The sequence below is a fragment of the Neovison vison genome, chromosome 2 (genome assembly GCF_020171115.1).
Source record: "Neovison vison isolate M4711 chromosome 2, ASM_NN_V1, whole genome shotgun sequence".
Taxonomy (NCBI): domain Eukaryota; kingdom Metazoa; phylum Chordata; class Mammalia; order Carnivora; family Mustelidae; genus Neogale; species Neogale vison.
In genome coordinates this window covers 33,869,159-34,006,694 of record NC_058092.1, presented here as the reverse complement: position 1 = coordinate 34,006,694, position 137,536 = coordinate 33,869,159, and the positions used below count along the sequence as shown (strand labels likewise).

Here is a 137,536-nt window from a genome sequence, read left to right as displayed (position 1 = left end):
AGACTGGAGATTGGATTTCATGATGGATCTGGTGGCCCCAGGTAGCCAGGAGACAGTTTAGCAGTAAAGGAACCCCCCGATCAGAGGGGACACTGCTCAGGATTCCTGAAAGGTTATAATATGCAGCCAGAGGCTAGAGCTCTTAAGATTGTCAGTCCACCCAAGTTTCTACCCTGGAGGGACACAGACCCTAAACCCCGTAGCCTGCTCAAGAGGAAATGCTCCAGTGAAGCCAAGGAAAAGCCAGCCTCCCCTTGACAGGACAAGGTGAGGAGACAGATGGTGAGGGGGGTGCCTGGTGACCCTTTGGAATGGGAGTCCAGTGATGCCTTGATCCCAGGCCAGGGTGAAACATTCATGACTGTCCATGGGGCCATGGCCAGCCCTCCCTACAGCACTCCATCTGGAGACAGCAGAGGATAAGGAGGAAGAAAAGAGGACCACGGAGGGAAGGTGGCAGGAGGAACAGAGGGGGCACAGGTGAATCCACCAGTCACTCGGCTGATGGATTAGAGGATGGCTTTATCCAAGACAGACCCCACGTGTCTAGAGGGTGCCTGCTCTGTGGGGCTCCCCTTGATACCTTTTGTGTAGAAGGGATCCGTGTGCCTCCATTATGAGGAAGTAGGAAACTTGAGCCTGGACAGACTTACAATTCCTTAAGGCGTTGGGTCTTTTCTGGGAGGAAGGAAGAGTTGGGAGGAAATACACCTGGACTATTTTGGGGTCCAGTCCTGCTTCACCCGCAAGTCCTGGGACTCACCAGGAACGGAGCCAGCTTCTATTGGGGTTCCCGGTACCCCTTCTTCCTCAATCCCTCACTCCAAAGGGAGGAACCAGGGACGCTGCTCTGCCTCCTCCAGGCCTCCATCCCTCAGTCCAGACTCAGGGCAGGAAAGAGTGGAGGCTTTCATGCCACAAAGCCCTGGACTGTTTGGAGTTGTCCCTGGAGCAGATGCGTGGGACAGGCAATGGAGCAACAAGGGACTCTGCCCCCAGGATGGGAGCTGAGTTAGCGGAGGGGCTAGAACATGCCAGAGGAGTACAGTCTCTGCTCTGAAGCGTGCACCAGAAGTAATGGAAGAGGGGCCGAGGCTGGCCCGGTCAGTGCTCCGTCCACATTCCCCTGGACTGTTTTTTGGCACACCAGCTCCCCGAAGGCCTCCCCACCTAGCAGCCTGCACTCCATCTAAGCCTGAGAACTGACCTGGGGCGGGGGCAGCCTTTACTGGTGACAGCGGCGTTCCCCTGCTCCCCATCGGGACAGGCCTGGGAGTGCCTATACCACCCTCCAAGCCCACCGTGCGGTCCAGCCAAAGTTACCCTCTGTGGGACTTTGCTCTCTGTTCTGCCTCACTTGACCCCTTTCCTTGGCCTTGCCCCCACCCCATCCCGCCCCCACTAGTTTCTCCTGGGAACTCTTAGATCACCTGCATACCCTTCTCCCTTTGAGGGTTTGCTTCCAAAGCCCCGGCCCAAGGGTCTGTGGTCCTGTCAGCTGGCAGTGCTGACTTAGCAACCCCAGATCACCCCGGGGAGGGGAGGTGCTGTCACACGTGTGCACCTTCTCTGGGAACTTTCTGGGCGAGCGGTTTGACAAGGGGCACAAACTCAGCTTTGAGAATCTGGGAGGGCTGAAGCCAGTCAATGTGGGAATGATTTAGCCAGACTTTCCTGGACAGTTTTAGACCCTCCTGAATTTGGAGGGGCCATCTGCATTCTAGCTCTGAACTCTCTCAGCAAGAGAGGGCGGTTAGGATCAGGGCTGGCATCAGAGGGGGCTGGTGAGGACATAGCTCCAGTTCTCTGCAAGTGAAGCCTGGGGACGGGGGAAGAGAGGGGCCCTCATTTGACGATGCCTCAGGCCTTGGACCTGGCTCGCCCCTGCTCCCTACTTTCTTCAGAGTGGTCCTTTGGGATTACTGGGTCTCTCGGCAGCCCTAGGTCCCACCAAAAGTCCGGCAGTCTCCGAGACAAGTCCAAACACCAGGGTTTTGTGGCATGAAAACCTGCACTCTCTCCTGCCTGTGAACGAGACTGGACTGAGGCTGTGAAGGGCATCTTATAGCGGACCATGCCCGTGGGAAAGGGGCATGGCAAATACTCCCTTCCTCCTGTGGACGGGGGCCTGGAGGAGGGAGAGCAGCATCCCTGGTTGCTCCCTTTGGAGTGAGGGAGTGAGGGAGGAGGAAGGGGTACCAGGAGCCCCGGTAGAAGCTGGCTCCCTGCCTCCCTAACAGTCTCCCAGTCCTTAGCTCCCAGGTGCCACCCAAAGGCTTTGGTTACCCCCGAGGGTCCCCTATGGGCCAGCTGGGGTCCAAGGAGAGGCCCTGGAAGGAAGAGTAGCTGAATAGCCAGGCTGGTGCTGGAGAGCACATCCCCAAGGGAAGCTTCAGGGGTGAGGGCAAGGCTGGGGAGCAGAAAGAGGAGGGGACTGTGGTCGGGGCTTGACCCCAAAGAGCCTCTAGGGCACAAGTCAATAGCACACCTACTGCACTTTTTTTTTAAAAAGGATTTTATTTATTTATTAGACAGAGATTACAAGTAGGCAGAGAAGCAGGAGAGAGAGAGAGAGAGAGAGAGAGGAGGAAGCAGGCTTCCTGCTGAGCAGAGAGCCTGATGCAGGGCTTGATCCTAGGACCCTGGGATCGTGACCTGAGCCAAAGGCAGAGGCTTTAACCCACTGAGCCACCCAGGGGCCCACACCTACTGCATTGAAGACCACAAGCATCTGCCAAGCAGGAGAGGGAGAGGAGGTGAGCCCAGGCCTCCTGGGGGATGCCTAGGTGAATGACCAGCAGCTTCTGTCCGGCTAATGATGCCGGAGGTTTGCACGCTGATTTTGAGAGAGAATGGGTAAGGAGGCTGGAGCCACCATGGAGAGAGAGTTAAGGAAGAGAGGCTGCAGAGAGGGGAGGGACGTGCTGCAGGCAGGAGAACTTGGGCGAGGGAGCACGTGGGGAGCATTAGCACTCCGCTGTCATCTCACAAACCTGCAGGAAAATCCAAATCATTTATTGCTGCCTCGGGAGCTGGAATTCTGTGTGTCTGGGATGCAGAAACATAGAGACACACAGGAACGGGCCTCCGGGCAGTCGGAGAAAGATCTTCTATTTGGCCCACTCACATGCGGGCAACATGATAAGCCAGTAAAACCCAGAGAAGGTTCAAGTGGAGGCGTGAGAGAGGCCCCGTGCTCGGAATCCCAATGAAGACCTCCTGTTTCTGCTCCTCTGTGTTCAGGACAAACATGACCCCATCCAGCCCCCGAGAGGTGGTTCATCCAGGAGAAATAGCTTTTGATCAGAGAAGACTTCCAGCTCTCCTCTCCCGCAGCATGGAGAGGGAGGGCTTTGTTGCTTTGGAGACCAACTCCAACTGGCCAGGTCCTGCAGTGTTTCAGGGGACAAAGACCAGGGGGAAGGGGGGATTGGGGAGCCCACGTGCTAGCCCTGAATGTGATCCTAGGCCCACAAAGTAGGAAACTTCCAGAGCCATAGGGGGTTCAGGAAAAAAATGAGGGACTTGATGAGACCCCAGGAAACGCGAGTGATATAGACCACCGATGAACACAGGAGTCCTCTCTCCATGTCTGTGTGAGTCTGTCCCTGCCAGGACTCTCCTCTCTGGGACTGGGTCATTTGGGGAGCAGCAGTGTCTAGGTGTAATGCTTGTGAGGGAAAGGTGGAAAACCTGAATTTTAGCTGCCATTGGGTCCCCAGTGGTATCAAAGACCAATCAGCTTGGCCCAAGGCAGTAACATAGAGACACACAGTCTTATGTCTTTACTGTGGGTCTGTTATTAAGGGAAGTAAGATAGCTCTAAACAAAAAAAATATTCCTTCTTGTTGCTGACATCCGCCAAGCTTCTAGATCTGTTGTTCTCCATGCTTCACACTCAATGCACATTTCTCACCAATGTTTCCTAACATCTCCTTTACTAGCCTGAAATAAATACCTACAATATTGTAGTTTTGAATGTCTAAACTGTTCAAATGTCAAAAATGTCTAAGTAAGGCCCCAAGAGTAATATAAAGGAGAAATATAGGGAGAATGGTGCTAGATGACGTATTTGTGTATCAGTACCTAAATGCTCAGTCACAACTGTCCTGAAGACACAATGAAGGGGTCAGAGTTTTATATGTGAACATGGAATCACTGGGAGCACCAAGGCTGCCAAGGTAGTGTGTGGCACAAACAGATCTCTGGGGGGTTTGTTCTCTGTGGTTTTCCAGAATGGTGAGCAGGTATTGGAAAATTCTGGGCAAAACCATGGCCAACCCTCCTTCCCTCTCTCTACATAATGCTTGCTCCATTTCTGGAGGGGTTATCCATGAGGACAGTGAAGTCACTAAGGATACTGGCAAAACTGGGGAGTGTGGGGAGAGGTCAGTCTTCAAAAGCTGAGGAAGAGTGTGTTGACGGCCCCCCAGGAGGTGTTTGGAAAATGTGTGACTGTAGTTTTGGTTGCCTTCATGTTGGATGGAGTCCTTGGCATTCAGGGATCAGGCGTGAGGGATGGTGGTGCTCCACAAACCCAGGACAGTCCTACGCAGGAGAGAAGCAGGCTATACCCTGCCCGACTTGGGACCAGCCCATTGGACTTTCACCTAAATGGAAGGCCTATTGGTAATAATCTGAACCAAGACCCTAACTCCGTGCTGCAGGAAAGCGAAGCATGCAGGGCCTTCAAAACAGTGTGGCCCTGGGGCCTGAGGCAGCCACACTGATGCAGCAAATCCTGAGGGGTACACGGGGGCGGGGGGGGGCGGGGCTTTGGCCTGGGCCTGACTTATGTTTACTTGTTTTTAAAAATATTTTATTTATTTATTTGAGAGAGCAAGAGAGCAAGCCTGAAAGCAGGTGGGAGTGGCAGGCAGAGACAAGAGAGAAAAGCAGACCCCCGCTGAGCAGGGAGCCGGATGCAGGGCTCGATCCCAGGATCTAGGATCATGACCTGAGCCGAAGGCAGCCCCTTAACCGACCGACCACCCAGGTGCCCCCTGGGCCTGACTTTTGAACACAGCCAGGCATCTGGACGTCGGGGAAGCCCCACTCCAGAGAAGGGCTAGAGCCTTGTGCTTGAAATCGGACCGGGCCTTCTACGAACCTGGTCTTCACATGTGATTTCAGAGGTGTCAGGTGATTCAGCTGAGTCTGCGCAGTACTTCTCCAGGGGAGCAGCTGTCTGGGACAGAGCTCCCCAAAGTCTGAAAGAGCCATCTGAAGCCACTGTCCTCACCAGGTGGCCTTGTGCAGAGCGGGCTCAAGGTTCCCTGGGCTCCCCCATTGCCTACCTACACTCAGCGTGAGGACAGCACCTCCTGGAAACAGCTTCCAAAGAGAAAACCAAAGGAACAGGCTGAGCACGAGAGATGCGTGCAAAAACATGGGCTGCAGGAAGTGAAGAATACAAGAAAACCCATCGTGTGAGAATGGGCCATTATTGCTTTTGGCCTAGGAGCACATGTCTTTCTTCCTGCTGGTAACACCTGCTATTCCTCTGGGAATTCCCTTCTGAACTCTGAGACCTCTTGATGCTAAGGTCCTGGTGTCTCGCCCACCTGACTTCCGCCCAGGCTTGGCCAATCAGAATGCCCCACGCTCTCCGATGCCGTGATAGGGCGGGGAAAGGCATGTGACCTAAGCTGGGCCAATCACCAGTTGTCTGGGCCTCGCGGCTGGACGCCTGGGGAGAGAAACGCTTTTCTTCCTGAGGTTGCTAAGCGGAGAATGTGTGCGTTTGGAACTGGCGGCACCTGTCTGCCCTGGCAGCATGGAGGCGATCCATCCAGGGCTGGAGAGGATGGACACACCGTTGGGAAGCAGAGGGGGGCTTGCTGGGCCTGAGCGAGGCTCTCAATCCTGCCGTGCGTGGTCCTGGAGCTGCTCGCAGACTTCCCGCGGGAGTGGCCTCAAGAATCCACGCCCCTGCCCCTCTTTGCTTGCTACGGCTAGAGCTGGATTGTAACACAGAGTCCCAGCTTCCACAGGTGGTGGTATTTCAGTTACCAAGCCTGTGCTGTGGGAGAGGCAGAATAAAACAGTTCCACCATCAATAATTTTACATAGTCATTCAAGAAGCGCTATGCAGAATACCTACTGAATTAAGCCCCGTTAAGGGCGAGACCTTTGTCTTTTTTGGTTCACTGACCTACCTTCAGGGTCTAGAACAGTGCCCAGCCCATAGGGGACACTCAGTAAATATTTACTGAAAAAAATGAACAAAGGACAAAGTTCCGGACATAATAGAGAAGAGGTGTGAGAGCGGAGGAGAGTTTCCTAAGGAAGCAACGTTTTTTTTTGCTTTTTAAAGATTTTATTTATTTATTTATTTATTTGACAGAGAGACAGAGACAGAGATCACAAGTAGGCAGAGAAGCAGGCAGAGAAAGAGGAGGAAGCGGGCTCCCTGCTGAGCAAAGAGCCGATGCGGGGCTTGATCCCAGGACCCTGAGATCATGACCTGAGCCGAAGGCAGCGGCTTCACCCACTGAGCCACCCAGGCGCCCCAGGAAGCAACGTTTAAGCTGACCTCCAGCGAACACAGAGGGGTGGGCCGGGCCGCAAGGGTAGAGGGACAGGATCTGTGAAGGTGGGACTGGAGGGAGAAGGCCAGTAGGGCGAAGAGGAGGGAGCAGGGGGAGGTTAGTGGGCCCTGAGGTGGTGGGTGGGGGTGAGGCACTAACCGGAGGCTACAGTGGTCACACTCGGGATTTGGATCACACTTTGAGAGCAGTGGGGAGCTAGTTTTCAGAGCAGTAAACAAAGTGATCAGGATCCACGGCCTCAAGGGTAGTAAATGAAGGTAGAGAGTGAGAAAGGAATAGGGGGTCGAGGAAGAGCGCAGAGAAGATTTGAAGGTTGCTGTATTGGCCCTGGAGAGAGATGACAGGAAGTCACAGCCAAGCGATATTTACAATCATTAGGAGCAAATGAACGGAAGTAATATTACAGACCCAATGGAAATGACTTTCTGTGCTGTGAAACGATGAGGTAAATATAAGCCCATGAGTTTCAGGGAAAATTAATGAAGAATTGTATGAGGGCATATCCTGGCAATGAAAAAATTATTTTTTCTAAGACGAGAGAATAATATTGTATGGATCCATACGTTAAGTCAGGTGACAAAGGGAACACAGGTTTTGCCTCAGCAGTTCTGAACACTAGACCACAGGGAGCAATGGTAGGAGCTTCAGGATAAAAGACTGTGACACAAGAGTACTGTACCCAACGAACTGTCATTCACTTGCACAAATGACAGAAATATATTCCAGATTTATAGAGAAGAATGTCCAAAAGAATGTACCACTCCTGTGTTCTCTCTAAGTAAACAACTTGAAGATGCACTTCAGCTGCTCCAGAAATGAATTAAAATCAAGAACTTGAAAGTGAGGGGCGCCTGGGTGGCTCAGTGGGTTAAGCCGCTGCCTTCGGCTCAGGTCATGATCCCAGAGTCCTGGGATCGAGCCCCGCATCGGGCTCTCTGCTCAGCTGGGAGCCTGCTTCCTCCTCTCTCTCTCTCTCTCTGCCTGCCTCTCCGCCTACTTGTGATCTCTGTCAAATAAATAAATAAAATTTAAAAAAATTAAAAAAAAAAAAAGAACTTGAAAGTGAGAACATTATAATACTATAAAAGATGGGGTTGTGAGCATTAAAACCAACTAAATATATATAAGAATTGAACAACGATAAGGATATAGATAGTTGAAATGTAAGTTGGATTTATAAACCCCATTATATTTAGAAAGTCTGAGAAGTGAGTGGGGAGAGGACAAGACAGGCAGAGGCATGCCAAGGGAACCTGCTTCCCTTCCTCTCTGCCTGCCTCTCTGCCTACTGTGATCTCTGTCTGTCAAATAAATAAATAAAATCTTAAAAAAAACAAAACAAAAAAGATTCTCTCTCCCTCTCCCTCTGTCTCCCCCCATCCCCGTTCATGCTCTCTCTCTCTCTCTCTTAAAAAATTAAAAAAAAAAATTGAGACTATATCTGGTGATATAAAAGTCAATCACTAGTGAAATTTAAAAAATGATCACAATGTTTTAAACCAAAGGAGGTGATAAAGGAAAACAGAACATTCTAGGGCTTTTTAAAAAAAGTAATCTAGGGTGACTGGGTGGCTCAGTGGGTTAAACCCTCTGCCTTCAGCTCAGGTCATGATCCCAGGGTCCTGGGATCGAGGCCCACATCAGGCTCTCTGCTCAGCGGGGAGCCTGCTTCCCTTCCTCTCTCTCTGCCTGCCTCTCTGCCTACTTGTGATCTCTGTCTGTCAAATAAATAAATAAAAAATCTTTAAAAAAATAAACAATAAAAAAAGTAATCTATACCCAACGTGGGGCTTGAACTCCCTACCCCAAGATCAGAAGTTGCTCATTCCACCGACTGAGCCAGCCGCTTGCCCCCAGAGCATTCTGTATAGCAAAAAGCACGAAGTAAAGGATTCCTAAGTAATAGAGATGGAATGTGAAGAAAGATTTTAAAAAATAATCTAGTGCTAAGATTTTAAATGATTCAATAAAACAGGGGACATGAGGGATCAGGAATGGAGTTCAGGTGTATTATGATCTTACCTTGCTTGGGTGAAAGTCATTAACTAATTTGATTCTTGACATTGATAGAAAAATGTGTTTCAGTATTTAACAAAACATGAAGGACAACCACAGAAGGATAGAAACGGAATGCAGAACGTCCAGACCACAAAAGATTCAAAGATGTGCTATCAAACCTCAAAAGGCAGAGAGGGAAAAAAGGAAATCAGAAAACATGATCAATAGTAAATATAGAATAAAACAGTAGGCATAAATCCAAATACATCAGTAATTACTGTAAACTTATTTGAAAATGATACGATGGTCTCTGTAGGAAAGGAATGAGAATCAACTGTAAAACCATTAAAATCAAGAAAAATGTTCAGAAAGGATGCCAACATACCAAAATCAATAGCTTTTCTATTTTTCTGTAGCAATCAATTAACAATGATAACTTCAAGATACCTAGGAATACACTTAAAACAATGTGTGCAAGATAAGCAAATGACAAACTATCCGACAGAAAAATAAGCAAAGGTTGCGAACAGTCAGTTCACAGCAAGAGAAAAATGGTCAATAAACATAAAAACATGTTCAAGTTCACTGGTAATCAGAGATATGGAAATTGAAACAATATTAATATCAGAAGTGAAAAATGATTCTTAATATTTCGTGATGAGGATGGAGTGGGGCAAAGCACAGGAGTAAGAATCAGTAAAGCCGTTTTGTAGGGCAATTTGGGAATGTTTTACATTTAGATGCATGTGTCTTTTGACCCAGCAGTTGAGCTTTCAAGAATCTTCTACAGAAATATCTGCACTCATGCCAAGATACTTGTGCAGAATTATTTATAATAATAAAAAATGAGGGGAACAAATACCCCAAAGTAGAGGAACAATCAATTAAATTACGATATATCCATATGTAAGAGAGTGCCAGGCCGCTGGCCCTCCTCTCGGCTTAGGCGGATTTAATGCTTCACCTTGAAACAAGTCTCTTCCATTCAGAGAAGGATAGCCTTCGTGGTATCCATTATTTATGGGAATGCATGTTAGATAGGCACCCCTTGCCCTGAGGGAATGGAGGGACGAAGCCTTCTGTGGCTTCATAAAAGCAGGATTCTTACATACGCCCTTGGTGTGGAGACTTGGTCTGTGAGGAGAAGGTAAGCTGATTTGCATTGGAAGCCCCAGGCCTGTGAGAAGGAAGGGATGGCAGTGAGAGCCCTCCTTTTCTGATGCTGGACCGTAAGCAGACCTGACCTGGTCAGATGGAGCACCAAAGTGTTGATGTAGGTCTGCTGGACGGAAGAACACCATGGTTTCCAAGGGAGGAATGACCGTGAAGAAGGTGAGATCCAGGCTCAAAATGAGTATCCTAGAGATCACAGGGAAAGCTGCCCTTTAGGCCAGAGTACCTTGGCATGGCATTGTTTTGGGGAAACTATCACTGGGTTGCAGCTCTACTAATACAGACCCAGGCCCCAACTTGTCCTTCAACAGAGGAGAAGAGCATTCACTGGATTGGGGAGGGGGAGGGGTGGCATGGGCAGGTTCAACGGGAACACCATGTGGTATCAACTGAAGAAAACATACTAATGGTTCAAGGGGTCAAAATGTCCCCTTCCATGGAATGTCATGTAGATTCCACCATCCTTCATGGTTTCCAGAGGGCTAGGACTCTACTGCCTTTCTCGTTTAATTTTTCTCTGCAGCACTCAGCGCCTTATTTATTTTATGTAGTGCTTATTTCCAGTCCACCTTTTCCTACCCATCGGCAGAATGTAAGCTTTGCGAAGCCAAGTTTTGGGTATGTTTGGTTCACTGAGTTGGTTCCCAGGACCTGGAACAGTGCCTGACACACAGTAAATGCTCTATGTTGTTTTTTTTTTTTTTAAGATTTTATTTATTCACTGGACAGAGATCACAAGTAGCAGAAAGGCAGGCAGAGAGGAAAAGCAGGCTCCCCGCTGAGCAGAGAGCCTGAAGTGGGGCTCTATCCCACGACCCTGGGATCATGACCTGAGCCGAGGGCAGAGGCTTAACCCACTGAGCCACCCAGGCGCCCCTCAGTAAATGCTCTATGAATATGTGATGAAAGAATAAATAGGTACCCAGAGAAAAGCTCTAAAACATGTAGTAAGTGAACGAAAAGCAGATTGTCCAATAACACGCATAGCATCATACCATTCATGTAAAAATAATGTGTGTGTGTGTGTTAATAAAGGAGAGATATCAAACTATTATTGGAGAAGGGGGTGAGATGTGAATAAATAAAGAACTAAAGTGATGTATTTTTTTAATTACTAAAAAGTTAATTTTTCTTTTGTATAGTTCTGTATTATTTGGTAATTTTCAACAGGAGTATTTATTAGTTATATAACAAAATAGATAGAAACACTTCTTTTTTGTGATCTTATTTTTTTAAGTAATCTCTACTAGGCCCAACATGGGGCTCAAACTCACAACTCCAAGATTCATCAGAGTTGTATGTTTTACCAGCTGAACCAGCCAGGCACCCCGATACGATAATAAATACTTTTTACAAACAATAGTAAAAGACTAACCGTGCAGGAACAAGGTCCTGACTTCTGGTTCTGGCAGTTTGGTTTATAGCGGATTAGCCCTCTTGTGGATAAAAATTATAAGCTCTGGTCAGAACATTTTTTACAAATGACTGGGACGCCCTGGAAGAAGGACAAAAAGCGGGCAGAAACTTTAGGGGATTCAATTCTTGAAAGAAGGCAACTGTATGGGTGAGAACCACAGTTCTATGGTTTCTCCTCTGAGAGTACTTCCCAGTTGTTACAAAACAGAGGGATAAAGAAAAAAACAGAAAGCTTAGCCTGAGTAGTCACAGGACAGAGTTTGGGATTGCCAAAGCAGTAGGACATTGAGGAGGGAAAACCAGAAAGGAGGGAGTTACAGAAGGGGCAGCACTGAATCTATATATAAATTTTTCTAAAACCCTTGGCTGATCCCTAAACTACATGAGTGGAGAGACTCCAAAGAGATTACAGGAGAAAAAACAGCTGGAAGCCTCAAAGAGCTGAGCAGAGAGACTTTACTAGCTGCCCACTTGAGGAGAAGCAGTTCTTAAAAACTAGACAATAGGCCCCAAATGGAGTCACTTAGGTAAAGCCCTACCTCATGAAACGGAGACTTAATTACAGTTTCAGCCTCTGCCAGAAATGGAATATTAAACCAGTCAGTCAGGAATCAGCTGGTGGGCACTAGGGAGGTAATCTGCCTGATGGACCCCTACCATCCCCTAAAGGAAAGTGATCTTGACACAGTCCACCTGCTACTTGCTATTAGAATTTTCTCATTCCACACCCTTTTGCTGGTAGAGGTAAAAAGCCAATAGAATCCAAAGAAGATATACAAATGGCCGATAAGCACATGAAAAGATCTCAACGTCATTCCCCATCAGGGAAATGCAAATCAAAAGCACAATGAGATACCACTTCACACTCACTGGGAAGGCTATAATAAAAAAGACATATCTAACAAGTATTTGTGAGGATGTGGGAACTGGAATGCTCATATTTTGCCAGGGGAATGTAAAATGGGTTGCTTTGGAAAGCAATCTAGCAGTTCATCAAATGCTTAAACATAGAGTTCCCATATAACCCCAACAATAAACTCTAAGGTAGATACTCCAGAAAAATGAAAACACATGTTTACACAGAAACTTATTATACACAAATGTTCATAGCAATTTATTTATTATAGCCAAAAAGGGGAAACAACCCAGCATTCATCAACTGATGAATGGATAAACAAAATTGGTATATCCATACAATGGAATATTATTTGACAATAAAAATATGTTGATACATGTTATAACATGGATGAATCTCGAAAACATTATGTCAACTGAAATGAGCTGGACCCAGAAGGCCATATGATAGAACATTCTATTTATACAAAATGTCCAGAATAGGAAATTCTATGGAGACAGAAAGTAGATTAGTAGTTGGCTAGTGCTAGGCGATGGTTCCCCCTCAGAAAGAAGGGAAACTAAGGGTATATGGTTTTTTTGGGGGGGATGTTGAACATGTTTTAAAATTGATTGTGGTGATGGGTGCACAACTCTGTGAATATATTCAAACCATTGAATATTATACGTTAAGTAGGTGAATTGTATGGCATGTGAAGCAATAAAACTATAGTTTTTTTTTTAAAGATTTTATTTATTTTTTTGACAGACAGAGATCACAAGTAGGCAGAGAGGCAGGCAGAGAGAGAGAGGAGGAAGCAGGCTCCACGCTGAGCAGAGAGCCCGATGCGGGGCTTGATCCCAGGACCCTGGGATCATGACCTGAGCCGAAGGCAGAGGCTTTAACCCACTGAGCCACCCAGGCACCCCTAAAACTATAGTTTTAAAAATACTAGCACGTAGGATCCTGGGGTCCTGGGATCAAGCTCCATGTTGAGCTCTCTGCTCAGCCAGGGGTCTGCTTCTCCCTCTCTCTCTGCTGCTCCTCCTGCTTGTGTTCTCTTTCTCTGTCAAATAAGTAAATAAAATCTTAAAAAAATAAATATTCACACAAAAAAAAGAGAAGAAAGAACATAGGGAATAAATAGAAACAAGTAATGAGATGGTCAACTAAAACAACAATATTGATAATTCTATTAACTGTAAATGGATTAAATATCCCAATTAAAAGGTACAAATTGACAGACTAGTTTTGTTTGTTTGTTTTAAGCAGGGCCCTTTAATGTTTCTTGGGCTTTGTTCTGGGATGCAACTAAATTACTTTCAAACAGTTTGATCCTTTTAGGTCTTGCTTTTATGATGTGTTGGGTGAATCTGCAGCAGTGCTGAGTCTAAGATCAGTTATTTCTCACTCCTGGGAAGCATTCTATAAAATGCCTGAGTACTGCGCCTAATATCTGGTGAACTTAGAGTTTTCTAGCGTGGACTTGTGTAAGTGTCAGGCACTGTTTCCTTTAATCCTTTTTGATGATTCTTTCTCTAGTCTCAGGATGTGTCCTCACATACATACGCTAACCAGAACTCTGTTGAATACTGGAGTGAGATCCTCTGTAAACCTTCAGGGTTTTCTCTCTGTGCAGCTCTCTGCACTTTTGTATTTTGTCCTGTAAACTCTAGCTGCCTTGTGTCCAGATTCTGAGTTGCAACTTCTCAACTCCTGGCATCTCTAGATTCTGCCCAAGTTCTTCCTATTTATGCCATGATCTAGAAACTCTCCCAGGCATTAAGTTTGGGCCGTCATAAGATTTATTCTTTTTTTTTTTTTTAAACCAACTTATTTATTTATTTGAGAGAGGCAGTGTGAGTGGGATGAGGGACAGGGTGGGAGGCAGATGGAGAGATGAATCTCAAGCAGACTCCATACCAAGCAGAATCCGATGCTGGGCTTGATCCCATGGCCCTGAGATTAAAACCAAGAATCAGATGCTCAACCAACTGAGCTACCCAGATACCCTGATAATCAGAGGAATTTAAATCAGTTGTTTCCCCCTCTCTCAGTGATCTCTGTTCTTCTTTGCCTGATGTTCACTATTTCGAAAACTTTTGTTCCACATATTTTGCCTGTTTTTGTTTGTTTCCAGGAAGAGGGTAAATCTGGTCCCTGCTACTCTATTTTGGCTGGAAGAAATAATTTATGGCTGTTTTAATATTAGAAAAAGTGGATTTTTTTGGTGAAGAGAACTTGGTGTTTTATGTAAGTGATGAACTGCTAAATTCTATTCCAGAAACCAACATTACACTGAATGTTAACTGAGTAAAATTTAAATAATAAAAAAATAAAGTGTAGAGGAGGGGGGAAAAAGAAAAAGTAGGCTTTAAGACAAGGAATATTAAGATGAGGAATATTATAAGAGATAAAGAGATTATTTCTTGGTCATAAAAGGATCAGCCTTTCAAGAAAGAGGGCGAAATCTCCAGTGATTGTGGATTTGACTAGCTCTCTTGATAGTTCTGTCAATTTTTTTAAAAAAAATATTTTATTTATTTATTTGACAGTCAGATCACAAGTAGGCAAAGAGACAGGCAGAGAGAGAGGAGGAAGCAGGCTCCCCGCCGAGCAGAAAGCCCAATGCGGGGCTCGATCCCAAGACCCTGGAATCATGACCCGAGCCGAAGGCAGAAGCTTCAACCCATTGAGCCACCCAGGAGCCCCTAGTTCTGTCAGTTTTGCTTTATGTATTTTGAAGCTGTTATTAGCTGCTGTTACGGGTTGAATGTATTCCCCCCAGCCCCAAATTTATATGCTGAAGCCTTAATCCACAAAAATGATGGTTTTTGGAGGTAGGGCCTTTGGCAGGTAATTAGGTTTAGACGAGGTCATAAGGGTTGGCCCTCATGATGAAATTAGTGTCCTTAATAAGAAAAGGGAGAAATTGGGGTTCTCCCTCTCTCTGGCATGTGAGGTTAGAGTGACAAGCTTGGTTGTCTGCAGCCTAGGAAGAGGGCTCCTGCTCTGAACTGAGTCTATTAGCACTTTGATGTTAGACTTCACAGCTTCCACAGCCATGTGAAGTAAACATCTGTTGTTTAAGCCACCCAGTTGTGGTATTTGGTTATGGCAACCTGGAGCTGATTGATACAGGTACATATGCATATTTCAAATTGTTATCTCTTCTTGGTAATTGATAAAAGAAGTGCACTAAAAATCATAAGAGTACATAAAATTTGAACTAACATTATCAACCAAATTGACCTAATTGACATTTATAGAACCTTGATTTCAAAACGTCAGAATACATCTTCTTTTTAAGTGCACAGGGAACATTTACCAAAGTAGACTATTTTCTAGGCAATAAGACAAGTCTCAGTGAATTTCAAAGGACTTAAACCATACAGAGTATGTTCTCTGATCACCATGGATGTCAGTTAAAAACAAAAATAAGTTTAAAAACCAGAAAATACCTAAACATTTAGATATTAGAGGACTCACTTATAGCCTATATATCAATAAGAGATCACAGGGATGTTAAAAAATATTTGTAAGTGAAGGATAATGAAATTATACCATATCAAAATTTAGGGAATGCAGTTAAAACAACACTTTGAAAGAAATTTATAGCTTTAAATGCTAATGTTAGAAAAAACAAAAAAATTACAAAATCAGTGATCTGAGTTTCCACCTTAAAATGCTAGAAAAAGAGGAGCGAATTAAACTCAGATAATCAAGGAGAAAAGAAATAATAAAGATAAATGTAGAAAAAATGAAAGAGAAACAGACAAAACAGAAAAAAAATCAACAACCCTCAAATCAGTAAAAAAAAAAAAAAAAGACAGGTGACTGATACATGTAATAACATGGTTTGAATATTAAAAGCATGTTAAGGAGCGTCTGGGTGGCTCAGTCAGTTGGACCTCTGCCTTCAGCTCAGGTCATGACCCTGGCGACCTGGGGTCGAGTCCCACATCAGGCTCCTTGTTCGGCGGAGAGCCTGCTTCTCCCTCTCCCTCTGCCTACTTGTACTCTCTATCTCTCTGCCAAATAAATAAATAAAGTCTTTAAAAAAAAAAAAAAAAAGCATGTTAAGTGAAAGAAGCCAGACCAAAAGAGTGCATACCATTTGATTCCATATATGGGGTTCTAGATGAGAGACAGCCCATTGGTCAAATCTGGCCTGATACCTATTTCTCTGCATGACCTTGAGCTAAGAGTGGTTGTTACATGTTTAGAGGATTGTAAACGAGGAGGAGGAAGAGCAGTAGTAATGACACAAATCATAAGCGGGTTGAGAGCCTGAAATACTTACTATTTGTCTCTTTTTTTTTTTTAAAGATTTTATTTATTTATTTGTCAGAGAGAGAGAGAGAGAGCACAGGAAGAGTGGCAGGCAGAGTCAGAGGGAGAGGCAGGCTCCCTACGGGGCAAGGAGGCCAATGTGGGACTCGATCCCAGGACGCTGGGATCATGACCTGAGCCGAAGGCAGCTGCTTAACCAACTGAGCCACCCAGGCGTCCCACTATTTGTCTCTTTTTAAAGACCTTTTATTTTTAAGGAGTCTCTGCACCCAACATGGGACTCAAACTCACAACCCCGAGATCAAGAGTCACATGCTCCACAGACTGAGCCAGCCAGGAGCTCTGTTATTCTTTACAGAATACTCTTATTTACAGAAGAGTTTCCAATGTGTGATCCAGACAAACAACCATGACAATGGATATGAGAATAGTGGCTATGTCTGGGGGCGAGGGTGGGGGCGAATGACTCAAACAGGGCAGGGGGAACTTTCCTGTGCAATGGAAATGTTTAATATTTTGATTGTAATGATATTTGAATGCATTTTCTTGTCAAACTCCATTAAAATCTGAGCATTTTATTGTACATAATAACATTATACCTTAATAGAAGAACCAAGAGGAGGTCCCCCCCACCCATGAATTGTAGTCACTGATTAAAATAAAAATAGATCTTTAAAAAGCATGTTTAACTTTCCCCCCTAATATCTTTTCTTCTAACTGGGATGATATCTGGAACAGAGAGCTTTGTTCTAGAGGTCTTCTTTGATATTTTAGCTTGATTGAGGGCCAATCAAACAAAAAACAGTGTTTATAGGGCTTCAGAAATTATTGTTTGCTTAGGATTGTGCTTCCCAAGTAACAATTTAACATGATTGAAAATATAAATTTATGCTGTGAACTGATGTTCTCTTTCTAACGTCTGTCTGCCTACCTGTGAATGGGGCTGAGCAGTGTACTCTCTCCTCCGCCTATGTTAAAATTTATGAAAAACACACTGTAAATTATTTTGCCACATACTCTGTTTTCCATCTATAGCAGTGAATTTGCCTGATAGAAAATTGACTTGGTCTTTAAACTGATATTAAATTCTGTTGCAGCATGACTTTTGGTTTTGAGAATCCAAAGTTATAAATTCCTTCTTTAAAATTTATGATTAAAAACTTTTTTTAATTTTAATTTTTTAAAGATTTTATTTGACAGAGAGAGAGAGATCACAAGTAGGCAGAGAGAGAGGGGGAAGCAGCCTCTCCGCTGAGCAAGAAGCCTGATGCAGGGTTTGATCCCAGGATCCTGAGACCATGACCCGAGCTGAAGGCAGAGGCTTAATCCACTGAGCCACCCAGGCGCCCCTGATTTTTTTTTTTTTTAAAGATTTTATTTATTCATTTGACAGAGAGAGATCACAAGTAGGCAAAGAGGCAGGCAGAGAGGCCGGCAGAGGGAGAGGAGGAAGCAGGCTCCCCACTGAGCAGAGAGCCCGATGCGGGACTCCATCCCAGGACCCTGAGATCATGACCTGAGCCGAAGGCAGCGGCTTAACCCACTGAGCCACCCAGGCGCCCCCCCTTTTTTTTTTTAACATGAAATGATGTTGACCTGTGTTTGCTTCATCCTTATGTCAGAAGACCTAGCTCCCTCTTCCTTCTGATCAAGTGATAAAATTGGATTGTTAGAAAGAAACTTTGTAATACAGATTTTCGGATATGTTTGATTTATTCGTAAAGCAATACGTAGGAGTAAAAATCCCAGAGCCACTAAAGGAATGAATATTAGTATAATTTTTTATGTTGGGGATATCTCACTTAAAAATAGGTTTTCATGACTCTTTTAGATATCCTGCCCCCATGAGCAACAAAAAATAGGGTGGAAAAATGTTTTTTCTTTTAAAAGATTTTATTTATTTGACAGAGAGAGAGAGAGAGAGAGAAAGGAAGAAAGAAAGAGGTCACAACCAGAGAGAGCAGCAGAGGCAGTGGGAGAAGCAGGCTCCCTGCTGAGCAGGGACCCTGATGTGCGGCTCTGATTCCAGGATCCTGGGAACATGACCAGAGCCAAAAGCAGATGCTTAACAAATGAGCCACCCAGGTGCCCTGGAAATGTATTAAAAGTTGATTTAAATGATACCACCTCTGGTGTGCCTGGCAAGGAGTTTGGACAGGAAACCTCCAGGTGAGGTTGGGATTCCCTGCGGGTGAACTAGAGATATGACTGAACTGAAAAATACTACCGACAGAAAAAGACAATGAGGGTGTTCTGTCTCCAGACCTGGAGGCTGTCCTCACTTGGAAGTGATGCCTGATAACTGTGTGTTAAGAAAACCTCTCAAGTCTGAAACTTAGAATAGATTCTAGGTTTGTGCTGTCTCCAATCAGTTGGCAGAAGTGAACATGGAAGATTCCTCCATGGAGGAACACGTTTGTACCGAGATCTCACTTTGCTCAGAGAAATTTCCAAAGAACGTGAGTTCATACACATTTTATTTTTTATTTTTTTTAAGAAAGTTTTTTTTTTTTTTAAAGATTTTATTTATTTATTTGTCAGAGAGAGAGGGAGAGAGAGCGAGCACAGGCAGACAGAGAGGCAGGCAGAGGCAGAGGGAGAAGCAGGCTCCCTGCCGAGCAAGGAGCCCGATGTGGGACTCGATCCCAGGACGCTGGGATCATGACCTGAGCCGAAGGCAGCTGCTTAACCAACTGAGCCACCCAGGCATCCCCATACACATTTTATTTATTACAGATTTTATTTTTAAGTAATCTCTACACCCAACATGGGGCTCAAACTCATGATCTGACATCAAGAATCATGAGCCAGCCAGGTGTCCCTTTCATTTTTATTTTTATTGATTGGGTGAGAGAGAGAGGGGAGGGGCAGAGGGAGAGGGACAAGTAGACTCCGTGCTGAGAGCAGAGCCCAATGCGGGGTTCGATTCTACCACCCTGAGTTCATGACCCGAGCTTAAATCAAGGGTCAGACACTCAACCAACTGAGCCACCCAGGCGCCTCAAGAAATACAGAAGACACCAAAAGTTTGACAAGGGAGCAACAGACAGGAAGGATTAGGCAGAGTTGAAAAGAAACCGAATAAAAGTTCTAGAAAGTAGGGGCACCTGGGTGGCTCAGTGGGTTAAAGCCTCTGCCTTTGGCTCAGGTCATGATCCCAGAGTCCTGGGATCGAGCCCGGCTTCGGGCTCTCTGCTCAGCGGGGAGCCTGCTTCCCTTCCTCTCTCTCTCTCTGCCTGCTTATGATCTCTGTCTGTCAAATAAATAAATAAAATATCTTAAAAAAAAAAAGTTCTAGAAAGTAAACAAGATAGGAAAGAAGAAGAGAGACCAGAAATGGACCACATGTACGTGGTCAATTTGTTTTTTTGTTTTTTACAAAGATGCAAATGCAAATGTGGAAAAAGGATGATATTTTTAATAAATGGCGCTGGAACATTGGAATATTCACAAGCAAAAGCTGAACTTTGACACATATGTTTCACTTTATACAAAAATTAACTCAAAATGGGTCACAGGCTGAATGTAAAACCTATAGCTATAAAACTTCTTGAAGAAAACATAAAAGAAAATTGCTGTGTCTTTTCTATATAGGAGGCCAAAAGCATGATTCATTTAAATAAAGATAAATAATAACTTTAATTAAAAAAATAAATTAGACTTTATCAAAATTAAACATTTCTGCTTTGTGGAAGGCCCTGCTGAAGAATGGAAAGACAAGTCACAGACTAGGAGGAACTGTCTGCCCAAGACATATCTGACAAAGGATATGGATCTAGAAGACATAAAGAAAACAAAACAAAACAAAACAAAACCTCAAAACTCAGTAACAACAAAATAGCTCGATTTAAAAATAGGCAAACATTTGTAACAGACACTTCACTCAGAAAGATATTTGGGTATGCGGCATCTGGGTGGCTCGTTCTGTTAAGCATCTGCCTTCCGCTCAGGTCATGATCCCAGAGTCCTGGGATTGAGCCCTCCATTGGGCTCCTTGCTCAGCGGAGAGTCTGCTTTTCTCTCTCTGCTTCTGCCTGCCACTCTGCCTGCTTGTGTGTGCTTCTCTCTCTCTGACAAATAAATAAATAAAATCTTTAAAAAAAAGATTTTATCTAAATCTTATCTAAAATCTTTTTTTTAAAGATTTTATTTATTTATTTGAGAGAGAGAGACTGAGAGAGAGAGAGACAGAGAACATGATGGCGGGGGAGCCCGATGTGGGACTTGATCCTGGGACTCCGGGATCATGACCTGAGGTGAAGGCAGTCCCTCAACCAACTGAGCCACCCAGGCACCTGAATGAATAAAATCTTAAAACAACAACAACAACAACAAAATAAAAGCCATGAAATGATCAACATCAGTTTGGGATAGCGGCTACCTCTGGGTTCAGGGAGGAGGATGAATTCGCCTTTAAAAAGGGTCACAGGCAAAACCTCAAAGTTTATCTTCTTATTCTACTTCCTCACCTCACTATTATATATATATTTTTTATATTGTTAAAACACGTATTATCTTTTATTGTTTTTAATAATTTATCTGTATATTATACATATCTTTTTGAATATATTCTGTATTTCATACTATAACCAAGAAAAACACCTAAAAATCACAAAACGCAATGGAGAGTAGCTGATATCGGACCAACCCGCCCCCTGGGAACAAGTGTAAAAGCTGGACAGGATTTTTAAATAAGTCGTTTGGAGGTGCCTGGGTGGCTCAACGGGTTAAGTCTCTGCCTTCGGCTCAGGTCCTGATCTCAGGGTCCTGGGATCGAGCCCCACATCCAGCTCTCTGTTCAGCAGGGAGCCTGCTTCCCCCTGACCCTGCCTCCGCCCGACCCTGCCTACATGTGATCGCGCTCTCTCTCTCCGTGTCAAATAAATAAATAAAATCTTAAGAAAAACAAAAACAAAATAAACCAGCTGTGTGGTAGCGCTGGAGAGTGACCGCCGTAGGCCAGACTGCATATAGTCCTTGACACGCACAGGCCTATGGGTATGAATCGCGCCGCTGTGTCTCCTCCTCTTGCCATCATATTGTGGCAGGGGGACTCAGTCATCTTGATGACCTACAGGATGTCACCCTGGTTCCTTCCAGTGACGGCTGCTCTGCTAGCCAACCTGGGGAGGGCGAAGTGCCTCCTAGCACTCTAGATGCTTCTCTAAGATGTGTGTGTGCCCGAGGCTGAGAGCCCTCCCAGGTAGGAGCAATTTCTGTGGCCTCAAGGGTCTGGGGCCTCCTTCTAGAGTGAAAGGCAAGGGGCTGGCTCCTGAATGTCATAGCACAATGAAGGACACGCTGGGGCCAGAGGGAGGACCGGGGTCAAATCCATCGTGGACGGAGCAGAGCTTTGCTCTTGTGGGTTAAATATGTATCCTGCTTTTTTGTCTTCTCTGCCTGACGCGTTTCTTCCAGCATCACGTGCAGACTTACAGTCCGCCTTAGCCTTCACGGAGCTATCAGACACCGCACCTCAGACAAGAGACGCCTTTTACAGCACAAAGAGTGTGGCCGTGGGCACATGCCTGTGAACTTCACTGGTACGACCATGTTGGCTTCCTGCCTGGGCCCGAGTGTCTGGAGAGAACGATGAAGTGGATTACTACAGCCCGAGTTACGGGCCATCAGGAAGGAAACGACTTCCAAAGAGCATATGCTTGGGGGCATATGCTGGCCGGGTCAGTTGGAAGAGCACGCAACCCTTGATCTCAGGGTTGTGTGTTCAAGCCCCACGTTGGGTGTAGAGATTACTAATAAACAAACAAACAAACAAACAAACATCCCCCCCCCCAAAAAGGAATAAGAGCATAGGCTTTAAGCCAGAGGTCAGTGTATGAGCCACATTCCCCAGAGCCAGGATGCGTGTGATTCAGAGAAGACCTTCTGGCTTTCCGCCCTCAGAACTGCAGGCCCCGGGGGATCTGAAGCTTCTAGCATGCCCCGTAGCGATTCTTCCACAGGAAGAATGGTCATGGTGCTCATGAACTCGAAGCTGAAATGGACCCTGCTCATTTTAGGCTCTCGTGTCCCTACACAGCCAGCGCAGGGGTTCTCAAATGTGGAGGGGGGCAAGGACTCCTGATTGCCGGGGGAGAAACTGTATTGTCCCTGTGAGGGCAGTGGTACTGTGGCCAGTACCTCTTTTCTTTTCTAGCTCTGAAGCTCTGGTCAGTGGAAGATGGACAACCCAGTACCGTCAAGACTACGGATGACTCGGCTCCTCCAGAGGGAAGGCGTGAGTCATCCCACTGACCTTACGAAGGGCTGGTAGACGGCAGAGGGGAGACTCGGATCCGGTGCTGGCGGCAGCCTGCTGGGATCTGATTTGGGCCAATCATCAGCTAGAGATGAGGACGGTAACAGCTATGCTTACGTGACTTTACTGCTCACCCCCTGTTTGGTTTCTATGGCTATCTGACACGTTATCACGACTACAACAGCTGAAAACAACACCCATTCATCAGCTCACGTTCCAGAGGTCAGAAGTCCAGGCATGGTGAACATGGCTGGGCTCTCTCCTCAGAAGGCTAATATCAGTAATGAACTGCGTTCTCCTCTGGAGCTCAGGGTCTGCTTTCGGGAGCACGTGGTTGGGGTAGAATTCAGTTCCCTGTGACGGGAGGCTGGAAGCCTCCATAGACTCCTTTTCTGGGAAGAGATCTCACCCTTTCAGGAGTTCACCAGATTAGGTCAGGCTCACCCAGGGTACTCTCCCTTTCATAACTGGTTTGGGACATTAATGACATCTGCAAACTCTCTTTCTAGCAGTACCTAGATGAGTGTTTGATTGAACATTGGAAAGCACGTGTGCATATGTCTGGGAGCAGGAGTTTCAGAGGACACTTCGGGATTCTGCTGGCTCACTTCCCTTAACTTTCACCTGATTCCTTACCCGAAGATGATCAGTGGTAATAATGCTTTTGTTTTGGTGGAGGGGATTATGCCGGATTAAGATTGCCTCATGGCAAAACAGGAGCCAATGGGACTGTGTATCCCGTGGATTGGGACATGAGTTCCTCAATCAGATGCAGGACGAAAGGGTATCCCCAGGGAGGAGCGACATGAACCGTGCCAGATATATGGTGTGTGTCCCTCCAGAGCTTGTTCTCCTTGCTCTCTGTCCAAGTAGGCAGATCTATGTGGATTACATCAATGGGTTCCTTTGTTCTCTGCATCTGCTCGGTTTGGCTTATCTGTTTGGTTTATCTAGAGATTGGAAGCACGGAGGAGAGGAAGGTCTGAATACCTATTTCTCGGGCTTCCTCCCGGCAAGCCACTTCAAGCCACCAGTGTCTTTCAATGGAGGGCTTCTGCTCCTGGGAGGGCAGCTGTCTGCACATGATCCTGGATTCGAGTCCCCCACATCCCCCTCTACTTCACCTTTCCAGGCCTGGGAATGGCGGCGGACCTGCTGCTCCTAGCCCCGGGTTTCTGGGCTAGCCCGCAGATCTCACGTACGCCCTGCCCACACCTCCGTAAATGGTGCCTTTTTAAAATCTCCTGAATTATCCTAATTTGAATGTGCCATCTGTTTTCTGTTTGGACTCTGACTGATCCAAGAACCTATCAAGAGATAGACACAGGAGTGTGACAGATGGAGAGACAAATATTACTTTCATGACTGCCACCGCTGATACTGGACAATATGGCTTAGGTCTGCCAGGCAAGCAGGTTTGCTGTGTTTCCACCCTGAGGTCAGGCCCGTGAGGCCCCGGCAGAGTAGGAGTGCTTTCTTACAGAGATCAGGGAGCATGGGACTGAACTGAGCATTTTGGCTTTTCTTTTCTGCCCAAGTTACCAACCGTGGGGGTCACTCCTTCGCCCTGGGGAAGACTGAGGGCAGGCTTCTTTCCGCAAGGTAGCAAGAAGCTCCATGGAAAGGCCGCGCTCCTCCTCCCCTCTGAACAGCAAATGTTGCTTTAAATAAAGTGAAAGATAAGCAAAAGAGCCAAAGACGTAATGTCTGGAATTTCTATAAAGAGCACCCACAAACTGATTCATGAGAATACTAAGAATCCAGCTGAGAAGCGGACAGAGGTTACCAGTGAGCGAGTCATAGAAGAAGAAATAATAATGGCAAATAAACACCTGGAAAGATGTTCAACCTCAGTAATAATCAAAGACTTGATTTTGAAAGACATTTCTTCCAGGGCACCTGGATGTCTCAATGGGTTAAGTGGCTGCCTTTGGCTCAGGTCATAGCTCAGGGTCCTGGGATGGATTCCCACATGAGGCTCCCTGCTCAGCAGGGAGTCTGCTTCTCCTTCTCCCTCTGCTGTTCCTCCTGCTTGTGCTCTCTTGCTCTCTCTCTCTCAAAAATAAATAAATAAAATCTTTTTAAAAATTAAAAAAAAAAGACATTTCTTCTCCTTCAGGTTAGTGAAAATATCTTTTAAAAGATTTATTTATTTTAGCAGGGGAGGGGCAGAGGGAGAGAGAGAGAGAGAGAATTTCAAACAGACTCCCTGATGAGCATGTAGCCCCAAATCTGACGTGGGGTTTGATCTCATTATCCTGACATCATGACCTGAGCCAAAATCAAGAGTCAGACACTGAAATGACTGAAACAACCAGGTATCCCATTATTGGCAAGAATCTTAAAAACTGATATGATTCAGTATTGATGAAGATATAGAGAAATAGGGACTGTGACAGACTGTCAGAAGAAATGCAAATTGATAAAACCTTTTGAAGAGCAGTTTAGAGCTTTCTTCTTTTTTTAAAAAGATATATTTATTGATTTGAGAGAGAGAGAGAGAGAGAGAGAGCGAGAGCAAGGGGGAGGGGCAAAGGGAGAGGGAGTGAGAATCCCAAGTAGACTCTGTGCTAAGCACAGAGCCCAGTGTGGGGCTTGATCTCATGACCCTGAGATCAAACCAAGAGCTGAAACCAAGAGTCAGTACCCTAACTAAGTGAGCCACCCAGGCACACCAAATTAGAACTTTCAGTGCCCTTGTCCTATGGCCCAGCAAGTCCTTTTATGGGACAGATGATGGAGAAATATTCATATTTGTACACACACATAAAACATATACAAGAATGCTTATTGTTGGTAATAGTGATGATTTGGAGGCAACCTTGTTCATCAGCAGGGGAATGATAAAAGTCTTCATATTTTGGATTACCTGGCTGGCTCGGTCGATAGAGCATGAAACTCTTGATGTAGGGGCTGGGGGCTCGAGCCCCATGTTGGGTGTAGAGATTACTTAATAACAAAATCTTTTGGATATTTAAAATCTTTTTGGATTAACATACATATTTTGGAATAAAATGCAGTTGAAAGAACGGCCAAAGCTCTAGAGGGGAAGAGAACAGTAAGGTAGGCTGAGTTTATTTATATTTTCCTAAAAATATATTCCCTACATATATCTGATACATATTGAAAAAGAAACAAGAAGCAAAAAGTAGGTACATAACACCAAGAGTAGAATTCACATGTGTAAAGATTAAACAAGGGAAGGACAGAAGGATTCTGTAGTCAGGGTTACTGAGATTTTTCAAAATTTCCAATATAAAACCCAGCTTTTTGAATATTCACACCTGTGCCCTTTGAGTCACACATACGCTGGTTGTATTTAACCAAGTTTAGAGTTTGCATGGGGTGTCTGGTTAGTTAACTCGGCACTAGTTAAGGCTGTCAAGGGACTTGTGTGTCACTAACAGCACACACATGGAAGGGAAGGGCACAAGGAGAGGGTCTGGATGTGATCCGGACCACCAGCCACAGAATAGAAACTAAAGGACCAGTTATAGGAAATCTCCTTTGCAAGATAAGGGCATATAATATGAGACAGCAAATATGATAATACCTTTCCAAGAATATTATATGATCATTCGTGCGAACAATTTTCATAAAATGATTCCATGCTGTTTTGTATAATGATGTTATTCAACGTACTGTTGTGTGTGAGATGATTCTGTTTAAATGTGCTGAAATTGGAGTGGGAGAGTCCTAATGTGGATGCACCGTGGATATTTCTCTATGATGTGCTTGGATCCATGAGAAAGCTATGAAAGGAAAACTTTACCGAAGACCTCGTTTCCTTTCCAATGTGGTTCCAAGCAATCACGGGTCTGTGTGATATGGATGACTGTGGGCATACTGAGAAAAGCAGGGAAGATTGGTTCCCAAACCTTAGCGATGCACCTTCAGCGGCTCAAAAAAATAACAATAATTGAGTAACACTTGAATGCTGCTATTCTTACATCTAGGCACCTGTAACTGAACACATGGTTGGACATGAAAATATAGAACATGATCTGTGGAATCCTATTTGAGTGTTGCTGTATAGAAGGGGTATAAAGACCGGTAGCTCAAAAAAGAAATGAAGACGCTCTTGTATTAGAACAAGGTAGGAAAGGGGCGCCTGGGTGGCTCAGTGGATTAAGCCGCTGCCTTCGGCTCAGGTCATGATCCCAGTGTCCTGGGATCGAGCCCCGCGTTGGGCTCTCTGCTCAGCAGGGAGCCTGCTTCCCCTTCTATCTCTGCCTGACTCTCTGCCTACTTGTGATCTCTTTCTCTGTCAAACAAATAAATAAAATCTTTAAAAAAAAAAAAAAGAACAAGGTAGGAAAGAGCTTAAGGAAGTTGGAATGAAATGAAAACAGCATAAACTCACGACTTTGAAAAGATAAAGGCTCTGCTACAGGCTACATGAAATTATATAAATTCAGAAAATGACATAAATACATAGCCCCAGGGCCCAGGGTTCAGGTCTTTAAATTGAGGAAGTTATGTTTTACCAAGAGAACCAAATAGTTCTTGGAATTGGGCACCATGCTGGATCTTGGGATGGAAAAAGCAAGTTTGTTCTGGTACCTCTGTTTTTTTTTTTTTTTTAATAAAGATTTTTATTTATTTATTTGACAGAGAGAGATCACAAGTAGCAGAGAGGCAGGCAGAGAGAGAGGAAGGGAAGCAGGCTCCCCATGGAACAGAGAGCCCGATGCGGGGCTCGATCCCAGGACCCCGGGATCATGACCTGAGCCGAAGGCAGAGGCTTAACATCTGGTTTCTAGAAAGAGTTACGATGAAGTCAGAAGGCCAGCCTGGTTGATTCCCTCACAGAGGTTCCAAATGCTGAACACAGTGCACTTGGTTTTTCTTTGCCACTCTGCTCTGTACGTTAGCTTTATGCTCTCTGGCTGACTGTCCCCATGAGCTATGGTTCTCTTAGGAAGCAGAACAGAGGGAACAGAGGTTGGGTAGGCGACCTACAATGTCTGTGACAGGTTATATGGTTGACACGGCTTGGGTCAGGTGTCCACTCATTGACCAATCAGTGGGACCTGGACGAGAGAATCATATCGGAAAATGGCAGTACCCATTTATACCTTAAGGTGCCAGAGTGGTAGAAGTGACGCTGTTTCCTCAAACTAGGGTACTTATCCCAGAAGGAAAAAGAGATCCTTTCTTAGTTATCCCCTGTTGCCAACAAATTACCTCAAAACTTGGTGGCTTAAAACAACCGACATTTATTACCAAAGAGTTTCTGTAGGTCAGGAATCCAGGTGTGGTATCTCGGATTCAAACCGTTTCTGTCACAAGGCTGCAATTAAGATGTGGTTGGAGGTACAGTGTTGAGGCTTAATGGCAGTAGACCTGCTCCCAAGCTCCCTCACATGGCGGTTGGCAGGCCTCAGGTCCTTGCTGGCTGTTAGCCAGATGTTAGCCCTTTGACCTGCGTCTTTCCATAAGGCAGCTCACAACAGGGCAGCTGGTTTTTCCCAGAGCGAGGGAGTGAAAGAGTGAGAGGGGGCACTGAAGACGGAAGCCACAGCCTTTTTGTGACCTAATCTCTGAGGTTCTAGTCTATCAGTTAGAAGGAAGTTGCCAGGTCCAGCCCACATTCAAGGAGAGAGAGTGTGAAGACAGGAGGAGTACATCACTGGGGGACTGGACAGGCTGCCTACCATGGGTTCTAGGCAGGTAATATGATAAAAGACCACTACAGGGAACAGTGACACATTGATTCCAGAACGTGGTGATTACCGTCTTTCACAAACAAGCTGAGTCTGTAGAAGAAGCCTTGCGATTAAGATGACATTACCAGAAGGATGTTAATGCAAAATGTGCTAACAGGTGGCAGTCATGCTTACAGAAGGTTTTACAAACTCATTTTTATTAAATATGAAACAGACACAACATGGTATTTATAAAATAGATGCGAGGTAGAGGGAGTCGGGATAAAATGGAGGTGCGTGCCTATGGGACCGTCTCAGCCAGCCTGAGAGAAAGGGGATGGCCATGGCTTTTGAAGCCTCTGACGCTCCCCTCTTCTCTCCCCATCTGGAGCTCACGGTCACCCTGGATTTTGCAGTCTTTATTCACCTGCTCATCTTCACATTTTTACCACAGAGGCTCATACCCTTATACGAGGCATTGTTTGGTCTTCTCCGCTTTGGACTTTTTATAAATGGGATCACACTCTATGTATTTCTCTGTGATTTGCTTCTTTCACTCTGGTTTCTAGAAAGAGTTAAGATGAAGTCAGAAGGTCAGCCTGGTTGATTCCCTCACAGAGGTTCTAGAGGTGCCTAGAGTATGTTTCTGAGATTTATCCCTCAGATTTATCCCTGAGATTTATTCCCTCACAGGTGCCTAGAGTATGTTTCTGAGATTTATCCGGTTGATGTGTTCGCACTGATGTTTCCAGCTTGACCCAACCTTCACTAAGCTCTTCATCTATCACCAGAATTCAAGAGCAAACTTAATTGGGTTATTTGGACCACCGGCTTTGTCTTCACTTTTCTATACAACCCTGGATGGCTATCCTGCGACTCATCTCTATGCCTACCTACTGGACATTAGGGTTAGTTTCACATTTTGGTACGTAAATAGTGGGGTTCCTTTACATCTGTGCAAACGTCCCTCCAGGGGCTATACCTGGGGAAGGAACTACGAGATCAAATGTATATGGATGTCCGGCCTTAACAGATGCCAAAGGATTGATCTCCAAAGTGACGGTAGTGATTCATGCACTTCTACCTGCAGTGAATAAATGCTCCAGTTTTTCCAAATCCAATCCAGTATTTGATAATGTCTGACTTAAAATTTTTTGTCAATCTGGAAGTTATAAAATGAATTTCATTGAGGTTTTGATTTGCATTTCACATGAAGTGTGTGTGCATGCACGTGTGTATATGAAATTATGTGTGTGTATGTGTATATATATATAAAAATATATTATATATTAAATATATATATATATATATTAACCAATTGGTAAGTGCAATCCAGTAACCAAACAAGACTCTGAACTCCACACTCAGGTCTTAGCCACCATCCATGTAACTATTTATAAGTCATTGTTGCTTTAACTCATTGTCATACCAAATTCTTTGGTTAAAATTTAAATGTAAAGAATCAAGATTTATTTATTTATTTTTAAGATTTTACTTATTTAATTGACACAGAGAGAGACACAAGAGAGAGGGAACACAAGCAGCAGGAGTGGGAGAGGGAGAAGCAGGCCTCCCGCTGAGCGGGGAGCCGGATGCTGGGCTTGATCCCAGGACCCTGGGATCATGACCTGAGCTGAAGGCAGATGCTTAACAACTGAGCCACCCAGGAGCACCTAAAGAATCAGGATTTATAATAATAACTTAGTGTAATGCCTATGTTGCAAAGTGGTATATGGTAGAAAGTCAAACAGTGAGTAAAGAAAATAATTTTCAGGGCACCTGGCTGGCTCAGTTGGTGGAGTATGCAACCCTTGATCTTGGAGTCGTGAGTTCAAGCCCCACATTGGGTGTAGAGATTATTTAAAAATAAAATCTTTAAAAAAAGAGAATAATTTTCATGGGCATTGTCCTCCTTTTGCATTTATTTTGATGTAATATGTGAAGGTGTTGACGAAAATTAAGGGGGAAAGTGAGTCATGCCTCTCTAGTTTATATTTATACATCATCTCTGCTGTCCAAAGGGTATACATACAAGGGAGTGGACCCCAGCAGATGGTGGTGCTTTTAAAGTCTTAAGTGGAATTTACACACTCCAAGATTTACAATGAGGTCTTAAAAAGGAATTACTCTCGGTATACCTGGGTGGCTCAGTCGGTTAAGTGTCTGCTTTCAGCTCAGGTTGTGATCCCAGGGTTTAGGGATCAAGTTCCCACATTGGACTCCTTCCTCTGCGGGGAACCTGCTTCTCCCTCTGCCTGCCACTCTCCCTGCTTGTGCTTGCTCTCTCTGACAAATAAGTCTTAAAAAAAAAAAAAAAAAAAAAAAAAAAAAAAAGGAAATACTTTCCTTAGATGTTATTCTGCATGGTCAACATTGGACTACAAACATGCTGAAGTTGGGATTGATTAAAATGTTAAACTTAATGAGGTCACATCCTGATTGGACTATACCCAAGAAACACACTTCAGGACAAGTTCAAGTTCCAAGTATAACACCAGCTGCAAACGGGCAAGAAATCAGGTGATCAGGAATAGTGGCAGTCAGGTGATCAGGAACAGTGGCAGTCCGTTCTTAGAGGCAGAGCTAAGCAATGGAACTTGCTGGCCGCTTGGATGAACTCTGGTGCTGGCCTGGACCCCAGGTGTCTTTGAGAGCTTGTCTGGGGATAGAGGTCCACAGCAACAGGGAGTGGCTCCTAATGCGGCCCTTGAAGCTTCCTTCTCTCAAAGCTAGCACAGAAAACCGACCAAGAGGACTTCCACACACATACTGGTGGAATATAAACTCGCAATGGTTTTAAAAAGCAGTTTAGGGGGGAGCCTGGTTGGCTTAGTGGATTGAAGCCTCTGCCTCCGGCTCAGCCCGTGATCCCAGGGTCCTGGGATCAAGCCTGGAGTCAGGCTCCCTGCTCACGCAGGTGCCTGCTTCCTCCTCTCTCTCTGCCTGCCTCTCTGCCTACTTGTGATCTCTGTCAAATAAATAAATAAATAAATAAATAAATTTTAAAAATCTTAAAAAAAAAAAGCTGTTTAGCAGAGCATCAAGACCTTAAACATGTTCCTATTTGCTGACTATGTAGTTCCAGCCTTAGGATTCTTCCCAATCACTCGGGTTATTGAGGATGAAACAAACTCATTCTGATTCTCTCAAGAAACATTAAGAGACTACAGGGGCACCTGGGTGGCTCAGTGGGTTAAAGCCTCTGCCTTTGGCTCAGGTCTGATCCCAGCGTTCTGGGATCGAGCCCCACATTGGGCTCTCTGCTCAGCAAGAAGCCTGCTTCTCCCTCTCTCTCTGCCTGTTTGTGATCTCTGTCTGTCAAATAAATAAATAAAATCTTAAAAAAGAAAAGAAAAGGAACATTAAGAGGCTACAGACAACGGAAACCCAGGAAGGTCTAAACATCCCAGCCTGGGAAGTGCACAGACCCCAGGTCTGCCGGTTTCACCAGCTGGATAAACTCCACCTAGAAGTTTCTCGAAGTGCCATTTACCCCTCGTACTCTGGTGCTTGGTTACTCCCCTGCCTGCGTTCCTTCACCAACTGACTCTTGCTTACTTGGTTTCTAAAGCCACAATCATTTTTTTGGCAAGACTACCTCTTAGTTGACTTTCTCAGTACTTCCAGGTTTGGACTTTGAGAAACAGAATCTGATTGGCCAGATCCAAACTAGGCAGCTGATGGGTCTTCAGCCAGTGGAGGCTTCCGCTGCCCTTGGATCAGATGTCCTCCTGTGGCCCAATCAGCTGGGGGAAGAGGGAATCCCCTCACCCACAGCCGCTCAGTGCGGGGACCAGGGGTGGGGCCAGTTCTCCTTATAAAGGACTTAGGGCTGGCAAGTACTGTAGTGGACGTTTCAAAGGAACCTCAGGAAAAAATTCAGAGATGGAGCCAAGAGGTGCATTCAAGTGCTTTCACAACACACGAACACACGAATGTTGAAAAGCTCTAATGACCTTCAACAGAGCAGTGGGATAAACTCTGGGCTGCGGGTATGGCACAATGAGCAGCGAACGCAATGACTTTGAAGGATATTGAACACGGGGAAATGTTAGCAAAATAATATTAAATGAAAAAGCAGACCATGAAACTGCATGTACAGTATGACCAGAATTCTCTAAGAAAAAAAAAAACTGCTTGTGTTTGCTTTTTCATCTGTAAGGGAAAGTTAGCGGTTAGTGGTGCGATGACTGGTGATTTAAATTTTCTTGATTTCGTCTTGTAGCTTTCAAACGTTGCATAACAAACCGATACTATTTTTATAATGGGGAAAATACTAAGTTTTTTGTTAAAGTTCACGTTCCTCTCTTTTAACTGGGTTCTCGGGACGGGCCAGCTCTCTCTTCCCTTCTCTCTGGGCTCTCAGCCCCTGGGGCTCCCAACCATCCCCCGCCACCGCCCCGTCTACCCTCCTGCTGTAGGAGGCGACGGGGGCGGGGGCGTGGGGGGCGGATGCTCTCCCGCCGACCCCCCCCCCCCCCCCCCGCCCCGGGCCGAGCTCCTCTCGCTTGGTTCTGTCGCCTCTCCCCGCATTTCTCTTTCTCCAGTCTCGAAAATGTCACTTTTCTGGGCCGTCCTCGGTCTTCACCCTACAATGCTTTTCTTACCAAAAAATGCTGGCACAGAGGGCCTGTGGCTCGGCTCGCGGCACCAGCGCGTCCCCCCTCGGATCGGGTTCCCCAGGCGCGCCCTCCGGAGCCGGGCCCAACCTGGGCCCGCAGCGCCCTCCCCCGGATCGGCGATTCCCCGCCCGGCCAGGTCAGGGCCGCGCCGCCGCGCCCCGCCTGCTTCCGCCTTCCGGCGGGTCCTGGACTCTGCCCTGCGCGCGTGTGCCGGGCCAGTCATGGCTCCGCTCCGTTTCTCGGCCAACGTGTCGTGGCTGTTCCCCGAGCTCGCCGGGCTCCCCGCGAGGCTCCGGGCGGCCGGCGGCTCGGGCTTCAAGGCAGCCGAGGTGGCCTGGCCGTACGCGGAGCCGCCCGAGGCACTGGCGCACGCGGCGCGGGAAGCGGGGCTGCGGCTGGTGCTGATCAACACGCCCCCTGGTGCGCCGCGGGGTCGTGGCGGGGGGCTCCGGGAGGCCCGGGAACGCGAGCCGGGTCTGAGGCCTGTTCTCTCCGCAGGAGACCGAGAGAAGGGGGAAATGGGGCTGGGGGCCGTGCCCGGGAGACAGGCGGCCTTCCGAGAGGGGCTGGAACAGGCAGTGCTGTACGCCAAGGCTCTGGGCTGTCCCAGGTATCCTACCCTCTCCTCCACCTCCTCCCCACCTTGCCCGGTCTGCTCCAAGCCCCTGCCCCACGCCTGGGGTCTGGGAGAACGGAACGCCGGGTTGGAGAGGTTCAGAAGTCCGCGCACTGGCCCTTCACTCTGCCAGTCCCGGTCCTTTGTCAATTGCCTTTTGTATTTTATTTGTCCTGTGTCATTGTGTTCGCCACACTTTCATGCAGGGATCCCGTGCCAGGACCTCTGACCAGGGAGATAGAAAGTAAACACAGGGAGTGATCCATTGAGGGTCAGTTTATGGCAACTGTCTGGGATTAGAGGAAGCTTCTTACAGGTAGTGATGTTGAACTGGGGCTCAAAGAAATGAACACGCGTTTGCCTGATGTAGGGAGCACGGGAGGCAAGGGTGCACTGATCAGAGGCAAGAGAAGGCTTGGGGCACTCAGCAGAGTTCCTGCGGCTGGAGATGGGGCCCTTTGGAGTTGGGTGTGGCCAAGAGATCAGGTGATGGCAGGAGGAGGTGTTAGAGGCAGAGTGGGGCGGATCAAATGAAGGGCAACGGGGGTCGTGAGTGTTGGGGGCAGAGCGCAGATGGGAAGGATCTAAGGAACAGCTGCAAAAAGTGGAGACGAGCAGCACAGGATACTTAAGGGAAGGGTCAAAATACCTGCTAGAAAGTGAGGCTGACCCGTATGCTTATAGCCCCGAAGAGAGGGGCCACTGGAGCGCTAAATGAGAGGTCTCTCACGCGGGAGGATGGTACCTGGGAAACGGCTTGGCCTCAGGCTGCCACAGGAGGGCAGGTGACAGCCCAGCCAGCGGGGGTTAGGGAGGACAGCTGGAGGGGCACTCAAGGAACCACAGGAATGAGGCCCTGCTGCTGTCAGGATGGCCTCCCCAACCTCCTCCAGTGCCACCTCCCCCCAGGATTCACCTGATGGCTGGCCGAGTGCCCCAGGGGGCTGACCGAGCAGCAGTCAGGAGTGAAATGGAGACCGTTTTTCTGGAGAACCTGAGGCACGCAGCTGGAGTTTTGGCTCAGGTGAGACCAAGGACAGACAGAGCCTCGAGAGCAAACGAGGCAGGAGGCGGGGCACTGGCCCAGCTTCACCAGTCACGGGCAGAGGGGGCAGGAAACTGGAGCAGAGCTCTGTTCACGGGTCTGCCGTGGTGCTAGGAGAGCCTCGTGGGACTGCTGGAGCCCATCAACACCCGCATCACTGACCCCCAGTACTTCCTGGACACCCCCCAGCAGGGTAGGACGAAGCCCTGTGCCTCCCCCAGGCCTCTCTGAATCTTGTGCTCTCCTTGGGTTTCACGGCCCCCTCCCCGGTTTCTCTCCCAGCGGCAGCCATCTTACAGAAGGTCGGAAGACCCAACCTCCAGTTACAGATGGTAAGTGGAAGGAAGGAAATGCTTCTCAGAAGGCCCAGTGTTCCCCACATCTGCGGAGAATGGGGTGAGAGCAGGGGGGCTTGCAGGGTCTCTGACTAGTGTTCTCTACCCAGGACCTATTCCACTGGCAGATCATGGACGGAAACCTGACAGGGAATATACGGGAGTTCCTGCCCCTTGTTGGTGAGAGGGGTCTTTTTGCTCCTCCTTGTCTGCTGTGCTCTCACCCCTTCAACCCCCCCCCCGCTGCCCGCTTCTGCCCCTCAGGCCTCAGGTGGAGCCTGAGCCCCCCACCTGCCGCCATCTGTGTCTAGGGCATGTGCAGGTGGCACAAGTCCCAGGCCGGGGGGAGCCTGACAGCCCCGGCGAGCTGAACTTCCCCTATCTGTTCCAACTGCTGGAGGATGAAGGCTACGAGGGCTTTGTGGGCTGCGAGTACCGGCCTCAAGGTGAGGGGGCGCCGGGGCTCCGGGCCTGGGGGAAGGGAGCTCTGGACTGACAGGTATTGGACATGGCTGCTCTTCTCCTCACGGGCCGAGATGCCACCGCCTCCCTCTCTCCTCAGGAGATACAGCCGAGGGCTTGAATTGGCTTCGTGCATACTGGGACAGGCGGGGCCACCCTCAGGCTGGCCAGTGAGGGCCTGCCCTGCACCCCCCCCCCCCGTGCCTCTGGGGGACAGGGCCCAGAGCGGCCTGCATCTCCTGCATTAAAGACCACCTGCCGAACATTGTCCCATGTGTGTGTTATTGGACACTGGGAGGACACACAGTGTCTAACCCCTCGCTCTCCTGGGGCTGCTTCCCGCCTGGTGAGAAGGGAAGAGAAGGGACGGCCGGCTCATGCTCAAGTGCTCCAGTCTCCTTCGCACACGGGGGTTTCTGAGTCTACCTCTTCATTTACACACCACAGACCACAAGTCCGAGAGCTAAGGGACTTGCCTGTGGTCACAGGGGCTTCAGAAGCAGAGCAGGCATTGGAACCAAGGTGACGTATCTCAGTGGCAACGTCCGGCAATGATGTTCAAGTGGGAAATGAAGACCAGAGGGCTCAAAGCAGGGCGGGGTGGCTGCTGGCCATGGGGGCCTTGGAGGCGGTGTTCAGGCAGAGGAGCTCTTGGGTGAGCGCTTGCCAACTGCTGTGAATTCCTGGGACTCCACCAGGTGAGCAGGAAGGTGGAGTCCCTTCCTGGAAGGGCCCAGGGGACTGAGAGGAGATGGGCACCTCAGGGAGTTGGGCTACCCCTCCGAAGCCTGGCCAGTCAACAGTGGCAAGTGCTCACAAGGGCAGCTCCCACCGTGAGGCTGGGGCTGCAGACCCGAGATCTAGTCACAAAGCTTCTGGTGTCCCCTTTAGTCTGGGCCCAGAAGGGCTGGTCAGTCCTGCTTCAAGTGGGCAAGCTTCCAGACCCCTGTGGTTCAAGGAATGGTGCCATTCAGTAGTCTGGTCCTCAGAGGAGGCGGGTCCACAGGGTGAAGCAAGCTGTGTTGATGACGGACTCGAGGTGGTGGTAGGTGGACACCAGCTGGGCAGGGGGGCTCTCGCTGTCCTGGGGCTGTACTGGGAAGGGCTCTCGGAAAACCACTGTCAGAGACTGTGGGGAACACGGCAGGGATGCGGTGGTGAGGAGGGAGGGTAGGCACAGAGGGCAGGGTTCCCCAACTTCCCTAGGCTCTAGGGGAAGCCTCCCGCTAGGCTGACACAAAGCCCCTCACCCATTCTTACCGTCTTTCCCAAGTGGGAATCCAGAAACACCAGTACGAAACAGTCTGTAAACTTCTGATTCAGTACAACCTGCAGTGAAAGACAAAGCGACAAGGGGAGTGCGATCTGTGTCACCTGAGGCAGCATCCACCTTCTTGAGGGGATTCTGGAAGTGGGGCCGGTCTGAGGAAGGCCTGCTCCCATCACCACACCTGAGACTACCTGCATTCCAGGCGCCCAGGACCTTGTCTCTAAACTGAACCTCCGTCCTCATCCTCGCTGGCTCCCGGTCAGCCCAACCAGCCTCCTCAGAATGAGGGGAGGCGCCTGACTGGAAGGCTTCAGAGCTCGTCTGTCTAGAGGCCCTGTACAAAGCTGGCATGTTGAGAGTTCTCTACCCTTGGCACAACTCCCCCTTGCCTCCTGTCCTTGGTCTTGCATCACTTTGACCTCCCCTCAGACTAACCCCCTATATCTGGCTGTCCCTTTGCTCAGCTCAGTGATCTCTTCCAGGTGATTCTTTCTACTCCCAGGCTTCAGTGACCACCTGTTCACGTAGCTGTTGCTCAGGTCTTTCTCTCCTGGGCTCCGGTCCCCAGCGTCCATAAACCTTCTAGAATGTGGTCCTGGGAGGGCCTCATGGACCTCCGACTCAACTCATCACCCTTCCCCTAAATCCACTCCTGCTTCAGTGCTCCCCCCATCCACAGGAGAGCCCCCATCTGCTCACCTCCCCCCCACCCCAACAACCATAGCCTTACCAACTCACCTCAGTGTCCCGGGAATGCCCCTTCAGGCCCTGAAACTTGCCTTCCTCACAAGCATTGTTGCAGGACCCCTCCCTATGGACCAGCGCCTACTTTTTTGGAAGTCTTCTTCCAAATCTCCCCACAACCACTGCTCTCATCAGGCTCACGTCTTTAGTCTTTTAATCCCCCATGCTGTCTGGCCAACACCTGAGCCTTTTTCCCTCTACCTGGCCCAGGTAGTGCTTTTAGCCTCTCGTGTGCCCCTGGGGATTAGGCTAGACTTGCTCAGTTAGCAGGTTAGGGCTGGGGCCTGAGAGCCTGCATTCTGGCAAGCTTCCAGGTGTTGCCATCGCCGCCAGTGTGACGACCATGCTTTGGGTGACGAGGCTTTAAAGCCCCAGAGGTCCTTCTTGGGAGTCCTAAGGCTGATGAGGTTCCAGACCTTGGCCCTCAGGATCTCTAGCCAGACGTGTGTTTTTGTGAGGTTTTAAGGTCAGAGCTCCAGACTGCTCTCATGAAATCTATGTCAAGGCTCGGTGCTCAGGGCTTGAAGGATTTCACGTGGATCCTGTTCCATCTAGGCCTTCCCGCCAAAGCAGACACAGCTGGGTTGGGGCTCCTTCAGGGACATGTCCTCTCTCTGATGAGGCCTTCGGCTACGTCTCTCCCTTCGAGAAGTCTCAGGGAGACTTACCAGGTATTGAGTTCCCAAGTCTGGGCTCTGGAAATGACGACAGCTCTGAGGAAAACGGCTTAAGAGAACTTTGATCAGGCTCTGGTACCAGGAGACCGTCATAGACAGGAAGCATTCCTAGGGGAAGGTCCAAGGGGCTACATCTGCTGTCCGAGAGCCACCTGAGAGCTCTGCACCCTCCACCCTGGCTGCTGCCAGAACCCCTAGTATCCAAACCGGCCCCTTCTAGAACACATGGCCGCTTACCAGCTGGGGATCAATGTCCCCAATGGATTTGGCATGGACTGCTTCCAGGAGCTCCTCCAGCTCCGCCAGAGCCAGGCGCCCCCCAAGCCGTAGCCGGTCAGGCCCCGGAGGCTCCAGCAAGAAGAGGCGCTTCCAGAGCGTATCCCGACGGCAGTGGCCTCCAGCCAGCCGGACCAGCTGAGCCAGCCGTGCCCGCGCCACCCCCACCTCTGCAGCCAGCGGGGGGAACAGGGGAGTCGGTCCAGGGGCCAGACCAAGCCCTGAGGCCTCCCCAGGGCTACCAGCTGAGCTCCCAGGAGCTTCTGGCTCAGGGGGCAGTCGGGGTGGCTTCCGGAACCGGCGCATGTCTGCGGTGAGTCTGGGGAAGAGCTCTCGTTGGCTGGTGAGCACCACGAAGAACTGCAGCCTGGGGTGAGAACGGGGTAGGAATGTGGTGATCAGAGTGGGACACAGAGAAAGCAAGGGCACTGGGAAGGCTGGGCCATGAGCACATTTGAGGTAGGGGATCTGCTGACCGCAGAACGTGCCGCTCGGCTTCTCCTTGCTCTTCAAAGGGTGCAGCACAGTGACACACCAGCAGAGACACATCGAAGTCGTCCTGGTGACGAAGCCCCTCGGAGTCCAGGTAGGAGCCAGAGCTGTATGGTGGGGGTGGGGAAGATGCCAGCCTTGAGGTTCTAATGAAGCCACGCCCATCCATCTGGCTCGAGAAAACTTGTCTCCCTACTGCCCCGGGGTGGGGGGGGGGCTGACCTCAGCTCAGCCAGAGCACATGCTGGTGCCCCCCACACATCCAAGTTCACCTGTTCCATGCCGATACCAGGGCATATTCATTATGCTCTGGGCCTCCTGGCCGGGCCATCCGCAAGGGCTTCATGTGGTAGGAGCTGGCGTGGTCAGCTACGTAGTTGTACAGCTGGTGGGCAGCAATGAGTGGTGTGGACAGCTCCAGTGTCCCTGAGGGGTGAGTTATAGGAGACGCTGAGCTTGAGACAGACATACTGAACAGATGGGACGGGAAGACAGACATCCCTAAGGCTCTTATTGACAGGCGGACTGGCTGTTATTCTGGGGGGCTCCTAAGGTCCTGGGAACATAGAGGGGGGCCCAATGTGGCTCAGAATCTAAACTTTGATGGGAAATACCATGAAGAAGTTCAGAGAAAGACAGAAACCAGAGACACAGGGATATGGTCCAAGTGACATGAGGTGATTAACAACATGGGATAGGATGGGACAGGAGAGGCGGAGGTCTGGCCCCAGGAAGTGGTCCCATTGGTCCAGGTCTGGAGACCCCATGGGGCCTAGTTCTGGTTCACCGGCTTGTCCTCTGGCACCAACCTTGGTAAATGTGATTGCGGCCAAAGTGGGGCCCGTCTGGGTGGTGAGCCAGGAAGTGCCGCAGGAAGGTGGTCAGGTGGTAGCCATGCCGAAGCACCAGGTGGGCACCCAGCACGTGCTGGTGCACGAGGCGCAGGTGGAAATCATAGCTGAATGAGTGCACGTGCATCAGGTCTCGAACCTTGTCGCACTCCTCTGTGAACAGCATGGACAGCTGGGAAGGGGGGCGGGGCACGGGTCAAGACCTGGCAGGCCGCTTGGCACATTCCCATTTCTCTCCCTCTTCCCTGGGAAGCCCCTTCCGCGGGAAGCCCCCCTTTTTGCACTCCCTTTTTCATACCGGAAAACTATGATCGTTTTGATGGATGGGCCTTTTGACTCTACCCGAGTCCGCTAAAGTCTGGCCCAGATCATGGATGCAAAACATACGTGCTTAGTGCCCGCCAGATACTTTTTGAGGTGCTAGGGAGGGGGCGGACCTGGCCCTCAAGGAGTGTCTGTTCTAGCGGCGGGCAGACAGGGTGGCGAATGTTAGGCCGCAGACAGGAGGATGTAGGACGTTAGAAGACAGCGTTATGCAGAATCTAGCCAAGTGCCAGTTTCGTGCAGGTGGCCAGGGGAGGCCAGGCGTGGAATGCACTGTTGGGAGTCTCTCCTGGTTCCTCCCTTGTCTCCAGCTTGACCTTCCCATTCAACTACCTGCTCTTCCCAGGACACTGCATGTTCTCTTCACACTATTGTACCTGCTTGTTCTGTCTGCCTGGAACACTGTACCCCCTGCTTCCCAAATCTGGCTAGCTCCTACTTGTTCGTAAAGCGTCCTCTGGGACACCCTGCCAAGACTAGGCCAGAGTGGACCTCCTTTAACTGATCTGTGAATGAATGAATGAACCATGGATGGAGGAAGAAAGGAAGGTGGAGACACGGAGCTGGTGCTTCTCCTGATGGAAGCCACCATCACTGAGAGTGTGTCAGCTGCTGGACCCGTGGTGCCGGGCTGGCAGGATCTACGGACCCAGGCCCACGGAAGCAATGGGTGCAGGAGTTATAAGGAAAGGAAAGAACTGGCTGTCTAAGAAACTATGGCCTAGCGGTCAGAGTAGCTGTGTGGTCTTGGCTGAGTCACAACATCTCGTGTGAGACATATAAGCTCCCTTATCCTCATACGAAGTAGAGGTCTTCGTAAAGTTAGAGAACGTGTGGTAAACTGAACGGCCCATGGATTATGATGATCGTGAGCACTAGGGTGGAAAGAGCTCGGGATGACTGTGAAGGAGGGAAGAGGAAGAGAAGAAGGCCGGGGGGACGTAATTCAGGCTCAGGGGCATTGATGACGTCACTGTCGGCGATGGTGCATGATGGTATGTTAGCTGAGGGCTCCCGGCCACAGAACTGGATTTCAGCCTCAATCCTGCCACCAACTAGACGTTGCAGGGGGGCACGCATTTAACCTCCATGCATGCAGGTCCCCTTAGGTGTACAGGCAGAGGAAAGCTCTCCTCTCTGCTGAGCCTGCATACTGTGCACTTGGCAACAACAGCAACAGTGTAGCAATTTCGGTACATACACAGGGCCCGGGATTACACAAGTAGGGTCAGAGAGAGGCTAGCTGGATGGAGATCAGGGGTAGGAAGCCACAAGGACTTCAAGGAGCTCTAGAGAGTCATGGGGCTGGGTCATTTCCGCCAGCACAGCAGCAAAGTGAGAAAGTGTACCTGCCCGTCCAGAGCTCCTTTGGAGCACTCTGGCCCAGGCAGGTTTCTGAACATAAGGTCACCATGCTTTTCTGGGTCACCTTATCCCTTGAGGGCTTTCTAGGTGTCCACACTCAAGTCAAAGGCAACCATCCAAGGGCTAGATGCGAGCTATCCAGGTATGAGGAGTCAGGCAGACTAGGCCCAGTCAGATCCTTATCTCGGGAACAAAATGAGAGACACAAAAAAGGCACAAGCTCTCACCCGACATGCCTGGTGACTGAAGGAGCCGAACTAACTCAAGTCTAGAGGGCTTCAGGTCCCTGACATCACTCAATCCTGACTCATTCTTAGCAGTTCTGGGAGCTGGCCCTGCCCTGAGGCAGACAGACAGGAACATAAATAACCACCAAATGCCAGGGGTACGCTGTGTGGCTGGGAACTCTGGTCCTCATTCTAAGTGTTAGTGGCGATCCTGACAAAGCCTGGCTATCTCCAGCTCTAGATCAGGCCAGGACTGCCCCGCAGCACTGATGTCCCCATGTGTCAGATTACCCACTATGTTCAAAGGTCCTCACTGGTCATCTATGGTTATGAACTGACCATGGTACTGGGCTCCTGTCAGTCCCACAGTGACTACAGGACCAGAGCAGCCACTGTGCTGGACTGCCTTCTGCCTCCAGCGCTGCGGAGGAATATGGTCTGGCCATATTGACAGAGCGAGGCTGAGGGGTGGATGACCCAGTCATGATGTCGGAATGGCCATAACTTGGCCACTCCACAGCACTAGATCCCCACTGGCCCAGACTAAACCATCCTAACTAACTAACTAACCCAGACTAACTAACTAACCTAGACTAACTAACTAATGCAGACTAACTAACTAATCCTAACTAACCCAGACTAACCCATCCAGACTCACCCCACTGGCCACAGCGCACTGGGGATGCACTATGCCTGAGACCTTGTATTTCTCCGGCCCCACCACATACCTGAGAGTTGACAGCTTGCCCCATGGGGATCCGGGAACATTCTAGGGCAAACTGTTTGACACAGAAGTAACAGCCCTGGAGAGAAGGTGAAGATGAGATCAGAAGGATAAGAGATAGGTGGGACCAGCTCTCCCCACTCACTGTTCCTCCTGCTCACCTGAAAAGCCAGCTCCATGAGGATGATGCCCCCGGGCAGTGCACGCTGCAGGTGGTAGGTGGTGACTGGAGAGCCGGTGCTCTAAAGAAAGGAGAAACACTAGGGTTCAGGGGCAAGGGTTGGGCATTCACCAGCCTCGAACCAGCAGGGGAGTCCTTTGGGTACCAATGTACCCCTGGCATTTGATGGTTATTTATGTTCCTGTCTGTCTGCCTCAGGACAGGGCCAGCTCCCAGGACTGCTGAGAATGAGTCAAGATTGAGTGAGGTCAGGGACCTGAAGCCCTCTAGACTTTAGTTCAGCTCCTTCAGTCACCACACATGTCACGTGAGAGCCTGTGCCTTCTTTGTGCCTCTCATTTTGTTCCCGAGATAAGGATGTGGGTCAGTGATTCGGCTAAGTGACACCTGGGGCCGGGGCACCACTGATTATACTGCCGGGGAAGGTACAAGACGATGCACTACCTTGGGGCTCCCATCAGTCTTGGTTTTAGGGCAGGAGAAGGAGCCTCGACCTTCCGTTCCAAGGATGGCCATGGCCCGTAGCCGGCTGGTGCTGCAGAAAAGAGGGGGAAAGAGGATGAGGCAGGCCAGTGGGGGAAGTGGTCTGGCCAGCAGCCCCACAATCACTTTCACGGGCAAGCGACCTGCAGGAGCTGAAACGGGACTGGAGAGGGAAAGGACCTGCTTAGGGTACCGTGTTGGGGAAGCGGCTGGGACTGGAGTCCAGGTGTACACCGTGGGGCAGCAGGGCTCCATGGCAGCTGCTGCTCTAAGGGGAAGCCAGAGGAGTGCTCCATGGTGGGGTGGAGAGCAGGCCCCTTTCCACTGGTGAGAGAGGGGACAGGTTAGGGCACAAGAAGCTGCTGGGACTGTTTTAGGGTCCCATAGGCCTACTCAACTCAATGGTAAGGGGAGAAGAGAAGCAGGAAAGGTACTGTGAACCAGGAAAACAGCAAGGGCCAGTAGGATGCACTCATTACATCAGGAGTTATAAACCACCAGAGCGCTTGCTGGCAATTGGGTTGGACGGTGAGGTGGGGTGTGTGAAAGCCTCTGGAGAAAAGAAATGTCTCATTTGATGCTCCAGGAAATTGGAACAAGACTTTGACAGTGATTGGCAAGATTGGTGAGAGAGGAAGGCCTGACTGTAAATTTGGCTCTGGAAACGTATTTTTCATCCCAGTGTCTTTTTAAAAAAATTTATTTTTTGAGGGTGCCTGGGTGGCTCAGTGGGTTAAGCCTCTGCCTTCGGCTCAGGTCATGATCTCGGGGTCCTGGGATCGAGTCCCGCATCGGGCTCTCTGCTCAACAGGGAGCCTGCTTCCTCCTCTCTCTCTCTCTCTCTGCCTGCCTCTCTGCCTACTTGTGATCTCTCTCTGTCAAATAAACAAATAAAATCTTAAAAAAAAAAATTCATTTTTTTTAAAGTAGGCTCCATACCGAGTGTGGGGCTTGAACTCATGAATGATCTGATGATCAAAACCTGAGCTGAGATCAAGAGCTGGACACCCAAGTGACTGAGCCACCTAGGTGCCCCTACTGTCTTTTGTTTTAAAAAGGAACCCAGACTTTTGGGAAGAGCTTCAAACTGAATGGAAAGTATGGAAACTGAAGTCTCTCAGAGACGCTCCTTTAGGGGGACCCACTGGGAAGCAGGTAGAGTTCCTTCTCAGGCCCTGATGCCCAGAAATGAGAGGGGTGGGGTCCCAAAGGAGCAGGCCTGTCCTCTCCTCCTAATGCCCGGGAGAGGGTGGGAGGTCTGGGAGCAGGAGAGCTAGTTTCAGAAACGCTCAGGAGTTGGAATTGGCTCTCTGGGCCAGGTGGTGTCCCAACTAAGGAAGTACAACTCGTACTCAAAAGTGTGTGCAACACAAAGAGGGAGGTTCCCATAGCCACTGGGAAGGGGCTGGAGCACAGACTCTGGAGGCTCAGATGTTGAGCAAAGCATAAAGCAGGGGCCACAGAAACAGGAATCTGAGATTTGACACAGCACAGGAAGAGTGGCCGTGGCTGCATCACTGTGCTCCGGGGAGCTGCAAGGTGGCAAGAGATGAGCTGCCTGCTTCCCAACACTGAGACCTGTCACGACTGTCCCAGAACGGGCTGGAGGACAATGACGCAGGTGGGCCTGGCACAGGGGTCCCTGACTCAGCAAGGACAGGGCTTCCTGGGCCATGAACCACATGAGATACCCGGAGAGGCCCCTGTGGTGACCAGGCCAGGAATCCTTAAGGCCCAGATGCAGGGCATGGAGGTACACAGCCCATCAGTGTGTAAGCCATACGTGTGCATAGCCATGTGCACACCTGGGTGGCTGGGAGGTTTACAGGCCATGCCTGGGGCCCGTGGGAAGGCAACCCTGACCCTTGTGGGTATGCTTGGCCCGGGGGGAGGGACGTGCAACAAGGCCCACAGGGCTTAGAGGGAGCCGGGGCGAAGACAGCAAGGGTGTGTGGGGCCATGTCCACAGCAGCAGAGGGGGGGAGGGTGAGGGTGGGGAGGGTGCTCACCTGCGGGCTGGGGAAGGGGGCCGTAGCGGGACCAGCACGAAGCCCATGCTCTGTAGATACTGCACGTACTGCTGCAGGAAGGCCAGGCTCAGCTCCTTCAGCCACGGCTCCTCCCGGGCCCCTGGCGGGGGCGCATCTGAGGACTCGCAGCTGGTGGGGGCCTCCCGGCTCCCAGCCCCAGACTCGGGGCGATGGCGCCGCTGGGGGAGTGGAGATTAAGGTAGGCTCTAGCTGCGGTCAACCGCACCATGGGGGTGGAAGGAGGTCCCGTGGGAGAGACCCAGGAGTCTGGAGCCTCACCTGGCCCTCGGGGGGCCCAGAGGTATCGGGGGGCCCATGCAGCCAGGCAGCTGGGTCGAAGAGCAGGGCCGTTGCACAGTAATGTACCAGGCGGGACGACTGCTTCAGGGTCTCTAGCTCTGCAGCCTGGGGAGACGAGGTGGTGAGCACTGGAATGGTGGCCAGGGACAGGGTCCCAGGATGCTCAGGGAGGACACAGGCTCAAGCCACTCACACTGATGGGCATGCTGGCTGGGGCAGAACGCTGCTGCCATGTCACAAACAGGTTCTCCATCTTCATCTGGCGCTCCAGCTCTGGTGGGTGCAGGCATTAGTAATGGCCCCCAGGAGCTGTCACTCCTCTCCTCCCACATTCCACAGACTGCCTCCGCCCGGCCCAGGGCCCTCACCTTTGCGCTCCGCCATCTTGATCTCTAAGAACTGTTGTCCATGGTAGGTGACGGGATCAGGGGGTCTGGGCACAGGGCCGAGAGAGGAGCTGGGGCGGGCAGCTGTGATATCCCTCAGGGCCTCATCAAAGGGGAATGTGTCGAGGGGAAGGGAGCCCCCACCCCGAGAGGAGGCACTCAGCCGGCCCTGTTCGCGGCTCAGTGGGGGGCTTGCACTCCGGATGAGGGTCTCTGCTTCCATGGTTGGCAGGAGGAACGGGTTTGGCTCCTGAGAGAGATCGAGTGTCACGATGGGTTCATGGCCTTTGCCTTCAGACCCTCTCTCCCACCCAATGGCCTCCTCTCTCAGATGTTCCCTCCCTACTATCTCTGCCCTCAGTCTGTCCCTCTCCCCTGCTTCCTGGCTGGCACTTCTTCAACTAATCCCTTAGGAATCAGAACTAGAGGAAGGAGCCCAAGGAACAGGCACCTTTTCGTCCCGCACTGGGAAGTCCAACTGGCCACAATGATGGAAAAGCCCCAGCTTCTGGCTGAGGAGGCAGAAGATGAGGTGGGCACGTGAGTTCTGCCACTGCACGAGGCGAACCAGTGCCCGGCCCAAGGCCGCTCCCAGGTCTGGAGCCCAGTTGTAGGTCAGCAGCTGTAGCTGGAAGTCAGAGGTCAGGGTCAGTGACATCAACTCCTTCTCCCACCCAGCCCCTGGCCCCCCATCTACCTTCTTGTCCACGACCTCCAGCAGCAAGAACCTCTGCCGGGGAGCGCTTCGCCCACAGCTCCCGTCGCCTCCTGGCTCAAAGCGCTGCACAGCTTTGGCAGCTATGGGAGGAATGCTCAGTTGAAGTCCAGATGTAGATCCCCGTGAGCCCACCCTGCTCCCCAGAACTCTGAACTCACTCCCTCTGGGCCATGCCCTCACCCTGCTGGGTTGGTCTCCTCCACTGCAAGAAGTTCCTTCCCAGAAGTAGCAGGTGCCGTTCCGTCGCTGGACGCGGCGTTGGGCACAGCTGTCCATGGGAGCAAGGACTGAAGATCTCTGGCTCTGAACCCCTGGAGGGAGGAAGGGAGGGACAGAAAGCAGACCATCCATACACAGCCCCATTCCCTGGCTATCACCTCCCAGGCCTAGCCGAGCTTAGCCTCCAGCAAACCCAAACTCACAAATGCTGCTCAAAGATACGGACGCTGGTATCTCCGGCCATGGAGGTGACCAGAGTCGTGAACTCAGAGAGGACAGATGGAAGAAGGAATCGGGACACCATGTGGGTGGAGCTCCTGGACACTGAGGCACAACCTGGAACCGGGGGAGAGAGGTCACGGTGGAGCTGTAGGTTGGGGACTAGGCCATGGGGTTGAGCACAGGTGAGAAGGGGCTGGGGGTCTCACCGATCTGAACCATAAACTCCATCCAGCGCTGAGTCACACGAGCAAACACAGGCTGCAGGGTCCCTACCTCACCCTCTTCTAGCTGTGTGGTCCTGCGTCTGAGGACACATCGGGAATGAGCCTCACCTCCACATGTGACATGTGTGTGCTTACACAAACCCAACACCTACCTGTGAGTTCACCCCCCACACAATGATGCAACACCATAACACACACACACCTTTGTCTCTGGGCTCCAGAATCTGAGCCTGGTGCCCGCTCAGTGCCACCTGGAGTCCGAACACTTTCGGTTTTGTGACGCCTCCGGCCCCGGGTGTCTTCTGGCCGATCCAGGACAATGTCATCGGTTGTTTTGGGGGAACCCAAGTCCCCACATTCTGTTTTACTCTGGGGGCAAGGCAGTGAATGAGGAAGTGCTGCTGGGAAGAGGTGTGGAGGATGGGGGCATCATGAACCAGTAATGAGAGCCTGCGGGGTTTGGAGGCCCGGGGCAGGCCCAGCCTCAGGGAGCACTCCGCTTTCCCGAGCCCTGGCACCCTCACTGGTGCAAGCCTGACTTCTCCTGTGGGCACTCCATGAGAAAAGGGAAGTGAAGGCACTTTCTCAGCTGAGGGTCTCTATGTCAGAGAGACCCTGCCCTGCTGCATACCCTAAAGGGACAGAGTTGCTTTATGTGACAGGCTGTCTGGGGCAAGGTCTATGGGGGGAGTAGGGGAGCCAGGAGACAGGCAAGAAGGCGGAAGCCAACTGCATCACCTCTTCCCTTCCTCTCATTACCAGCATATCCCAGAAGCTACGCCGGCCAGCTTTGCTGGGTGGTGTCACGGGCTCGCCAGGGCCAGGGCCAGGGCCAGGGCCAGGGGGAAAGGTGCTAGCTCGGCCTGCAGGGCTCTTGGTTTCCAACGACCCACTCCGGAGATTTCCTGTGACATCAGATATTACAGACTCCTGTCACTGTGTCTATTTCAGACAGCCCAGCCCCGCAATAGGTAGGACAGTGACTTGCCCCTTATTCCACCTGTCAGGCAATGGTGGCGTACGCATCTGAGAGCTACGTGTTTGTGTGAAGGGAGTTCCTGGTGCAGTATCCCTCTCGAAATGGGGGACCAACTGGGTGTGGACCCTTCTGCTGGCATGTCACCTTGCTGACACAGAGAAGATACAGGACAACTGTGTATTGAATGTGTACTTTGGAGGGAGCCTCTGCGATGCCTTCCCGGAGCCCCACCTTTGCAAGCTCACCAGAGACCTGGTCTTGCCTGGGCCTGGCACATTCTGTGGAGCCTGCGTACCTGGAGACACGTCCTCAGTACACAGGGAGGCTGGCAGTAGCCGCAACTCCATGACGGCGTCAGCCAGGGCCTGGCGGGCCGCTCCCCGAAGCTTCTCCTCCAGCTGCACGATGCTGATATTCCCCTTCTCCCACACATCCAGTCGAAGCCGTGGGGCCCCATTCTGAGCTGAGGGAAAGAATGGGGATGACATGAGGGGGCCTCTGGTTCCCAGAGCATTAACTCAGCACCCCCTCTGCTGACCCACCTGAAGAACCATCCGGCACAGTCGGGCAGCGAGTGACCTTGGTCAGTTGCTCAAATTCCTCCTCTTGCAGTGGGTCTAGGGGCCCCGGAGAGGAGGGGGGCCAAGAGGCCAGTGAGATGGGGCTTCCTGCTTCATCCACGAAGGCTAGAGTGATGCAGGCGACCCCTGGGTAGAAATCCAGAGAAAGGCTCGGGTCCGAGACCTCCAGATTGCCCTGAGTGGCCAGGCTGGGCGAGCCCCCCCCCCAGCCTCGAGGCAGGAAGACCCTCTCGCACGCTCAGCAGGGGCATGGGGCCGCGCCCTGAAGCGTACCTTTGCCGCCGGTGCCCTGTCCACCAGGCTTGTTATACAAGTAGATGTCCAAGTCGGGGAGGCCGCCCTGTGGTGGCAGTGGATGCTGAGGAAGGAAGTACCACAGAGAACTAAGCCCAAGCGGGCGGACAGACAGAAAGCATCAGGGGATGGTGTCCACAGTGGGGAATGGCGGACGGACACGGCTGGGAGCGCAGGAAGACAAGGGCAGAAAATAAAGGTGAAGGGGGTGGGGGAGGCAGCGGTATATACATGTCCACAGGCCAATGTCACCTGCAGTGCCTGCAGGGAACAGTTCCACAGTCCGGGGGAGTATGGAGAGGGACCCACCCTCACCTGGAAGTGGTTGCGGCTGTTGCTGTCCGTGTACTTGGGTGAGTGCAGGAAGATGAGCAGGTTCTGCCGCAGGTACCAGGCCAGGGCAGGAAGCCAGGGCCTGCAGGAGGCAGGGAGGGCCAGGTGCAGCACCTCAGAGGGGAGGCTGCCAGGTGGCTGGATGAACTGCAGAGAGGGGAAGGGGCGTCAGAGCCGCGCAGAGAGAGCAGAGAGCAGATGGTCCCTACACCCAAGCCCTGGAGGGCCGTCGGAGGCTGGGAGGGAGCTGACCTCCACATCAGCGGGTGTCAGCTTGCAGTTCCGAACAAGCATGACTGTGATGACATCCAGTGTGGCCTCGTCCAGTCGCCGACGCAGCACCCGTACTAGCTCGTCGGTAATCTCAGGACCTTGACACAGCCATGGCAGGAAAGTGGAGACCCTGGTAGAGGATCCAGTGACTACCCCCAGCCTGGCCCTTGACCCCTAGACTCGAACATTCCCCCACACACTGGAGGCAGCCAGCACTAGGTTCTAGTTCTGCCCAAGTTCTAGTTCACTGTTTGACTATGGACAGGTTAAGTGTCAACTCTCAAAGCCTCAGTGTCCTCATCTCTAAGATGAAAGTAATAATAACATCTACCTCGTACGTAACAGCCTTAGCCCAAGACCCCGTACATGTTAAAGCAACCGTAAACATGAACAGCAACATCCAGTTGCCTGATGGATACATCACGCTCACCATCTCCCAAACCAAACCTATGACCTTCAACCCAAACTCATCCTTGATCTCCGGCCAGTGGAGCCACCAACCACCCAGTCACCCAGGCTAGACATCCTGTGTCAGCTTTCACGGCTCCCCTTCCCCAAGCTGCATTTCAATCAGCTAGAGGGCCTATCCTCTAAACATCTGTCTGTCTGTCCCACCCAGCTCCTGCTTGAGGGAAACCCAGAGCACAGCATGAGCTACAGTAGAAAGGTGCCAAGAGAAGTCTTAGGAGGATTCTGGAACCTCCTCTGGTCACTCCCCAGCCCCCTCCGACCAGTGCTTACCTGCCTGTCCTACACCATGTACCAGAAGCTGGATATGCCTGTCCACTTGGCCCACAGGACGAGCAGCATCAGAACTGCGGCTAGAAGCCACGTCCAGGGGAGACCGAGGCCCCTACAGGGAAACTTGGGTAAGTGCCTGGCTCCAATGGGCAAAGTATGAGGGGAGCACAGGGGCCTCGGGGTGGGGGTGATACGTGCCGAGGCCTCCTCAGAGTAGATGGGCTCCTGGCTTCGGGACAGAGCTAGGGAGGGGGGCAGCGCATCGCCTTCCCATGGCCGGTCGCTGCAGGACGTCTCCAGGAGCCTGGGAGAGAGTGGCACAGACTTTGGACATAGCTCTTTGGCCACCATCTTTGATCCCTGCTCTACCCCCTATTCCCAAGGCCCACGTACCGCAGGTAGTACACAGCCTTTGTTGCTCGTTCCTGATAGACAAACATATTCTTCCGGTTCACCACAGAGAAGGCATTGAGCACGGAGCGCAGGGCCTGGATGGCTGTGGGAGTAATAGTGGCTCAGGACAGCCCCTTCTCCAGATTCCCTCCCCCTCCACTTGCCTCTCATGCCCATCACACACCCCGAGAGACCCCCATGCTGGGCCCCATTTTCAGGCGTGAATGGACTCGAATCACGGTTCCCCACACAACGTCACAGGAGAAATGGCCAGGGACAAACTGCATTGTGGCAGCTAGGTACCCTCGGGGTGCACAGCTCTCATCAGCAGCGTAATCTGGGGAGAAGGGAGACAGTGGATGAGAGGCAGGACATGGCCCTCTGCCTTTGCTACTTCTCACTTATGAACTGGCCTACTTGTCCTTACTTCCCAGGACTCCTTGGCCCTATCACCCTGCAGGAGAAAGACAGTCATTTCAGGTAACAAGGCAGGACCATACTCTTCAGAACCCAGGTCACAGCACAAAGGCTCTCAGGCAGTTGTGGAGAAGGAGCTAGAAGTGTCAGGTAAGGCAGAGCATGAGAAAATTCTGAAGAATTTTCTGAAGACACTCCGGCTGTATACTAATATGATATATAACACACACCCCATCTGTGTACTCACATGGAGGGGCAATGAGAACCCCGTCAGATAGGATAGGAGGGTAGGATAGGAGAGCTGATACACACTTGCAGAGTCAGGGCAAACGCTGTGCTCTGTAGAACAGCTGACCAAAAAGGACTCACAGGGCAGGAGGGCAGAATGCAAGAGCCCAGGGGCACAGTCCAGAACCTTGTCTGACCCCTTCCAGCTTTCCAGGTTGAAGAGGAGCCCCCTGACACTGCAGAGGCAGCCATCTGGTTTCCCAGAGAAGCTGCTGCCAGATGTGAGCCGTGTACAGAGCACACAGGAGGTTGTCTGGAACGGAATGCTGGTTGATGAAGGCTCCAGCAAAATCACGTGGAGAGACTATAATGAGGAAGGGCTGTCTCCAGGCTCTGCCTGGCCTTCCATTACACACTGCTAGAGGCACTGGCAACAAAGGTGTGTGGCTGTCCTATCTCGTGCTCAATGTGCAGAAGACTCCATCAGACCCTGGGAAGTCTGCTAATTAGGGGAATGGTGCTTTGATACAGAGCATGTCTCGGGATGTGCTGAGACGTGACATCCGGGATTGGTAGGAACGTTCACCTACAGACTTGCTGAGACTATTAAAAACAAGAAGTGCTCTGATTTTCCTTTTCAACCAGACGGGAGAACTGCAAAGGAATGACATCATTTGGCTTTCCCCTCTGAGCTGGGCTGAGGGGTCATCAGGAGTCAAAGAAGAGAGCAGACGTGTCAAGACTTCCATTAACATCTTGAGTAGAGTATTGGGCTTCCTCATCACGACCAGAAATCTCAGGAAGCCCAGAGGGGTCCTGTGCCTGCCTATCAGGAGGGACAGCCGATAGGAAGGCAGATCCTCCTACCAGGCCTTAGGCTCCTCCCCTCTGATCTTCTCCCACCTGTGACCTGGCCTACTCGCCCACTCCCCACCTCCACACCGTTCCTCAGCCCTATTACCCAAAGGGGAAAGATGGTCATTTTGGAAAGGAAGGTGGGGTGAGCAGAGGCACGGCCTTAGGAAAACAGGTCACAGCCGGTGCCCCTTCCATGGTCCCTTTTCTCCTGTGTTCTTTAACCCTTCCTTGCCTCTTGGCTCCTTCCCTGTGGAACACAGATGTGCTCGAGTCTGCCTTGTTGTCAAATTCCTTCCTTGTGTGCTTGCCACACTACATAAACAAGTGGTTCTCCTCTGCTCCACCTGTGTAAGATCCTCTCACTTCTGTCTCTTCTGGCTCCTAATCCCACTTCTCTGCCAACACTTTCACTAACGACACACGGGAACTCTCAATGGCTAAACACAGTGACCCTTTCCTGTCCTATCCTCCCTGCTCTCCTGGCACCGGTGACCAAGTCATGGCGACTCTGCCCTGGTCTTCTCACCCAAGCACGGACACAGGAAGGGCAGCAGGAGCCCGGGAGGGAGGCTCCTGGGTGGGGTCTCACCATCACTGGGCAGTGGTGCCCGCTGACGGGAGTGGAAGGGGGTCTCGCTGCGCCACAGATCTTCTTCGCTCTCGGCCACCAGAAGAGAGTTACACACGTGACTGTCATGGAGGTCCTGCAGAAGCAGCCGCTGGGAGAAGGAGCCGGGTATCAGGGAACTGAAATATTTCTCAAAGAATTGGTGGCAGTGGTCAGGGGTGATCAAAGGCCAGAGAAGATGGTGGTTATCATAGGAGGTCAGCGATCAAGAGAGCATCAGTAATCATGGGGGGGTCGGAGATGCGTCCTACAGTCCCCGGGCTCAGGGATCTGAACCCCAGGTTAGGAACACTCCCACGTTACTGGGAGTGGGTGGGGGAGCATTCCCCAGTTTGTAGGGCCCAAGGAGTAAGAGTCAGAGGAGTCAGAGCCGAGTGTCAAAGAAAATGAGTGTCAAAGAAAACACCAAGTGTCAAAGAAAATGCCCGTGATAGATCAACAGCTTCTGAAGGTCAAGTTCTTGGAAATTCCTTCCTCATCTGAGCAGTGTCCCGTGCTTGGAAAGCCCTGCTCCCCGCTGTCCCTTACCTGGTTGACCTCCCTGCAGATCTCCCCAACTCGCCTCACCAGGAGCTGCTGCAGGTGGCGACACTCGGCGCCTGGCCCTCCATCCTCCCGAATCAGGCTCCTGGTGGGGAGGGATGGAATAGACACGGTTGGTGGGAGAGGGGTTTGGCAGCTGGGGCCAAGAGAAGCCATGAGAAGGGAATAGGACTGGACCAAGGGAAGCAAACATGGCGGGAACTGGGAAAAGCAGAATTCTCCATAGCAGTTACAGAAGCACAAGCTCTAGGCTTGCTTTACCAGCTTCCACATGGGCAGGACATGTAAGCTTCCTTCTTCTCCATTCTCAGACCTTGAGCAGAATGGTGGTCTTCCCTTCTCAAACCCAGCCCACCCTGTGACGGGAGCCATCTTTAACCAGGGGCCTTGCTGTGAGTCCTGGCTCTGCCCTTTCCCGTGACCTTGGGCAAGTATTTAACTTAACTGCGCTTGAGTTTCTTCCCCCCGTCACAAAAGGAGCTGGTCTAGGCGGAACATTCAGAACAGTGTCTGCCATGTACTAAGTGCTTGTTAAATATCACCTGTTAGTCCCACATCAACTTCTGAAGCTGCTCTGAACCGGAGAAGCTCTCAATATGAGGCTAGGAGCCCCAAATCCTACCAGCTTTGAACTCCACTAGGAAAGCAGAGAGTGACCTGCTTTGCTACAGGCTGTGGGAAGTGGTCAGGACCCTCCAGCCCCAGAACACAGTCAGACCCTGACCCAAACCCTCAGTCCCATGTCTTACTTTGGGATGACCCTGGAGAGGAGTGTTGTGGGACCGGGGAAAAGCGGCACAGTGCATGCCCCTACTTACTGTGCGTGGGCGTACACTTCTACACGATCCTGTAGCACCCGAACGATGAGCCAGAAGTCAGGCAGGCAGGGCCCAGGGAGGCCTGAGAGCGAAGGCTGTGGAGGTGTTGGCCCAGGTGGGGTCCGCAACATGAAGGGAGCCTTCTCCCCCAGGGTCTCATTGGGACCCTCGCTGTCTGAGCCACTGCTGCCACCATCGTAACCTGTGTCAAACGAGCTGAGGTTCAGCCCCAACCTTTGGCTCATCTGATTCTCCAAGCGTGTCAGGCTTGATGGGCCCAGCCCCTTCGTGTCAGTCCCTTCTGATGGCCCCTGCCCAGTCCTTCTGCCGCACAGCCCAGTCTCTGCCTCCCATCAGCTTAGAGTCCTCCCCGAACTGTCCCGGCTTACCCAGGTGGTCAGAGTCCACGCTGCCCTGACTGGACATAAGGCTCAGCCCCCGGCTGGGCCCAGGCTGGTTCCCTGGGAAGAGAAGGGAAAGGTCTGGAACCTCTACTGAACTTGCTTAGGACTGCCCAAGGAGGGAAGCAGGGCCAGGGATCTGTAAGTCCCTGGTCTTAGCCCCCAGACTTTGTTGCCCAAGTCCTCTCTTACCTCCCTGTGGCAGGCTGAGGAGGGGGGTGCCCTCGGAACCCTCTGGAGAGCCAGGGGCTTGGGGGCTGGCTGTCAGGGCCTGAGGGGCAGGAAGTCAGAGCTGAATACAGGCCCTAAACACCTACCTCCACCCCCCCTCCATTCCCAGGTCATCCCAGGAAAGGCTCACCTCCCCTTCGATGCCTTCAGCCCTGTCCTCATGGCTGTGCCAAGCCCAGGCTGCTGAAGGGGGCTCCCCTTGGGACCCCCCTGGCTGTTGGCCAACTGCCACAAAGAAGAAGCCACTGTCAGGATCCTCAAGAAGAACATGGCCAGGGAGGTGAAGGCGGCGAAACTCCTGGGAGCAGAAGCCAAGGTCACAGTTAAGGCAGAAGCAGCCCTCCCTGTTCACGGCACCCCACACTTCCTCATCAGACCCTCACAACTACCTGGTACGCAAAGGGTCTGGAAGTTGCCTAAACTTCAATAGGCCTAGTGGCAAGGAAAGGGGCTGGGTCTCTTCCCGCTGAGTTGGGCTGCCAGGCATGGGGCAGGGGACAATGCGGTGAGGAGGCTGTTCGGAGGGGAACGCTATGGACTGAAATCAGGAGAGGCCCTTCTACTTCCGTATCTGGAGTCTGGAGAAGAATGGCCCCAGAACCATCAGCAGGCATTCTGAGGGCAGCGTACCTCCTTGAATTGTGTGAGGGAACGTTCTGGCCCAAACACAAAACTCAGTGGCAGGGTTTGGCGAAGGCAGGTGGAGCGTCCAGGAGAGCTGTGGATGTGGGCAGCTGCACGGTGCAGGGCAGGGCTCTGAGGGATGCCCCCTCTTCGCAGGGCTCCCACCATCTCATCCTCCAGCAACCAGTGGATCTACACAGAGCAATCCGGGAAATGGCCAAGGGCACCTCCTTGCCACCTAGGGCATCACCTCACTTGCAGACTAGAAGACACCTTGCCTCACAGATTAGGGAGGCCTTACTTTGATCCCAGAATAAAAGGGCGCCTCACCTTCCTCATATGCTGGCAAGGGTATCAGTTAGTGCTGAGGGGCTGTTACTTAGCCTGGGGGAGGGAAGGCCCTCACCTCACTCATGGTGGTCTCAATAGCCAGTCTGTGGGGTGTGGCCAAATTGGACAGTCCCGGGTGCCTAAGTGGAAGAAAGGGTTAGATGCTGGCTTCCAGAGAACAAAACTGACATGGCGCGAGGAACTCTGAGGGGCAGAAGGGGAAGTACCTGTCTTCTTCTGGGGGTGGCAGTGGGGGCCCCAGGCCATCATCTGACCTTAAAGATGACGGCTGCCCTGGGGATCGTGGGAATGAAGCACTGCTTTCAGACGTGGACCTGAACAGGGTAGGAGCGAAGGTCAAAGATCAGCAGCTACTCTCTTCCTAGGCCTCCTAGGAAGTCCTAGGCCCTCCTAGGGAATCCTTAAAGGATCCCGAGTCCCCAAGTGCCTCTAGATTCCTTTAATGGGCCCCCACCCCAGCAAGGCTCAGGCCTCCCCTCCCCCCACCAAACTTGTTGCCACACCGGTGGTGCTGAGGGTCCGAGGTCGGGGGAAGTTCCACTTCCAGAGGCAAGGTCAGCACGAAGACATCCAGGGTAACACTGAGGTCCCTCAGGGGCACTCGGCCTCCAACGGGGGGGCCCTCCAGACTGGAAAGCACCTGGCCTGGGAGAGGGGGAACGTCAGGGGTTGCTGGAGCCCGGGGACAAGCACAGACTTCAAGTCCCCGTGCTAATGAGTTACATCCTTAGGCCCTCTCCCCCATCCCCAAAAGGCAGGCAGGCTGTGCTGGGACCTGTGGCCCGCCCCCAGGGACCCCTCACTCACCCAGGCAGGTGGGCAGGCTGCACACGGGTACTGAGCTGTGCTGCCCACGCAGACGCACCGAGCACGTGAGGTGCAGGAAGAGAGGTGGCAGGTCGCGCACCAGGCTCTCCGGCCCCATCGGTGAGTCGCCCCCCAGGATGCTGAAGGAGTCTTCATCAGGGTTCATGGTGTCGGCATCAGACAGTGAGGCGGAGTCGAGCCCCGCCGGCCCCAGCTCTGGCTCACGGCTCTCACGATATTCCACCTCAAGCTCTGGGTCGCTCTCAGTGACCACACAGCAAGCTGCCGTGTCTCCTAGACAAGGGTGCATGTTGTGTGCTCACCGGGACAGGCTGATAACAGAGAGCCCCAAATCCCGGCTTGAAGCAGCCGTACCGTCTCTCCCCACTTGCCCACACACCTTCTTCTCCTATGAGCTCAGCCTCTGAGAACTCCAGGTCACTGACTTTTCTGTCCACTGTGTCCCGAGGGCCCTCATCCTGAGCAAAAGAAAGAGACAGCTTTAGCCAAGGCCAGACAAGAGCCACATTGGGGCCTCAGGGAGCCAAATCAAGAGGATCCGGGGGGGTATGTGGGGCTGTGGCTCAGGGGTCTGAGGGAGGAAGGGAGGAAGCCACTGACCTCTCGCCGGCTGGACGGAGGGCAGTAGAAGAAGTAGTGTGGATTGGAGGGCACCGTGCGGAAGTGGAGACTGCTGATCTCCAGGAACTTCTCCTGTTTGGGGTTAGAAGGAGGCTATTATGTCAGCCTGCCCTCAGCAGAACACTCCCCCCAGCCTAGCAGGCACCTCCACAGGCCGTCCCAGGACAGCCCACCAAGGCTGAGGGCAGGGGGGACTCTACCCTCCTCTTCCCCCACCAAGTGTCCCACCTGGATGAGGCCATGAAGGGCGTCATGCGCCTCTCCTCTGAGCTGGCAGACGTCTGTCAGAGAGATCTCCAGGCTGGGGTCTGGGTGGCCAGGGACACGGCTGCTCTGAAACTCAGGCTCGCTGAGGTCCTCGGTCTCTATGCTGAGTGGTCAGGGTGGGGGTGAGGGGAGTTGAGGCGTTAAGAGCCAACAAGTCCCAGAGGAGCCTGCGTCCCTACTGGGAGTGGCTCACAAAGTCTTTGGCTCTAGCAAGGGTGCTTAGTACAATGGCAAGGGCAGGGGGAGAGGCAACAACCATTCCACCCCTTTTGGCTCAAACCGCCACGTTTCTTAATGGCTGGACATTTCTGTGACACAGAGGTATGAGTAAGGAGGACTCCCAGTTTTCTGACTAGGGTGGAAGGTGACCTCTTTCACTGGGGAAGAAGACAGGTGGAGAAGCAAGGTTTGCTGGGGTAAAAACGCACGGATGTGGGGGCATGGAGGGTGGAGGCTGTAGAGCTCCAGACAGGGAACTGGGCTGGAGTTTGGACCTGGGTGTCATCAGGACCCTCTTCCCTGTGCTTCTTCTCCTCCCTTGATGATAACACACCACGGGGGCCAGACACATAGCTGTCTGCTCGCTTGCCTTTCTCCTTCCCGTCATCGGGGACCTGCTGGGCCCCTCAGGTGAGCTGGGGACCCAGCAGGGAGCAACACACTCTTAACTCACGGAGTGGTTCCAGGGATTACTACTATTGCACCAGTGTCCTCAGAACAAGATTCCCCTTTCACTGATGGCAGCCAGCAACTCTCCACCCCTCAACCAGCTGCACACTCCGTGCCAGAACAGGAGAGACAGAAAGGAGACGGAAATATGGGAGCAAGAAGCCAGGGACAAAGCAACTGCCTCCCCGATGTGTGGGCATGACCTCGTGCAGTCGGACCCCTGGCTCGGAAAGTCTGTTTACGGGGATCTGGTGCAACCCTGATGCGTCCCTCCGGGACCAACCTAACCTGGACTCAGAAGCCAGGACAGCTCGTTCCCGAGGCTCTGGGCCCTCCTCGATGCTGCTGCTGAAGGGCCCAGGGCTGAGAGGCCCGGGGCTTGGAGGTGCCTGAGGCAAACCCCGAGTGTGGCCGCACAATGCAAGCAGGAAAGGGGTGATGTCTACTTCTTGTAGCAGCTCCTCACAGGCATCAACCGCGATCAGCAAGTCCTGCGAAGAGACACTCTGTGCTTGCTGCAAACTCCCGAACAGCCCTGAGGAAGGGGAGGAAGGGGAAGGCGCCATGAGGGTCAAGTTCTGGAAACAGCCCCTCCAGCCCCCATGCCTGGAATCCCACAAAGCCCCTCATCTCCTTCCTGACGCTCCCTCACGTGGCCTCCTGCTCACCACGGACGTAGCAACGCTGTGCGTGCTCCTGCAGCAACGCACAATGGTTGGCTGCCTCCTTGAACCTGGGCTCCATCCAGGCTGAGGACGAGGACGGCTGGTCGAGGAACGGAGTCCTAGGAATGGGAGGGAGGAACTAGCTTGGCCAACTCTCCTGAGGGGTATCTCAGACTCCCCAACCACCCATGCTCCCGTGGAGTGCCCATACATCTCCACCGAAAATATTCACGGCCCAGCAAGTTCAAGTGGTTTGCTGAAGGAAGCTAAGCCAGGAGCCGGCAAGACACGGACTGAGTTCCTGCCACTGATCATCGAACTGTCAGTCTATCCGTCTGAGCGTGGTGGTCGTAAGCCTTGGCTGGGGGCCGCAGTGGGGGGCAGAACCTAGGTCAGCACTGAGGGTATTCACCGGAAGATGAGGTCTCGGGGTGCCTGAGGGGGCTGCAGGCCAACCATCTGCTCCCTCAGTGCTTCCAGGGAACAGCTATAGACGTAAACAGGACACCGGGTCCGGGGAGCATCTGCGCTCTCTGTCTGCGGGGCCTGACGCCCAGCACAAGCTTGTAAGTCCCGACGGCACGGTGGGCTGAGGTCTTCTGGGTTCTGGGCAGTGTCTGTGGGAAGAGGTATCACGTGATCCCCAAGCCTTCTATTTCTTCCCGTTTCTGCTCCTGCTTAACTGACTTAGAGCCGGCAGCCTTACCACTGGCTGGGGTGACACTGAGTGTGGGGACCTGGGCCTTTGCAGCCCTCGCCCCAGGTCCTCCCAGATCTTTCAGGCTGGCGGCCCCGCTCCAATCCCCAAACTTTGGTTTTGTCTCCTCTTGAGAGGGTCCCTCCAGGCCATAGGCGGCCAGGTGCTGGACGTCTGAAGAGGAAAAGAGAGACAGAACTCAGCTGCTGGCTGGCCTGGTGAGGGAGTCTAGGGGCCAGTGATGAAGGTGAGGGGGTGTACCTGAGAAGGTCGCAGGGAGGAAAGTCAGAAACACATGCTGGGGAGTCACAAGCCTTGCATAGCAGCGCCACTGAGGGGCCTGAGCAGAGACGAGAGGCTTGAGCGTCTCAGGACCTCCACCCTGTAAGAGAAAACAACCTCAGAGCGGTCTGCAGGGCCATCCAAGCCTGGCTCCCCTCCCTCACCCTGGAGTGCAGCCCTAGGTAGAGCTGTGAGATCCAGGACAAAGGGCAGGGATGGCATCCTGTCTCCAGCAGGAGGCACTTAGCATCCCTGGTGGCAGACAGCTGGGGCATGGATCCATGCTAACAGAAGCTCAGTGGGAAAACAGGCCCAAGGAGACAAAGCAGTGCTGACCAGGGGAGGAGGAGCTGCATCTCCAGTGGCCTGCGTGCTGCCGACTGCTCCATCCTTTAGGATCCTGTGGCCCCCTGCCAGTGGCTCCGCTGGACCTACGGTGGGGGTAGAGGTGGGTGGGCGAGGGCAGGGCCAGCAGAGAGGCAGGGCTCTGAGGGGAGGAGACGGGGAGGCCAAAAGCCAGAGACAGAACCCCGCCCTGCTGCACAGGGATGGGGAGAAAAGGGCTGGGCCAGAGGGTGCTGTCTGGGAAAGAGGAGGGAGCTCACCTGGACTGTGGCAGGCCCGTCGCAGCACCTCACTCAAGAAGGTGGCCTGCTCAGCAGCGGTAAGCGGGATCTCCCGGTCACTCAGCTCCTGCCCCAGGCAGCTGTGCAGCAGGCACAGCACCGTGTCGTTGGCGGGACAGGGCCCCTTGGCGAGAGGGACGCCCTCTGGCTCTGCCCGACACACACTCCGCTCAGCACCGAGGGCCTCCTGCTCCCCGGCACCCTGGCTCCGCCATGGCTATGGCGGCCCTCGTGCGGCCTCCCAGCCACCACCTGCCCCAGCGCTCAACTGCTCTCTCAGATCGCTCACTCCCATGCCCGTGGGCCCTGTGGGTCTGTAAGGAGGAAGCTCACCCACCTCTGGAAAGCAGAAGGAAGAACATCTGCAGCTGTTGACACTGGGGCAACAACCCCATTAGGTCAAAATGGAAAGGAATCTCGTGGACACAGGTATCTCCTCCCTGGTCCAATGCTAGGAGGGAGGAAAGGAAGACAAGAGCCTTGATGAGACCCAGAAGCCCCAGCTATGGTTCCCTCCACCCAATTCTCCTGATCCACCCTGGGGGCCCCTTCCCCACTGACCAGCAGAGACCCTCGGCTCTGGGGGCAGGGGACTCCACTCCTTGCTCTGGCACAGTTGTATCAGGTATTCAAAGCTCAGCATGGAGCCTATGCAGGCAGCATCCCGAGGGTGGAGCTGGGGCACAAAGAGCAGAGGTCAGGGGTCAGCCTGCCCTCGGCCAGAGTACTCGGGTGGCCACTCTGCAGGAAGACCGCATAGTCAGAGATGGGCAGAGCACAGAGAAGAGGGCCCAGGAAGGGCACGGGCTGCTCCGGAAGGGACGGCGCCACCCCCGGTAAGGTTGGGGGGTCCTTCAGAGGCCACTCACAGCTCGAGGGATCTCGGAGTACGTCAGGTCCCGGAGGTGCTTCCAGCTCTCGGGGCCGGGCGCCACCCGCCCATACTGAGGCTCCACCCACACCTCGGTGACCAGGTTGAGCTCGGAATCTCCTTCTAGGGCCTCCACTTCCACATCATTGTCATCATCTGTCGAGAAGCTAAAGGAGGAGGAACCCTGAGCCTGGCGGAGAAGAGAGTCCAATCCACAGGCGAGTGGCAGGGGTCAGTTCACAGAGGGTGCACAGGACGGATGGAACTCCCATAGGGCCTTTCCGGACCAGCATCTGCCTGATGAAGCAACTGCAAACAGCATCCCCTACCCCAACTCTCCAACAACCCAGGAACAGCACTTTGGGGGCCATAGCGACAAGTGGGAATGTGGAGAGAGGCGGCTCCCAGAGAGGACCCAGGTCCCACCTGTCTTTGGTAGAGGCAGAGTGAGGGGGGAAGAGGATGTACTGGACGACACAGGTGTGCTTTTCTTCGCCGGCAGCCTGGGGCTCATTCTGCGGGCACAATGGCAGATCTTGGGCAAACCTCAGCCAGGCCAGTTCGGGCCCTCAGACCCTAGCCCCCGGCACACTGTCCTGTGACTGGTCTCGGGCTCTGGGTAACTCTGGCCACAGGGTCCCCGTGAGGCCGTTTACAGCAGTCCCAACCCAGCTGAGAGGCAAACGTCCCTCTGATGATGAGCCCCGGTGGGGAGGTGTCACGAGGGACAGCAGGTACCTGAATTGGAAGCTCCAGGACCATGTTGATGATTCCTTCCCCACTGCAAGCGAAGTGGAAGCCTTCGGAGAGTCGGACTCTGAAACCCCATAAAGGTGGGGGTGGGGACGGGATGAGATGGAGGAGAGACACTGAGTCCGTGCTCCTGCACCACATGCCACTTATGTGGCCACTTCCTGTAGCCGTCCCGGCAGACTTGTCCGCTGACAGCCATGCTCAGACTACTGGGGCCTCAGGTGCAGCAAGCTGTAGCTGCATAGGCCAAAGTAAGCCAGCTGTGGTGGGTAGTGGGGAGGCAGAGAGGGCAGTGGCAGGCGCTACTCTGCACTCAGTACTGTGCATAACGGTGGGGGCAGCGGGGCCCAGAGAGGGGCAGGGTCTGACTTAGGCTTTCTTCCAGGGCCAAAGCCAGAGTCTACACTCACTCTCTCCCCTCCCTGAACTGCCCAGCCTGGCCCAGATGACATACTCAGTGAGGATGGACAGGAGCTGTGCAATGGCACTGAGTGGCAGTGCAGGTGCCAGGCCTGATGGGACACTCCAGAGCCACCGCTGATGGTACAGGTAGCGGGACAGCGATGCTAGGCTAGAAGAGGCTGAGCGGCCTGACACCAACGGCAGTGGCCCCGGTGGCTCCAGTGTCAGTAAGAAGGGTGCCCGGTAGTCCAGGGGTAGCTTCTCATACCTGGGCAACAGAGGAAACACCTCGATCACCACTCAGACCCAGCTGAGCCCCAGCCTTCCCATGGGTCCCGGCCTGGGCCCCAGACTTGACACCAACCTGATGAGTAGCTTGTCCAGGGGTTTATGCAGGACCACAAGGCACGGCCGGTCAGACAGCGCCTGCTGCGGGCCCAGCATGGGGGGGGACTTGGAGGGAGAGCTGCCCCCACCAATGCCCCCCAGCCCTTTCCGTTTGACCTTGGGTGTTGGCTCCTTGCTTTGCACCCGGTGGGGGAAACGCAACCGCAGGATCTCTTCCCGCAAACCCGACACAATCTGGGGGAGAAAGGTGATCAGATCTCCCTAACTCCATCCCTTCTAGGTCCAGAAGAAGGGGCCCCCAGACAAGGTGAGAGAGCCCTCTACTCCAAGCATTCCTTGGTCTGGGGGCTCCTCTCTCCACTAGCCCTGGCCCTATATGATGGGGCAGAAATAGCCAGTCCATCCTCCAGGGCTCCTGGGTCTGGGAGTCAGTCAGGGCACAGCTCACCTTGTGTCGGGCCTGGGCCGGTGTGCCGATGGGAAAACCCAGGCGAAGGACCATGCACGGGGCCTTGGAAATGATGCGGACCATGTAGAAGGAGGAAGGGGGCTGGTCAGGGGCACTAGGGAGAAATGGGGGTCAGTGAGCAGCTCTATGTGGGGAGTCAGTGGGTGGAGGAGAAGGAATGGTGAGGTCTGGGCTTAGGGGAAGAGATGCAGGATGTGGGGGACAGGGAGGAGCGGGGGCCCACCGCTCTGCATACCTGGAGAGCAGCTTCACGTAGGAGTAGCCCTCGACCAGCACGAAGCTGCTCCAGTCCCGAAGCAGGGAAGTCAGGGAGGAGTGCGAGATCCTGCACTGCACAGTGCTGTAGCGCCCATTGCTGCCGGGGGTATGCAAGTGCTTGGGGATGGGTCTGGAAGAGCGGGGTGGGCTGAGGTGAGGCCTCACGGTCCCAAGTGTGGGGGCCAAACACAGACTGCTATTGCTCTCTGCCAGGTCCTGTCTGAGGATGTGGGTGTGGGTAACTGGAAAAGACTGGGTAAGTGTCATCGTCTTCCCTTGGCTGAGGGGGGTGAGGGCTTGTCTGCTGTCCCCCTCCCACCCCCCCGGGCCTCCAGCCCACAGCGGGTACTCACGTGTCGTGCTCCAGGATGAGCACCAGCCGATGCATGTGCAGCCAGCGCTGCCAGGAGTTGGCATCCATGGACAGCACCGGCTTCCAGTAGGCTGCAAACTGGGCGTGGGAGGAGTCGGACCCACTGTGCTGAAGTGAGAGCACCTGGGGACGGGAAGGACAGCCCTGTAGGAGCCTTTGTGGAGAAACACGGCACAAGCGCCAATCGGCAAACAGGACCGTGGGGTCCAGGGGTCAGAGAGGAGCTCAGAGCCCAGCCTGGGATGGGAGCCTAGGACAAAGGCCAGATTAGGAGGAGCCCAGAGACAGACTGGGTGGCCCTTGACGCTGCATCCAGGCAAAGGATAGAGCTTACCACATCTCCATCACTGCCTAGGGGAAAGCAGCTGAGGGACGGCAGGAACTCAGGGTGAGCCGGCCATGTGCCAGCGTAGGCCAAGGGTGAAGTCAGCACGGGAAAAAGTAAACTATGGTCTTCTGGAAGTGCACAGCTCATGGCAGTGGGCACAGGTGAAGATGCCAGGGGAGAGGGAGCAGAACACGCCATGTGGAGACGGAATGAAGGGGCTCCTGGGCACCTCTGCATTCTCTAAGTCTTTACGCCTGACACCCATGATCTGCTGAGGACAGCCTCTCTACAGATCCTTCTCTGTCAGCAACTTGGAAGGAGGGAGGAGAACTGCTCTCAAGGCTAAAGCTAAGGAATTCTGGGCAACAGAATTGAGACTTGAGAGGGAAGGAAAAAGGAGGCGGAAAGGAGGAAGGAAAAAGACTTCTCAGACTTGAGAGGGAAGGAAAAAGGAGGTGGTTCTGGGCTCCAGAAGCTGTGCCAGTCCGAGCCAGGGTGGGCGTGGAGTGGGGCTGACGAGCCTCGGAGTCACTCACTGGGGTGGTGGAGCCGGGCGGGATATAGAAGAGCGGCACTCCGCTCTTGGTGCTGTCAGGAAGCGTGAAGTGTTCCGGGACCGAAGAGAAGGACTGAAGGTGGGCTAGCATCTGGTCCGTCTGGTTAATGCTGCAGAGCAAGGGCCAATCCTGAGCCACCCCTGACTCCAGTGGGCACAGAGGAAAGGAGTCCCAGGGGGACGTGGGACTCCGGACGCAAGCCTGGGCCTCAGGGGCGCTCTCACCAGTTCCCAGTTTCATCCCTCTGTCCACCCACACAACAAATGGGGCATTGCTCACTGAGCGGTGTGACCTCACTCACCTCTGCAGCGTGTTCCAGAATCGTCGGATGACGTGGGTACGATAAAGTGAGCGGATGGGTTGCCTTAGTGCACAGGACACATCATGCAGAATGTCATAGCCCCCTTCCATTGTCACTTCCACCCGTGTTCCTCGAGGGCCCTCAGGCTCCAGGGGCCAGGGCGCCACGGCCACGTACTCAATGCGCATGTTGTGTTTCCACAAAAGCACGAGCTTCACCTCCAGCTGAGACCCTCCTTCAGGGGAAGCAGGAGGCTGGTTACGGGAAGAAGGCACAGCACTCCAGCCTGGGACTGAGCTCAATCCGAAAGCCCCACCGGCCTCCTGCAACTCTAGCCTGGCAAAAGGTTCCAAGCATGCTTTCAGATATTTCAGGCCTAGGGCCTGCCAACTGCCACAAACAGAAGTTTGTAGGAGTGATGTGAAAAGAGAGTTGGCTACACCACTCGCTGCTGACCCACCCCTGGCAGATGGAACCAGGAGGCTAAATGCTAAGAGCATAAAGCCCTGAAGGCGGCTCGGAACCCACTTGTCTGCAATGACAAGCAGCATCTCACGGGCGCCTTCTGCTTTGTCTGGCAGGTCTGAGACTTGCGCGACGGGTCAGGGCCTGGTGACCCTCACCTTTGGCCAGCGTGACCTCTCGGACACTGTAGCCCTCTCGGAGCCGTACAGACACTGTGCTGACCAAGTCAGCAGGCACCTCCTTCTCTGTGTGTTTCTTCCGGCGCAGGGCGAGGGCAGGGTTGCTGCTGGCCGAGACCAGGTGCTCATTAAACAGGCGGTGCTGAGAGCCTAGAAGACCAGCAAGGTTGGGGAGGGGTGGGCAGCTCTCTGTGAGCTGACAGAGAGCTGGGCGGGGGAATGGGGGTGGCTATGCTGACATCCCAGGGGAGAAAACCGTGCCACAACAGTCAGCCCCGGTCCGAGCTCAGGGCCCCCGGGGACCCCTTCCTGCATCACCTCCGGGTCCATGCTATACTTCCCGGCCCCCACCCCTGACCCCCCCCAGTCTGCCCCTCACCGCAGTAATACTCAGGGTTCAGGGCTTCCCCACTGCGCAGGAAGGAGTAGAGGAGAAAAGCCCGGTGGTAGACAGTCAGACCCGGGCTGCCTGGTTCTGGCTCCGGACAAGTGGACAGATAAGAACCAAATGTGGCCATTGCGATAAACTTCATCAGTTCCACGTTGGGCACGTGGCCAAAACTGCAGTCATAAGAGTAAACTCCTCCCACCTAGAGAAAATGAGCAATTAGAGGCCTAGCTCCAAAAGTGGCACGGGAGAAAGAAGTACAAAAAGAGTGGAAGAGACTGAGCTGGTGGCTGTGGTCACCCCTGCCCCAAGGACCAGGACCACAGAGGAGGAAGTGGGCCAGTGTTCTCTGGGGACAGACCACTGCTCTGCAACTTTCCTCCCCTAGGCCCTTAACTGAAGCCACACCCTTCAGCGGAACATCAAATGCTAGACTGCACCACTCACTAAAGATTCTGGGAACTTGGTCACTGGCTTCCTATTACCATTGGAGAGACTTAGGCATCTCTAAAAAAAGTGCTTCTCAAACCTTAGGGTATATACAAAACACCTGGGGGTTTTGTTAAAATGCAGTAGGTCTGGGGTGGGCCTCAAATTTTCCATTTCTAACGAGCTCCCTGATGATGCCAGCGCTGCTGGCCCATGAACCATATTGTGAAGATTAAGCCTGTAGATCAGAGATTGGCCAACTACATGTGTCCTGTGGGCCAAGTCTAGCACATCACCTGTTTATTAAATAAAGTTTGGCTGGAACACAGCCATGCCCACTCATCTTATCTATGACTGCTGGGACACTACAAGAGCAAAGCTGAGTAGTTGTGACGACCATATGACCAGCAAAGCTTAAAATATTTACTAGCTGGCCCTTGACAGAAGATGGGGAAAGACCACCTCAAGATGTTTCACTCAATTCCTTGACTTCTCCATTCCTGAACCCTCATCTCCAGGAACTCTCTCTATTCCACTTGCCTGCCCACTGCCTATGCTCTGTCCCTTGGCTTCTCTTGGAACCATTTCATTTTTGCAATTTCAATTGCCACATCCGACTGATTACATGCAACTATACCCCTTTGGATTCCTTCCATCCTCCTTCTCCTGCTGCTCTTTGACCTAATTAAGGCTGCCAGTCCTTAACCTCCAAGTCTATCCCTGGCCCTCTTGACTCTGCTTTGACCTCCAAACCCCAGTGAGGAGCACAACCTCTCCATGGGATCCCAAATGGAGAAAGCTGTATGGTTGCCTAGGTTGGTGCCCCCTGGGAACACGTTTACACCAAGCCCAGCAAGTCCTTCAGGGCTGTCCTCAACACAGTTCTCCCCGATGCTCGCCAGCCCTCCTCACAGTACTCACCCCTACCTTTTCCTTCAGAGAGGGACTGAAGGCCCTTGGCCAAATTTATTCCCATTGTCACTTCTATCCTTCTAGTTTCAGAGGGAGAATGACTCCTCTCCACTCCCAAAGAGTCCTTTGATCTACTTATTTGAGCCAGCGTCCTCTTGTCAATGGAGAGACTTTACTCCCTCAGGCTTCCTTTTCTTTCCTTCATTTTCAAACTCAGCTTCCTCATGGGTTCTTAGAAACAAGCTGAGGTCTAGTTTAGAAAACAAATGGACAGAACAAAGCCCCGGCCTCTTCTGCCCTGCCCTTTCCTCCAGCTTCCATTCTCTCCTGCCCCCACTCCTCTGCTTGTCTCCGCTTCCTTCTCTCCCACTCCCTGCAATCACTTCCCTTGCCACCTCGTCACCAAAATCACCTGAAAAGGACCAGTGACCTCTTCACCACCAAACCAAGAGGTGGCTTTTCATTCCTCCTTTCACCCACTGTCCGCTGCATCTCACACTGCAGACTGCTCCTTTCTTCCCCAAACTCCAACTTCCCTGACATGAGAATCTGGTCTGATTCCTTCCCTTCATTCTTTGCTAGGACCCCTTCCTAGGAAAGACCTCTTAACACTGGTATTCCCCAAGGTTCTTCAGGGGCCCTCTTCTCTGCTCAATTACCATCTGCAGGCTGACAAATCCTCTCTCAACCAGTGCTGTCTCCTGAGTACCAGATCTGCATATCCAATGCTAGCCGCTCTGAACAGGAGCCATCTACAACATAATTATGCACTCTGCTGGGCCCTTTACATGCACTGTCTCACCCGACGAGGGAGGCACTGCTATGATTTCCACTTACAAATGAATCTAACCAAGAATCAAGTGAGGTGCCCAATGTCACACAGCTGGTACTCAGAGCCAGGATTCAGGCCGAGCACGCCAAACTCCAAAGGTGATGCCTTCAGCTGCTATCCTATAGACCCACAGGAGCCTCAAACTCGACATCCACAAGCCTGGTTTCATCATCTTGTCCTCACTCCATGCCAGCTGCTTCTCTTCCTGCATGCCCTGCCAGCTACCCAGTTACCACCGACGGACAAATCTGGAGACATCCTTCACCTCTCTTTCTTACTCACCCCTCACACCTTGCTAATTTAAGTCATGTTGACAACCTCCTCACTTTCACAATTCTATCTGCTCGTTTCTTACCCTTTATTCCCCTAATTTAAGCCCTGTTCCTCCCTCACCTTGAGCACAGCAATTAATAACCCCCCTGCCTCCACTCCTGCCTTCATGCAGCAGCAAGAATGACTTTTATAAAACACAAGCCCAACTAGTGACTTTCCTTGTGTTTATCTGCAGCACCCACAGAATTATCCCAAAGCGTCTTAACACAGCAGAACTAGCTTTTCATGTTCCAGCCGATGCCTATCCAGCAGCCTTGTTTCTCAGAGCGTTTTTCTTCCTACCCTCTGGCCCATCAATCCAAATCGGCTGTGGTTTGCTGAATATTCCTATTCTTTCCTTTCCTCAAGCTAGTTTGAGTCGGGTTTTCTGATCCTTAAAATCGAAACAGTGATAACTAATCAATCTAACAGGGGAGATGAGGCTGGATGTGACTGTCAGATTTCAAATCCAGCACTCTTTATCCCGTAACATGCTGTCTCCTCACATCCTCTCCCACCACTGCCACCTACCCTATTCTAGACATGACACCTATTCTCCCCACTAACACACAGGCAACTACATTATTAGCTTTATGTGGGAAATCATCACCTGTAAGAAAGTAACCAGCCACGTCCAACTTTGTGACATACCACACTTCCCTCTTCTCTTTTCTAGAAAAGTCCTCACCTGCACAAAGGAACAAGCCACAGTGCCACTGCGCAGCTGGTTCAGCAACGTCTCACAGACAGCAACATCAGGGACACTTGTCACCCCATCTGTAATCACAATGATACCTGGAACAGGAAATAGCGGACAGACCTGGGGACGCTGACCGGACCGAAGTTGCAGGGGGGCACCCAACTGATGGGGCCCTGAAGACTTGGGTGCCCACCAGCCGATGCATTTTATGATCTGCAAACACCCTTCCTTCTTCCCTTCCATCCTGTTTCTCCCTCCTGAATGCTGGATCCCAGTGTCCTAGGTGACGGCCTTGGAGCACAACTCCTTCCCACTAGGGTCCCTGATGGTTGTCAGAGCTGAGTACTCGAGAGAGGCACCGATGCACACTGCCCTTCCTGAAACAAGAACACATCCTCTTCCCAGGGACGCAGGGAGCCTCAATGTCCCCTTCTTATACCCTATTTCCCCAGCCCCACCAGCATTCCTTCTACTGACCTGCACTAGAGTTTGAGGGGAGCAACTGCAGTGCCAAGATGCCCTGACGAATCATACTGACCAGCCCAAGGTCAGCTGTCACCATGGAGACTCCCACCTTCCGGCCCGGGGCCTCCCCTGAGTCTGGGGACTGGTCCTCTGCCTGGGCCAAATTACAGAAGAGACAGAATTGGACAGATGGCATTACTATCCCACCCACAGCCAAGCCAGAATTTACAGCCCAGCACCGGCCAGGCCAGACAGGCCCAATCCTGTGCAGACCCCAAGCCCCTGCTCTGCAGCCGAGGCCTGACTGTGCTTGCTCCCCTGGGGTGTGCACACATGCTGGCCTGCAGATGGACAGGGAGTCCAGCAACAGCAGGAGCACTGGATTGTCCAGGAGCAGGGTTCCCCGCCTTTTGTCAAGGAGGCTCTTGACCCAGAGTTTCCCATCACTCTGATGAAATATTCTCTACATCAATCAAATTAAGTCTTCACAAAGGTAGGACTCAATTTCCTTGGCTACTTCTAGGATATCCAAAGGAATGAGCAAGTGCGTTCAAATGAGTCCAAGCAGCTTTATTCTTAACTGTACAAAGTCCTAGGGAACAGAACCCCCATGATCACCTTGTCAGATCCAGTGGGGGAGGAGATCTAAGACTGAAAACACACCGGCAAACGGCTTTCACATTTACCCCCAGCAAAGTCTGTGTCTTGGGCACTGTATTTGAGCCCTCCTCCAGCAGGGAACCTTTGGTGTGCACTTGCCAGCAATCCTCTCCTTGGCTCCCTCTGCCTCCTAGCCCCTTTTCCTGCCCTCTCTTCCCTCTGTATTAGGGCCTGTCCCTCCCCGCTCCCTTCTGTCCCTTCAGAGCTCCTCTTTCTACGGGGGCCTCCAGCGGTCTTCTCTCGTGCATACCTGACTCTGGGGGTCATACTGCAGCTGCAGCATGGTGGCCACCTTGTCCTCAAAGAGACAGAGCTGCTCGTACACCTGCTGCAGGAACGCCTCCCGCTGGGAAGGGTCCAAAAGGCAGCCCTGCACCAGCACCTGAGAAGCACAAGGGAAAGACAAGATGTGAGGGTCAGGGGGACACAGGAAAGTTCCCGTCTGGCCTGTTTATTCTCCATAGCCAGTTCCTCTCTTATCAGATCATCTACTTCATGAGGGAACTGGGGCCATTCGTGACCTTAATCTGGGTTCACAATCTTCCTTTGCTTTCAGTCCTGCACACTGGGTTTCCCCAAACTCCCGCATGGGGGTGCCCTAAGATTTGCCATCTCAGGTCACCAGACTGCCCCACCTCAGCCTGGCTAATAAGACTTTCTCATTCTGACTCATACGTATTTTATTCTTTTTTTTTTAAAGATTTTATTTATTTATTTGACAGAGAGAAGAGAGAGAGAGAGCAAGAGAGGGAACACAAGTAGAGGGAGTAGTAGAGGGAGAAGCAGGCTTCCCACTGAGTAGGGAGCCCGATGTGGGGCTCGATCCCAGGACCCTGGGATCATGACCTGAGCCAAAGGCAGACGCTTAACTGATCGAGCCTCCCAGGCACCCCTACTTTTTAAATTCTTGTTGATTTCTGGGGCGCCTGGGTGGCTCAGCAGGTTAAAACCTCTACCTTCGGCTCAGGTCATGGTCCCAGGGTCCTGGGATCGAGCCCCGCATCAGGCTCTCTGCTCAGCGGGGAGCCTGCTTCCTCCTCTCTTTCTGCCTGCCTCTCTGCCTCCTTGTGATCTCTCGTGCGCTCTCTCTCTCTCTGTGAAATAAATAAATAAAATCTTTAAAAAAAAAAAATAAATTCTTGTTGATTTCTAAGCATGGCACACAGAAGCGGCTCTGGTCCTTTTCTCTTTTAGTTTCAAAATCATCTTCCCAGTGAGTGCTCCCTCCTTCCCTTTATCCTCAGCAGGTAACTCTCACCCCTCTCTCCTTGGAGAAAGGAAACCAGCCGATGGGAACTCTGGGCTTACTTTAACAACAAGGGTGTACTACTTTCCAGAGAATTGGACATACTTACAATGTCTGCCCAATGTTTACATCTACCTGTTTTTATTGTTCTTCCAAGGCAAGAAAAGACTCCTCCTCCGCCTTTTTCCCTCAAGCTAATCTCTCCAACTAATCTTGGACCTTTTGTCTAATACCTTTATTCTTTCTCCCTGGGGTTCCCTTCCTCCTCCTTCCAACATAAGTAAGTGCCCCCACCCTAGAAATTTCATATAGGCCTGGAGGCCCCTGAGAACTCTCCTCTCCATCAGGCTCCCACTACCTTCTCACATGCGCATTACCCCCCTGCCCCTGCCCTCCTGGGTAACAACTACCTCTTCACTCCCTACTCAGGGCTGGGGAAGTGGGTGGTCACAGCCGGAAAGGGGAGAAGGGGGTTCTGTATATCCACTGTAGGCCTGACTATGAGAAGAAAAGCAGAATCAGGGGAATAGGAGGAACTGGGGCTCTAAGGTGGGAGAGATGTTCATAGCGGTACTGTTTATAGGAATGAAAAGTGGGTCAACCCACGAGTCCAACAACAGGATTTGGCTAAATGTGGAATAATAAAATGTGATAAAATATCAAGCTGGGAAACAATTAAAATTCATATTTTCAAAGAATACGTATTGCCAAGGAAAAAGGCCCAGATTATACATTACAAAAGCATGTGCAAATGGCCTGAAGTTTCTCCTCTCTTCGGACTGGAAGGGTGGTAGTGAGGGAGGATAAACAAGAAGGAAATTCCATCACAGTACTTAGTTCTGAGTGGCGTCTTATGGAAGAGTTCTGTTTTTCTTTGCATTTTATGTATTTTTCAAATTTCCTTCAAGGGACATCCATTATTCTTGCGATCTTTTGTTTTGTTGTGAGGAACAGCAGGTCACATCTTGGGGAGCTTTAAAGACGGGGTGGGGGAAGGAAGCTAGCCTGTGGCTGACCCTGGGGCGGGGTGGGGGGGATGGTAACCTGAGTAAGCCTCCTCCTTCTCCACAGCTGCTGCCCTGGTTCAGGGCCTGCCTCTTCTCTGGGGCGGCAGTCACCTTCTGCCCACTCTCCCCAGTAGAGAATCTGCCGTCCAATCCATATTGCCCATGGACAAATCTGAGCCCGCTACCGTCCACTTAAAAACCTTCCATTTTTAATAGTTTTAAGAACAGGGAATAGTTTTAATAGCTAACATTTTTGCATGTTTTCTATGTGGCAGGCACTGTTCTGAGTGCTTGATATATATGAACTCAGTCACCATATGATATTCGTCCTGTTATAAAAGACACAGATGTGTAGAAAGGACAAGTATTGCATAAGGGCCTGCAGCCAGCAAGCAAATACATGGGTGTGTGAATCTGGTTCACCACGCTAAACTCTTCTACGGAATAAAGGACAAGTTCTTAGCTATGACGTTCAAAGCCGCTCATGATACGGGGCTCAATCCCATGACCTGGGCCAAAAGCAGAGGCTTTAACCCACTGAGCCACCCAGGTGCCCCTCTTTTATTTTAAAGATTTTATTTTTAAGTAATCTCTATAGCCAACATAGAGCTTGAGCTGAGAACCCTGAGATCAAGAGTTGCACACTCCACTGACTGAGCCAGCTAGGTGTCCCTCCACTTATCTCTCTCGTCTCCCCTTTCCTACCACTCCAACTCCCACATGCAATGTTACTGTGTCTAGCAGAATTACAAAATTACTGCGTTAAGGGACACCTGAGATTGGAAGCACCATTTCATAGCTCTGTGGCGTTGCTCTTGGGCCCCTCTGTCTAGAAAGCCCATTTCCCCTTCTTTGAAGGGCTCACCTCAATTCTTCCTTCAAGACTCAGTTCAAATGCCTCTTTGTGCAAAAATCTGTCTGTTGCAGCCCCAAGCTTGGCTGGGTGCTCCTTCTTGGTGCCCCCACCACACCTGAGTCATTACTTATCAGTGTCCTTATCACATTCAATTGGAGTTACCTCCTTCAATATCCATCTCCCCTCCTCCCCCAACTCTCAACTCCTCCCATCAGGACAGGGACAGTGTCTGATTCATCTGTGACTCCAGGACGTAGCCCAGGTCGTGCAAAGTTTGGGCTTCAGTAAGCACCTGCCAGAATGAACCGAGCACTGAGCTATTACCTAACACCTGTGCCTTCCCTGACCTGGCTATCATTGCCTGTGAAGCCCTGCCTCTGACTGGCGACGCAGCCTACAACTAACAGCTGTGCTAGGAGAGCACCTTAAACCACAGCTGGGATCCAGACATGGGCCAACTGCCCTGTAGATTTCGGACCCTCAGGTGCCAGCTGGACAGCTAAGGTGACAACATGACCATCAGGGAGTTTCAGGGGAAGCCCCTACCCATGAGTTGAGGGTGGTTAAGAGCAGATGAGGGGAAATTGGGCCACTGCTTATCTAAGCCCCAAAGAGAAAATTCCAGTAACAGACTTGGCCATTGTCCAAAAGGAGTGTCTTGTGCTGGCCTGCTTGGGTGGTGGATAAGCCCTGTCATTATCTGTGTGGTCAGAACATGCAGCAGTTCACAGGGTCCTCACAGAAAATGACCCTCCTCCGTCCCTGGGAGAAGTGATGTTTCTGGGTTATTGGTTATATTTCAAAATCATAAAATTATTCTAAAGATCGTCTCCCACAGGTAGTGCCAGGTGTCAGGGTACAAGGAAACCTTCCATTCAAACCAGGTGGGTGGTGGTGAAGGCAAAAAACAGACATCCAGGGGCCAGAACTACAGACTTACAGAAGGAGCGAGGGAGGCATGTATCTCATCAAGGCCACCTGACCTAAAGCTCATGAGAAGGCTCCTGTGGAGCAGAGGAACAGATTCTTCTCACGAAGACAGAGACTCAGAGATGACTAGTAAAGTGGTTCAAGAAGTTGGCAGAGCTGGGGACTCTGGGCGCAAGACCACAGAGACAGGATAAGGACTTGGTCAGCAGACTCCCAGAAGTGAGGTCTGAGGGCACAAAATTGGGTAAGAGATGCGGTACCTGGTGGGCTTGCAGGCCAATGATCGAGGAGTAGGCCTGGATGGTTATATAGATCTCAGGCTGGAAGTCAATGCAAGATCCGGGTACGCGGAAGGGTCGAAGCAGCCCGCCTAGGCAGCGGGAGAGGGCATGGAAAACTTCATCAAACAAGATCTCTCCTGTGGAATCATCCTGAGGGCAATGCAGAGAAAGATCTTTCAGGTGTGACGATAAGCAGCCCTGAGCAGAGGGCAGAAACGAGCAACTTCCACAGGCATTCTTTCCTGAAGGTTGATCACACACCCAAATACGATGCCACAGATGGAAGGGGATCTATCTTTCAACGCTCACCATTTAAAAGCCCGTTTCCTTCCTCCAATGGTAAGCTGGGATCCCTTCTCACTTCTCTCAGGCCTCTCCCTCTCTCTCTCACCCCCTACTCCCTCCTTTCCCCCCACTGTTCTCCCCCCAGCCCCTTACCACAATGCCAGTAGATGGGCTAAGGTCGAGCTCAACGACAAATCGATACTGCCAAGCGAGGAAGGTGACCCGGGTGGAAGGTACAAGGAGGAATGGCCTTGGAAGCACTGGTTCATCTGGCTGCCACCCAGGGGGCAGGACACTGAGGACTTCCAACTCCTGCTCAGACTGGAGCTGACAATCAGGACAGAGAGAAAAGGAAAGGGTCCAGGAAGAGTCAACTCTTTATTTCCTGGACCTGAACTTCTATATCCAAAAATGGCAAACCATTAGTTCCATCTCCCGCAACCCAAGCATATATTCTCCTTGTCTGGAAAATTCAACATTTCCCCTGTGGAATCATCCTGTGGGCAAAGTCCCTTGCCCATCCTAGAATCGGACCGCTTGGAGTTAATCTCCCCTCCCATTTCTAGGACCCTCTTAAAAGAGCAGATCCTTTGGGGCCAGCCCCTCACAGCCTCTACGTTTCTGGACCTCACCAGCATCTCCTGGGGTGTGGCCTGCACCGTCTGGTGCAGGTGATTGAGGAACCAAGCCAGACGGACATTTCGGGAGATTCGATAATCCTTTTTCATCAACAGGAACACCTGCCCAGCTTCTTCTACCTGGAGACAAAGAGACATTTAAAAATCTGTAACAGTTCATTGAGTTCTTAGTATCCGCAGATCACCTCGCAAGAAACCTGTCCAAGGAGTTCACGATATGCGAGAGGCAAAGCTGCAAAGGTGAAAAGTGAACTCCCACCTCCGTGCAAGGTGTTCCCAAGGATTCGAGTCTCTGCTCCCACTCCCCCTATGTGGACTATCTAGGTTGATGAAGTAACGTTTTCACGTTATTGAACATTTAGGGGTTTCTCCTATAAGCCAAGAGCTCGTTGAGGGCAGGGACTCCGTCTTGTCCTATTTTTTTCATCCCTACACATGGCAACTTGCTTACAACAGAGCAGATACTCAATGATGCCAGATGCCTCCTCTTACGAAGCCTTGACCAGAGCAGCCACTAAGGGACTCTTCACTGGGTGACAAGCCAGCCTGCCAAGTGCCTCAAGATTCAACTTCTTCAGGTCACAACCCACACTTTCCCCACCCTCCACACCTTTTAGTGGTCAGCACTCTAGATCCTTCCCACCACTGCCTCACAGCCATCGACGCAACTGTGTCCTGCCAAGCACCAGCTGCCTTATCCCTGTCCTTGTCCTTCCACCCAGAAGCCCTGCCAAATCCCGGCTCAGGATGGATTTGCCATTCTCTCTTATCCACACAAATACCACTCCAGTTGCACTTTGACATGAAGAAACTTGTCACTTTGCCGTACCACCTCTGGGAGGCTTGTACCCATCCTTTTACTTCTCCCTGGTGAGCAACCTCTTTTGTTCCCCCTAGAACATTTCCTGATCTCTCAACCCCTTGGGTCCCAGCAGATAAACTCACCTACTGTCTCAGGCAGAAAACAAGGGCCCACTGGTCTGAACTCCCCCAAAGTTTCTTCCTGAGCAAGATTTATCTGAAATTCCTTTATTGCCTTACTCTAGCCTCTGATGAAAAGATTACACTCCTCCCAGTTTAGACAAATTGCAAATTGCTCATCCTGGCTCCCTGACAGGGGAGGGGAGACGCCAGGCTCCCAGGACTGAAGAGAGTGGTAGAAGAGAAATGAACAGAGGCCAGTGACTGCCTGTTAAGGTGGTATGGAAAGGAAGGGAAGGTTTTTTTCTTCCCCTAAATGGGGTAATGGGGAGAAGAAATAGAAAAAGCCTGGAAAAGCCACTAAGGAAGGGTGCCTAGGGGCACAGAGGAGCATGAAGAGCAGAGATTCGAGGACTAAAGATGAAAAAAGCATTTCTTCTCCAGGACAGAAGGCATGTAGCAAAAGATGCAGAAACAGCCTCTGGCAGTGGCATGGGTGAGAGCAGAAGGCAAGAAGAGGGAAGGCACTCCCATTCCTTAAGTACCTGTAATATATCTGATGGCCCCCTGGAGAAGCTAAGTGCAAGAACTTCAGACTCAGACATCCTGGCATGAATCCCAATTTGGCCTCTTAGTTGCTTGTGAGGTTGAGGAAAGGGTAATTAACCTCCCCAAGCCTCAGTGCCAGCATACATAAAATGGATCTAATCCTAATACCGATCTAGTGTTGTTAAGTGGGTTAAGTGAAATCAGGTACATGAAGTGCTCAGCACTGTGCCTCACACTTAGAAAGAATATGATAAAAATGAACTATTACAGGGGCACCTGGGTGGCTCAGCTGTTAAGCCTCTGCCTTCAGCTCAGGTCATGATCCCAGGGCCCTGGGATCGAGCCCCACATCGGGCTCCCTGCTTGGTGGGAAGCCTTCTTCTCCCTCTTCCACTCCCCCTGCTTGTGTTCCCTCTCTGAGCTTCCAGCTCAGCAGGGAACCTGCTTCTCCCTCTTCACTCCCCCTGCTTGTGTTCCCTCTCTTACTCTCTCTCTCTGTCAAATAAATAAAATAAAATAAAATAACTATTACAGGTTATTACCAGCCACAACACAAGACTCTTCACACAAGTATGCTCATTCAGTTGGCACATAAAACATTAATAGAGAAAAACTGGTCCAAAAAAGTGAAATGATTTAACACAATTAGTAGGAAGAGGATCAGAAATCAAACTCAGGCCTCATGAGCCACAATGCCCAATGACTGAGCATGACACATGGATAAAACTGGGGAAAGAGCAGGGAAGATTTGGGGCGCCTGGATGGATCGGTCTGTTGAGCGTCTGCTTTCAGTTCAGGTCATACTCTCAGGGTCCTGGGATCGAGTGACATATTTTGGGCTCCCAGCTCAGCAAGGAGTCTGCTTCTCCCTCTCCCCCCATCCCATTCTCTCTTTCTTGCTCTCAAAATCTTTTTTATTTTTATTTTTCTTAAAGGTTTTACTTATTTATTTGGCAGAGATCACAAGTAGGCAGAGAAGCAGGCAGAGAGAGAGGAGGAAGCAGGCTTCCTGCTGAGCAGAGAGCCCGATGTGTGGCTCGATCCCAGGACCCTGGGATTATGACCTGAGCCAAAGGCACTGGCTTTAACCCACTGAGCCACCCAGGCACCCCTCAAAGTCTTTTTTAAAAAGGATTTTATTTATTTATTTGTCAGAGAGAGAGAGGGCACAAGCAGGGGGAGTGGCAGGCAGAGGCAGAAGCAGGCTCCCCACTGAGCAAGGAGCCCAGTGTGGAACTCAGTCCTAGGACCCTTGGATCATGACATGAGCCAAAACGTAGACGCTTACTGACCGAGCCACCCAGGTGCCCCTAAAATATTAAAAAAAAAAAAAAAAGGAACGTGATGGATCTCTACAGGCAGAAAGGATGCTCTGGCATAATCAGAAAGATAAAAAATAATTAAAAGATCAATATGATGTAATTCAATATTATAGGGCAAACTACTGATTTTTTTTTTTTTTTTTTTTTTTTTTAGCAGAGCAGTAATGTTATATCTGCATTAAAAAAAAAAAATTCCCTCTGGCTACCATGTGATTCAGAAAGATCCCCTAATGACCAGGGGAGATGACAGTGGCCTAGACCAGAGCTACTCAAAGCAGCCATTCTATAAACTGAGACTGGTCCCCCACGAGACAGCAGCTGTGCCAGAATGTAAGCCAGCAATGCCTTTCATTGAGAAAGCCTGGTTTTATACACAGACACACACACACACTCAGCTGAACTAACTTTCAAGACAACTGAGCTTCGCTGACATTTTAAGGAATCTTTGGAACAAGACAAAAATTGGTGATTAATTGGAAAGTAATAAAAAGGTGTCAAGGATGGCCAAGATAGCACTGGAAACCAGTAAGCTGCGGAATTTCCATGTTAAACAGAAAAATCAAATATAGGTATTTACCATCACTTCTAACCACCATTCCCCCTCAAAGGTCCCGTCAGATTGTACACCCTCATTGCCAAGATGCTAGAAACTGAAAAGGGATTTATTGGCAAAGAAGGAAAATGCAGCAGTTACGTGCCCTCTACCTCGCCCTTGGTTTCAGGGTGGGATGCTCTCATAAACTAGTCAAGCCCTCGTTCAGGACTGGCTGAGCTGGTGTGGGTGTGAGTGCCCACTCTTGTCTAACTGCTGATGCTGGATCCGGGCCAAGGTTATCTAGAAAAGGATGGTCTGGTACTCAGAGTCTTATCAGAATAGGAAGGATACCCAAATTCAGCAGTCCTGTTTATCACTCTATCCTCAAAGCCTACAGCAGTGCCTAGCACATCAGATGCTCCATATGATTTTGCTCAATAAGTGAATTCACCATATGTCTTAAGCAAAGCAAGGTTATGTTTAAAACTAATAATCAGCAGGAGCCTGGGTGGCTCGGTTGGTTGTGCCCAACTTTTTTTTTTTTTTTTTTTTTAAGAGATTTTGTTTATTTGACAGAGAGATAGAGAGTACAAGTAGGCAAAGCGGCAGACAGAAGAAGAGGGAGAAGTAGGCTCTCCGCCAAGCAGGGAGCCTGATGCGGGGCTCGATCCCAGAACCCTGGGATTATGACCTGAGCCAAAGACAGCAGCTTAACCAACTAAGCCACAGACGCCACTAAGTGTCCAACTCTTGATCTCAGCTCAGGTCTTGATCTCAGGGTTGTTGAATTCAAGCCATGTGTTGGGCTCCACACTGGGCATGGAGCCTACTTTAAAAAAAAAATTAAAACTAATACTCACCACAACTCTTCTCAAGGTGAGATAATCTTAACACTAATCTCGGTACTATTTTCCTCTTGTTCTTCTTTGGTAGTTAGTAAAGACTTTTTTTTTCTTCCTTTCCAAAGAAAGAAACAAGGAAATGCAAGGAAACACCAAAGGGAGTTTGGGTCCCATCTGAGCTGGGTTAAACAGGGGAGAACACATGTCCATGGGTCAGTACCATAAGAACAACCAGGAACACTTGCTCACTCCATCTTCTAGCACTAAAATATTGGTGATTCTGGTTTTAATGAATGGATCTTTCTATGATTCCCTACACTAAGTTAAGTATTTCTATCAGGCATTCAGGAGGCAATCTATAACTCCTCAGAGCACCTACCAGTTTATAACAAAGTATTTGTGCATTTTATAATGTCTGTTTCCCCTAAAAGTCTGGAAGCTCCAGGGAGGTAGAAATTGTGTCTTTATATTGTTCTTTGCTGTATCCCAAGCAACTAGCACAGTGCCAAGACACACTAGGTGCTCAAATATTTGTTGAATGAATGTATAAATGAAGGAAATTGCTCTCACAAACTTTATTTTCTTCCATGTCAAGTTATGTTCTGAATTTCTTACCAGTGATTCCTAATTTTTCACTCTTATCAACACCTGGTCTTTGTTCTCCAAGAGTTCCCATCCTTCCTCATCTACTTTATGGAAAAACTAGCCTATTTCATTGTTTCGGTTTTTCCTTTGCGTCCATGAAAGTTGTTTTTACCAGGTTTTCACTAATATGTGCCTTTTAAATATTCTCTCTCTCGCTCTCTCTCTTTTAACTGTTCTTGGAATCTAGGGAGGAGCTGCTGGTGTGGGTTCCAATGTGCGCTTTGACAGCTGAGCCTCTGGGCTTGAGTTTTAGTTTCCTCCTCTATAAAGTATGATCACCTACCCCAACAGCATGTAAAAGGATAAATGTGTAAATTAGCGTAACAAGTAATAACAAATAATTCATCGAAAAGGTGCTAAGTCTGAAAGGAGTCCCACACAGCCATTCACCAGCTTTTTTTGCTCTTCTCCAGTTCCGTGGCATAGCTGGGCGTTTCCTCATACTGGGCCAAAATGTTTTCTTGAGATCATCTTAACCTACCCTTGAGATCTGTTCTCTTGAAAACATCTAAACCACGTTTGGTTAAGGAGACTCTATCAAACCTCTGAGGGCAGGCCCAAGTCTCTGCTTCTCCATAGTAAACATCTCCCAAATTCTTTAGGTAGATCTCAAACGGCATGGTCTCCAGTTTCTTCCCTATTTTATATCTTCGATGATATGCCTATGAACACTGGCTGGTCTCTTTTTCAACTTAAAATGTAGGGGCCAGAATGGAACACAATAGCTAGGTGTTGCCACAGATTCAGAGTCTCCTAAGCTCTATTTGGAAGCTTCACCATCCTGTTGGTGCAGGGAACCTTCATGACTTTCTCACTTGTGTTGCTGTTAAGACATACCCTCCATTCTGTCCTCATGCAGGCTTTTTGGGACACATACAATTATTCCATTAGTCCTGTTACATTGGATAAATTCAGTCTATTACTCTATTGTGAGGCTCAGAGTGCTGTTCTGCCCTCTAGCAAATCTCTTTCTAGCTTAATGTCCCTGCTAATTTCGTCAGATGCCATCAAAAAACTCAACCTGGTCCAAAGAGGACAAAGACAAGATGAGTGTGCATTCAGGCATTGGTCAACAAATTGATGGGACTGGGCTAGGTCCTAAGGATACCATGGAAAGCAAAAATTGGCATTCTCTGCTCTCACAAAATTTACCCTATAATAAAGGGGGAAAAAAAACCCACCCTGATCATATAACCATTCTACTTACTGTATTATTACAAACTGAGTAAGTGCACCAAAGGAGAAGAATGTGGTTCTATGGCAGCATATAACAAAGTAACTTAACCCAGGCTAGATCTTAGGAGAAAGTGACACTGAAGGTTGAGCAGGGTTTGCCAGGTGAGGAGAAGGGGGAATAAACCAGATGGAGGACACACTGGGGGGCTGTGGTATTAGAAATGTTCTTTAGATTAGTAGTAGTTAGTAGGCTGCTTAATTCCACCACTGTATTGCTTCAATTTCTCCACCTTGTCTTGAAAGTTATTTTGAACTATGGACTGACTGCTCAAGGCCAAGCTGAAGCCTTCCTAGGTCATCAACTAGTTCTTATAGAATCCACCTCTTGAAGCCAGGGACCGTTGTTCAATGTGAGCTTTCTCACAACATTCTCCCTCATCCACGAGCCTTCAAAGTCAACAGCTATGTGTTCAAACCACCATCTCGAAGAGATCCTCATATTCAAGATATAACTGATCAGAACCAGAAAAATAAAGAATTAATCCAGGCAGCTAAAACAGTAGTTTTTGAAGTGTGATCCAAGGACCAGGTACATCAGAATGGCCTGAAGTGCTTATTAAAATGCAGATTTCTGGGGGCGCCTGGGTGGCTCTGTGGGTTAAAGCCTCTGCCTTTGGCTCAGGTCATGATCCCAGGGTCCGGGATGGATCCTTGCATCAGGGAGGCTGTTTCCTCCTCTCTCTCTCTGCCTCCTCTCTGCCTCCTTGAGATCTCTGTCTGTCAAATAAATAAAATCTTAAAAAAAAAAAAATGCAGATTTCTGGGCATGACCTAGACCAACTGAATTTGAGTTGACAGGACTCAGGAACCTAAATTTAACAAGCTTCCCCAAGGGATTCTTCCACTTTAATGCCTGACAATCTCTGAAATGGTTGTGTTCTCCCAGCATCCACACTCACATGGAGCTTCAGTTCCCTGATATTTAATCCCCAAGACTCATGTGCATTACTCTTGGAGTGGTCTGGCAAAGACACAGCAGGGTTCTGGAGTCAGAGACCTGGATTCAAATCTGGTTTTACTACTTGCTATCTATGTGAGCTTGGACAAGTTACTTAATTTTTCCAGGCCTCAGTTTCTTCATTGATAACATGTAGGTGAGAATGTCTACTTCATACGGATGTTGTTGCAATTAAACAGGAGAATCCAAACAATGATAGAAGAAGCCTAGCATTCTTTGGACACTTACTGAGGCCTACATACCATGTCTAACAAGATGAATAACACATTATTAGGCACTGTGCTCCATGCCACGTATACTAGGATGAAGGAAACATTGCCTGCCTCAATTTGTTGGTTTTGTTTGTTCTTTGCACCTGCCCCTTTGTGGTTAGGGTATAAATAATCTTTGAAGACTTTTCCAACCCTAATGCTATTCTCTCTTAACAGAATCCCATGAAATAATTTCGATACTTTCCCCCCTTGAACTGTCTGAAGGCTCCTAACTACTGTGTACACGCCAAAGTCCGGAACCTTTAGCACAGGCTCAGCCTCACTTCTTTTCTCCTCTCTCCCCAATCTCCCACAGAGTTAGAGCACCTAGGATCTTTTAAACACTGGTTCTGCTACTGCTTATTAGTGTAAGGCCTTGGTGGTGAAGTTACTTAAACTCTTTGTGCCTTAGTTTCCTCATCTGTGACACTGGGAAAATAATAATGCCTATTTCATGGAGATTCTACAAGGATTAGGTGATAGTCAGTAAACCCTCCTGAAGTGTTAGCTATTCTCGGTGTTAGCTATTCTCACTGTCCCATTGCACCCACATTAGCAGCTGCTTCTAGATCCTTCTCACCCCAGGATTTTCACTGTTGCCTCTGCTCACAGCCAACTTTTACTCATTCTTCAGACTGAAATGTCGTTTCTCTGAAAAGGCATCCCAACTCACCTCTCCCCTCATACTTCTTAACAGAGTCGGTTAAGAACTCCTTTCAAACACTCATTCACTCTGTAGTTTTCCTTTGCAGCCCTCATTATAAGTCAGCATTTGTTTACTCCATTAAAATAGGGGACATGTCTGTCTCACACTGCTTGGCATCCACCCTGATACTTAGCACAATTCTGAGTCCATAGTAGCATTTGTAAAGTATTTTCAGTAATTGATGAATGAATGACTTCTTAAATCTGACTATGCCCAATTTTTTTTTTTTCTCTTAGGATTTCAACAACCTCTAAAAGTCACTATTCTGCCCAGGGGCAGACCTCTTCACTCCCCTGACTCTCTGAGATAAAATTTTCAGAAATGCAAATCAAGAACTTAACACATGCTTAACTTTTGGCTGAATGAGACTTCCACCAGTATGTGTCTTCACTCCAAGTTATTACAGATCTGCACTGATCAATACAGTAGCCACTACCAAATGAGGCTACTGAGTAAAATGTGGCTACTCCAATGGTCCAAAATGAAATGTACTGTTAAGTGTAAAACACATGCTGGATTTTTAAAAATTTGGTACAAAAAAGAATGATACCTTTTGGCTCCCTGAGCAGCGCAAAGGTAGTCAGCAAGAACAAGCACCCTACAAAAGGCGGCAAAAAAGGAGCCAAGAAAGGGAGCTAAGAAATATTGGCATGATGTGAAAGCACCAGCTATGTTCAATTTAAGAAGTATTGGGTGGCACCTGGGTGGCTCAGTGGGTTAAGATTCTGCCTTCGGCTCAGGTCATGATCCCAGGGTCCTGGGATTGAGCCCTGCATCGGGCTCTCTGCTCAGCAGGGAGCCTGCTTCCCCCACCTCTGCTTGCCTCTTTGCCTACTTGTGATTTCTGTCAAATAAATAAATAAAATCTTAAAAAAAAAAAAAAAAGAAATATTGGGAAAACATTAGTCACAAGAACTCAAGGAACCAAAATTGTATCTGATGGCCTCAGGGGTTGTGTTTTTCAAGTGAGCCTTGCTGATTTGCAGAATGAAGTTGCACTTAGAAAATTCAAGCTAAGGGCGCCTGGGTGGCTCAGTGGTTTAAAGCCTCTGCCTTCGGCTCAGGTCATGGTCCCAGGGTCCTGGGATTGAGCCCCGCATTGGGCTCTCTGCTTGGCAGGGAGCCTGCATCCTCCTCTCTCTCTGCTTGCTTCTCTGCCTACTTGTGATCGCTGTCTGTCAAATAAATAAAATCTTTAAAAAAAAAAAGACTACCGATGGTTATTTGTTTTGTCTATTTCGTGTCAGTTTTACTAAAAAATGCAATAATCAGATTCGGAAGACCTCTTATGCTCAGCACCAACAGGTCTGCCAAATTCAGAAAAATATGATGGAGATTGTGACCTGAGAGACTCAGACAAATGACTTGAAAGAAGTGGTCAATAAACTGATTCCAGACAGCATTGGAAAAGATACAGAAAAAGTTTGTCAGTCTATTTATCCACTCTATGATGTCTTGGTTAGAAAAGTAAAAATACTGAAGAAGCCCAAGTTTGAACTGGGAAAGCTCATGGAGATTCATGGTGCAGGTAGTAGTTCTGGAAAAGCTACGGGGAATGAGACCAGTACTAAAGCTGAATGAGCTGATGGATATGAGCCACCAGTCCAAGAATCTGTTTATAGGGGTGCCTGGGTGGCTCAGTGCGTTAAAGCCTCTGCCTTCAGCTCAGGTCATGATCTTGGGGTCCTAGGATCGAGCCCCGCATCAGGCTCTCTGCTTAGTGGGGAGCCTGCTTCCTCCTCTCTCTCTCTGCCTGCCTCTCTGTCTACTTGTGATCTCTGTATGTCAAATAAATAAATAAAATCTTAAAAAAAAAAAGAATCTGTTTATAATTCAGACATTTAATGGTGACAAATAAAAAATCTTATTTGTGTTGTTTAAAAAAAAGAATGATAAATATCTCATAATTTTTAATATTTATCACACAATGAAATGGTAATATTTTGCAAATGTAAAGTTAAATAATTTCTAGAATTCATTTCATTTGTTTTCTTATCCTTTTAAACATGGCTACTAAAAAATTTACATGAATGGCTTCCATTAGATTTCTACTGGACAGTGCTATTTTATTTTTTTTTGAAGAATTATTTATTTATAGAGGGGCAGAGAGGGAGAGAAAGAATCTCAGGCAGACTCCCCACTGAATGTGGAGCATGACCTGGGGCTGATCTCATGACCCTGACATCAGGACATGCACTGAAATTAGATGCCAGATGCTTAACCAACAGAGCCACCCAGGTGCCCTGGACAATGCCATTTTACATATCTGCCGAAAAAGTATGTTGTATTTCCCTACAACATCCCCCCATTTCCTCTCATCTTAATCCTTAAGATGTACTTCAAATTCTTTCAGTCTTTCTCAATATTGATATTTCCAACGCATGGGCTATTCCACCATTCCCTGTGGAACATATCTGATTCTTTTATTTTTTTTTTCTGAAGATTTATTTATTTGAGGGGTGAGAGGGAAGGGGGAGAGAGAATTTCAAGCAGACTCCCTTCCCAAGGTGGGACTCGATCTCATGACCCCAAGATCATGACCCAGGCTGAAACCAAGAGCTCAACTCACTGAGCCACCCAGACGCCCCATCTGATTCTTTTAAACAGCACAAGGTTTCCTACTTAAACTTGGGTCTCAACACATCAAATCCCAACAAACTGGAGATTTACCATCCTGTGGCTACAGTATTATTATACTATAATCACGACGGTTAAAAACGTAAGATCTGGAGCCAGGCCACCTGATTGAGAGTCCTGGCTATACTACTTACTACCTGTGTAACCATGTGACTCTGGTGAGCTGTGTGCTTCAATTTCCCCAACCCAAATATGGAGATGATGAAAGTATCTAGGGATGAGAGCATTAATTGGTATTGGTGAAGTGCAGAGGCTGGTGCCTGGCATGCAGTAAGCATTCGCTACATAATGACTACTATTTATGTCATTATACACATCCTTCCCCCTTCCCACCTACTCATGTACTCTCTTAGAACACTGGGCACCTCTTCTAGTGATGTTGTTCTTTCCAAATATAATAGGTTTTATGCTCAGATCTTTTAACTTCAAAACTCTGCCACTCCCCCGCCGAGTAGCACTTAGGTAAGGTACTTAACCTTCATTTTTCAGTTTCCTTACCTGTAAATGAGAAAGGATATTGCCACCTACCCTTCCTCCTACAAGTTGAATAACATCGTGTGGCTAGAAGTTCCTTGCATTAGCACCTAACGGATGCCTCATATACATTTTCTGTTTTAATACATAAGGTCCTCACAACACACCATAAAACAGGTATTCTATGAAGAAGGAAACAGGATCCGGATAGTCAAGACTTGCCCAAAGTTGCACAGACAGCTAAAGAGCAGAGCCAGTATCAGGACGAGGTATCACTCCGAGTCAAATGTTTTTTCACGAAACCAAAGCTGCTCTCTAAGTCCACAAGCGCTACAACTAAATTAATTAATGCTGTTCATGGCATTCCAATGTTTGGGGAAATGCATAAACCAGCAAAGTAGGTCTATTGCCGTTTTGCCCATGGAAACTGCAGCAGAAAATCAAACCACAGGTTTTGCTAATATCATTATTAAAACTGAAGAATCCGAGAGCTCTAGAGTCGGCGACGTATCTGAAATTTTAATAAACAAAAAGCGACGGGTTTTTGCTCTAGCAACCCCCCCCCTTCCCCCACGGAGAAAACTGCGGGTCACGGGGAGGAGGTTCAATTGTCGGGCCTTCCAGGCTGGGCCCATCTCTGCCCAGGCAACTCGGCCCGGCCGTCCCCAGGCCAGGAGGAGGCCGCCGCCGCGCCGGGCTGCCGGACCCTCCCTCTCGGGGCTCGGGGCCCAGCGCCCAGCGTTGCGCCCGCCCGCCCCTCACCTCCGGCTCCGGGCGCTCCGAGGCCATCACACAGCCCTCCCGCGCCGGCCCGGGCCAGAGAAGATGCTCCACTGGTGACCCCTGACCCGGCTACAGGAGCCTCGCAGGAGCCGGAAGTAAGTGGGAGGGCCGAGCTCTGAGCTTTCTGATTGGGGGAAGAAGCCCTCTCAGAGTGGCTCGCTGACTAGAAAACCGGAAGGGGAAGTCGCTGCCGCTGCCGCTGCCGCCCCCGCCGCCGCTGCCGCCGCGATGCAGGTGAGCGCGGGTTTGGAGTGTAGACCGCTAGCTAGTTAGCTAGCTTCAGGCAGCTGGACTGAGAGTGGGCTGGCCGAGGAGAGTGAGGAGTTGGGGCTGGCAGGAGAGGGCAGAGCCCAGGGCTGACGGGTATGGGCCCGCGGGATGGGGAGGCGCGGCCGACTGCAGAGGTGGGGGTGGGGCCCGTCTAGCAGGAGACTGGCCGAGTTGCGAGGAAGGAGACCCCGCGGACTTGCTGGGGTGCACGAAGGGATCAGGCTGCTGTAACCTGGGAAGGTTGAAATGCAGTCCAAGGAAGACGGCTCAAGAAAGTAGCGGGTTGGCTCAGGCCCCGGCCCAGACTGTCGAATGGACGCTGTCGGATGCAGACATAACACGGGAACTGGAATTGGAGAGAAGCCGGGGTTGGGGTGGGTGGGGGGCGGTGAAGGAATTGCAGGGTGGGGTAGCAGAAAGCTGAGCTAATTATAATCTGAGGCTGTGGGTGGAACCCAGGATCGAGGCTCCTGTCATACACATTGTTGAGTTTGCAAGACGATTGTGCATCATTCTTCCCAGCCTGAGCCCGTTAGTTGTTAAGGATGAAGAAATGAAGTAAAACTGAAGACAGCAGATGGAAAGGAAATGCTTGCAGACACCCCAGCATTTAAAATTGTTTCTCTGGGGCTTAGGAGCGTGTGCCTTTATTTTGTTTTGTTTTGTTTGTCACTTGCCACTTACTTTCTTGCACCTGGTTCTTTGTCATTAAATGTTTATAAGTTGACTAAACTTGTGAAAGGGACACAGAAATACTGGCACAGAGATAAAACGAGTGTCGATTAATTCGGCAAGAAGAAGTTTGAAAACATCAAATGCTAAGGCCAAAGGAAGAGTGGGAGAGAGTGGGGAGCAGTGGTGGTACAAGCCTGGTATTCAGGGAAACCTTGATATGTGGGTAGGTTTTCCTGGAGATTGTTATTGGCAAGAACTGCCAGGCTCACGAGGCAGGTTCTAGTACAGAAGAAGCTGAATTACATATGCTGCAGACGTGCACAAAAGATAATAAACCCCAGACATTAGGTCTTGTGAAAATGTCTCAGTGAGTGAGTACAGAGTGTTGCCAATGCAGAGAAAAGCCAGACATGAATTAGGAGATGATGAGAGAAAGGAGGAATTGAGGTCAGGGGAATGGATTGAAAGGTCTAAGGGTTGATGCTGTCTGTAACCCAAATACCAAAGATAGAAAACAGTCTGGCTCTCCTGCGCGGGGGAGATCCTGTGTTACTTGACTAGTTTTGCATACTGTCATCCTGGGTTTTCAGCCTTCCTCTGTATGTTTCTGTTGGTGCAGAGGGAGGAGAAGCAGCTTGAGGCATCATTAGATGCACTGCTGAGTCAAGTTGCTGATCTGAAGAACTCACTGGGGAGTTTCATTTACAAGTTGGAGAACGAGTATGACCGGCTGACCTGGTAAGGGTTGCCAGGGCAAGCTGAGGAGGGCTCCATGGGTGTGTGTGTTGCGGGAGGGGGGGGCAGGTCTCCTGGTGGATAGGACATCTCCAGTGAGGTCACAACTTAGAACTAGACAAACATCTTTTGATTTGGAAAGAGCTGGGTTTCCCAACATTTAACAAGTGAAGTTTGTCTTAGGGCCACCATAGCAAGGAAGTAGAGAAATGTCCAGTTTCCCAACCAAAGTTCTTTCTAGCTTTCGATTCTCACCCTTTGACTTCTCTGGGAGGAGGTATTCCCTCAGTGGGTCCTCCTGCTACAGTAAGAATCCAGTGTTCATCCTGGATCTCTTACGAGAGATATTGCTGAGTCTTTTAGGTCCAGCCTACTCTGGAAGTGTGGATCCTATTTTTAGGCCTGAAAGGAGGTCTTTACCCAGTTTCTGAATGTTTAGTGATAGGTATAGCCGTGGTTCTTGTTTTGCCACTGGTCCTCATCCCATTCAGAGAATGAACTGCCTTAATTTTCCACCTGTGTCAGAAACTTAAAGTCCCTCTTTCCTAACCCCACAATCCCTGGGAGCCAGTCTGATTCCTGCCCAGTCCAGGTGAGGTGCTAGGAACCTTTCTGGGGTGAGCCTGGGTATTCCTAGTCTGAAGGACCGCTTCAGTGCTACTTTACTGAGAACATTCTGACACCTTCTTATCACCACCAGGCCCTCTGTCCTGGACAGCTTTGCTTTGCTCTCCGGACAGCTGAACACTTTGAACAAGGTCTTGAAGCATGAAAAGACACCACTGTTCCGTAACCAGGTCATCATCCCTCTGGTGTTGTCCCCAGACCGCGATGAAGATCTTATGGTAAGAGAAGGAGAAGGGTTCGACATGGAAAATTAAATTCTTAGATGAGGACTTAGAGCACAATTGTTGCTGGGTTATTTTAGAAGTTCTGAAGGCATAGTGTGTGGTGGTAGAAAGCAAGGGCTGCATTTTGGAGACCTTGCTTTTTTTACTTCTGGAGTTGGGGAGCCACTCCCAAATAGTGCCAAATAAACCTGAGGCCTATGTCACTAAGGCAAAGACCTTTCTCCTCCAATACCTACCTTGAGCGAAAACTATGTTCTTTTGTGAGTTTGTCCGTTTTGGTATTACATTAAAATGTAGCAAAGAGAAGGGCGCCTGGGTGGCTCAGTGGGTTAAGCCGCTGCCTTCAGCTCAGGTCATGATCTCAGGGTCCTGGGATCGAGTCCCGCATCGGGCTCTCTGCTCAGCAGGGAGCCTGCTTCCCTCTCTCTCTCTCTCTGCCTGCCTCTCTGTCTACTTGTGATTTCTCTCTGTTAAATAAATAAAAATATTTAAAAAAAAAATGTAGCAAAGAGAAACTTGCCCCTAGGTCTGGTAGAAAGAGAAGTATGAGGAGACAGAAAGGAAGCAGGGAGTAAGGGCAGTAGTGTCCCTGGAAGCTAGATATTATAAGTGTCAGGTGGTGTTTTCCCTGAGAATGTATCATTTGCCTATGGAAGGAACTGTATATATCACGCTAGACTGAGTCTATTTGGGTTGCATAGGAGGATCAATAAAATCTGTGTTACAGCGGCAGACTGAAGGACGAGTGCCTGTTTTCAGCCATGAGGTGGTCCCTGACCATCTGAGAACCAAGCCCGACCCTGAGGTCGAAGAACAAGAAAAGCAGTTAACCACAGATGCGGCCCGCATTGGTGCTGATGCAGCTCAGGTTGGACAGCCTCCCCCACCCCACCCCCCCGCCCCATACCCCGAGTCCCATCACAAGAAGCTAGACATTAGCATCTGTGTCTGGTGGGGATGCACAGTTGGTTACCCATAAGTTGCCCCTGGAAGAGCACAGGGAAGAAACTTCACCACACTCATTTCTTGATTTCCCTGATCTCTGCACAAATGTGTGTGTGTTACAGAAGCAGATCCAGAGCTTAAATAAAATGTGCTCAAACCTTCTGGAGAAAATCAGCAAAGAGGAACGGGAATCGGAGAGTGGAGGTACGGAGGGATGGGTGGCGAAATGGAGAAGGAAAAGAGTGAGGGACTCGCTGGAATAAGAGTGGTGGTTTCGGTGGTGGTGGAGGGAGGACAGGAGACCCAACTGCTTCGGAAAGGGACACGTCCATTCTGTTTGGCATGTGTACTTAGGGCTAGCCCCGGAGCAGGTGGCAGAAATGGGCAAAATGAGAGGAGGGAATTCTGAGATAGTTGTGGGGGTCTTTGGGGGCTCTCCTTCTGGGCTGCTGGTGAGTGTGGATGCTACTGAGCTCTGGTGCTCCGAGCCCTGGGGCTCAGCCTGATCTTCCTGCCGCTAGCTTCAGTCCAGGGTCAGAGGCATACCTCAGCCTCCTCACTTTACCTTTTTCTTCAGGTCTCCGGCCAAACAAGCAGACCTTTAACCCTGCAGACACCAATGCTTTAGTAGCTGCCGTGGCCTTTGGGAAGGGGCTGTCTAACTGGAGACCTTCAGGCAGCAGTGGTCCTGGCCAGCCAGGCCAGCCCGGAGCTGGGACCATCCTTGCTGGAGCCTCAGGACTGCAGCAGGTGCAGATGGCAGGAGCTCCAAACCAGCAGCAGCCGCTGCTCAGTGGCGTACAGATGGCTCAAGCAGGTCAAACAGGTGAGGGGGCAGGGAATGACATGGTAGCAGACCTTGAGAATGGAAACAGGAATAAGCTGCATTGTCTGAGCCCCCAGCATCCCAGAGCTATAGATTTTCTCCTTTTCTTCTTGGACCATGACCCATAAAACAATTTTTCAGAAGTAAAAATCTCCTTGACAGTCTGTAGCAGCAAGAGTCCTTTCCAGAGAAAGGAAGAACTTCGAACAACAGAAACTGTGCCTCCCCCAACACCTGTCTTAGAAGCTGCCTCAGCTACTGTTCTGTCCCTTTTACTCTGGATACTAGGTGTGCTGTCAGGGTCTTGTCTTAGAAAGACCAACAGTCTTAAGACCATTCAGTAAGTGCACTGGGAAGTGACAAACAGGCAAGCTCCATGTATTCTTCTCTGTATACTGTCTCTCCTGCTTACCGTTAATAGTTACGAGAACAGTCTGAATGAGTTCAGATGTACATGGCTAAAAGAGTTATTTATTTTTTTTTCAAAGCTGTCTGGGAAAAGGAGCAATTATAATAAGAGAAAAGATATATATATATATATATATATATATATATATATATAAATTTTTAAATATAAATATAAATATATATATAAAAAAAATTTTTTTTTAACTTATGGCATTAAATGGGGACTAGCTGTCTCTTCCGGGGGTAGCTGAGTAGGAGACCGACGGGTGTGTTTCAACCCCTCCTGCTATCAGCCCTCTCCTCCCAGACACCTTCAGGGAGAGGGCTGTTTAAGACCCACACCTCTGATCTTTACTACCCAGGGTCAGAGGCCACAGAGGTTCTGAGACAATAGAGCGAAGGGGTGGCAGAAGGGAAGGGAACCCGGGAGACCATCGCTCCGGTGTATCATGAAAGTCTCACCATGCTACAAGTGTCTGTCTTCATGTTTCTTTTAGGGAAAATGCCAAGTGGAATAAAAACCAACATCAAGTCAGCTTCAATGCATCCCTACCAGCGGTGAGTGTGGCCGGCAACCTCCACTCCCCGGTGCCCCTTGCAGAGCTGGGTGGTGAAATTGCCTTCTTCTCTAAGCTGGACTAGATGGGTACAACGAAGAGAACATGAGCTTTCGGCACCAGACAGATCCCAGCTCCACCACTGACTAGCTGAGTGACCTTGGGCAAGTGACTTAATTTTTCTCAGCCTGTTTTCTTGTTTGTAAATGGCAATGGTACCTACCTCATAGGGATGTTGTAAGGATTAAAAAGAGAAATGAATGTAAAACATTTAGTACAGTCTGTGAAATGACGGGTATTCAATAAATGAGTTTCTGCAGCCACTTCTCCCCGCTGCCCTCCTCAGTCCTGGATCCGGAACTTAGTGGGATCTGACACTACTTCACCTCAGTGGTGAGCTGACGGACTCAGGGTCACGGGCTGCCTCGTTCTGTTTGAAAGCCTGTGCTTACTTTGTGTGGCCAGAAACTGTTGTAGCCTCTGTGAGTCCTTAGGGGCATGCCGGCTCGGCTGTCCCCCCTGCCCAGGTTCCATCCTGGCCATCTCTCCAGGCTGTGGGTGGCGAAGCTTCTGGGCTGGGTCAAATGGTCCACCTGTGGCTCTGGTGAAGTGTGGGTCTGCTCTCCTCCTCCTTGCCTACAAGAAGCTAGTTCAGCTCTTACCCGGGCAGTAGTCACAAAGTCGCCTACCCTTTACCTCATCCCATACACAGGAAAGAAGATGTTGACAGGTCCTCTGGGTGGGGGCTTCCCAGGATCGGGCTCTACCAGGTAGGACTGTGTGAGAAAGAGATTTTCTTTGCACATGAAGAAGCCCCTTCTTCCTGTACTCATTTTCCTTATTTTAGAGGGAGAGGGGAATTCCACTTTGCACTATTTTTCTTCAGGTTTTAGTTGTCCTCATAAAAGTGTGTGGTGCCTGGACTCCAGCCAGGATGGCTTTCCTCCAGTCCGCTGAAACTCCGCTAAGAGCCAGATTGCTGGTGGGTGGGGACAGCCACCCAGGACCTTTGCCTGCTTTGCATCAAGCTGTAGAGCGGCGTGAGTTGGGTCTGCTGCTAAGCTGCCTTTCTCAGTGCGCCTTTGCAGGCGCTGGGGCGGGGCCTGAGTCAGGAGGGGACGGAAGGGTTTCTCTGAATGAAGTTATTTAAACTGGAGGCCACCGTGTCAGGGTTAGCAGACAGCGATTTATGAGAGAACTATGTAGGGATCAGAGACCCAGTGTCAGAGACTTCCAGAGTCGCTGCAAGGCAGTTCTCATTTGTTCTCTATAAAATGTTTTCTTAGCTTCAATTAGCTTTGACCCGAAAATCCTGAGTGGTATGAGGAGGGCCTGCTCATACCTGCCGGCTGCCTGTCTTCTGTTCTCTCCTGTCACACAGCGGGGCATTGGCATTTGTTTTGTGCCGGGTAGAATTCTGCCAGGCTGTGGCAGCAAAGGACTGGGAAAGTGGTCCCTGATGTCATCCCTTCCTGCCCCATCAAGATGAGATGGGATCCGCAGAGTTCAGTGGTCATAGCATACAGCAGCATGGGGGCCTCCTGTTTTTAGCTGTGAGGCAATGCCAGACCTTTCCCCCACTTTAGCAATACTGCCTTATTGCTCTGCCTGCCTGCTCAAGTGTTCCTTAGGTTCTTACCCCCACCCCCGCCACTGGAAGTGTCAAAGCTAACTGTCATACTGGATAAAGTTCATCTTTGAAACCCCTGAAGCAGCTTTGGTGACTGCTGTCCTTAATTCTACCAGAAGATTCCCTTCTATCGAGAGGCACCAACCCCAAGTTTCTTTGTTGTCTCAGACCAATAGTACCTTCATTCCCACCATAATATTTGAAATGCGTTCCTTGTCCTCCAAGGGTGGAAGTATCCTCCTGCCCCAACAGAAGCATGAGCAGGACCTCACTTACATCTTGGGCCGTTATGCAAACAAGCCATACTCTGGAGGCACTCACATCCCTATATTCTTCACTCTGGAAACACGTTATTTCCAACCCCCTCACACCCCTACATCCTCTGGAGTACATAACACCTGTGTAGCATCACCAACTTTGGGACCTATACAACCCAGTAAATGCCCCAGTGGAAAGTATCTCCCTCCCCTCACACGCATTTCCTCCATTCCCTCAGGAGTGAATATATATGGCGCGCTCTTTGAAGAAGATGAAGTGGTGTGCTTACTTGCTCAGATTTAGGATTTGTAAAAGATGGCTCTCTTGCTCTTTGGTGGTATTCCTGTTTCTGACTACTCGGTTTTGCCTGGGTACTGTGCTTTCTCCTAATCTTGGGGCCCCTGGAGGAGGAGATTAGGCCATCTCCTAATCGGGATTGTGCCTAGGGTGGAGAAAGCAGCACTGTGAAACCGTGAGAGCTTTCTACAGCGCACAGTTCATCCCACTGAAGGCAGAAGCTTAATCCATATCTGCATGAAAGCCACTGCCTAGGACCACTCTGTCCCCAGCTCTGCCCTGTGGCTAGAATTCTGTCATTGTTGACCCTCCCTTTTACTCATTACCCCAGTCACCCCGTTCTCTACCCCTTCTGAGGTCTACTGCTGCCCTACCCAGCCAACTTTACTTAACCTTGTGCTTTCTTGTGAAACAGCCCAAATCAATCGATTGTAGCTGAGTGCTCCTTCCAGCTCTGTAATGGGTTCTGGCTTGAGGACCGAGCTGGAGGTGTTGATTGCCCACCTTCTGTCCTGCTGTCGGGGAGGAAGCTGAACTATGCAGGAATGCCCTAGTGCAAGGCTGGTCCCTTTTCCTACCCCATTCTCACCTCCCCCAGGCAGCTGAGAACAACCTCTCCCTTTGTCTGAGCTTCTTGTACAGAATAATCCTCCTTACGGACAATGTATTCTCTGTGCCCTGTGGACATAGGAGCCGTGTGAGCTGATCCCAGCACCAGGCAGGACGGGAGGCTGAACCCTTCCAAACGCCCACCCTGGGTCAACTCCTAATTACTGTCCAGAGAAATCACTAAGGGATGTACGTTGACCTACTGGCTAAATCCAGAATTTTTTCAGGGTCCATTTTACTTGATCTCCATGGCATTTCCTAGAACTGACCACTTCCTTCTCATCTCTTTCTCCCCACTTGGCCCCTGTGTCTCTGACCATTCCATTTCTGCAGCTTTTGGCCTTCTGTCCATCTGCCTGCTGTCTCTGTGACTACTGCTTTTATTTTCAGCTCAGAGCTCTCTGCCCCTAGGATCCATAGGTTCCTCATATTCTGAATGTTCAAGTCCAGTCATTCTTCCCCCGAACCTAATTTTTTTTTCTATAGTTTCCTGGGTGTGACCTAAGCCATGTCTGTGGAAGCCATCCTAAACCCTTCCCTCTCTGTCCCAGCCCTTCATGACCCAGTCAGGGGCCAAATCCTATCTGTTCTTGCTCCCTGATAACTGTCCATCCTGCCCTGCATTTAAGGCCCTGGGCCTCTTTCCCTGAAAGTGTTGTTCAGGCTCCCTGTCTCTCACTCCCGACCCATCTTTGCTGTGGCTGCCAGGTCTTTCTAAACAGCTGATCGGATCACATTGCTTCTCTGATTAAAATCCTTTTGATAGTTCCCTCCTCGTTTCTCAAACTGGAGTCCACGCACCTGGCAGGTTGGTGTGCCAGGCATGCTGAAAGTCCCAGGATCAAATCACCCCGGAACACTCATTTTCTTGAGGGTAAGTAATTTAAACAGAGAACACAAAATTATCACGTATACATTATATGGAGAAAATAGACTTCAGGGAGTTCTACTAATCTGAAGGAGTTCAGAGTAAGCCACCAGATTTCCTAGGGGATATTTCTTTCTGTCTTTTCTGCCATTACATTTACTTCATTGAAGAAGTTTGAAAACCTCTCACATTTCCTGGAAAGGCAAGTAAGATTCTGTGTGATCTGGCCCCCTGACTTCTCCTGACTTAGTTTCTCTATTGTCCTGCTGCCCACTCTGCTCCTGAGCCATACAAGCTGCTTGAAGTTTCCTGAAAGGAACAAACTTTCTAGCCTCCGTTCCTTTAGTCCCACCATTCCCTCTGCAAGTAACATTTGCTCCATCACTCTGTCTGATGAATACCTAGTCGTTTTTCAAAATTCAGCCCACAAGCCAGTCCTCTGTGAAACAACAACCCAGTGCAGGCACAACTCAGTGCCACTCTAAGTAAGGTCAATTACCTCTTTTTTTATGTTCTTTATTGTCCCTCAAGTTCAAGCACCCTGAACTGTCAGGGTTTGAATTGCAGTTCATCTACCTGGGAGCTTTATGATCTTTTGTGTCTGGTGTCCTACAGCATCGGGCCCATCATAAACACCGTAAATGCAGTTGCTACTATTAGCAGTAGTAGTGTGATTTAGTTGACTTGGGGGAGCTAGAATAACTAGCATTTTGGTTAAATGAGCAGGTTCAGACTTTGAGCTAGGTTCAAATCCTAGCTGTGCCACTTACTAGCTGTGTGGCTTGGTAAAGCTCATTTACTCTGTGCCTGTTTCCTCATTCCTGGGGATGATGATATTAGTGGCTATATCGTAGGATTGCTATATCGTGATGTTTAAAGAGATTAATACATAATGAAGTACTCAGAATAGTGCTTTACAATGAAAGCTTGATAAATATTCGCTATCCTTGGGGCAGCATCTAGAACTCTGCTGTCTGTAATTGTTGCTTAAGCCAGTGATCAATCAGTCCCTTTCTGAGAAGATCACCTCTTCCTCCCTCTGTAGCTTGTCTTTGCTGACATAATGCTCAGCCTCAGGACTCGGCCTCCGGAGAGATCCTTGGCACACATCTCATCCCCCACGGTGTCTCTCCAGCCTCCAATGCAGAGCATTTTCACATTGGTTTACCTGGTGTGATAAGTCATTTTCGAATCTAGTTTTGTGAATTTTTTTTCTCCCTCTTAGTTGACACCCATGCTCTTCCATTAAAGCCCAGTTCGGTCTCTTAAATCATGTCATTTTGCTTTGAGACCAAATGACAAGCTCCCTCACGTGAAGTGTTCTTTGTCCTCCCCCCTAAACTGTATCTCCTGTACCAGCCAGCTAAAGGCTCAGTTCCAGTCTGCCTACAATTCTCTCCCTAAAGGGGGCCCTGCACCACGCACAGCCCTCTCTGCAGTTGTGATGAGCTCCCTCCTCATTTGTCCACACTTACTAGGTCTGGGTGCAGATCTTCATGGGCTGCTGTTGGGATTCCCCGGGTATCACCGACCAGAGCCTATGCTTGCCTCTCTTCACACTCCCACCAGTCCTGTAGGCCTTGCTGTGTCCCAGCTGCTCCGCTGTCCTTGCCACTAAGCTGTAAGTACTCTCAGCTGGAATCAGGACCTGGGAGTCAGGTGCTGTGTCACACCACCAATGCTGACAGAGGCTCTGCCCTCTACTTGGACTGTCTGCCCTCTCTTTTTCCTGCTCCCAGCTCCCTTGTTCATCTAATGAATAACTCATCCTGCCAGTGTCACCTACTCCTGTCGGGTCTTTTACACCCGACCTTCTTCAGTTATACCTGATCTGGACACATCAACTGTGTGGCCTGAGGTGAGTTACCTCCCTTCCAAGAACCTCAGTTTCTCTCTTTGTGAAATGGCATTATAGCCCAGACGACAGAAGGGTACCTTCAACTGAACATATTTAAAATTAAAGTGAAACCTTTTAAGTAGCTCATTAATTTTCTACAGGATAAAGTCCAAACTTCTCAGAAGGGCATAAAAAGCCCTGGAAGTATAGTCAGCACTCAGATGCTAACTACTGTTCTTTTCCCCTATTCTCTCCTGAGCAATTTCATTTTTTATTGCATCCTGATATATTAGACTGCTTTGATTGTAGCACATTGCAATCAAACTAGCCTAGCCAAAAACAAAGAAAGGGGGACCCAATTGTATTTAGATTACTCGGGTGGGGGGCTGAAGGGTCACTGGCTGCAGGTGGGCTCAGGGGCTGGGGGGTCCAAGGTGCTCTGTTTCTGTATTTCTGTACTTTGCAGCAGTAGGACTCACCTCGTGCAGGAACTCTGATTGTTCTGGCTTGGATTCTAGCCTCCTAGGAGCTCGGATTGGGGGAAACAGGCCAGTGGAGTGGGGGCAGGAATTCCTTAAAGGAAATGAAAGCAAGGAGCTGGGAAAGTGAGCTCTCATGGTCCACATTATGTGATTTCCGGGAATCCTCGGGTTTTTTTTTTCCCTCGAGCCCTGTCTCTTCTTCCAAACTTACAGAACTGTGTTCAGGATTGCCTGTGGCATGTGGCATCATACTGCACACTGCAGATGTCCCCCAGTGCTTGCATTTCTTCCACTCTGCTCCACCTGAGTTACCCAGCACAACCACCTTCCTGTCAGTTCTGTGTCCTCTCTCTGCTCCATGCTCTCAGGCCTTCCGTGTGTCACAGCTGTGTGTGTGTGTGTGTGTGTACACCTGCGCATCACACCTGTGCATTGTGGCTGGTCTCCCACCTGGCTCCCCTCCCTCTCCTTTCCTCCTGGTGACATATTGTCCCCATGTTTGCCTTTCTGAAGAACAATGGGGATCACACAAATCCCTTTCTTAAAAATTTCTTTGGGATGCCCCGATACAAACAAAACTCCTTATTCTTTTATTCAAACCACTTAATAATTTGGGACCAACCAACTTTTTCACCTTCTTACATATAAAGGTCTCTTATTCAGCGGATGGTTTGGCCAAGCAGAATCACGTGTAGCAGAATCACGTGTGCTGTGCTTTCCTCCTTCCATCCCTTTATGCACAGTTTTTCTTCAGCCTGGAACACCTGCATTGCTTCTGCCTTGCTTGCCATGTGACCTTGAGAAAAATCCATCACCCTTTCTCATTCAGTTCTTCCCATCCATGAAGTGCAGTAATAGTAGTTATAGGACTGGACTGTAAGAACATAGGGAAAGAAGCTCTTAGGGCCCCACTCTTGCCAGACAAAGTATTGACTAATAAGCTACGCTTTCTCTTTCCCCTTTTGGCTCTTCTCAACGCAATTCCAGATCTGTCACAACCCTCTTCCCCCCACCTAAGTTTCTTTAGTTCCATTTAGTGAACACTGCATGTTACCCACGGCCAGATGTGATGAGTGTTCGCACATGGTCTCTCCCTTCTGCCAGCTGGATGTCTTTCCAGCTCCGGTTCCTTCAGCAGAGGGCTCAGCCTTAGGCAGAGGACACTAGCTAGCTGGCCAAGACCCAGGGATATGCAGAATGATTAACTGACAACCCCTTCACCCTCTCTTCACTCCCCTGTCCTCACAGAGTCAGCCCCCAACTCCTCTGCATGGGAACTGTGTAGAAAGTGCCTTTTGTCCTTTACAGGATGGGGAAGGGAGGAGCCTGATGCAGCCCCCAGGAGACTGCTTCCATCTCTCTCTGCCGCTCCTGGGGGCCGTTAGCCTAGACCCTCAGTTCCTGTCCCTTTTAGCTGACTCCCTGCGGCTCCCATGCTGTGTCCCCTTCACGCATCACCTACCTGCTCATACACACACAGGCATGCCTTTATCCGATATTCCTCATTGCCATTCCTGCTTCTTTGATCCCAGTTCCTTTTAATTTTTCTGCTGAAACGTATAAAGCCTCAGATAATCACGGGAACGGAGTTGTTTGCGTTCACATGGATGGTGGTTTTCAGACTGAACCCTTGCTCAAAGTACATCAGTGGCTTATCTTCTGGGGAATGAGGATGGAGAAGGGCCCCTGAGAGAGCAGTGAGTGAGCAGTGAGTCAGACAGGGTGGGACCCCTAAGGGGAGTCACCTCACTTCCAGTTAGGAAGCTTCCATGAAGGAGGGGGAATTTTAGTCATTGGGTTGGCAACGTCTTCCCCTGCACCCCCCCTCCCCAGCACCTGGCTTTCATCCTTATCAAGCCTGTGAGTTCCTGGACCCCTTCGGTTTCCCCATTTTATCAGCCTGCCCCTTCCACCCAGCTTCTCTGCAGGCCCCAAACGACCTCCTTCTCCCCCAGTCCCCTGACAAACTGACTCTTCTTTTCCATACATGTCAGTCCGTGAGGTGCTCTCCTTAGCCAAAGGCTAATCCCTCCATGTGCATGCTGGCTCCCATGGTCTCCTACACTGCACATAAACATGATTGGACCTCTTCCCGTTAAAAACAGCCATTAGAGGGCGCCTGGGTGGCTCAGTGGGTTAGGCCGCTGCCTTCGGCTCGGGTCATGATCTCAGGGTCCTGGGATCGAGTCCCGCGTCGGGCTCTCTGCTCAGCGGGGAGCCTGGTTCCCTCTCTCTCTCTCTGCCTGCCTCTCCATCTACTTGTGATTTCTCTCTGTCAAATAAATAAATAAAATCTTTAAAAAAAAAAAAAAAACAGCCATTAGAATCAGTCTGAAGGCGAAAGCCAGACACTGATATTTTAAAAGCTGCCTAGGTGATCGTGTGTAGCCAGGGCTGAAAACCATAAACAGAACAAAATGCACACTTCTCACCGTGGCATTCAGGGCTCTGTAGAAACTGGTTCCTGCCCATGTTTCCTACCCTGACCTCTCTGTCCTCTGAGCTGGAGCCACACCGAACTCCCTAGAGTTCCCCCAGCCTGCCACATCTCTTGCTTCTGTGCCTTCACACACATCCTTCCCTCTGCCTGGAATGCATTTCGCTGCTTTCTAAAAAGTGCCCTTCAGCATTCAGTGTGGTGTCCTTTTGTGAAGTCTTCAAGAATTCACCCCCACCCTGGGGCAGCGTGACCCTCCTCGGTACTTCCATAAGCCTCTGTGTTTATCTCTGTGGGAACACTTGCCACATGCTAACTACTATTGGTCTCCTCGATATCTGTTTCCTCCTCTAGATGGCAAGTACTTTGCAGGAAAACCCAGGGCTATAGAGATGCCATTTGGTAGGACGTGGGGCCAGGTGATCTCTATCAGAGATGAGTTCTCCCAGGATTGGGACAGGAACTGAGCGAAGTGAGTCTTGGTGCCTGTTCATTCATGTGGTCAACGTGGGCTGGGGGCTTGCTCTGCTCACTGACCACTGGGGCCCAATAAATGGGTAGCTGAAGTTCCTTGCCTTGACAACACTTGACCTCTGGCACTGTATATCCTCTCTGGTCATCTGCTTGGTTCGTCTCTCATTTGTCTCTAGCTGGATACTGAATCCAGAACTGCTCAGTAGAGATCTAAGAGCAGTGTGTGCACACAGCAGGCGCTTAGGAAGTATCTGCCGAACCAGTCCTCACGAGTCCACACGCAAGACTGACCTACTGGTTGTCGGTAGTGGTATGTTCTTGACATATTGGTTGGTTCCTGTCCTGTCTGAAATGTTACAGCATCGCACGGGGGCCAGCTCCTTCGCTCTGCCCGACGATGAGGGAGGCTCTGCTGTTCCCATCTTATAAAGGTTTGGCAACTTGCAGAAGGACACACAGGTACACGCTGGAAGACTTAAACTCAGGCCTATGGAGTCAGGGCTGACCCCAAAGCCACCAGATTATACCTGGGACACATTAGGCTTTCAACAAATATTTATTGACTCAAGGGAGACTGCCACCCCCAGGGAATCAGAAAGCCTGAATTCTCAGCGTCCTCCCCGCCTGACTCTGGGTCCCATAATCTCTCTGGGCTTTCTCACAGTCTCATTTATTCTCATATTCACTCCACAAACATCACGAAGAATCAGATGAGCCAGCCAGTGGGCCAGGTACAAGAGATATGGAGACAACTAACACATGCCTCTGGCTGAGAGGAACTTAGAGAGGAGGAGGTGGCAGATAATTGCATTCCTGTAGGATCACCAGAGCTGGGGTGGGGAGCTGTGTGGACCCTGTATCGAGCCAAGGGACTAAGGCTTGGAAGGGTGGGAGTGTGTGCAAGATGTGGACATCCTTGGGGAACAGGTAAAGTGTAGCACAGGAGAGTAACACAGGTAGAATGTGAGGCCAGGGGCCAGCTCAGGGAGGCCTTAGTGTTCTAACTCGAAGAAATTTGAGGCTTTTGAATTCTCCCGCAGTTTCCTTTCAAGGGTAGCTGCTCTCGGGCTGGATCATGGCTCTAGTGTGGCTCTGACCTCTTACCTTGAAGACTGAACTCCTGCATAGCTACATCCCACCATTTACCAGCATATTGTTTCTCCCAGACCACCCTCTCTTCTGAATTCTCCTTCTGTCCACATTTACACCGATCTGACAAGAAGGCATCCGGCCACTTGATGCCAAGAACCAATCGGGAGCTGCTGGAGCTGCAGAGTTCATTCTGTTCCAACTTAGTCCTTACCCTGTTGAGTGGAGTGGGTGTGTACACTGTGGAGCTAGACGGGGAGTGCAAGAAGCCAGATGGACAGCTCCGCACAGAGTCAATCCCCCTGTCTCGGGGACATCTCCAGTGTCTGCCATGCCCATCCCATCAGTTTCCAAAGCTTAGGTCAGCCTGTTAGCTCTCACCTGGTCGGCCTCAATCAGTCCATGGCCCCGGCCACCAGAGTGACATGACTCAGCCAGCCCTAAACCCTGTGCTGCAAGAGCAGCACCTGCCCCCTTCACCCGTGTGTCCCTAGCACTTACCACAGTCTTGCACATGGTAGGCATTCAATCGGTATTTGATCATACAAGCCTGATGGCAGGCTCCTCACGAATCTTCACTGTTTCTGTCTTCTCTGCTTCCAGAATAAAACCAAACTGGTCGGGTTGGCCTTCAAGCCCTACTACATTCGGCCACAGTTGGCCTCCCTTCCCTTTATTTCCTTTCAGTACCTTCAAGGCCAGTTTAGCCAATGATTCACTGTTCCTGCCCCGGGCCACTGTATTCTCCCACTGCAAAGTCCTCTTAGTTCCTAATGCTAGGGCTCAGCCAAGTTTATGGGCCGGTGGAGAAGCCTTCCTTGCCCAGCTGCTCCCTCCAGCTGAGACCTCTCTGCCACTCCAGGTCAGACCCTCGCACACACATGCTACCTCCCGCCCAACCCTCCCACCAACCCCTGGGGAGAAAGCACGGTAGGAAAAGGCTGGAACTTTCCGCCGGGTCCCCAGGGTGGGCCTGCCACAAGCTGAAGATGTGTCGGTCGCGTTGGTGGACCGTCACCGGAGGTCCCAGAATGAAACCGAGTGTCAGGAGGCAGCCAGGTGCAACTCTGGTGGGCCCGGGTCGGCCCAGGGAGAGCCGCTGGAGGCGGGCAGCGCGAAGCAGAGGGAAGGGGTGGGGAGCCCGGGCTGGGCTTGCTTCCTGCCCCGGAATCTGGCGGCCCGCCCCTGCGCCCGCCCCTCGGGCCGAGCGGAGTCGGGGCCAATCAGCAGGCGCCCCCCGCCCGGCCCGCCCCGTCCCCCTCTGGTGACAGAAAGTCGGCCCAGCAGATGAGGAAGTGGCAGGCAGGCTGGCCCTGGGGACTTCTCTCTGGCCCTGCTCCCTCCGAACCCTTCACTGCTGCCCGCCTGGCCCCCCACTGGTGAGTCTGGACCTTCCACGGGCGGGCTGTCCACGTGCCCGGGCACCCTGCCCGCTTAGCCCTGCCCTGCCCTGCCCTGCCCAGCCTGTGGGCGAGGCTGTTCCCGGGGACCGTGGGTGGGAGGTCCTAGCTCTCTGGGGCCGGGCCTGGCCGGTAGCCTCCCTCCGATCCCGGCCCCCATTTGTTTAAACCTAGGCCATCTTCCACCACCTCCTGCTCTAGTCCCTCTCCGCCTCTTCCCCTCCCTCTCCTTGGCTCCCAGTTCTTCTCTCCTCCCTTCCCCTCCCCCTTCTTTGCCTGTCTCCCTTTCCCTTCCATCCATCTTAAAGGAAGGAAGCACTAGCCTGAGTTCCCCTACCAGGGACACACCCAGCGCTCCTCAAGCCAGGGGAGAGGTCCTTTCCAGAGCCTGGAGCCACTCCTGACCTCCAGGGCGCATGAGTGTTTGTGAGGGGGTGAACTCGAGGTGGTGGTGGAGAGAGAGCGGGAGAGATAACCAGCTGGCAGGCTCCCCTGGGTCAGGGAGGAACTGTGTGTGTGAGCGCAGGCCTCCGTCAGGTGGGCCGCGCCACAGAAGAGGCAGCCAGCAAGGTCTGCCTGTGAATGAATGAATGGTCGTTGTGGTCCGTGAAAGTGATCTGTGTGCATGACCGAAGGCAGGTGTGTCTGAGTGTGGTGAGGGGGATTTTATGTTTATTCATCTCTAAGTGGGGTGTCTGAGTTTATGTCTGTGACCACATTTATCTGTGACTCAACGTACCTGTGAGTAAAGCTGCGTGTGGGCCCCGGGGGTGCGAGCGTGAGTATTTGCACATGGTAATACTAGCAGGACCAGAGAAGGTGGTGGGGTGAGTGGTTTGGGTGTGTTGCGAGTATGAATGAAGTTAGGAGTGGGTCTGAGTATCAGAAGCTCTGCATGTCAAAGTCCGTGGAGGCTGTTTGGGTGGTGTGTCAGAGGTGGGCGGCTAATGCCAGTAGGAGGTGTGTGGGCCTTGCGTGTACATAGGTGTGTCAGCCCTGGGTCAGCCTGTCGTTGGTGCTGGGGAGAGCTGCGCGAGAAGAAGGACTTGGGGCCTGACCATGGTGGGGGCAGTTGTGGGTCCCCATGGAGGCTGCAGGAGCTCCTGTGGGATGTGTGCCCAGTTCAGTGTGTGAGGTGCACGTGGATGGCCTCGCTGGATGTGTCAGAAGGTGGCCATTCTTTGCTTAGTGCCTGTGCATGGCTTGTTCTCTGGAAAGAGGGAAGCTGGTGGGCATCTGCTTCCCTCGCTGGCTGGGGAATGCCTTGCCCCTCTGGGACAGCCTTGGCATCCCAGGCTCTCCTGGGTCTGGCCCGAGGCTTTTGTGTCCCAGGGTGCCCTCCCCCGACATTCCTTCAGATTCTGAGGGGGAGAGGGCCTAGCTCATTAGGACCCTCCCTAAGGGAGGGGAAGATTCCTGAGACCTCCCCCACTCCCCCACCTCCTCACATGCCACTGGCCTCCTGCCCCTCCCAGGGAGAGAAGGGTGCTCGTACCCATTCTGAAGCAGGACAGACAGAATTTATGGCTAGTTTAGGAGAGGATGCTGGGTGTAGGTTTTCAGCAGTCCTCTTGGGGCCAAGGCTAGGGCTTGGCTAGAGCCCTGTGAGGTTTCTGGCTCAAAACAAAGCTAGATCCTTCACTCATCTGGCCATCCAGGGTGGGTGGATGGTGAGTCCCATGCTTTACTCTTGGCTTTCTCAATCCTGGTGGGTCCTGCTCCTCCAGGCCCTGACCTGTGGCCTGGACCCACCCTCCACCCCATGCGTAGTGTAGCGGGGGCGGGTGGAGGGCGGGGCGCTCCCAGAGCTAGTTAGACAGGTGGAGCCGCCGGGGCAGGAGTCTCAAAGAGCCGGGCTCCGGAGAGGAAGGGCTGGAGGGGAGTGCCAGAGAAGAGGGCAGCGGGGAGCGGAGAGAGTCGCTGGGGTGAGAGCCCGGGAGGGCAGGGGAGAGGAGGAAGGGGCAGGAATGGGGGGAATACCCCCTCGGGAGAGGAGCCGTTGAACGGGAGGATCCCTTGTGGGGGGGAGGACCCTCTCGAGGCTGGAGAGGTGGGAGACTGGCAAGGGAAGGAGAGGCGGTCATTCTGGAGTGGAGAGGTAAGATTCTCCAGAAAGAGACCAGAAATGGAGAGTCCTCTTGTGGAGGAAGAGGGAAGGTGAGGCCCGGTGGTAAGAATCTCGGCGGTGGAGCAGGGAGTGAGGGAGGCGACCGAGGTGCGGAGAGGAAGGCAGAACAGCCCTTCCCAGCAGGCAGGCAGGGTGTGCGGGAAGCGGTGTGAAAGCGCTATGTCTCCTACCCCCAGTCCCCCGCAGCTCCTTCCTCTCACTCTTCTGTCCTTTCTGCAAAGAGGTGTCGGGAGCTGTCCCACCTGGTCTGTGAGCTGTCTGTGGGTCAGGGGTAGGATGGGGGCACAGTCGGCCCTGACCCACACCCCCCATACCTCCCCAGAATCCTTAGCCAGGATGGAGGCGGTTGTGAACTTGTACCAGGAGATAATGAAGAATGCAGGTAAGACGCTGTCCTCCCTCCTGCTCCAGGATCCCTGTCTCCTGCTGGAGAGTCCCTACGAACCCCTTGACTCTCTGTGACCTGACCCCATGCCTGTACACCTGGTGGGGACCCTTTGGACCCTGTGACTCGTTGTGACTCCTTGACCCTTATCCACAGATCCTCGGATCCAGGGCTACCCTCTGATGGGGTCCCCCCTGCTAATGACCTCTATCCTCCTGACCTACGTGTACTTCGTTCTTTCACTTGGGCCTCGCATCATGGCCAATCGGAAGCCCTTCCAGCTTCGGGGCTTCATGATTGTCTATAACTTCTCACTGGTGGCTCTTTCCCTCTACATTGTCTATGAGGTAGGCCTCTGGGGTGCCTAGGTTTTAATTCCTGCCAGGCTCAGATCCGTTTCTTCAGCTAGATAGCAGGAGGGGTTGGGCTGGGTGGATGGATCTCTGGTGGCCTAATCCACTCCCCTCCCTAGTTCTTGATGTCTGGCTGGTTGAGTACCTACACCTGGCGGTGCGATCCTGTGGACTATTCCAACAGCCCGGAGGCACTAAGGGTAAGGGGGGGTCAAGGGTGGGGAGATAGCATAGAAGCACTCTGGGGATAGCAGTTTGGCCGTGCCCTTGTCTCATGGGTCAGTTCAGGGAATTTTCTGGAATAGCATGGGTGTCCTAAGTCTGCCTGACTTCTTGCAGATGGTTCGAGTGGCCTGGCTCTTCCTCTTCTCCAAGTTCATTGAGCTGATGGACACGGTGAGTGGTTATAGGAGATATGGGGACCCTGGGGGGAGAAAGGAGAGGCCCTGGCTCAGAAACCCATTTCCCCACTCTTCTCAGGTGATCTTCATTCTCCGGAAAAAAGATGGACAGGTGACCTTCCTACATGTCTTCCACCACTCAGTGCTTCCCTGGAGCTGGTGGTGGGGGGTACAAGTTGCCCCGGGTGAGTGGTAAAGGCCACTGGGGGAAGAGGGATAGGCATTAAGGACCAGCAGCTCAACTCTCCTGACCCTATTCATTGTACCGACAGGAGGAATGGGCTCTTTCCACGCTATGATCAACTCCTCTGTGCATGTCATCATGTACCTGTACTATGGGTTGTCTGCCCTCGGCCCTGTGGCTCAGCCCTACCTGTGGTGGAAAAAGCATATGACAGCCATCCAGCTGGTGAGGGGCCTGGCCCATAGCCATACCCCCCACCTCCCTGGCCTGGATCCTCCCTTTATCCAGCTGGCCTCACCTCTGACCGCATGCCTCTGCGTTCAACATCCAGTCGGTCTACACCACCTCTTGCTGTTCCCTCTCACCCTTGCCCGTCTCCGTTCCAGATCCAGTTCGTCCTGGTCTCACTGCACATCTCCCAGTACTACTTCATGCCCAGCTGCAACTACCAGTACCCCATCATCATCCACCTCATCTGGATGTATGGCACCATCTTCTTCGTGCTCTTCTCCAATTTCTGGTATCACTCCTACACCAAAGGCAAGCGGCTGCCCCGTGTGCTTCAGCAGAATGGAGCTCCAGGTACCACCAAAGTTAAGGCCAACTGAGAAGTGTGGCCTAGCTAGGTGCCCACCTAAGTGCCTCAGGACTGCGCCTTGGGCAGCATCTGACTTCTCCCCACCTACACCAGTGACCTGTGACCAGGGCTTACGTGGTCAGGACTGAGCAGGGGACAGGCCCTCCCCTCCCCACAGCTGGTACACAGGGACCATGGCTTCCGTTCCTCACCCACTTCTCCCGGCCAGCACCAAGGACATGGCCTCATTGCCCTCTGCTACTCCAGAGCTGGGGGGCCAAAAGGGCTGGACACATTTCCCCCTCCCTGCCTTAAACTTGGGAGAGGAGCACTCAGGACTGGCCCCCACTAGGGTCTTGTGGCCTTTTTCCTCACACTGAAGAGGTCAGCAATAATCTGTCACTGTGCACCCATGATCCCTCCTTCTCTCCCCCACACTGAAGCAGAAGCTTCTTGGCCAAAGGTCAGGGTGGCTGGGGGGATTGGGCTCACTCGCTTAGGTCTTCATTAAAAGTGACAGAGGAAACCACCGAGGCTGTGTGTGTACATGTGGGAATGGAAGAGGTGTGCCAGCCCTGTCTGCCAACAGGAGGGATGGTTCTGGCTCTCAGAGGACCATGGTGGAGAGGAGCCTCTGGGAAGGCTGCTGGGACAGAGGTGATGCAAAGAGAAGAGAGGGAGACGTGACTTTATTAGAAAAATAAAAAAACCAAAACAAAACCCAAAACTGAGGTGATGAGTTGGTCCTCAACGGATTCCCTGGTGGATGAGGCTGCTCTTGGCTGCGCTGGCCTTCTCCCGCTCCCGCCGCCGCGCAGGGTCCAGCTCAAAGCAGCGCCACAGCCGCAGGGTCTCATCTGCTGCTGCTGAGGCCACAGTGGCCCCGTCTGGGCTCATGGTCAGACTTAGGACCCGGGCCGTGTGACCTGAGGCGTGAGGAGGGAGACGTGAGAGCGGAGCATGTGAATGCAGACAGAGCCCCCAGCCACCAGTGCTGAGAACCACCTACCTTTTTTATTTAATACCCCCGAGAAAATAACTCCCACACCATAGAGTGCACCCTTTCAAAGTATACAGTTCGTTGGTTTTTAGTATATTCACAAAGTTGTGAATTGTTGCAAACGACAAATGTTGTGAACAACAGTAATTCCAGAGCATTTTCATCGCCCCATAAAGTCTCTCCTCTCCTCGTCACCTTCTCCCCCCCGCCCCTGGCAACCATCAATCTGTTTTATTTCTTTGCATTTGCCTCTTTTGGACACTTCATGTAAACATTCATATACAGTGTGTGGCCTTCTGTGTCTGGCTTTGGTCACTTAGCACCTACCTTTATTTTTTTTTATGCTGAACCATTTTTTAAAATTTAAATTAATATATAATCTATTATTAGTTTCAGAGGTAGAGGTCAGTGACTCATCAGTCTTATATAAGACTGCTTGATTGACACCTCAACTTAGTATCTCAGAGCAACTCAAATTTAACATGTTCAAAAGGAAACTCCCCACCATTCACTCCAAACCTGTTCCCCTCATGGGTTTTCCTCCCACCGCCCCCCACTGGTTTCAGAGGTAGAATTCAGTGATGCATCAGATGTGTATAACACCCAGTGCTCATTACATCACATACCCTCCTTAATACCCGTCACCTAGTTGCCCCATCCCCCCACCTCCCTTCCCTCCAGCAACCCTTAGTTTGTTTCCTATGATTAAGAACGAGTCTCTCATGGTTTGTCTCCCTCTTTGCTTTTGTCTTGTTTTATTTTTCCTCTCTTCCACTATGATCTTGTTTTGTTTCTTAAATTCCACAAGATCATATAATTATCTTTGACTTATTTTGCTTAGCATGATACCTCTAGTTCCATCCACGTCACTGCAATGGCAAGGTTTCTTTTTTTGATGGCTGCATAGTATTCCATTGTATATGTATACCACATCTTTTTTATCCATTCATCTGTTGATGGACATCTGGGCACTTTCCAGAGTTTGGCTATTGCGAACATTGCTGCTATGAACACTGAGGTGCGGGTACCCCTTCAGATTGCTACCTTTGTATCTTTGGGGTAAATACCTGGTAAGCACCTACCTTTAAGTTCAGCAACCTTGGCCATGGTTGGGTACTTCCAAATAACCAACTGGTTCTGGGCAAAGCCATGGCCTGAGATGAGCTCCTTGTAGTGGGGAGACCAAAGGATAGAGCACACCTGTGGAGGGGGTTGGGGTGTGGGCACAACATAGAGCCAGCACTACTCAAATGAGAACTAAGTCCATTTGAATGTTAGGCACCCTGCCAGGTGCCAGACTCAGACTTGAATCACCACAGTTCTTATAAAAACTTTGAGAGTTAGAATTATTATCCATTTTAAGAGATAAGGAATCAAGCAGAAGAAAGTTCAGCAAGTTGCCTAAGACCACATGCAAGTTTAAGTAGGTGACAGCGCCAGAATTTGAACTCTGGCTCCAGAGCCCAAGTTTAGAATAGAATGAAGACTGCATAGGGGAGATGAAGGTGGAAGGAGAGAAAGCTGGAACAGATGCAAGGAGACTCACCAGCAAGGGCCTCCAATGTCATTCTACCTAATGTGGATTAAGGGCTGTAGGTGATAGGGAGCTACCGCAGGGTTTTAGGACAGGAACAGACCTCCCAGACCCAGTGCAGAGGACAGATTGGAGGGGATAAGTGAAGACTGCTGAGAGACCAGTAAAATGGGCCTCCATGAGGGGAGGGGGGGACACACGAATAATACTGAAGGAAAAATGATGTGTTTTGGGGACTGGGGGAAGAGGAAAATCCTAAAGATTTTAGGAAGTTGTGCAGATTTCTGAATAAGTTCTATCACTCTCAAACAATGTAAGAGGAAGAGGAATACATTTCAGGGAGACAAGAAGCAACAAATTCAATTTAGGACATACTAGCATGTTGCCACCTACAGGACAGGAGGATGGGGTTAAGTAATGAACATTAGTATGGTTTGGACCTCTTGAACGAGAGCTGAGTTAGAGTTTTGGAACTCATCAGTGTATAGAGTTGGTAAAGCCACTGAAGGGGACAGTTGCCCAAGGGGACAGTTAACCAAGACAGAGTAAGAATATTTCTGAGAGGGAGAGGCTGAAACGTAACAGGTAAAAGACTACCTGGGATTGAGCATCCACAGCACTCAGACAAGCCCCAGAGCAGACATTCCAGATGCGAATGTGTCGGTCACTGGTGCCCCCTCCGGTCGCCAGCACATTGGACTGCCAGGGACACCAAGCTACAGCCTAGGTAGGATAAAGATGGGGTCAGCTGCCATAGAACTAGACAAGGAGCTACAGGGGTCACAGGGTAATCCCGTCCAATCCTACCATCCCATTTCCCCTTAATGGTCCCCAGGTTCTGGGGGAGGGTCTGCAGAGCCCCCAACCCAGCCCCAGCCGCACTCTCACCTTGACAGCCCCCTGATGCTGGGTGAATGTCTGCAGGGGAACCCAGCCACCCTCTCCAGGAGCACTAGGCCACACATTGACCAAGTTATCGTTGCCGCCGCTGGCCAAATGTCGTCCATCTGGGGCCCAGCGCAGCCCACACACCTCCTGGCTGTGGCCACTCAGGGTGGCCACATGGTGTTCTGCCACCCGAACATCATGGTGGTGGATCTGGCCAGAACGTGAGCCACTGCAGAGGGGAGGGGAATGAGGTTCAGCGGTAATGCCAAACAGTGCCAGCAGCATCGAGTTGCTTCAGTTCAGAGATGTACCTCTGGGGAGAGCTGGCAAAAATCACAGACGGATTTTGCAACAGAGTAGCGACAACCACAAACCTGGATACGATGTAGCTGTTCCAACACAGGGAGCTCACACGGGCGGAATGACTAGTCATGTTTCGAAGCCGCTTCTGCTGCTGCACATCCCATAGCTAGAGAGACAAGGGTGCTAGGACCAGATGGTGACCTGCCACGAACACCCAACTCCCCGACAAGCCCCCTGGGTCTGGGCGCCGCAGAACTGCAGCACAGAGGACAAGGCTCACCTGCACCTCGGCACTGCTGGTGCCCACTGCCAGGTAGTTGCCCTCTTTGATCCAGGCCACAGAAGATATATAGTCCCCAGGCTGCTCCATTTGCAGCAGCTGCAAGATGTCCCCGGAGCTAGCACTCCACAAGTACACGCTGTTGTCCAATGCCACAGCAAGTACATTTCCAGAGCTCCAGTCCACAAGGTTCAGGTCTTGCCAGAGCAGGGAAAGGGAAGAGCATGAGCTTCCTTGTTTGCCTGGTCCCCAGGCCCTCTTCCTCCATCCGATGGGCAAAGAGAAGGCTGCACTTACAGTAGTCATTCCGGATTTCAGGGGCGTCCAGGATTCGGTCTGGCAGGGAAGGAATGTAACGGCAGGTCTTCCGGCTGGAGCCAGGCGTGGCCTTCTGGCTGTAAAGCACTTTCAGTCTGTTCTGGTAACCTGTGGCAACCGAGTGGGTCCACACAGTGGGACAACTGATTCCTGGCAGGCCCATACAAGCACCTCCCCTCTCCTCAGTCTCAGGTGGGAATGGCAGACAGGCATCACTCCTCAATTCTAGAACTTGGGGTCTTACCCTCTGGGGCATTTTGTGGTTTTCCACTGAGCCGAAGGATCTTGGCTTCCTCCACATCAAAACCGTTCAGGTTCAAAGCCCAGGCTTTCTGATGTTCCTGGCACAAAGGGTGAGGGTGAGGCCTGATCCCTACACAGGCGGGTCTTGTGCCTATAGCCCCTCTGGGACACATACCTTCTTGGTGGGCGTCTGGCTATCTTCAGGCTGGTTTTCCTTGCTCAGGAGGAAACTGGCCACCTCCATCTGAGAAGCACTGCGATGGGGGATGTAGCGGTCACCGCCAGGTTTGCTGGGAGTGGTCTGAGTCTTGGAGCTGGATTTGCCTGGGGTTGAAGGAAGGAAGCCAGAGAGTCTGACCAGGCTTCTGCGGGAGGAGGCACGAAGCCCGCTTCTCAGCCGTCCCCTCTCCCTCCCCGATGTCCCGCCGCACCCCACTGACCAGGAGTTCGGCCTGGGGTCCTGCCCGCGCTGTGGGATCGGTTGGCCGCCCGCATGGGTGAGGGGGCCGGCCCCGCGGCTTCCTTAGCTTTGCGCTGCCAGCGCGCGGGGGGTGCATTGGGGATAGGTGCGTCCAGCTGCAGCAGCGAGTGCAGGTCGCTCTCGAACACGAACTGCGCCATGGGAGCGTCTGCAAGGGGAAGGGTCCTTGGAGTGGGTGCCCGCCGAGTCCTGGAATAAAAGGTGACCGTGCTCGATCTGGGACGGCTGGCCACTCGTTCAGGGGCATCCCCGCCGCAGCCCCACCCGACCCAGGCCCCCCGGCCGCCTCTCACCTTCAGCCCGCAGCAGGTTCCAATCCCGGACCGGCTTCGGCAGTGCCGATTTACGCTTCTTAAACTCTCCGCTCCGAGCACTCATTGGCTCCTTCAAAACCCAACCGTCGCAACCGTCGTTTTCGCCCATTGGCCTTTTACGGCATAGGAGGCGGGTCTTCCGGTGCAAGTCATAGATCTCACGAGAATCCAGCCATGGAGCGTGATTTGAAGAGTGAGCTGGTGAGGGCCCGTCCCCCGGGGAACCGGTGTACGAAAGCGAGAGGGGCGGGGCGGAGAGGAGCGGGGCGCGCCGTGGGGCGGGACCTGCGCTGCCGCCGCATTCCCCAGCCTCTTCCATTCATTTCTCAGCTTCCCCTCATCAGCCCTTCACGCAGAAAACTGCATGTGATGTGCGCCGGGAGTGCATTTGTTGTGACCTGCGGAATTGTTGAATCACTTTTTTTGTACCCATGAAGCCAATATAACACTGTATGTTCACTAACGGAATTAAAATAAAAATTAAAAAAAGAAAAAAAAATACATATGAACACACATACAGTGGAATATTACTCAGCCATAAAAAAAGAATGAGAGCTTGCCATTTGCACAACATGAATGGACCTAGAAGGTATTATGCTAAGTGAAATTGTCAAAGAAAGGAAAATAGCATGTAATTTCATTTACAGTAGAATCCAAAAAACAAAACACAAACAAGTGAAAAAGAAAAAAAACCAGAAAAGATAATGCAGAGAACAAACTGATGATTTCCAGAGACGAGGTGGGTGGGATGATGGGTAAGATAGGTGAAGGGGATTAAGATGTACAAACTTCTAGTTATAAAACAGTCACAGAGGGTGGCGGGTGACTCAGTTGATTAAGTGTCTGCCTTTAGCTCAGGTCATGATCTCAGGGTCCTGGGATCGAGCCTCAGGTCTGGCTCCCTGCTCAGTGGGGAGTCTACTTTTCTCTTTCCCTCTGTCTCTGCCACCACTACCCCACCCCCCTCTTGTGCTTGTGCTCTCTCTCAAATAAAATCTTTTTTTTTTTAAAGATTTTATTTATTTGACAGAGAGAGAGATCACAAATAGACGGAAAGGCAGGCAGAGAGAGAAAGAGAGAGAGAGAGAGAGAGAGAGAAGCAGGCTCCCTGCTGAGCAGAGAGCCCAATGCGGGACTCGATCCCAGAACCCTGAGATCATGACCTGAGCCGAAGGCAGCGGCTTAACCCACTGAGCCACCCAGGTGCCCTCAAATAAAATCTTTTAAAAAAATTAAATAAAATAAGTCACAGAGATGAAAAGCACAGCATAGGGAATAAAGTCAATAATATTGAATAATGTATGATGACAGAGGGTGATCACATTTATCATAGTGAGCACTGAGTAATACATAGAACTGTCAAATCACGGTGTTGTATACCTGAAACTATTATAGCACTGTATGATAACTATACTTCAAAAATAAATATTTAAAAAAAAACCTGCTTGTGGATTGTATCGATGATACAGAAGTGCAGATCTCAGTGGAGTGACCAAATGCACTTGAGCGGTTCAAAGAAGGGGAAGGCAGCAGGAGGGCAGAGGTGGGAAGAAGCTGAGAAGCTTAGAGCAGGAAGAAGGCCAGAGCTAGTTAGTTCAGTGCCTGTAGGAGCACTGTTAGAAAGGAAGTAGCAAGTGTGTTTGTTTTTGGAAAGAGGGAAAATGTTGTTTTACAAACAGGGGAAAAAAAGAGGCTGGAAAGGGGATGAATTCCTTAAGGTCAAGAAAAAAAGTTCAGGGGGCACCTGGGTGGCTCAGTTGTTGAGCATCTGCCTTCGGCTCAGGTCATGATCCCAAGGTCCTGGGATCGAGCCCCGCATCGGGCTTTCTGCTCAGCGGGGAGCTTGCCTCCTCCTCTCTCTCTGCCTGCTGCTCTGCCTACTTGTGATCTCTGTCTGTCAGATAAATAAATAAATAAATCCTAAAAAAAAAAAAAAAAAAAAAGTTCAGGACTCAGACCTGCCTATCTGGAGCTAAGACTGCATTGCCTTCGGAGAGACATTGTGGCTTATCTCCATGGGGCTTTAGTGGTGTCAGGAATTTTGTAGATCCACTAGTCTTATCTGTATGTGGTGCATCCTCCTCATCCTGGCACCATACCCATATTTTACAGATGAAAAAGCCAAGGCCCAGGGAAGGGATTTGCCTGAGACCACAGTTGGTGGGAAGCCAGGTCTGATTCCCAGTCAATTCAGTGCTCTAATAAGGACTTGAATGAGTTGTATGAATATGCTTAGAGGTGAAACAGCAATAATAAAGATAATAATGGGTACCATTTATTGGCCATCTATTAACTACTGTGTTTAAACATTTTACACACATTATTGACTTTAATCCTTAGTCCCATAAGGCAGACATCCCTTTCCCTTTTAATAGAAAAAGAAACTGGGTCAGAAAAAGGTTAGAAACTTGCCCAAAGGCATACAGCCAAAAATAAATAGCGGAGCCAAACTATCTGGCTTATGCCTGCACGTCTAACCATATGCTATGCTGTCCCAGAGAGAGACCGGAAAAAATCACATTTTCATTCACTACCTTAGATTAGCTCTGATGATGACAGGGAAAAATCTAGGGTTTTTAGCCCAAACTTATTATTTTTATTATTTTTTATTTTGAAGTATTATTACTTTTTTATTTCCAATTACATGGATGACCTAGGGTTGGCAACAGGGGGACCCTGAACCTCAGAGAACATAGAAGAGGCTTCTTAGAGTAAGGCTGGTCAGTGCCTTAAATGTTAAGCTAAGGAGTTTGGACTTTATCTGCTAGGCATTGTGGAATCAGTGAATTTCTGCCTAGAGAGGAGCCAAGCAAAACATGCCTGAACATAGGACGTAGCCAATAAGCTTCTGGAGTAAGGGTAACTAGAGGAAAAGAAGGATAGGGTTATAAATAAGGGGATGACCTCAGGGAATTCATACATTTTAAAATAAAGGAATGAAAGAAGCCAGTGGAAATTATCCTGACAAGGACCTTGAAGAGGGAAGAATTCTAAGATATGCAAAATGGTCAAGAAGACTGAAGACAGAGAAGGTCGGATTTAGCCGCTGACAAATAAATCATCAGTGATCTTGGAGAGAGAGCTGGATCAGAAAAGTGTGTGCTTAGGGGAAGGGGCTGCAGAAAAAAGGCTGGGGATGGGGAGAGTGTAGAGGCAGCAAGCATGGGTATTTGCGTGAGAAATTTGGCACTGAGAAAGGGGCAGTGCATGGGAACCTAAAGGAACCAGTACCAAGAGGCTGATGCATGTTTGAAGGTGAAGGCAAAAGAGCCAAGGGAAATGAATGAAAGTGAGCAAAGGCCAGCTGATAGAACAAGGTGCCTGGGTTACCTTACCCAGGAAGAAATGGGATAGAAAACACAGGGAGCTTTCCAGTCTAGGAAAGAAAGATCACTTCCTTTTACACTGAGGGAAGGAGAACAAGGCTTTAGAGATGTGTAATTAGAAGCCAAGGAACTGGTTAGGTGGAAGACTCCCACATAAAGGACCTGAGTCTAGGAAAGCAAAGGGCATGGAAGGAATAAAATATAGGTGGCATCTAGATGGTAGACCAGCACAGTTGGGATGATAATAGCTCAATAAACATTGAGTATTGACTATGTGCTTGGTATTATTTTGATACTTTTAATCCTAACATAGGGAAAGACTAGAGGAAGAAGAGATCAGCTGCTGCAGAGTGAAGCTGGAGATTGAGGGGTATGGAGTGGGATGAATAGGAAGATCAATCTAGAAGCAGCATACAGGTTGAGTTTAAAGAGAAATACTGGAGGCAAAGATATTAGTTAGAAGGCTGTAGCAATAGTTCAGTGGAGACAGAGGAGATGGACCCTAGGAAGTAAAAGTGGTCAGGACATGATGGCTGAGTGAGTGACAAGATGAGAAGTTCAGTGGTTTGGATCTCAAACCTCGTCTTGAGTCCCTAGCACTGCAGTCGGAGCCTTGACCATGGCTAGGGGAAGGAAATGTGGAAAAATGAGTATATTGGATATCCTCCATCTGTCCCACTCAGGCCTACTCTTACATCCATCTCTACCATGGCCTGTGCCTTGTGAGGCTAAGGTATAGGGCTTATATCAATGGATTCCCTTGGGTTGGTTTCTGTTTGGATTCCACCAATGGAAGGATACTATGGATTAAATACCCCCCCTCAAATTCATATGTTGAATTCCTAAGCTCCAGTACTCCACAGTGGAACCTTATTTGGAAAATAAGATCATGGCAGGTGTAATTAGCGAAGATGAGGTCATTTGGGTGAGGTCATGTAGGTCATTCAATCTAGTGAAATTGGTGTCTTTATAAAATGGGGAAGCTTGAACACAGACATACAAGGAAAATGCCATGTGAAGATAAAGACAGAGATGAGGGTGATACATCCTCAAGCCAAGGAATACCAAGATGGCCAGGGAACCACTAGAAGCTAGTGGAGAGGCATGAACAGACTCTTCCTCACAGCTCTCAGAAGGAACCAACCCTAATGACACCTTGAACTTCTAGCCTCTACAACTGTGAGATAATACATTTCTGTTATTTAAGCCACCAGCTTTGTGGTCCTTTGTTAGGGCAGTGCTGGCAAACTAATACAGAGGAGAACAGAGGGCGGAAGGAGAGGGGGGTCTAAGCTATGTATTCCCCTGAATCCCTCGCTACCATGTCCTCACAGTTTGGCTCTCTATCAAAGGTCACCACTCCAGTCAGGCAACCTTCTCTTAGAGTGACTCTCTAGATCTAGTAACCACAATTGCCCCTTACCCCTGGATACCTAGGGGTGGTACCAACTCCTAGTTCTGGTTAGTCCTGGGGTACTGCACTCTTTCTTGAGGGTTTTCCTAAAACCTGCCTTATCTTTACAAATATGCCCTTTATTAAACTCTCATCAAGATGCCCAGTTTGAATGTGCCATCTATTTCTGCCAAGACCCTGATTAAGACAGTGGGTATGTCTGGAGCAAACAAAAAATACCATATTTTTGCAAATTTGAATGAGTAAGGGGAATCCATAACCAGAATGGCCTAAGCACATTCTTTTTTAAAGATTTTATTTATTTATCTGAGAGGGAGAGAGAGAGAGAGAGAGAGAGAGTGTGTGTGTGTATGCATGCACAAGGAGGGGAGGCAAAGGGAGAAAGAGAAATAGACCCCCCACCAAGCAGGGAGCCCAAAATGGGGCTCAGTGAGGGGCTTGATTCCAGAACCCTGAGATCAGGACCTGAGTGGAAGGCAGACACTTAATTGATGGAGCCATCCAGTTTCCCCCAGCCTAAACACATTTACTGCTGCTAATGAATGGCCTAGAGGATGAGGGCGCTTGGCATGGGGTGAAGGTAGCACTATCCAGAAAGATTTCCTTCATTTAGAAAACATTTATTGAAAGCCTACTATCATGCACCAAGCACTGATCTTGGTGATAGGGAAAGACAACTAAATCACAGCCCTGGCCCTCAAGGAGCTCACAGCCTAGTAGTAGGAGACAGACAAGTAAACAGGTATTTGCATAAAGAAGCACAGGGATGACAGAAGTCAGGGCTGGAGATAAGAACTTTGCGGTGGTCAGCTTACAGGAAAGGCAGTGGACTCTTGAGGAACTACAGTAATTAAGGTGTGGGAGAGATGCCAGGATAAGAGAACAGGAAGGAATAATTACAGTAGTTCAGATATAAACATACTACGTCCAAGGCACTTAGACTAGCTCACTTATCCTCTTCACAACTCCATGAGCTTTTGGCATTATCCCTGTTTTATAGATGAGAAAATCAGGGTGCAAAGACTTTAAGTTATATGCCCAAGGTCACACAGCTAGCAAGTGGGTAAGAGAGGAACTGAACCCAGCTCTGACTCCAGAGTTTATGCTTTTAACTACTCATATACTCAGAGCCAGGAGAGAGGGTGATACTATAGAAGCCAAGGTAGGAGAGAATTTAAAGGAGGAATGAGTAGTCACGATGACAGATGCCACAGAGAGATCAAATAAATTGAGGATTGACAAGATCCTACCGGACCTTGCAATCACAATATTTGATGTGAACCCTGCCTGAGTTGTTTCCTTAGCAAAGCAGGGGAATGAACTGAAGCTGTCTGAAGATCAAATGGGAAGTGGGGATGTGGAGATGTCTTTTCAAGGAGTGGAGCATTAGGGAGGAGAGAAAAAGCAGGTGAGTTAGAGGAGCTTAGTCAAGTGAACCTGGCGTGAGGAGGGAGATTCTTGGCTTTATGTCTGCAGCAGTACCAAATATTGTCAGTGTCAGGGAGTCCAACTATGAGGACAGACAGAGGGGGATGGACGTGAGGTCTGAGATGTTTGTGTTGAGGGGATGGGGTGGGTAGGAAGGTTGGGAAAAGAGGTCTGGCCAGTTTGGATCTGTCCAGAGTACGGGGAGAGAGGGCCCTGCCAGCAGCTCAGAGGTAAGTAGGAATGGTTGGCAATGTGGGTGGTGCAGTACGACCCTGACTCAGCCATGGGTGGGCACACACACAGGGGCATGGTCCCCAGGCAAGAAGGGGGCAATCCTCGGTAGTCCATCTGGGTCTGGGAGGAACACAGGGCCATGGAGATCTTCTCTGAGGACTTGGGTAGAATTTCAAGGGGGCTGGGTTCCACCTCCTCAAAAGCATCCGAGACTGCAGCCTTGGGCTGGGAGAAATGGGGGGAAAGGATTCTGGATTAGAGCAGGTGCAGTGGGGAGGGGGACCTGGACTATACAGGAAGGAGGGTTAGCTGGGCATAGGGCCCCAGGATGGTAGGCTGGTGGGCAAGGGTCTTGGAAAAGTGTGCAATGGGGTAAGGATCCAACTCCAGGCAGCGCTGATGCTGGAGACTGGAGAAGGGAATTCACTCACCGGACTCAGCGCTGCAGTATCCCTAAGGTACTGGCCTAGGACCCGGTGCAGGTCTGGAAGGGAGGGCCACAGGGCATGCTTCAGGCTCCTTGGGGAGAAGGAAGAGGAGACTGGGTCACAGGAGTGAATTGGGAGGGAGGAGGAAACCACTGAGGTGATGAGGGGTTGAGCCTGAGGTTAGAAAATAAGGCTTAGAGAAGCAAGACTGTAGTCAAGGCAATAAGATAAGGTAGGGGGGCATAGGTGAAAAGGAGGGAAAGGGGAGTCAGGGGTGAGGGGTTCAAAAAGCGGTTTGAGTGTCCTCAAATACCCCTGCTTCAGGGTCTGTGTGCTTGCTATTTTCTGCACCTCTTGATTCGTTCCCTCATTTCATTTAGGTCTCTGCTCAAATGTCATCCTAAGAGAGAAGCCTTCCCTGACCGCCAGGTCTAAAATATTATCACCTCCTTTCCCAGTCCGTTTCCTGCTCTGCTTTATTTTTCTTTATAGCACTGGACTTACTGTATACACTTTATATTATCCCACAGGTTTGTGTTTGTCTCTATCCGTCCACTAGAATATCAACTCCATGAGAACAAAAACTTTGTTTTCTCAGTCCTCTATCTCTGGGAGATAGAATACTGTCTGGCTCATAGTAGGTCCTCAAGAAATTAGTTGAGTGGGTAAATGAAGAGAACCAGAGGGGCTTATTACTAAGTTACTGGGGAAGGTAGTCTCTCTGGGAAGAGTATAGAGTAAGGTAAATTGTAGCACCCTGCAATTCTTTAGGCTCCTATTTCCACACGGAAAGACTTCATGAACAACATTTTAGGGTTCTTCTGTGACCTCACTCATATGTCTCCAGGGAAGGAGTGATTTATCTGGCAAATTGGGGACCAGGAACTGAGTTCACCTGGTTCATCATCTTCCTCTTCTACCCCAACTTTTTTGTTGGCTCTGACTACTTGCACAGAGGCTATAATGTGGTCTGCTTATACAAAGGAGTGAATTTTTAATTCAAAGAAAGACATGTTCAAGGAGAGATGGGAGCATAAAGAAGGGACACCTAACCTAGTCTAGGGTCACCAAGGGAGGCTGCCTGGAGGAGTTGCCTTCTGAGATGAGTCTTTAAGAACCAAGAGATGTTACCAACTGAAGGACTGAGGTGGTGTGGATTGTATCCTTGCGTGTGTTTGTTTTGTTTTACTTTTCTATCCTCATGTTTATAACTTCCAAAGACATTTCTCTTCAGCCTTAGTCTTGAAGCCACATAAACAAGTCATTAATAACATTTTTTTAAGGGTGTGCTATTTGGCAAGCACTGTGCTGAGTGCTGAGGATTTAAAGATGATCACATAAGGTAGAAGGAAGACATATAAAGAAATAAATCTCGGGGTGCCTGGGTGGCTCAGTGGGTTAAGCCTCTGTCTTCAGCTCAGGTCATGATCTCAGGGTCCTGATATCGATACCCACCCCCATCCAGCTCTCTGCTCAGCAGGGAGCCTGCTTCCCCCTCCCCTCTGCCTGCCTCTCTGCCTGCTTGTGATCTCTCTTTCTCTGTCAAATAAATAAATAAAATCTTTTTTTTTTTTTAAAAAAAAGAAAGAAATACTATGAAATGCTACTGGTACTGTGATAGAAGTCTGTACTGGGGCACAAAGAGAGTAGCCAATAGGGGAGAGTTTAGGAAAGGTTTCTAGGAGTTGGTGGAGAAGGTTATTTAAAGATAAAGGGATAGAGGTCATGGAGGGAACATATCCCCAGCAAAGGGAACATCGTATGCAAGACACTGAGAAGTAAAACCAGGGGGCTTATGGAGGAATCACCAACAGTTTGGCGAGGCTGATGCACGGGGTGGGAGGGGGTGGAAAGGCTGGCAGGGGTCAGATTTTACAGAGCCTTGCCTGTCATTCTAGAGTCTGGACTCGATCCTCGGAGCTAGTAATGAGACTTAAGGAGGGGAGTGACAAGTTCATGTGTGCTTTTCAGGAGATGATTTGGGTGGCTGTGTGAGGCCAGATTGGAGGGTGAAGCGGCTCTGTTTCAGCGAGCCGGGTAGTGTTTGTAGGGCTAAAAAAGGGGACCATTGTTCGATCGACATTTAGGAGGTGGAATGAGCAGACGAGGCGGGCCTGCGGAAAAGGGAAGGGAGGTGCCTAGAGTACGGGTTTGGATGATGGGTGGACAGCAGCCCTGTTACTGAGATGAGGAGCCAGGAGGTGGGGTTGTTTGAGGGGTCTGGTAGAGCAGGCATATTAGCGTGTAAGGAAGCGGTGCGACTCCCAGGGGAGACGTGCAGGAAGTGGCTGAAGCCACAGGTGTGGACATGCGGTCCTTGGTCCTCGGGAGAGCGAGTGTCGTAGGGTAACCCTGGGAAGCTTGTTTAGAGGCCTCCGGCCCCACCCGTCTCCTGAGTGACCGGGGCGGTACCTGTAATGCGCAGGAAACTGCCACCTCAGCAGCAGCAGGCCCAGGAGGGCGCTGAAGCCCAGCACCACGAGCAGAGCGGTCACCAAGGAGATCCAAGCTAAGGGACAAAACCAGTCAGACTTCTGCAGCCCCTGGACGGAGCCCCGCCCCCGGGCCCGCCAGACCCCGCCCCTCTCAGCCCCATCCCCGCCCCCCCTCCGCGGCGCCGACGCCCCTCCACTTGCGCAGCCGCAGAGCGCCTTGCTCCCTGCCGGGCGCTCACCGAAGTCGGAGGTGGTCTCTGCTCTCACCGGCTCTGACCAGGCGCTCCAGGGCCCTTGGTAGGTGGGGCCGTGGAGCCTGGCGCGCAGCTGTAGGCGGTAGCGAGAGCGCGGGCGGAGCTCCAAGGTCTCCCGCTGGGCCCCGAGAGGCGGCTCCAGCACCTGCGCAGAGGGGTAGCGAGCAGGTGGGCCGGTTCCGGGCGGCGCGGCGCCAGCATCAGGGCCTCTACAGCCTGGCATCTTTTAGGCCAAAGGCTTACTGCTCTGAATCTCCGGGGGTCCCTCCCAGAGAGCCGCCCCGACAGAATAAATACATGCATCCCAGAGAAAACTGGCCCGACAGAGAGACATGCTGACCTTAGAGAAACGCGCCCTGACACACACACACACACACACGCTAGCACGCGGACCTCATCTGCACAGAGAACTGACCACTCATCCGGACACAAATGCATTTGCACCTTGACCGGGGCACGCGGACATCCCGCCAGAAGTGCTCCCCACGATCCAGGTCAGGCGACGGAAACCCCGGGCACATTCAGATACTCAGGGCCAAGTAACATGCATCCAGCTGTGGATGCTAGGTGCTGAGGGGCAAGGACAGATTCCAAGCAGAGGGAACAAGCATCGTGTGGACAAGCAGGGAGACTAGCCATCAGGTAGCAAACGTTTACGACGTGCTGGTGATAATGCCAAGCACTGGGGGAAAGGATAGATGAAACATGGTTCCGCCCAAGTCCAAGGAGGACCGCATGCAAACCAGTAAATAATTAAAAGTCATTAGTGCTATAATGATGATTTAAGTAAGGCAGGATAGGAGCAGGAGGAAGCATGGCATGCTGCCTGGGCTGCTTGATTGGGGGTTAGAGAGTAGTTCAGTGTGCTAAAAGCATGGATGGGCAGGCTGCGAGGTCAAAGATGAGCTAAGGCAGTGGTAGTAGGGATTTGAGGACTGCTAGTACAGTAAACCGAACTTCAGTGTTGGTGAATGGAGGGAAGGGACAGGGGAAAAGGAAGAAGAATTAAGGGTGATTCCAGGTTTGGATAACTGGTAAGTGGTAGAGCCACTGCCAGAGAACAGAGAAGTTTGAGGATGAAATACTGTATGGTTTCACTTTATTAGGTTCAACAACAGTCAGAACTTATCAATGGTGACGTCAGAACAGTGCTTACCTTGGGGTATGTGTGGCTGTAAGGGGCATGAGGAACTTCTGAGGTGTAGAAATAACCTATATCTTGATCTGGGTAGTAGTTAAATGGGTGTATACATGTACAAATTGATCAATTGTATATTTAAGATCTATGTATTTTCTTGAATGGAACATACCCCAGTGAAAAGGTAAAATAAACTTGGGGAGGAAGATGAGTTTAGTTTAATTTTGAATATACTGGGTCTGAAATGCCCCCGAGGGCTTTTATGCACATTGTCTGGTAAGAAGTTGTATATACACATGGTTAATGAGAATAAAGTAGAGAAAGTAATATTTAACGAGTGTATATTGAGTACCTTCTATCTGCCTCTAGATATTTACATACTTAATTTTTGTCACAATTCTGGAAGATAGATAGTTGTGTCTCCATTTGACAAAATGGAGACTTCCAAAGTTTAGGTAGGCATAGAAGGCATAGGGCATAGAAGTTTCTTTCCATTTGGGTGTTGGAATGGTAAGTTTGGGCTGGTAAATGCATAGTCATCAAAACTCTGAGTACTTACCTAGGATGAGCATGTATATTTATCGAGAAGAGAAGGGAGTCTAGCATGGGACTATAGGAAAAACAACAGATTAAGGAAGGGTGGAAAAAGAGGAGCCAGGAAAAAGGGAGACGGTTCAGCCAGAAAAGTAGTATAAGAATTGGGAGATTGATAACCCAAAGGCAAAAGAAAGAGAAAAATTTAAATGGGAATAGTCAGCAGTGTCAAATGCCAAAGAAAGATTAAGATGCCAGTTGAGTCAGATCAACACAGATATAGAAACCCAGACACAGATACATGGATACCTTCACTCTTGATAACAGACTGGATGAATCTCAGGGGTACTCTGTGTAGTGAGGTCTGTGGGCATTTTTTCCTCTATCGTACCTTCCAGTCTTGATGGCTTTCTCCTGTGTAGCGGAGCTGATAGCAGGTCTCTTGGGCTCCCCAGGATGATGGGTGTTGCCATTCCACTTCCAGCTGCCCACTGGAGACCTCCCTCCAGTGCAAGTTTGGAGTGGGGATGAGCACTACAGGGATGCCAGCAGGGACTGGCCTAAGCTCTTCTGTGCATGTGACATCATGCCACTAGGGCCATGGGTCAAAAGTGCCAGAGCTGGTGATCCTGGGCGTGGGGTCAGTGGGAGTAGGGGCAGGAAGTACAAGGGAGGAGAAGGGAAGGAAGTTCTTACCAGCCTGGTGGATCCAGAAAGGGGAGCCCAGGTAGCTGTGAACAGCACCCTGGGCTGTGGTCATCTCCACAAGGATGTGAATAACGCTGTCGTTTCGTGACTTGAAGTGGCAGCGGGAGAACTGGGAGGGCTGTAATCCTGGATTTTTCTCCTCTTCACACTTCTCCCAGATGGGGTCCCTAAGAATCATGCCATAGTGTCACTCAATTGAGCCTAATCCTGATAATTCCCATCCCACAAGGGATATGACCTGTAGGGATTATAATCTAACTCCTCCCATGGATGGGCTTCCAAGGCTTTCTCTCTGTCTTCCTGCCACGATGTTTTGTTTTCTGAAGCTGACTTTGGTGTCCAGCCTCTTACTCTTGAGGAAAGAGCAAGATGATTCATGGACACAGCCTGGGCTCTAGAGCTCAGGTCTTGGCTTGGTCTACAGCTCTGGTACATGATTGATCTCTGCTCCCACTTCTTCATCTGTAAAAATGGGTTAAAAATCCTCACTTCACAGGATTGTTTCAAAGAGCCTTCATCTTTCTGGTGCAAAGGTCCTCACATTTTTAATCTCATACAGCAGACCTGTTAGTCACCTCTCTGGGTTATTCTACTATTAGATGATTACAACAGCCTCCCATCTGGCTTTTCTGCCTTCATTTTCACCACTCCCTTGTGGAGTTTGTTCTCCACATGGTCACCAGAATTTACTTCCAAAATTTTAATCTGATAATGTCCAGAAGAGATTACAAATCTGTCCATTTGTTTGACTCTTTCCCACGGCCACATTCCATGAGCCACCTCTGTCTCCAGCCTAGAGTAAGGCCAGCTTCTAACTGGTGACTCTGCCACCTTTCCTTCGTCATCATTTCACAGAGAAACACACCTTTTTGAAAGAAAAATAACATCACATCACTCTTCTGCTTGAGATCCTTCAGTGGCTCCCTGCCCTCCATGCAGGGCCCGATATGTTTTATTTCTTCCCTATCTGGCCATTCTCTCTCCTACAATTCTTACTCCAGCTTGCCGCTTCTTACCCACACGGGCCTTCTTGCTGTGCTGTAAATATGCCCCACGCACTGCCTTTGCACTACACCTTGCCCTTGATTGCTCTGACTCTAGATCTCCATGTGACTCATTCTTTTTTTTTTTTTTTTTTTGCCATTTAGGGCTCCTGGCATTCTCTAACCACAGAGTCTAGATTAGCACCCACCCCCTATCCTTCCACTTAATCTCTATCATATAACCTGTTCTGCGGTCACCTTACTTCTTTGTCACCCCTCTCCCCCCCCAACTAAAATGGAAGCCCCAACAATGTGGAAAGTTTTTTATCTGTCACTCCAGCCCCAATGCCTAGCATGTAGTCACCCTCAATTATTGTTGATTGAATAGATGAATCCTGTCTCCTTCCTGATTATAATTCCTAAATGGCTAGCTCTTACAAAAATTATTTATTAATGTATTTATGTATTTACTTCTTTATTCAACAAATAATTGATACTATGTGGCAGACACTGTGCTAGGCAGCATGAATACATAGAAGAATAATCAAGGAGCTCTCATTCCAGTGGGAGAGGCAGAAAAACAGACAGATGGTACTTTTCTGTGGTGTGTTCGGGCTCCTTTGGGGAGGGGTGGGTATCAAGGAGGATAATTTAACCCAGATGGGGAGGGTCAGAGAATACTTCCTGGACAAGGCAGTGCTTAGACCGGGTCTTGGACTATAAATAGGATAGGCAAAGGGGACAGACAGGCAACCCAGGCACATGCTTGTGCATAGATAAGAGATAGGGTGCTTTGGGGGGAATTCTAAGTGGAACAGAATGCCCTTAGCTTAGAGGGCCTCGTGGGGAGTGGTAAATGGGAGAGGGCAGACTAAGATCATGTATGATCTTATGGCCTTTCTGAGGAGCTTGAACTTAATCTTGTAGTAATCACAGAAACATTTAGGGATTTTAAACAGAAACTTGTCATAATTAGCACTGTACTTTGGGAAGATCACTGTAACTACAATTTGTGGGAAAGAATTTGTGAGGACAGACAAGACGCAGGGAGATCCAATAGGACACTTTTATGGATGAAGGCCCAGAAACAGGGTGGTGACAATGGAGGTGGAGAAAAGGGATTCAAGGGATACTGAAGAGGTAGAGATGATAAGACTGTTTCTGATTAGACCTAGAGTGCATGGAAAAGGCAGAAGCCCATGGAAATCACTATGTCAGGCTTGGAAAATTGAGCTGATGGTAGGATGGAGGACAATAGGAGGAAGAGCAGGTTTTGGTAGAAGAAATGGTGATGTCAGTTTTGTTCCCCTTTAATCCATTCGTGGCACCTCTAGGCTATGGAAACCTGTGCAGTTTTAAAAGGAATCAGTTATGCCTTTTTGTAATGGGCTCCAAGACACATTTTTAAGTAAAAAAAAATAAGTTGGCAATTATATATATAATGTGTTCCAATTCATACTGAAAATGAAATGTTGTGTATAGACATGAGTAAGTACATAGAAAAACTGGAAGAGCACATTAAAACTGTTAATGGTGTTTTTTTCATTATTCATTAATTTAGCAATTTTTTTTTACTGACTAACTGCTAAGTTCCAGGCACTGTGGTAGGTAAGAATACATTAGTGAGTAAAAACAGATATTGACTTCGCTCTTAGGGATCATGTATGTTCAATATCAGCCCCTCTCAACTGGAGTTCTGAGACAGAATGGTTATCAATGAAATAACCACATAAAATATAAATGTAAAATTGTAACTATGATAAGTACTTATGAAGGAGAGGTAAATGGTACAATAAGTATGTGTAATAGTGCTATTGGACCTGATGAGGAAGATCGGGGAGGGTTCCCTGAGAAGGTGACATTTGAGTTGAGATCAGAAGGAGGGCTGGGTGGACAGCATGCACAAAGACCCAGAAGCAGGAGATAATATGGCAGATAGAAGGGGACCTGAGTCATAGAGAGGAAAAGGCAGCATAGTGTAAGATGAAGCTGAAGGTATTCAGGGGCTGAGTCTGTTAGTACTCTATAATGCCACAATAGGGTTCTTCTTCTTCTTTTAATCCTAAGAGCCGTAAGAAGCTATTGCAGATTTTTTTAAAAAGATTTTATTTATTTATTTGACAGGCAGAGATCACAAGTATGCAGAGAGAGAGAGAGAGAGAGAGGAAGCAAGCTCCCTGTTGAGCAGCTAGCCGAATGTGGGGCTCGATCCCAGGACCCTGGGATCATGATCTGAGCCGAAGGCAGAGGCCTTAACCCACTGAGCCACCCAGGCACCCTGCTATTGCAGATTTTTGAGCAGAGAGTGTTATGTTCATTTTTGCACTTTTAAAGATCACTACTCTGGCTCCTATGTGGAGAATGATTTGGAGGATTTAAGAGGTAATCTTATAATAAGTCTCCTCAGTAGCCCAAGTGAGACACCATGATGGCTCGTACTAGGGGAATGGCAGTGATGAACAGAAGTGGACAGATTCTAGAGATATTTAATAGGTAAAATCAATAAGACTCCTTAACTTTCTTACACCATACACAGAAATAAATTCAAAATCCTTGAGAGACCTAAAAGTGAGGCAGGAAACCATCAAAATCCTAGAAGAGAACACAGGCACCAACCTCTTTGACCATGGCTGCAGCAACTTCTTACTAGACTCATCGCCAGAAGCAAGTGAAACAAAAGCAAAAATGAACTACTGGGACTTCATCAAGATAAAAACTGCACAGCAAAGGGAAACAGTCAACAAATCTAAAAGGCAGCCTTCAGAATGGGAGAAGATATTTGCCTATGTCTTATCAGATAAAAGGCTAGTATCCAAAATCTACAAAGAACTTATCAAACTCAACACCCAAAAAACAAATAAGCCAGTCAAGAAATGAGCAGAGGACATGAACAGACACTTCTCCAAAGAAGACATACAGATGGCTAACAGGCACATTAAAAGATGTTAAACATCACTCATCATCAGGGAAATGCAAGTCAAAACCACAATGAGATACCACCTTATACCTGTCAGAATTAATAACACAAAAAACAACAGGTGTCGGTGAGGATGAGGAGAAAGGGGAACTCTCTTACATTTTGGTGGGAATGGAAATTGGTGCAGCCACTCTGAAAAAGAGTATGGAGTTTCCTGAAAAAGTTAGAAATAGAAGTATCCTACAACCCAGCAGTTGCATTACTAGGTATTTACCCAAAGGATGCAAAAATACAGATTTGAAGGAGAATATGCACCCCAATATTTACAGAAGCAGCACTATCAACAATAGCCGAACTATGGAAAGAGCCCAAATGTCCATTGACCAATGACTGGATAAAGAAGACATGGTGTGTGTATATATATGTATATATGTTCCATATACATATATACATATGTATATGTATATGGAATATTCCATATATATATGGAACATTACTCAGCGATCATAATAATGAAATCTTGCCATTTGCAACAATGTGGATGGAGCTACAGTGTATTATGCTAAGCAAAATAAGTCAAAGACAAATACCATATAATTTCACTCATATGTGGAATTTAAGAAACAAAACAGATGAACATATGGGAAGGAAAAAAAGAGAGGGAAGCAAACCACAAGAGACTCTTAATGATAGAGAACAAACTGAGGGTTGATAGAGAGAGCTGGGCAGAGGATGGGCTAGATGGGTGATGGGGATTAAGGAGGGCCCTTGTTATGATGAGCACTGGATGTTATATGTAAGTGATGAATCACTAAATTCTACTCCTGAAACCAATATTATACTATATGTTAACTGTCTAGAACTTAAGTAAAAATTTTATTAAAAAAAAAAACACCTAAGACTTGGTTTTAGATTGGATATGTGGGGAGTGACAGATTAGTGAGGTGCTTGGTGGTAATTCTTGAAGGCAAAGTTTGGATTGGATTTGATAGTGGAGAGGTGCAGTATGTATTTGAGTAGGGGAAGACCATTCAATGTTTGAGTTTTTAGCAAAGGTGTTTGTCAGAAGCATGGGGGATAAATTGCGGGTGAATGAGAATGTAGATTGTTGCAATGGTCTAGGTGATATAGTCTAGGTCTAGGTGATATGATTAAATCTGGACTAAACCAAGGCATCCCAATGGGGATGGAAAGAAGTTGAGAAGGTAAAATACCTATAGGAGAACATGAGCATGGAGGGCAGTTGGATTGGGGACAAGGGAGGGGAGTGAAGAGGATCAAGAACTATCAGTCCCTTTCTGCATGATCATGCCTTTCTTCCATGACATCAAGCTCAATCACAAGTTCAGCTCTCACCTGTCTCTGGGGCAGCACCGTGCCCTGCTGTGGAAGAAGAAGCCTTGGGAGCTAGCATGGTCCTGTTGCTGCCACTGACAGGTAACATTCTTCAGGTTCAAGGTAAAGCACTGCAGTCCAATTTCCACTGAATTAACAGAAGAAAGTCCCATCAGGGCCAACACATTCCCACTCTGTAGGGTAGCCAAACTATCTTTACATACTTAACTTGGAATATTTACCCCCATTCTTTGTTCTCTCCCTGAATATAGTTCACTGTGTCTGTCCAGTGGCAAGTTTGGGGTTATTAGGAATGACCATGGTTCTCAGAGCTTCCATATCCTGTCCAGACCTCTCTAGAGTTCTTTTCTATCTCCTCCCCATCTTCCCATTCTTTTGTTGACGTACCTGCATCTCCAGGCAGGTCCACGGTTGCAGGGAGGGACCAGGAACCCCAGGAACCAAGGAGGGAGACCCCATCGGGTTGGCTGCGCAGCTGGAGCCAGTAGGATTTACCAGGCTCGAGCCCTGAGATGAGGCAGCTTCCACTCCTCACTGTTAGAGATGAAGCCTTGGGAGAAGAATCGCAGCCTCAGAATCTAGGTCTGCCTCAACCAAGACAGCCTCCATCTCTTATATTTGAAGCCCCACAGCATACCTGTGGAAAGATGGCCAGTTCCTCACTGGATAGATAATGCACACAGACTAGGGGCCAGGCCAGTGGGTTTCAGGTGGTGTCCAGAACTTTTTAGGCCTGAAACACTCAGTTTTGTTGGTGTGAATGACCCAAAGTGGGAGATACCTAAATAGAAATCACTCCCAAGCCCATACTAACTTTCCAAGGACCAACCCAGTCTGGAATCCCCAAAGTATGGAATCCCCTGGGCAAATTTTAGGGTAGGAGATAGGAGGTGGGGCAGAAGGCCAGGATACTTCTCTAGTTGGGGACGTCTGCTCTGGTCCATCCTGTTGGGGCATCATGGGCTGAGCACATGGAGGCTGGTGCAGAGCTGGGACCAGGTTCAGTCTCTGCAGAACTGGACAGCAAGTTTCTGTGGGCAGCAGCTGCATGACTGTGGGACCAATGGAATTCCTGGGATCCTTGGGGCCATAGCGAAGTTCATGCCTCAGGAAATCACTGATTTCGGGAGCTGGGGTCTCCCAGCTGATCTGAAGTTCCCCTGGCTGGATCCCGCCTGAAGCCTTAATGATATCGGGGGGAGCTGGCAAGCCTGGGGGCAAGACAAGGTACACCAGAATTCTCTGAGTACCATAGCTGATGGTTCAACCCATGGACTGTAGAGAGGGGAGCTGCAGCTGGTTTGGGGGCAGCCCCTGGATTCTAGAAGATCACAGGCCACTGTTCTCTTGTAGGCCAGGGCAAGGAGGTTCCTTATCCCGTTTTTCCTTTCCTCATGAGAACAGTGACCTCACTGCGGCTTTGTTAGACTCAGTGCTTTCAAGAACAGGGATCTCTTCATCTCTGTATCCTTGTCACCCCGCACAGTTCCTGACACATAGTAGGTATTCTATAACTGTTGAATTACTTAACGAATAGGTTAATGATGGGACAGGAGCATAGGTTTGTCTCTGGTGTGAAATGAAATCTAGCTCTGGATGTGAAGAATGATAAGGGGGTCTCGAGGTGCCTCTGGTGGTCTGGTAATGAAGGGCATCCACATTGCCCTAAAAGAGCACAGACCAGTCTGATCCTAGGAGCTGGACTGAGGACAGCAGATAGCGGGGCCAGGGTGACAGGAGGATGGCCCTTACCCACACTATCCACAAAGAGCACACGCTGGGTCAGAGTCTGGTTCAGAAACACGTTCTTCACCCAGAGGTGCAGTGGAAAGAAGAGGCGAACTTCATCCTGGGCTGGAAACTGACACACGTATCGGGTTCCAAAGGGGGGCACGCTCTTGAAACTCAGGGGGCAGGCACGGGGCTTCTCCCTGTGGGCATAGGAGAAGTCTGCTCCACCTCCACGGCCACCATGACATCATGGGCCCAAGCCCAACTTCGATTTCCATTACTGCCATTTTTGAACTCAGTGCCTGGCATAGGTGGGCTTAGGGATTATGCAGGGACCAGCCCTGGGGCCATCCAAAGCGTGTCTGTTCATTAAATGGTTACTGAGGGCATGTACTTGGAATAGTCTCTGATAGGGCCAAAGGCAGGGAAGCTACAAGAGCTGGGCTCAGCTGAGGTAAGGACAGGACAGACACAGGGGAGCATGACACAGCCCAGCACATACCCTGGGTAGGCATACAGCAGCTGGTATGTTCCATTGGGTGCTGCCTCTTCCTCATCCCAGAAGCAAGTGAGGTCCTCAAATGTTCGAGAGAAACAGTTCAGGGGCTCTGAATCCGAGGCCAGATAGGAGGCATCTGAGGAACAGCTGGTGAGTTGAGCTTAGGGTGCTCCCGCGCATGTTTATGGGCAAGAGTAAAGGGGCTGGGAAGAGCCTCCTACCTTGCACCCCCCCCCAGGACTCCCTCTTCCTGGGAATAGGTGATCTCCACCCTCCACACACCTCACCTTTGTTGGTGACTTGTGCCAGATTTTGGGGGGCCAGGAGGAGGCAGGAGGTGACCGCCAAGAGGGCCCAAGAGGGCATCTTCTCCGGCACTGTGTGCCTGGCTTAGCCCATCCTCCCCTCAGGAAGCCGGGCCCCAATCCCCTCCCAGACCAGCCCCTCAGGTTCCTGTCAGATACAGCCCCACGTCCTGTCCCTGTCCCTGCCCCTTTGGGGCCCATTCAGACCACACTGGGGCCAGAGGCCAGGGGAGGGGGAGTGGGAGTGGGCAGGAGGGGAGGAGGGATTTGAAAGAGAAGATATAGGCCTTTTGGTGGGAGGGAGATGGGGGTCATCTTTTTGACCGTGAACCAGGAGACTGAGCCTCTATATGTGACTACGTCAACTATTACAGAAGGGTGTATTATTAACAAGAATGACATTTACTGAGCACTTACTAAGGACTTCATATCTATTCACTCAGCTCATCCTCCCATTAGTATTATTTCCACTAGAGAGGTGGGGAGACTGAGAGGTGGAGCCATTAAAAGATTTGCCCAAGATCACAGACCTACTGAGAGGTCAAGCTCAGGAGGTCAAGCTTCAGAGCCTGAGCGTCAAGCGGCTACGCCATGCTGCTGGAAGGTGTAGTCCATCGGGAAAGGACTGCCTCACAGACATAACAAACTGGTGGCTGTTTCCACTTGAATGGCTTCTGTAACTTTGTGCGCAAACACGTTCTCTCTGGAACTGGACGTGCACCCTCTCTCGTGGGGAGCCTCCAGGGCTGCCTCTTGTCCTTTGCTACTCAAAGTATGGCCTGTAGACTAACAGCAGCAACATTGCCTGGCTGCTTGTTAGAAATGCAGAATCTGGGGTACCTGGATGGCTCAGTCAGGCGTCTGCCTTTGGCTCAGATCATGGTTGCAGGGTCCTGGGATGGAACCCCACAGGGGTTCCCTTCCCCTGCTCAGCGGGGAGCCTGCTTCACCCTCTCCCTCTTTCTCTGCCTACTTGAGCTTTTCCTCTCTGTCAAATACGTAAATAAATAAAATCTTTTAAAAAATGCAGAATCTTGGGCCCCACCCCAGACCTACTAAAACAGAATCTGCACTTGACCAAATCCCCAGGTGATCTGAACACCCATTTAAGTTGGAGAAGCACTGGTCTTGGGCTTAGCTATGCTCATCTTCTTCACATCAGTAGCAAAAGAGAAGGCATGATGCCTTGTCTGAAGCCAGGGCTGCCTCCTGGGAGTGCTATCCTTGTGGGTGGCTTTTATGCCATCTCTCACAAGCCCTGACTCTTGCAGGGATAGAAGGACGTGTATGAACTCCTCTAACGAGACCCTCCGGCCTCAGCTGGGGCTACCATCGCTGGCTCTACAGGCTAAGTGGCCTCCATGTCAACCTTTTCTCCTCCTCCTGAATTAATGTTACTTACAGAGGGATTTGGGGGAGCTGGGTGGGCAGGGAGTAAATGGAAATGCTTCAACCTTGGGACGTCTTAGTTTCTCTGGCTCTATTTCTTCTGCAAGAAGAGCCTGAGCCCAGGCTCGTCCTGATTCTTGTCCAGTTCTTGGGTTATAGGGACCAGCTTCCTCTGTCCAATGGGGATGACTTTGGAGCCCTCCCCCAGCCCCCTATCAAGGGCCACCCAACCTCCAGGTCAAGTGAGAGGGGAAACACATTAATGTTCACACACTCCCAATGCTTTGATGCTCTGTCTATGCGGATGACTTCAAAATTAGTATCTCTAGCTGTGGCTTGTCCTGGGGTCCACACTGGGATCACTACCCACCAGCTTGGCATCTCCACGTGCACATTTAATGGGCAACTTATACTTAAGATGGCCAAAGTCAAACTCTCTCCTTCTCTTTTTTAAAGATTTTATTTGTTTATCGACAGAGAGATCACAAGTAGGCAGAGAGGCAGGCAGAGAGAGAGGGGGAAGCAGGCTCTCCCGCTGAGCAGAGAGCCCGATGCGGGACCCTGAGATTATGACCTGAGCCAAAGGCAGAGGCTTAACCCACTGAGCCACCCAGGTGCCCCAAAGTCAAACTCTTGGTTCTGGTTCCCACCCCGAAGCCTGTGATTTTCTTTTTCCTCTAGTCTTACCTTCCTCTGTAAATGGCACCACCGTTTACTCAAGCGATCAAACCCAAAACCTCAGTCCTCCTTGATTCCTATCTTTCTCTTACCCTACATTCAACTTACTAGGAAGTCCTATTTGATATTCTTTCAAAATGTACCCTGAATGTGAGCAATTTTTACCACCTCCCGCCATGCTTGGGGATACAAGGTTCTGCATGATGTGGCCCCTGCTTACTTAAATCTCGTCTCCTACCGCTGTCTTCACTCTCAACCAGCCACAATAACCTCATTGTGTCTCTCATCTCAATCCTTATCATGCTCAACCTTTCTGTAACATTTGATATTCTCCTCCTTCCTTGGCTTCTACAAAGTATCACATTCTCCTGGTTTCCTCCTACCCCCTGGAACATTCCCTCCCAGTTTCTTTCTTTCTTTACTCTTTCTCTCAAACATTGTTGTTCCCCAGGTATCCTTGCTTTGCCCCTTATCACCCCGCACCCCTGAGAGATCTCGTGGCTTCAGTTCCATCTATAGACCAATAACTCCCAAGACTGTGCCACTCTCTTGAACTTCAGATTCTGAGCTACTTATTGGATCCCTATTTGTTGTTCCGTAGACACTTCACCTAAATGCACCAAGTCCCAAATGCAACTATCACTGACTCCCATACACCCATCCCGATTTTTCTCTTCCTGTGTTTTCTGCATCTCACCCTAGGTTCCTGGGCATCTAGGCCTGGAAACTGAAAGTTATCCTCAAATCATTCTCCCTCCACTCCTGCACCCAAGCCTTATCAAGTCTGTGACTTCTACAGGGAGACAGTGTTATAGTGTGAAGGATGCAGAACCCGCAAGTCAAGGGGCTTTGTCTGTCCAGAGTTGAGATGGGGGCTCTGCATGCCTGAGTGAAAGGAGGCGCAGCTACCTGTCCCTGTCACTTTCCCATTTTTCTCTGTTTCCACACAGCGGGGAAGAGGTGCCTTCCCCAGTCCTTTGCTTCTTTAGAATATTAAGGGGGTTGTTAGAAGAGATCTAGGGGAAAAGAGACCACTTAGGTATGCCCATTCTTTGGTCAGGGAGTCCAATAGACTCCTCAAGGTCAGCTCAGATCAGCAGGCCTAGGCTTTTCTGTTGGGCTATAAGGCCAAAACCCCAGCTTAGAGAAACCTGTATTTGATCTGTGTGCAGTCGTTGCTCAGAGAATGTAAGGGGTTGCTGGATGAGGTTTGGCTCAGGCGCTAAGTCTACTGTTAAACTACTCTCTGGGGGCAGGAGGAAGCCCTGTTTTGTAGCATTTGCAGGTTTTTGGTGCAAATACACCACCACAGCCTATTTCACGCTGCTAAGATGACGTTGCTGAACAATGGGTTGGGAAGAGAAATCATTCTCCTGAGCCCATGCCTGTCTCCCCATTTCCCCAGATTTCCAACACCAGTCAGACACTCGGGGATAGGTAACTCTAGGCCCCTGGGTTCTCCATCTCCCCAACACTTACTTCCCCAGTGTTGCCAAACTCCTCTCCAAAAGGGTCGCTCCACTTGTTGGATGGTTCTGGCAGGGTGTCAGACGCCGTCTTTGCCCCACACCTTTGTCAATGTTGTTTTAAGTTTGCTATTCTGATAGTTGACGAACAGCTCAATCTCACTTGGTGCTTTTTCTGAAGCTCAAATTTGCTTTTATTCTTTCCCTGCTTAACATCCTTTCATGGCTCCATAGGATTCTTTGGACCAAGACTCATCTCTGGACGCTGGAACACAAGGCCCTTCTACCTTTCCTCTTCCCCTTCCTGAAATCTCTTCCCCAAGATGCTCCTTTCACTATCCCCAAACCCAATCCCCTTTCTGCCACAGGGCTTTGGTCCCTTTGCTTCCCCAGGCACAGGACTCTCCAATCTCTGAGTCTTCTGGAATTTTCTTTGTGGTTCAAGCCTTGACTCTAGCTTTTCATATCCCCCAACTATACGTCACTCTAACTATACGTTAGAGCAGAAAGCCTAATTTAAAAAGACAGAGGTTATTTTACATTCCTTCCAGAGGACTTGTAGCTCTTTTGTGATTACGAAAAACATGGTGCGTCTTTGGGCACGGCCTTGGTAAGGAGTGAGAGGGCTAAATTTGCTGAGTACAAAATTGGTGGGAATTTGGGAGTATACTGCGTTAACTCCAGAGAAAAAGGAGGAGGGCTGGTAAGTGAAAGACAGCAACCTGAGGAGGAGAAAGCCTCACGAGTGAGAAATTCCACTAGGACTAGCGGAGGGAAGTTTCAGCACAGGGATGCCTCGTGCCTGGTCTGATGTTCACTGACTACTCTGTGAAAGCTCAGTTGCCCCAGAACCGTCCC

At 50.2% G+C, this 137,536-nt stretch overlaps 6 protein-coding genes, 1 long non-coding RNA gene and 1 pseudogene across 16 annotated transcripts; 4 read left to right on the top strand and 4 right to left on the bottom strand.

Annotated features, from left to right (window-relative positions):
- Nucleotides 1-32,986: 32,986 nt before the first annotated feature.
- On the top strand, nucleotides 32,987-35,521 carry HYI (hydroxypyruvate isomerase (putative)). The gene is made up of 8 exons (XM_044238021.1): nucleotides 32,987-33,215; nucleotides 33,294-33,405; nucleotides 34,321-34,435; nucleotides 34,571-34,649; nucleotides 34,739-34,788; nucleotides 34,902-34,971; nucleotides 35,103-35,237; nucleotides 35,354-35,521. Exons 1-8 carry the CDS (start codon nucleotides 33,017-33,019, stop codon nucleotides 35,425-35,427), a joined length of 834 nt encoding a protein of 277 aa, XP_044093956.1. The 5' UTR covers nucleotides 32,987-33,016; the 3' UTR covers nucleotides 35,428-35,521.
- Nucleotides 35,517-98,098, bottom strand: SZT2 (SZT2 subunit of KICSTOR complex). Of its 3 annotated transcripts, none has more exons than XM_044238017.1 (72): nucleotides 97,823-98,098; nucleotides 75,554-75,679; nucleotides 75,075-75,248; nucleotides 74,616-74,786; nucleotides 70,567-70,698; nucleotides 69,669-69,810; nucleotides 69,180-69,286; nucleotides 65,998-66,208; nucleotides 65,598-65,768; nucleotides 64,975-65,209; nucleotides 64,653-64,782; nucleotides 63,769-63,911; nucleotides 63,393-63,545; nucleotides 63,137-63,251; nucleotides 62,705-62,922; nucleotides 62,393-62,608; nucleotides 61,924-62,002; nucleotides 61,612-61,700; nucleotides 61,184-61,352; nucleotides 60,876-60,990; nucleotides 60,652-60,765; nucleotides 60,294-60,464; nucleotides 60,025-60,119; nucleotides 59,668-59,788; nucleotides 59,416-59,580; nucleotides 59,122-59,326; nucleotides 58,713-58,828; nucleotides 58,333-58,579; nucleotides 57,337-57,478; nucleotides 57,088-57,180; nucleotides 56,867-56,945; nucleotides 56,467-56,760; nucleotides 56,163-56,304; nucleotides 55,866-55,973; nucleotides 55,715-55,778; nucleotides 55,315-55,500; nucleotides 54,815-54,982; nucleotides 54,646-54,724; nucleotides 54,442-54,513; nucleotides 54,053-54,254; nucleotides 53,220-53,319; nucleotides 52,653-52,782; nucleotides 50,745-50,897; nucleotides 50,561-50,663; nucleotides 50,366-50,471; nucleotides 50,168-50,279; nucleotides 49,406-49,524; nucleotides 49,136-49,300; nucleotides 48,800-48,884; nucleotides 48,488-48,652; nucleotides 48,241-48,408; nucleotides 47,726-47,871; nucleotides 47,169-47,335; nucleotides 46,949-47,046; nucleotides 46,724-46,856; nucleotides 46,482-46,612; nucleotides 46,281-46,381; nucleotides 46,035-46,211; nucleotides 45,566-45,833; nucleotides 45,391-45,470; nucleotides 45,177-45,302; nucleotides 44,877-45,076; nucleotides 42,829-42,919; nucleotides 42,365-42,445; nucleotides 42,208-42,282; nucleotides 39,522-39,735; nucleotides 38,985-39,138; nucleotides 38,697-38,819; nucleotides 38,182-38,587; nucleotides 37,936-38,052; nucleotides 36,514-36,582; nucleotides 35,517-36,382 (listed from the first exon to the last, which is right to left on the bottom strand). In XM_044238017.1, the coding sequence occupies exons 2-72, from the start codon at nucleotides 75,647-75,649 to the stop codon at nucleotides 36,239-36,241; spliced, it is 10,236 nt and encodes a 3,411-aa protein (XP_044093952.1). In that variant the 5' UTR covers nucleotides 75,650-75,679; nucleotides 97,823-98,098; the 3' UTR covers nucleotides 35,517-36,238. The 3 variants fall into 3 exon arrangements, with proteins under 3 accessions (XP_044093952.1, XP_044093950.1, XP_044093951.1); XM_044238015.1 differs by lacking the exon at nucleotides 97,823-98,098 and adding an exon at nucleotides 87,398-87,486; XM_044238016.1 differs by lacking the exon at nucleotides 97,823-98,098 and adding an exon at nucleotides 87,398-87,486 and having other exon boundaries at nucleotides 69,180-69,268.
- On the top strand, nucleotides 84,068-86,749 carry LOC122898504 (annotated as a pseudogene).
- On the top strand, nucleotides 87,620-96,955 carry MED8 (mediator complex subunit 8). Of its 3 annotated transcripts, none has more exons than XM_044238018.1 (8): nucleotides 87,620-87,652; nucleotides 88,983-89,101; nucleotides 89,799-89,943; nucleotides 90,677-90,817; nucleotides 91,017-91,098; nucleotides 91,472-91,720; nucleotides 92,626-92,686; nucleotides 95,813-96,955. In XM_044238018.1, exons 1-8 carry the CDS (start codon nucleotides 87,647-87,649, stop codon nucleotides 95,913-95,915), a joined length of 906 nt encoding a protein of 301 aa, XP_044093953.1. In that variant the 5' UTR covers nucleotides 87,620-87,646; the 3' UTR covers nucleotides 95,916-96,955. The 3 variants fall into 3 exon arrangements, with proteins under 3 accessions (XP_044093953.1, XP_044093954.1, XP_044093955.1); XM_044238019.1 differs by lacking the exon at nucleotides 95,813-96,955 and adding an exon at nucleotides 92,762-93,004; XM_044238020.1 differs by lacking the exons at nucleotides 87,620-87,652; nucleotides 95,813-96,955 and having other exon boundaries at nucleotides 88,965-89,101; nucleotides 92,626-92,854.
- A 60-nt stretch (nucleotides 98,099-98,158) lies between the features above and the next one.
- On the top strand, nucleotides 98,159-108,623 carry ELOVL1 (ELOVL fatty acid elongase 1). Of its 4 annotated transcripts, none has more exons than XM_044238013.1 (8): nucleotides 98,159-98,205; nucleotides 106,517-106,576; nucleotides 106,736-106,926; nucleotides 107,052-107,132; nucleotides 107,272-107,328; nucleotides 107,413-107,518; nucleotides 107,606-107,742; nucleotides 107,904-108,623. In XM_044238013.1, exons 2-8 carry the CDS (start codon nucleotides 106,531-106,533, stop codon nucleotides 108,123-108,125), a joined length of 840 nt encoding a protein of 279 aa, XP_044093948.1. In that variant the 5' UTR covers nucleotides 98,159-98,205; nucleotides 106,517-106,530; the 3' UTR covers nucleotides 108,126-108,623. The 4 variants fall into 4 exon arrangements, with proteins under 4 accessions (XP_044093948.1, XP_044093949.1, XP_044093946.1 ...); XM_044238014.1 differs by lacking the exon at nucleotides 98,159-98,205 and adding an exon at nucleotides 103,506-103,528; XM_044238011.1 differs by lacking the exon at nucleotides 98,159-98,205 and adding an exon at nucleotides 103,940-104,045.
- LOC122899859 lies at nucleotides 99,234-103,797 on the bottom strand. Its single transcript, XR_006383156.1, has 3 exons — nucleotides 103,168-103,797; nucleotides 100,129-100,352; nucleotides 99,234-99,540 (listed from the first exon to the last, which is right to left on the bottom strand). It is a non-coding gene; the product is annotated as an uncharacterized LOC122899859 (long non-coding RNA).
- Nucleotides 108,624-108,651: 28 nt separating the features above from the next.
- Nucleotides 108,652-113,531, bottom strand: CDC20 (cell division cycle 20). Of its 3 annotated transcripts, none has more exons than XM_044238007.1 (11): nucleotides 113,435-113,531; nucleotides 113,101-113,289; nucleotides 112,836-112,984; nucleotides 112,662-112,758; nucleotides 112,397-112,525; nucleotides 112,100-112,296; nucleotides 111,891-111,985; nucleotides 111,517-111,745; nucleotides 111,226-111,351; nucleotides 110,177-110,294; nucleotides 108,652-109,020 (listed from the first exon to the last, which is right to left on the bottom strand). In XM_044238007.1, exons 1-11 carry the CDS (start codon nucleotides 113,517-113,519, stop codon nucleotides 108,842-108,844), a joined length of 1,593 nt encoding a protein of 530 aa, XP_044093942.1. In that variant the 5' UTR covers nucleotides 113,520-113,531; the 3' UTR covers nucleotides 108,652-108,841. The 3 variants fall into 3 exon arrangements, with proteins under 3 accessions (XP_044093942.1, XP_044093943.1, XP_044093944.1); XM_044238008.1 differs by having other exon boundaries at nucleotides 113,101-113,330; nucleotides 113,435-113,523; XM_044238009.1 differs by having other exon boundaries at nucleotides 113,101-113,357; nucleotides 113,435-113,474.
- Nucleotides 113,532-118,725: 5,194 nt separating this feature from the next.
- MPL (MPL proto-oncogene, thrombopoietin receptor) lies at nucleotides 118,726-133,206 on the bottom strand. The gene is made up of 12 exons (XM_044236397.1): nucleotides 133,128-133,206; nucleotides 132,844-132,976; nucleotides 132,363-132,541; nucleotides 131,523-131,821; nucleotides 130,998-131,160; nucleotides 130,611-130,737; nucleotides 125,343-125,521; nucleotides 125,038-125,180; nucleotides 122,960-123,119; nucleotides 122,698-122,794; nucleotides 120,289-120,376; nucleotides 118,726-120,082 (listed from the first exon to the last, which is right to left on the bottom strand). Exons 1-12 carry the CDS (start codon nucleotides 133,204-133,206, stop codon nucleotides 119,693-119,695), a joined length of 2,037 nt encoding a protein of 678 aa, XP_044092332.1. The 3' UTR covers nucleotides 118,726-119,692.
- Between the last annotated feature and the right edge of the window lie 4,330 nt (nucleotides 133,207-137,536).

Excerpts from the sequence above, each read along its gene's own strand:
- HYI (XM_044238021.1), top strand. The coding sequence starts at position 33,017 with ATGGCTCCGCTCCGTTTCTCGGCCAACGTGTCGTGGCTGTTCCCCGAG. Across the intron at positions 33,216-33,293 it reads GCTGATCAACACGCCCCCTG|GAGACCGAGAGAAGGGGGAA; the intron begins GTGCGCCGCGGG and ends TTCTCTCCGCAG. Across the intron at positions 34,436-34,570 it reads CAGCTGGAGTTTTGGCTCAG|GAGAGCCTCGTGGGACTGCT; the intron begins GTGAGACCAAGG and ends CCGTGGTGCTAG.
- SZT2 (XM_044238015.1), bottom strand. The coding sequence starts at position 87,424 with ATGGCCTCGGAGCGCCCGGAGCCGGAG. Across the intron at positions 65,769-65,997 it reads GAACCCTGAGTATTACTGCG|GCTCTCAGCACCGCCTGTTT; the intron begins GTGAGGGGCAGA and ends CTGGTCTTCTAG. Across the intron at positions 60,991-61,183 it reads ACTCCGAGATCCCTCGAGCT|CTCCACCCTCGGGATGCTGC; the intron begins GTGAGTGGCCTC and ends TTTGTGCCCCAG.
- MED8 (XM_044238018.1), top strand. Across the intron at positions 89,102-89,798 it reads GAGTATGACCGGCTGACCTG|GCCCTCTGTCCTGGACAGCT; the intron begins GTAAGGGTTGCC and ends TATCACCACCAG. Across the intron at positions 91,099-91,471 it reads ACGGGAATCGGAGAGTGGAG|GTCTCCGGCCAAACAAGCAG; the intron begins GTACGGAGGGAT and ends CTTTTTCTTCAG.
- ELOVL1 (XM_044238013.1), top strand. The coding sequence starts at position 106,531 with ATGGAGGCGGTTGTGAACTTGTACCAGGAGATAATGAAGAATGCAG. Across the intron at positions 106,927-107,051 it reads CCCTCTACATTGTCTATGAG|TTCTTGATGTCTGGCTGGTT; the intron begins GTAGGCCTCTGG and ends TCCCCTCCCTAG. Across the intron at positions 107,743-107,903 it reads ATATGACAGCCATCCAGCTG|ATCCAGTTCGTCCTGGTCTC; the intron begins GTGAGGGGCCTG and ends TCTCCGTTCCAG.
- CDC20 (XM_044238007.1), bottom strand. The coding sequence starts at position 113,519 with ATGAGTGCTCGGAGCGGAGAGTTTAAGAAGCGTAAATCGGCACTGCCG. Across the intron at positions 111,986-112,099 it reads CCAGCAGTGCCGAGGTGCAG|CTATGGGATGTGCAGCAGCA; the intron begins GTGAGCCTTGTC and ends TTGTCTCTCTAG. Across the intron at positions 111,352-111,516 it reads AGCATCAGGGGGCTGTCAAG|GCTGTAGCTTGGTGTCCCTG; the intron begins GTGAGAGTGCGG and ends TATCCTACCTAG.
- MPL (XM_044236397.1), bottom strand. The coding sequence starts at position 133,206 with ATGCCCTCTTGGGCCCTCTTGGCGGTCACCTCCTGCCTCCTCCTGGCC. Across the intron at positions 132,977-133,127 it reads GGCACAAGTCACCAACAAAG|ATGCCTCCTATCTGGCCTCG; the intron begins GTGAGGTGTGTG and ends GCTGTTCCTCAG. Across the intron at positions 125,181-125,342 it reads TTTCTGGATCCACCAGGCTG|TGCTCATCCCCACTCCAAAC; the intron begins GTAAGAACTTCC and ends GCATCCCTGTAG.